Source organism: Hippoglossus hippoglossus, chromosome 15 (assembly GCF_009819705.1).
Source record: "Hippoglossus hippoglossus isolate fHipHip1 chromosome 15, fHipHip1.pri, whole genome shotgun sequence".
Classification (NCBI taxonomy): domain Eukaryota; kingdom Metazoa; phylum Chordata; class Actinopteri; order Pleuronectiformes; family Pleuronectidae; genus Hippoglossus; species Hippoglossus hippoglossus.
This window is the reverse complement of record NC_047165.1, coordinates 16889493-17012606: the sequence shown is the minus strand read 5'-3', so window position 1 is coordinate 17012606 and position 123114 is coordinate 16889493. Positions and strand designations below refer to the sequence as shown.

The 123114-nt window shown below is 42.1% G+C and overlaps 5 protein-coding genes across 9 annotated transcripts; 2 read left to right on the top strand and 3 right to left on the bottom strand.

The window, feature by feature from the left end:
• Positions 1–18629: 18629 nt before the first annotated feature.
• Positions 18630–63312, bottom strand: disc1 (DISC1 scaffold protein). Of its 3 annotated transcripts, none has more exons than XM_034608659.1 (14): positions 62630–63306; positions 58009–58940; positions 57211–57280; positions 55346–55502; positions 54432–54528; positions 53841–54073; positions 49912–49966; positions 47862–47964; positions 47496–47684; positions 39630–39690; positions 29032–29278; positions 26882–26926; positions 22421–22544; positions 18630–19685 (listed from the first exon to the last, which is right to left on the bottom strand). In XM_034608659.1, the coding sequence occupies exons 1-14, from the start codon at positions 62697–62699 to the stop codon at positions 19480–19482; spliced, it is 2589 nt and encodes an 862-aa protein (XP_034464550.1). In that variant the 5' UTR covers positions 62700–63306; the 3' UTR covers positions 18630–19479. The 3 variants fall into 3 exon arrangements, 2 of the variants coding, with proteins under 2 accessions (XP_034464550.1, XP_034464551.1); XR_004616272.1 differs by lacking the exon at positions 18630–19685 and adding an exon at positions 27947–27982 and having other exon boundaries at positions 22468–22544; positions 62630–63312; XM_034608660.1 differs by lacking the exon at positions 26882–26926 and having other exon boundaries at positions 62630–63310.
• A 3004-nt stretch (positions 63313–66316) lies between these two features.
• tsnax (translin-associated factor X) lies at positions 66317–74148 on the bottom strand. Of its 3 annotated transcripts, none has more exons than XM_034608131.1 (7): positions 74130–74148; positions 73391–73582; positions 72228–72317; positions 71995–72109; positions 71308–71438; positions 67737–67846; positions 66317–67094 (listed from the first exon to the last, which is right to left on the bottom strand). In XM_034608131.1, exons 2-7 carry the CDS (start codon positions 73404–73406, stop codon positions 66717–66719), a joined length of 840 nt encoding a protein of 279 aa, XP_034464022.1. In that variant the 5' UTR covers positions 73407–73582; positions 74130–74148; the 3' UTR covers positions 66317–66716. The 3 variants fall into 3 exon arrangements, with proteins under 3 accessions (XP_034464022.1, XP_034464021.1, XP_034464020.1); XM_034608130.1 differs by lacking the exon at positions 74130–74148 and adding an exon at positions 73663–73731; XM_034608129.1 differs by lacking the exon at positions 74130–74148 and having other exon boundaries at positions 73391–73728.
• A 1580-nt stretch (positions 74149–75728) lies between these two features.
• egln1a (egl-9 family hypoxia-inducible factor 1a) lies at positions 75729–96443 on the top strand. The gene is made up of 5 exons (XM_034608128.1): positions 75729–76802; positions 88870–88989; positions 94742–94878; positions 94969–95036; positions 95135–96443. Exons 1-5 carry the CDS (start codon positions 76041–76043, stop codon positions 95188–95190), a joined length of 1143 nt encoding a protein of 380 aa, XP_034464019.1. The 5' UTR covers positions 75729–76040; the 3' UTR covers positions 95191–96443.
• gpr137ba (G protein-coupled receptor 137Ba) lies at positions 95673–102216 on the bottom strand. Its single transcript, XM_034608127.1, has 7 exons — positions 101564–102216; positions 99737–99786; positions 99333–99555; positions 98330–98476; positions 97850–97978; positions 97372–97493; positions 95673–97281 (listed from the first exon to the last, which is right to left on the bottom strand). The coding sequence occupies exons 1-7, from the start codon at positions 101939–101941 to the stop codon at positions 97167–97169; spliced, it is 1164 nt and encodes a 387-aa protein (XP_034464018.1). The 5' UTR covers positions 101942–102216; the 3' UTR covers positions 95673–97166.
• Positions 102217–108340: 6124 nt separating this feature from the next.
• On the top strand, positions 108341–122081 carry nid1a (nidogen 1a). The gene is made up of 20 exons (XM_034608846.1): positions 108341–108669; positions 110650–110940; positions 111019–111245; positions 111368–111672; positions 111793–111933; positions 112713–112964; positions 113237–113437; positions 113595–113828; positions 114001–114138; positions 114680–114808; positions 115154–115297; positions 116591–116710; positions 117173–117400; positions 117515–117687; positions 118736–118862; positions 118976–119147; positions 119650–119807; positions 119886–120009; positions 120756–120868; positions 121494–122081. Exons 1-20 carry the CDS (start codon positions 108466–108468, stop codon positions 121619–121621), a joined length of 3609 nt encoding a protein of 1202 aa, XP_034464737.1. The 5' UTR covers positions 108341–108465; the 3' UTR covers positions 121622–122081.
• The last annotated feature ends 1033 nt before the right edge of the window (positions 122082–123114 follow it).

Sequence of the window (123114 nt, the reverse complement as noted above, 5' to 3'; positions counted from 1 at the left end):
TGCTGAGGAGAACGCCTCGAACATCCCCTTTCAGCAGATGGGAGTGTGTTTGCAGGACAGAGGCAATTAAGCCACCTATAATCCTCCATCTGCTTTCCTCCTCCAATGACGTCCCATCAGCCAGAAACAAGGTTGCCCCCAAAACAGGAAGACACGCAGCATAGCAAGAAAAGACCTGACAGAGCACAGAGAAACGAAATCAACCCTGTCAGCTATTTTTTTTTTCCCTTTTAGTTGCAAGCCCCTATTCTTTCTCTTTTCCTCACCTGCACCTGCTTCTTTTAAGAACTCTTTCCTCTTAATTACTAAACTTTTGGGCATCATGTGACTTAAAGATAATATGTGCATACGAGGCGCTCTTCTTTTGCAAACATTTAGTCACCATCAAGTTTCTAGTTCAGTTCTCTGGTCATGGTGCCACAGCAGGAAGACATGAAGTTAAGTGGCTAAACGAGAAGTGAACCAGCAGACTCATAGCTAACAGAGCAGCATGAACCATCAACAGCAGATAGGGCTGAGCAGAAAATACATAGCACATCCTGCGATCATGCTCCGAGTCTGTGTCTGATGAGAGTCTTAAGGTGTCAGTATGATTCACGTGAAGTGTTTGACAGGCTGTCAAACAGCATCTGACACACTTCTCCAAAGTCACGGTAAAGACTTTTGTAACTTTCCAAAATTGACAATCTGACAGTCGTAGCTACTTCACTCAGTGATTGAGGGGAGAAGGTGTGTTGGATTTGAACTCTTCTGTCAAGTTTGGAGGCAGCAGACTGTTTGAAAGTGTGTGTGCTGATGTTCCCATTTAAGTACACAACCAAATAACAAATGTTCAACATTCAGAGTTAATAAGATCAAACATGCTCAATGTTCGACAAAGTCCAGCAGGTATGAAGCAGTGATTCAGGAAAAATGTGACTTGAAGAAATCTATGGGTGCTTCAACACGTTGTCTCAAACTGAACCAAGGTTTGGTTCGTTTTTGGGGTGAAACATTATTTGGATAGTTCAGACTTTCAGACCAATAGCGGGATTTTGAAACAGCATTAAACCATAGAAGAAGAAAAATAAGTTATAATGTTTGAACAACATGAGCGAAACCATTGTCAAGTATAGGAACAAGGTTCATACAAAAGTGTGCTCCCTCAATTGCAACATGAAACTAAAACTAACCACATAAAAAACAATGTAAAAAAGATTTGAACCTCGGTTCAGACCATGGTCCAGACTTTAGTTTTGAAAACACCCTCAAAGTTTTGTCTAATGCAGTCAGTGCTTTCTACATCCTGCAACATTAACCTGAAACTACAATTACCACAAGGTTATTTGAATAAATGAATGAAGCCTGGGTCCCACATGGCAAAATCACTGTTTTTCAACTTTGCCAATATGTCTTAAGAAAAAGAACAAAAAACTTTCCACTGTTAAAAAGCTCCCAGTCCCTGCAGAAACCTACCTTCTTGATTGGATTACATTGGTGCTGAACTGACCTTGCCTGCAGGCCTCCGTTGTCACTGATGAATGTGACGGTCTCACATTCACTCCCCCGTGTTTGAATCAGGCAGATTTCGGTGTGGATGGACAAAACCGAGCAGAGAGAAAGTCATGATGACTGTGCACAGACTGAACATTATGAGACCATCTGCTGGATTCCTCTGCCTGTCTGGGAAAGACATGACATTTGCTGGCTCATTTGAGCTGTCAATCACATTTACTTTCACCGTCAAAGTGTCTGTTAGTTACTGTTGTGAGTATATGGATTATGTGGATTTTAATGTGCTTCAGTAACTACAAATGTAGAACAGAATAAAATAGGCGTGTATTGTTACATAATTACCAATTCTCTATCAAATTAAAAACTGACAATTTATGCATGGTGGCTTCAAATCCTCTCTGTGTGTGTGTGTGTGTGTGTGTGCGTGTGTGTGTGATATATACAGTATAAATGCTAGCCTCACTGCCTTGTGGGACAAACATAGATACAGAATCTGTATTATGGGACAAACATCCAGTGTTGTCAGCAGAACCAGGATACCCTATATCATACACAGGTTGCCTTTCCAGCGCTTATCTGCCCCAGGGAGAGTGTACAGCAACAATACATGATTGTTGCCATTGCCACCAGTGGTGTGTTGACCTTCTGCAGTAGTAACCGGTCACAGGGAGAGCAGTTCCTGCCTCAGGACTAATCCTCCAAAAGCTAAACAGCCTGACGAGAGGAGACAGAAAGAACATACCAAGCATTCATGTCAATCAAATGAATGGCCTCTTCACTATTTTTAGCTGTATTTGGCACCTGGCGCTGCGATACCGCTCCCTATTTATGTAAAAAAATGAATTAAGTCTTGATTCAGTGAACTCCAGAATGCACACTCACCAGAATGACCAACTCCCAGAGGAGACGGAAAATGATTCACTCAGCTGGAGAAAAAAGAGAGCCCTCTAATGTGTGGTCATGTTCCTCCACTGAAATAGAAAGAGGCTTTTTTCCCTCTGAGCTGTATGGAGGTTTATTCTATCCGGCACTCTATCCGGGGGCTGCAGCCTTACTGTCTCAATGCTCTGCAGGAACACAGGCTGAGGGGTCAGTGCATTAGTAGCTGTTACTCTCCGAGTCCACACCCCAGAGAAAGCATGAGAGTAGTAGTCATGTTAGGGGAAGGTTTTGAGCTCGGCATTTTGCTCACAGATCAAACATGTCTCAGCATAATAATGTGTACCAAACAAACAACAGCCCAGCCGATTAGAAAACTATATGGTCGACGGGTCTCCACTTCCTCCTACTGTCCAGAAATGAAGCCAAAATTTCCCGGACAGGTATGCTGCCATCATTTGGTGCCAGATTCTAAACAGTAGTGATGGGGGTGGAGCCGTAGTAGTGAGGTCCCAAACCGTACACACACTCGACCAAGCGCAAGTCAGCCCAAGCTGTCAATCAGGACCTGGTTTTCATAGCATCAATTAACTAATTGAAACTAAATTTATAAGATAAATGAGCACTTTATCTGACTTTTAAGTTTGATCCATGTCTGCACACAACAAACTATGAACCAAACATATATAAAATTCTTATGATTCAATGTTTTGGCTTAATTACACATGTACACATACAGTAGTAACAAAACAACTTTACATTTATTTGAGGTTTTGGTTCTATGCTGATCAACATTCACTCCCAGTCTTAGCTCTGTTTTGGTCTCCACCATATAGAGTCTATGGTCTGCACTAACTCCTGTGTTGGGTGATAACTGATGGTTAGCCTGCCAAAAAATCGTTTCTAATAAAAAAAAAAAATACTACACATTACGTTTATGATAGTGATAAAACAAATTCATGCAAGCCAGCAAATAATAGGATAAATACAGAGGATTTCAGAGTGTTATGCTAAAACATTTGTTTGGAGACATTCAACATTTGATGCCTGTACTAAAAGTGGAGCATATTTTTAGTTTGTGCGGAGGACTATCCCTTCTGGCACAGAGAGATAATCATCGTGTAATAAATATCACTCTCACATGTATCTTGATTGATCACTGGCAGAGGCATTTGGCCTCCCGGCATGCACTAGTGGCTTAGGCAATCAGTGTGGCCATTGCAGCACTTGATGAAATGCCTTCCGAAAAGGCCATCTCTTCACATTTGTAAAAGTCACCTTCCATTATCGTCCAATTGTGTGAGTCAGGTGTTCTTTGGGCTCTGTAATGTTATCTCTTACAAATGTGGCAGGACCAGCCTGACATTTGTAAACAGTCACTTTACTTCTCATTCCCTCCATTCGATGTCTTTATGACCAATCAGATACGGCCGCTGTTCTCCAGTCAGCTGGGCTCACGGTGAGAAGCCTTCCAGAGTCATCTCTCTGGCTAAATACCACCGTGTCATCGGGCTGGTATTCCACAGAACATCATGCGTCTCGGGCTTCTCTACCAAATGTGAACCTAGATAACATAGACTGGACTGATAATAACACAGCAGTGAGACTGGTTAGTGGCTGATTTTGTGTGGGTGAAATGCAGCAATGTGTAATTGGCAGAGAGAAGTGGAGTGTGAAAACTGAAGGTGTGAAAGACAAGCGGCAGTCCTCTGAGCATATTGGAGACTGTGCAATAATCTGCAGTCTGTTTTGATTTTAATGATCAGACAAGAGTCTCAATTTATTTGATTTACACGAGCAAGAACCAGTCTCATTGTTTTCAGAGTGAAACACTTACCCTGGACATGTAATCATTACCATATGATGATAGATGATCCCACCCTTTATTACAGGTGTTCCTGCTGTTTTTCATATTTACAAGCTACGTAATGTTATTTAAAGGACGACAGACTGTTGACAGATTACCCTTTCCACACTGGAGAGAAGTAAATTACTTCTGGGCCCTCTGGAAATGAGGTCGATGGGAGCAGTGCGCGTCAACCTAGAACATGTGGACTGTAAAACCCAAATCAATGAGCTGAAGGATGACTCTTTCCTGATTAGACCAGCAGAAAATGTCTGGAAAAAAACAGGAGCAGGAGATTAACCGAATCAGACGCGTTCACAACAACAGGAAAATGTCTGAAACAGTCAGGCAGTGTTTGGTGCCTGGGTAGAACAGACAAGAGGCAGGACTTATAACGTATAAATTAAGCTGCAGAAGTCACATGTTTTTGTTTACAGCACATCAACACCAAATCTTGTTGTCTTTTCAAATTGACTTCTTTGTCTGCTTCTTTGTGTATTCATCCTGAGATATTTCTAATCTTTCTGGGGGGGGGTTCAGTTTTGCTTTATAAATATCATCAATATGCCCACTCGCTCATTCCATTTTTTTCAACCATTTTCCTGCCGTTTTCTCACATTGGGCTCTTGAATCTTGTTGTCTTTCCAAGTTCTTTGGTGTATGTCATGTGTATGGGACCTCATTATTTTCATCCTGAGGTATTTGTATTTTTCTGTTTTGCATCCATCACGTGTCAGAAACGTCATCAACACTCACTCTGGATGAAACCTCCTGAATTCTCACTTTGTCTCACTCTAACATTTTCCGAACATCTTTCTACGCAGCTGGCAGAAAGTTTACATACATGCAAGGAATTTCACCAATTGTTAATTTAAAAATATCAGCTATAACTATATAATATATCAGCAATATATAGCTATAATTTTTTTTCACATAAAAGAAATTGGAGCCTTAAAAATGTATAAACCATTATTGTTTAATTAGATCCTCCCAGTTCTATTGTTTCCACTTTACTGAATGCAGTCCAATGCACATTGTTTATACCCCAGTTGTCTGATTATCTAAGTGTATTCATAAAAATACACGGGCAAGTGTGGTCATGTTCAAGGTAGTGTAGCTGCCTGGCTGGATCCTGTGGGGCGTGTGCATGTAGAGGAAGAGGAGTTGTGCTCCTATCTAAACCTCCACTGGTAGCAGCTAATGTAGCATGGAGACCCAGAGAGACGTTCTGCATGCGGTATCATTCATTTCCATTATCCCTGAGTGGGACTGCCAATGGAGATATCAATCAGTCTGTGGACACTCACGCTGAAGCTGTCATGTGCCACCATGCAGGAGTGAGCTGTCACGGGCAAAGATGGATGACACACCGACACAGGGAATATCCTAACCGTAGAATAATTAGCCGAATGCACCAGCAGGCCTGGAAGGTGGTTGGATTCAAATTTTGGTTTGTGTGGGAAAATGAGGGGGGGGGAACCTGATAAAGCTCAAGTGAACTGCACGTTATCGTCCAGCCCCGAGCGTCAGAGTTACACAAAAATTAAAGTATTTCCAGAGTGATGCTGCAGATACTAACAGTGCCCATATGTCTGTTGCCTCCACGTGTGTCCGGGTCCACCAGCTACAGAAGTAGGTCATGTTGTGGTACAAACACCTGAGCCAATCGCCGGCTGGCAAACAGGATAATGGTGCTCTCGCTGGAGCTCTGCTGCTTTGATGGAGCAGCGTCAGGTGTCTTTTCAAAAAATTATAAATAGCACGCCGCTGCTCCCCGAGCTGCGGATCTGTCTCTCTCTCAGTGTCATTAAGCCCAATTGGAGCAGTAATTGCTTATAGCGAGGCAGTCAACCACGTCGCTGATGGATGGAACAAGACAAAATGACTATTTTTGGCAAAGCTGGCTGATGGCAGTGACAGGACACCTTTTACAGCAGCAAATCATTTTCTCAGCAGATTTTTACCTCCCAGGTGCTGCCAGCAGGGTTCAGAAGTAATGGATTACATCTGATCGGGACTACATCATCAGATTATAGTTACATTGTCGGGGATCACATGAATGCATTTTAATATCTAAGTTTTAAAGATATTTACTGATGCTCTTAACCATTAATGAGCACATCTGTCACACAGTGTTCCATTTTGCAGCGGTGCAAAAAAGAACGGTGTTGAGACAAGATGGGAGCTTCAAGTAACAGCTGTCCTTCCAGAATAGCCTCCGTTCCCAGCAATATTGCCATCACCTGCACTTCATTTGTTCCAGTGCAATTCGCCCAAGCGGAAAAAATGGAGTTGCTGTCATCCACAAATCTGAAGTAACACTTAGAGGAAAGTTTCCCTCTCAGTTAGCGAGCCAGAAGAAGCGTGGGGCAGCTTTCACTTTTTGTTTCAACTATTTTCTCTGCAGTGCTCGTCAGCTCAGTAGAACGGTTAACGGCAGCTGAGCTCGTTCGTTGACACACAAATGTCGAATTTGCTAAATGCATTTTATTTGCATTGGAAATGTTTTGTGATTCAAGAGAAAACTGAATATTTGTGGAACCTTAAGATGCATTACTTCCAATGTTTCCTTTTTAAGGAATCCAAAAGTAATCAGATTACATTAGATAACAATTGTTTACATTACTATTTACAAAAATGCTTTGTAATTTGAATTCTGATGACTACATTTTGAACCCTAACGTTCCCATTATTCTATTTAATGTCGGTAAGCATGAATAGAGAAAGAGCCGGCAGCCAGTGTGCATGACATCAGAATCACAGAGTGTTATTTGCGACCCAGCCTCGACACAATGAGCCTTCCTCATTGTTTTGTCACAAACATCACATACATGAGTATCAGGCTGTTGAAACATGAGCGCCTATCAAAAAGAAGAATAACGATACGCCTCTCTTTTTCCATTTCCAATCCCTTTACTCAGGGGGCTTCCTCTTTCCCCGGCTCTCCGCAGCGACCAGCCAGAAGGTTATTTTTCACCTCGCCAACTCACCTGTCCCGCTGTCTGCTCGGTGACAGATAAACCTGGTGGGTCTGCTCGCAGCCTTGTGCCTGCAGATGGCACGGCGGTGCTGATGGGGCACTCTAGTGTTCTGGAGAGTGGGGGGAGGCCTTACAGAGTTTGAGTAATAGTAACATTATCCGGTCTGTGAAACGCCAGGGAGAAATGTTGGGGAAAGGATGAGCCAGCGCCATGGCAACAAAAACAAAGGGATGGCAGCATTGCTAAGACTCCCAGGGCAACTGCTTATGCTCTTTTCCAGGATTTCCCTTATCACTAATAACAAGATGTTCACTGGGACTGACAGTACATTAATGCTGGAGGGAACCATTGATTCAAATACAATATTTGAGCAAGCTCTGCAAGAATAAATGAGAAACAACAACACTGTTTTCCCATAGCAGATCATTCCCAAATCAACTTGTACTGGATGCAAAATTAATAAGATTCTGCCAAAATGTGTGTGCGTGTGTCCAATGGTAGATACATGGAAAAACATAACAAAGAAGATAAATGGGTAAAATGGGATTCCAGACAGAGGTAGTTCCGTCCCAGTGTGTCCATGACCTCAGGGTCGCCCACAGACAGGTTCCCCTGGTGTTTACACTGGGCTCCTCAAGTTCACTTCCTCCACTGCCGAGGGAATGGCTGCTCCAGAGGAAAGCTCCCGGGGAGACACAACAAAGTGACCTCACGGCTCGGCAGCGGAGGAGGATGTGGCAGCTTCGTCCGCTGTCCCTCTGCCAGCTGTATATTAATAAACCTCAGTGACCTCAGCTCTTAATACAGCTGTATGTTTGCTGTTTGCTTGTTTTGCCCTTGAAACTGCCACGGCCTTAATTCATAATCATAATGTTATATGATGTCCCAGACTGGACAAGGTCAGAACTGTATGAGGACAGAATACACTTCAGTTTTTTTTTTATGTTGCTACAGATAATTAGAGGTCACTGAGGTTATTTTAAAAAAGACTTGGTTGGGGATGTGCCATGAAGAGATCTACAGAGCCTCAGTTGAAGGAGATGAACAATAAAATAACACGGACAGTTTGTTTTGAGATTCCCAAAAGGATAAATACAACCTAATTACCTCTATTCTACCTTTTCTGTATAAAAATAAAAATGTTTATTGGCAATTTGAGAGTAAAAAAAAAAAAAAAGCAGAGGTAAACTAAGAAAAAAGCCTCTTGTGCTTCCCTCTTTATTTACTTTTTTATTACAAATTCCCAAACAATATCTGCTGACTATTGAACAATATAAACCATAATGTTACCTGATGGAGAAACAATATGATTATGTATTATGTGTATGTATGTTTATTTAGACTTCAAATATTCAGTTTAAGTTGATCAGGTTTGAAGATACTGAGATTGAGCTTGTTTGTTGGATGTGTGGAGTAAATGTGTGTTTTTTTTGTTGCTTTGTCTTGTTTCGTATTATATATTTTAAACAAATTGCACTGTGAGCTCAACACAACTGATCAGCCCTTTCACAGTTTTCTTTTAAATTATTATCATCCTCATTCTAGTGGATGTTTGTTGTTTGCACATCTGTATCTTGTTTTATTGGTTGTCTTTTAATTGCCCTAAACCAAACTGCTTGATTAATAAAGTTCTATTGTATTGTATATAGTTGTGGGTCTTTGATTTTTCAATGTAGGTAATTTAAGTACAATATCAAAAAGATTATATAAAAAAATAAATAAAATTGCAGGTTTTATTGGAGCAGGAACAGCTGCTTGTCCCATTTTAAAGACATGGGGGGGAAAACGTTAAACAGCTCTTTGAAGTTTCACATGAGCATATTCTCTGTACGGTTACACATGTATCTGACACTCAGTTGTACGAAGGGTCTCTCTAAATGTTTGTTTTCCTCATTGGCCTCATGTGGAATTCTGTAAATGAACGTTGCATATAGTGACTGGTAGTTTATTTTTTCGTTACTTGTATAATATGAATTGGACGACAAATAGACCTGAGGCTTTGGAAATATAACAGCATATCTATAAGTGTATATGTGGTTTAATATGTTCGTGTGACATGGAATCAGCTTATGATTCACATGGTATACAGAGCGTGACCCGGAGGTTACACTGGGGATCAGTCAGATTAAGTTGCTATGCATTAGGGTATTTGACAAAGGTGGGGATGCATGTTTGGAATTTAATCTATAAATGTTAAATGCCACTCTAATCAATTGATACACATAAGTCTGGTCAATCACAGACTGACGGTGGTTGCGTGTGAGGAGGCCTCCACCTGCCCCACCTCCAACAGATCGTGCTGAAACTCGTGTGTCTTGTCTTTCACTGGCCCTGTGGCTATTTATACAGTTGTGAGAGTCACTGGAGCAAATTAATATGTGAAGTCGAACCACTGCAGGACAAAAAGCACGGCTATGCTGATTTAATTAAACTCTACTAAATTAGGTTAATGAACCAGGTTTGAAGCCTCAGACGTGACTTTTTTTTGTGCTAAATAAATTTTATGCGACGCACACATTAAAATGTATACAATGTTTTTGTATCGCGGAGGGGGAAATACCTCCAGACAAAATTCAGCATTTGAGATTTGACTTGTCCGACCAAGATATTAAAAGAGACTGTTCTGTAAATACACCGAGCCGCCACGTCAGACAGCTCAAATAAATCTCCAGACATCAAACCAATCTAACGTCGGCTGAGGGAACCCACTGTCCACAACAATCCCTCAGTGAACACAGTTTTTTAACTCGCCGGTTGAGTTTTTCTTGGGGTCAGGACACAATACGTGACCTTTATCAACTCTTTCTGTCTCCATGCAGCCGTCGAGTCTGTGTATATGGGTTTACCACTTTTTCCCATGGATAATTTACGCCGCAGGATTGTCATGCACATGTAGACAGCTGTAATTCCAAACATTTGTAGCTGTACAATACGATTAATAAAACAGTAAGAGACAAGCGCTCTGGTGGAACAGCAAAACATTTCAGGACGACTTTGCGTTGTGTGGTGAAGGAGCGCTGCATCTTTTATAGATAAACATCCTCCCCTACAGGAAAAATCTCATCGCTAACTGTGCTCTCTTGTCAGTCACTATTCCTTCCTCTCTTTTCACCCTGCTTCCATTTTAAATTTCAAATGGCACTAATGTCCTTGGGCTGCTCTTCATCATCTGTTTGTTGTGTTAGCGCTGAAAGGGATGGGGAGAGTTTCAGGGGGACTGTAGAGCCGCTCTTGACACATTTATTAAAATATTGCACATCTCAAGGCTACGTTGTATAAATAGTGTGTTTGGCTGTTGTCAAATATATATATATTGAGTTTTGTAAACACGAATGACCTGTATTAGAGACCCGTGGTTCTGTCTGATGATTGTTTATCAAAACTGTAAACCCAGACTAGTTGCTTTCACTCACACTGAGGGGATGGTTTGTTACTATCCAGACATTTAAATGCTCCGGTGTCAGATTAGAAAGGCTCAGGCGCTGACCTCTCTCAGCTGAAATCGACACAGGCAACATAAACCGTGTCAGATGTCAACCAGGGTTCAGCACAGTAATCAATTATGTAAAAAGAGCTCACATTGATAACATTAATACCAGGTCACAGGGGTCAGCAGGAAGGATATGTGACAAATCTGCAACAATACCGACATGTTCAGTATCACTAAGTGAAGGTGGAACATTATACAGTCATTTAATATGGGTCTTTTAATACAGTAATACAGGCTCAAGCTTGACCACAAGTACATAAAAGCATTATATGAAAATTGTATTGACTCATTCAAATAAGCATGTTTAGCTGCACACAGATAAAGCCAGTTAGGTACACTTTGTCATGATTAACCATTTATTGCACAAATGGGAATACAGTTATGCTTGGTGCGGGTGGCTCCATTCTTTGGATGTTCCCTGGATTAGCCAAGCAGCATGTTAACATAAAACGGGGAACATGTGCAAAACCCCCCCAGTGGGCCTAGCAGGCAAGACACATTTGTTCAAGATGAATACCATTTACCACAATCATGTTTTGACTCAGTGCTAAAAGGTGGAGGCTGGGGTGGTGGAGGCAAGTTGCCGGCAGCAGGGCGTGGGTGGCAGTGTAGCTGAGCAGGGATCAGTGAGGAGGAAGTCTGATTTAAAGGGACTTTGTTGAGAGAGTGGGCTGTGATTGGTTAGTGACTGAGTAGCACCCATAAACCTATCAGTAGCTGACAGCTTATGACAGCTGAGCACATGACTCCGTGTCCTGCGAGAACTAAGGCGATGCTCGATTAATCTATAGTATCTCAGCGTTCTCTATAATCTCCTTTAGTGCATTGTGTTAAATGGTTAATGCACTGTATTTATAAAGCACTTTTCCAGTTGCATTCCCCCACTCATGCACACATTATTACACCTCTATACACAGCGCTCCCTCCACGACACACCCCCCATACACCGTGGGCACAGCCGTCAGGGATTCAGAGGTGCCGGGGATCAAACCAGCGACCCTCTGGCCAGTGGACGACCCTCTCTGCAGGGGTGGATCCAGGGGCAGGGCCAGGGAGGCACTGGTCCCAGCTGAAATCTGATTGGCCCCTGTCCTGTCAGTATTTTGTTTAAATAAATCACTGACTTAAAAATACTAACAATAAATATGACAGTTTGTGAATCATTTTAATTTTCTAGGCTTTTTTGAAGTAGACAATGAGCTTGCTCAAGGAACAATCTTCTAAATATATTCAATGATGTGTGATTTTGCTCAAAGCTATAGAGCTAACTGTAAACAAGGAAGGGCTGGAAACATAGCTGCCCCCTCTGTGTAAATTGTGGCCCCTGATTTTGAAAAAACTCAGATCCACCACTGCCTCTCTACCTCCTGAGCCACATCTAGTTAACTCGTCAGAAAATTAAACTCTGTTGAAGGTTTAGAGCTTCGAGGGCGATAGTGTGACATGAGTACACTGCCTTCAGCCAGACACGCTGGAAGATTGCATGTAAAACTATGACATCCAATCACAACCTGACAAGCTTACTTTGAGCCAATCATCTGTAAGCTGTCAAAGTTTAAAAGGTTTTCTCTCTTTCCTGTCATCCAGCTCAGTTCAGTACTGATCAATGAGTGATGCAACCACAACCCTGGCCCAGCTCAACTCTGGATACCAGGTCATCTGCCTTCAAACCATCCAACCAGAAGCATTCATCAGACGTCCCAACATTGTGCCACATTCCTCATCACCACCACCAGTGTCTATGCTCCAGGGGAAGTCTCCTTCATATCCAAAGCACCGGATTCATGAAACGGTTGCTATGGTGTTCTACTTCCTGCTGGGGTCTAAGCACCAAGTCTATTCCTCTTCTTTTTACTTCATTCTAATTTACTTTTTCTCATTTGTTTCTCTATGGGTCTCTCCTGAACAAACTGAATTGGACAAACTTTTCAAGTGGTCACTGGGGGATGGACTGTGCTGTGGAGTGATGCAAAAAAAAAAGTGTTCCAATTCAAATCTATTGTAAGTCACACGTATCCAAGATGAACAAAGCTGCTAATGTTCATGGGGGAACAAATGAGAAACTTTTTACAGGCTCCTGTGAAGCCCTCAGGGGCAGAGAGTTTGATACTAAAGATACATTTTGGGAGAGGTATCACTTCAGGGAGCTGCTAGCTCGCCTAAAGGCTTTTACTTCAAACAAACTTCTGAATTAAATGCTATTATCCTTTTGAATGACAATGGAGAAATATAATGAATGACAATCAATTAGCAACTTAATAGATCTACACACCATAGTTGTTTGTTTGTTTTTAGGCAGGATTACGTGAGAACTACTGGACCTGTTACGAAGCTGCAAAAATGTGTGTGTGTGTGTGTGTGTGTGTGTGTGTGTGTGTGTGTGTGTGTGTGTGTGTGTGTGTGTGTGTGTGTGTGTGTGTGTGTGTGTGTGTGTGTGTGTGTGTGTGTGTGTGTGTGTGTGTGTGTGTGTGAATCCTGCCTGCTAAAAACTGTAAAATCTTTATTGATGACGTGCAAACACCGGCCACTGACATTGGTAGGATTTCTCCTGGTGCTCCTGATGTTCAATTTGACAGTGACAGTCGGTGTGTTTTTGTGGAAGAGAGAGGGAAAGTGAGGCAGAGAACAGCTCTTTATGATGCCAATTTGGTTTCAACTTTTTAAGACAGATCCCACAATTCAGTTGGCAGCATCAACTGTAGGATGCTAAACTGCACACATGCTGAGAGGTGATGGCAGAATTGACAGGCTGTCTGTGGGAATGGATTTTTGGCAATATTTGGTTTAAAGAGGATAGCATCTCCTTACAAATCGCTCACTGTGTCTTTAAAATAAAAATACTGATTAGTGTAGCTCTAATCATTAGGACTGTATAACTGAGACAAATGGTCAGAAATGTGTTGTACAAATGAAAAAGACGGCCTAAAAAAAGTCAGTCACCGACTCCAAAGTCTGTTCCTTCAAAACGTGTTCCCCTTCCAGTCTGCGATGTGATGTTTTCAAATTAGTTTGTAGATTGGAACATATTTGATCCAGTAAAAAATAAAGCAACTGGCAGATTCCTGGATTCAGAACCACGCCCCAAAAAAGTGAACTTGTGCTGCTGTAAAGTCACATCTCCTGTTCCTCATCCCCTGTGGGTGCTGGCTGGTCTAGACAGACACACAGACTGACGACTGCAGAGAAGCAGCATCTCACATCACCAGCTGCCTCTCCAGGACGGGAGCTCCTCTCTGTCTCATTAGGCCAAACTGGCAGCTCCAGTGACGGGAAAGAGAACCATGCGTCCAGCCTCCCATGGCAAAAAACCTCCACATCGCTCCCAGGAGCTCTCATTACTTCTCTCACCTCCCCTCTGTCCCCCCCAGTCCCCCTGCTAAAGGCAGCCAGCTCCATCCATCACATCTATCGATCCTGCCTCCCCCTGGTGTGGTACCTGTCTGTTTTTGAGACTAAGTGGGAAGGATGGCAGAGCCGCCCTGATATTTCAGCTTTCCAAGTGACAGCCGTGTCCTCGAGGGACGTTTCAAGGTGAACCAGTGGCCGGGCTTCTTGGAGGAAGTGCTCCTCTGTAAATCTAAATGAAGGCGCTCTTCCTCGAGGAGTTTCAATTTTACAGCCTGGATATTAAAGTAATAATCATCTCTCTGTTGCTTCCACTGCTTGTTTAAAAGAAAGTCTGCCCCATTCCTACTGATACTTCACATGAGAGAGCAGCACAAACGGCTCAGCTCAAAATGAGTCAAAGCCCCCAATCTTTCTCAAAAACACTGTCATAATTGTTTTTTTTAAGATTTGACAGTGATGTTTCACAAGAGAACACAGAAAACACGGAGATTTGCTGTCGTGTCACACAGATTGGAGTTCCTCTTGACTTTGATCTCATTACTCGGATGGTTTTTGGGCAGAGAAGCAAACTTAAGCTTTCAAAGCAATTGCCTTTGAGGAGGCCGGTTTAGAGCAGTCTGACACTGGGATTAAACACAGACTGTGACACTGTTTTGAAATATTTGTCCAGATTCATCCAAAATTATTTCAGCACATGATATAGACAACGTAGTATGTTTGATGTATAAGAAAGTATCTTCAGCACAGTGACACTAGTCTGTGTGCAGGGCCACAACAAGGATTTCAGCTTTAGCCCCCTAACACTAAGACCACACCAAAGAAATTTTCGATCCACCAATTATCTATACCGCTTAAACAGGTTCGCAGAGGAGCTAGAGCCAATTCCAGCTGACACTGGGCAGGAGGTGGGGAACACCAGTATATCATACCCCAATCGGCATGTCTTTGGCTGGGGGGGACAGAGTACCGAGAGAAAACCCCCTGGTGGGAGGAACATGCAAACTCCCAAAGAGAGAACTGGGATTCGAACCGGAAACATTCTTGCTGAGTGACAACAGTGGTAACCACTGCATCACCGTGCCATCCCCTGAGAAAATTACAAAAATAAAATCTTGTTTTATTAACTTTCATTCATACATTGAACTGTTATCTTCTCTGTGTTTGCAGGATTTACATACTTATAGAGCTACTTATTGTTTCTGTCTGTTCAAAGTTCCTGTTATTTCTATGCTGACTGCAGAATACTTCATAGAAAAAAATTGAAACAACTGAAACTCACATAACAACGTACATCACTTATCGCATGTGAGAGTCATCGTCCTGGGAAACCACTGCAAGGAAAATGAGATGTGAAACATCAGCGATTGGTTCAATCACTGTTGTTTTTCTATGGAAATCATATTGAGTTGGAGTGAGGCAGTGGGAGCTTATTATTGTCACAGTTTTGCTATTGAACCGTCTCGTTCTTCTCCTCAGTATCACAGTCCAGTCCCAGTAGTCCACAGCACTAACACACTCTGATTATTAAAGCCCAACAGACACCACGTGCTTGAATCATTACAGATCTTTTAATAGGAAATGTGATTTTCTGTTATGTTTTCCTCAGGCGCTTGCTGCTCATATGCAGGTTGTGAATTACACCAAGTTCAGTCTGTATAATATGAAAATGAGTCATTTCCTGGAAAATCAGTGAGTCTCTCTCTGCACACGTTGCACAAACACCTTTCAAACTCCTCTGCTCCTTCTTCTTTAAGTCCAGGGTGTAAATTAGATATATCAGAATGAAGATGAAAATAAACATAGATTAGATAATTTTTCTTCCAATCCTGTGATTTCTCACAGTTCCAGTGGGAGCTGGAACTCTGTACCAGCTCCCACTGGTACAGAGTTTATAATGAAGTGTGATTTTCAACATCAGCCGACCACAGGAAGAAGCGTCAGGGAGGCCATTTCCTGTTGTCTCTGCTCTATTTGCTGTGTTTTATTTATTTGCCTTCTCTATGGGTTTAAAGAGAGAGATTCAGAGTTGGAAGGAGTTTCAGGTAAATGATTCAAAATGCTTATTAATTCCACTTGAATTTCCTCCTGGTTTGATTACTATGTTGAATTTATTCAGCAGTTGGGTAAAGTGCAGACTCAATTTGAACGAACCCCTAAAACCGCTGGAAAGAGTTGAATAAAAGGCCAGTGGCAGACAGTGGTTTGTTCCGTGTCCACTTCTGCTTCGTGGACGACGCGTCTCAGGAGAGTTAACTTCACTGACTCAATGACCAGAACTGACAGACTCACAGTCGCTCACACATAACAAAGGTGTCAGCTGCAGAGGAGGATACAGGAATCTCTGAGGATGTGAGAGACACGACTACTAAAAAAAAAATCTCAATTTGCATTCATTAATGGTGTTTGTGAGTCTGGTTGAAGTGATGCGAGAGGAAAAGCTGCAACACAATATATGATTCTCCCATGGTTCAGAGAGTTTGTACATGTACCTGTCAGACAACAGAACAACTCAGTGGGGAATCAAATAAACAAATCCCCATCCCAGACCCCGGCACAGGCACACACTCCTGAAATAATCCATTCATTCACTTCCAGTTGAGAAATAATTCTCATAAATCCAGAGAAAACATACGAACACGGGGGTGGAGCAGCATCACTTGCATTTGCAAGTCATTTGCTGTTGTTAAATTCATTTCCAGCTGTCTTTCTTTTTCTTCATTAGCTTGAAGGCGGATTCAGACGAGCTCCGAAGTAAAACATGGAAATTCTTCAAATGAATCAGTTTGTACTGGAGAATGTCAATTTGTCTCACCTCAGTGGCAAAGAGAATATCAGTATATTTATTGATTAAATGATTTAGTGCATATACAAAATGAATTAATCAATACATTTAACCCACTTCTTACAAAAATTATAATAATTCTGTACAGCCGAAATGTTGATTAGCAGTGTGTTTGTCTATGCAAATGTTAGCATGTCTGGCTAACTACATTAGTACCTACTGTAGTAACCTATAGTGTCAAATCCAAGGCCAGGGGTATTTCATATCTTTATTATTATTATTTTATGGGATTTGAAGGTTAAGGTGAAAAATTAAAACATTATTTTCCCATGCAAGAACATAAAGCACGACAGGAACAACATCAACTGAGAGGGGCAGATGGAAAATATATGGCAAGAAAAGAGGTTTAAATAATACAATGTGTAAGACTATTATTGTGTGATGAGACAAAGGACCCTCCGCTGCACAGTGCATCGTTTCACATGGGCCTTACAAAACATCTCCCCCTGCTACAGTGAGTGGACCTGTCTACTGAAAACCATTTTCTCTGTGGCCATTTTATGAGCCGAGCTGCCACACGGGGCACAGTATGGCGCAAGCACAGATTCAATTATGAGGTATAGGGGTGTTTGGCAGGAAGGTGTCGGCCGTGTCTGTGCGCCGCCCGAGGCTGATCGATGTGGAGACTTCTGGCCTGGCAAGTGGTTTGCAACCTGGCGGTAATGTGAGAGATGCCCATTGTGCTGCATGTGGAAAAACCCTGAGCACACGGCTGTGTTTACACCCCTGAGCGCAAGACGGCTGACACGCCTCTGCGGATCCCTCAATAGCCCCCTGCTCCCCGCAAAAAAATATGAATCAGATGGAGACAAAGCAACACCATCCCATTTCCCCCCGCCATGTGCTCGGAGGGGCCGCCTCCCAATTAGCCACACCGCCGCTGCGGAGGTGAGATAACAATAGAGGGCCATGTATCCCCCAAAGAGCTCACTAGAGAACCTTTATTACCGTATTGATATCTCCTACATGTCACCACTGCCCTGGCAGCATGCCCGCACATTTTATATGAGGGGAAATCACCAGAGGGGTAGTAACTCAATACAAGAAGAAAACAGCAGGACACAACATTAGGCTGAATGGTACATGCTGTAATTAGTGAGATGTTGTATGGAATAAATGTATGATACAGCCACTTCAAGCTGCACAGTGAATAAAAAAAAACGGATTAATGGGTGAAAGCAGGAAAAAAGGTTTCTGGCAAAAAGTCAAGTGACACCCAGTGGAATGAACAAGTGTATTCTGAGCTGACATCGAATAAAAGAAAACAAAATGACAAAAAAACAGCAGTTGCAAATCCTTATTTTATGTGCCCACTCATATTTCATCCTTCATCTTTTAATGTATAAATGTATAAGACACAAATGTGACTGATATAAAGTACAGAGCATCTATCCAATGATACACTGCTTTAAGACAGGGAGGAAACAAAAATCTAAATATTGCATTTTCCACACACACACACACACACACAAATAAAGTGTTCAAGTTAGCTCACATTCTGTAGCACCACAAATGATATTTAATGCACAAAATGACATGTACTTAAAGTCAAATTCTACAAAAAACAAGTAAAAAAAATGAGCAGTATAAAGTTTATGTGCAAGAATGTTTCCTGTAAAAGGTTTACATTGTCCATTATTTGGTCCAATTCACTGGTAGCTGCAGGGTGACATCAGTCATTTCAGCCTTAGTTTGGATTTCTTGTTTAAAATACTGAATTGAATGAAATTTCAAATTATGTGAATTTTGGAAGAAGAAATATATTTTTCAAATAATTTATAAATTAAAAGTTTATAATAAATGCACCTCACCATTCATCAATCTATTCAGCCCAGGGGGTTTGGTGAAACAGAATTCCTTAGGTAATTTATGATGGCTAATATTAGCAAACAATGGATAGTGTGTAACTGACACTACTGAGTCCACGCACTGACTGTATGGTTTTCTCTTTATGCACTACTGTAACACTATATGCTTTAGCACTTTACATAAATAACTTTTACCTGTGTCAGAAAAAACAGAAAATCTCTCAATAAACCTCATAAAATTACAACTTTACTCTCGTAAATTACGACTTTACTCTTGTAATATTAAGAGTTTCCTCTAAATTACAACTTTATTCTCGTAATATTAGGACTTCATTCTCGTAAATAATTTTTTTCTTAAATGGCCCTAATACTATGTCGTAGTTTTGACATTAAACTGAAGGAAAAAAAACACTTACATTCTCTGCACAAAGAAGACATGAAATGAAAACATGGATCCAGTAACCCCTTTGAAATAATCGTCATATCAGCTCAGTGGCTTAAATAACTCTTTCATATTTAGGCTAGGAACGACAAAAATTTGCAATAAAGTGCCTTATTTTTTGTTTTTATATTTAAAAAAAATCCTTCATATTTTTTTTATTTGTGGATAAAATGTCACACAGACTTTGTAGCGGAAACTTTCTGTAGTACCACAGAGGCTGGTTGTAAAGCGCTTTGAGGGAGGCTGTATAGTTAATGGATATGGGGTCACTTCCACAGCAAAGCCGGGGTCAGGGTCTCAGAGAGCCGGTCCGTGTGTGAGTGGTCATAAAACACTACAGGCATCCATTTCAAATGTCCCAGCTGTCACTGAAGTACTGGTCCTCCTCCTCCTCCACCTCCTCCTCCTCCTCCTCTTCCTCTTCTTCCTCCTCAATCCCATTTTTCATGTGGTCATCATCTGTTAACTCGTTCCCTTCCTCTTCCTCCTCCTGGAGCTGCACGAGCATGGTCTGCAGAGCGGCTTTCACATCCTGAACTTCTTTATCCAGGGACTGTGCAGAGTGAGTTAGGGAAGAATCTGACGCTGAGAGTCACACAGTCACGTGCACGTAAATAAAAAGCATGCCAGCAGACAAATATGAGGGACGATGTGACACTTGTGGCCCTCAGTGGCTAATGGTAATGGCTGTAACCTGATGAAGTCATCCATCTCAAATTTGGTCACCAAGCGGATTACTGGGACAGATCATCAAGTCATACCCAATTTAAGCAATTCACTATTCATGAGCTCATCTCGTCTGTAAGGCTTGGTGGCAGTGAGGGGGGGGGGGGCCCAAGCAAACAGACTGCCCAGCTAAATAATTCATGAGCCATCAATGAAACGGGATAGAGGCTGTCATCATTTGGTGGGGGGTTGTTTAACCTGCTTAGAAACTCAAATTAATCGTGTGAGTGTCCGACTTAAGTGGAAAAATCAAAGGGACGGCTTTGACGGCAGATGGGTCCTGATGGCTCGTTTTACTGTCTGAATGGACACAGATTGTCCTCATTCATAATTAACCAGCCGTTAAAGAGCTTTTCATGAATACTGCAGCGGGTCCTACAAGACTTTTTAAGGCAAGATGATCAGAATGGGACGGTGACAATCAGAATTATGTTAGAAAAGCTTTATAACTAACCACGAAGCCGCTTTCAGACATGCACTGAACTCCAGATAATCTCCTGAAATTATCCAGACGCTTTATCCCACGTAGCAAAGTTGTTTTGGCCCATATCTGGCCCACACTGTCAACCGGCCCACATACAGCGTGGAATGTTGGCACTGGGGTGGTCCGCTCCTGTTTGCCATATCTGGGCCACGAGGACCAAAGGTGGAATGAATTTGTTTCTTCCATATTCACCATTTACCAAATTGCCCACAATTGTTTTGGGATATACGGGACACATTTGCTTTTTTACAAACTTTAGGCTCACATCCATTTTGTCCAGGCCATAAGAATACCTGAAGTGGCCCACATGCATACGCTCTGGATAATGATAGATTAAGCCCATGTGAGAACACGGCAGGAGATTATCCAGAGGAGTCACCGCTCATCAGTGATGATATTTCTAACACACGACTGACATGAAAAGAAAAAAAAGAATACAAATATCTCAGGGTGAAAAAGAGCTGTCATATACTGTACTTGAGGGCACCGAAGAAGATGCTAACTTGGAAAGACAATGACGCAAGTGCCAATGTGCTGTAAACAAAAACATGTCATTTCCACAGTGGAATCCATAAGTTACGTCCTGCATGCTGGGCCACCACTCGCCACAATGCTAAGCAGACTTCTGTGATGTCTGACTGGGGAATCTTCTGCTGCGTTGTTCATATGTGAAAGTTAAACTCCAGAGAAAGTCCGGACCCAATTGTGTGGACACTATCCGGAGTTCACATCTGAGAGTGGCTCAAGACTGACCTTTCGCCTATCCATGTTTTTCTCAACCCTCACCAACCCTGTGCTTGTCCATCCACCTCCTTGTATCGAGAGCGGGGATTCAATTAAGTCCCTCAGAGACTGGAGGTTTGATCTCCCCGTCACTATGGCAACAGCAGCGTCATCCCGCGTTCAATCTCTGCAACACAATAACAAAATTGCTCCGTCTCTTTAGTGCACTTAAGTGTCCGTGGCGCTTTCTGCTCAGCAAAGATTGGCTCGACTTCAAAAAAGTCAAGATGAATGACATGCAAGGACATGGAAACGGAGAGGTGGAGAGAGGCGGAGCAATCTGTGTCCATCTCCAACTGCCAGGCTGCGTTGATATCATGCAGCAGTGGAGGAGCCTGCACTGACCCCTGACAGGACAGCGGGGAGGACGTGAATCTCTAATCAGATGTGAATGGAGTGAGGGAAGTATTGTGTGACGCTTTGCTTTTAGAGATGCTACAGCTAAAGAAACCTCTTCATCGGAAAAGCAGAGGAAAGAAGAAGAGGAACGCGATGCGACAGAAAATAAATCAAATCCAGCAAGTTAGATGGAAAATGTTCTCCATCCCTGGATAGAAGTATCACCTTCTCTATCTGTCTTAATAAGCATGCGGTGTAGAGGGGGAAAAGTGGAGCCAGAAAAACACACTAATCTATTTCCAATCAGCGTTCTAATTAGCACGGAAAATGATGTATTGTGACCTGTAATCAGCCTCAACAGTTTCATGTGAGTCATTATCATGGATATTGTAATTTCCTTCGAGCCCGCACCGGCAAGTGGAAGCGAGCAGACGGAAGCTGGGGGAGGGGGGGGAGAGGAAGGGAGGGTCAGAAAGCGGATGGACATTAAGACATTACGTGAGCGGAGTCATTACACTGACATTCCTTCGTCCGCCGCAGCGCTGCCTCTGTCGGCCGACTTTAATCTCAGCCCATGCTGACTGCCAGCCCACATCACCGGACCTCTAATAACCTTGCTTGGACTTTAACCATTTCATTTTCCAGCAGGGCACGTCCAGCCTGTCAAGACAAATCCTCTGATCCCCAATTGTTTTCGATTCCCTCCCCGACTAGACCCATAATGTCAGATAAGACAGGTGTTTTGTTTTGTTTTCCTCAAAAGGTAAAGTCACCGAAAGCCAACATCAGTCAGCCTTAAAGGAAGCGTGGACGTGAAGGCCTTGAGGAAACTAGGTCTCTAAGATGGATGAATGGAGACAGAAACACACACACACACACACACACACACACACACACACACACACACGGCGTACAGTTTATATGATACATGGAAATTCAGACAGTAGTGAAAGGATATGGGTGAGGGCCTGATCCCGGTTTAGTATGGCCATCTGCAATTCATCTTCCAAGGTCATTAGTCTGTCACTGATCAGCTCGCAGCGCTCTGTCAGGTCGGCAGCCTCAGCCTCGCTGCACCCGTCCTGGCAGGAAGAGGAAACAAGGGATGAAATGATGGGTACAAAGTAACACACAGAGCTGCAGGGGTTCCAATATAATGTACAAATATGGATCTGGTATTTTAGAATAAATTAACACAAGTGTGTCTGCACGCAGGCTAACAGGGTGGGGTAGAGCAGCTTTTTTTATTGCTATGGCAAATTGGAAGATGAAATTCAACATATTAACTGTTAAGAGATAATTACATAATAAATCAAACCCAACTACAGTAATTTAATAGCTCCAGTTCCAAACTCATCAATTGTCTCACCACAGCAACATTTCCAGTTCATAGCCCACCACCAAATTCTGCATAGTGATTCAGTGAATAGGTATCAGCCAATTAGGAGCCACTGTCTGATTATCACCGGATTTCAGTAACCAGCCCTACAGGTTAACACTGTCGGATTTTGAGTCCTAGATGAAATATGACCAAAAAAGAAACAGGGCGATGTCTTTGGTTGTGGCTTTGGTCCTATACGTCGCACTGTGAGAGGTTCAAAGATGGCCGCTGTCACGGTTCTGCAACCAAAGATAACCTGGGACCGATCTGACAGTTTCCCACACAACTGGGTGCACATTCACATTCACTTCCACTAAATCTTGCTGAATGTGCTGAGATTGTTAAAACAGAGCCCAGAGCGTCCTGTGCTTTTTTATACATCATAACCACATGACAAAGATACACGCTGTAAAACATGGTGTCACAACCATCATCTTGTACAATCTCATAAGAAATCTAAAACTTGTACTTATAAATAATGTTGAACGGTGCCACAGTGCAACAACACTTGTAGCAGTGCTGTGTCATTTGCTGGGTTTCGTCTTAAATTATATAAACCAACAAACAGGTTCTTATTTAAATTCGGCACGAACAACTTTTACACTTTTAAACACTCAAAATATTGAATTATGCCTTAAAACAGACTGATATATTCATTTATAGGTTAAACTTTATTCAATTAAATCATTCAAGTTATTCGATTTATTCACACAGACTCAACACTTAGTGAACCTTTATATTGAACTTGTGTAATAAAGTTACATGGAAATGTAATATGTAAAAAAATATACATAAAGTCAACGTTTTAGGCATAATTATTTTTTGAGTGCACCCAAGAACTTTGCAAATACATATGTAGATATATTATATTATATATATGAATAATGAATATATTCTTGAGTCTAAAGTCACCATTAATAAGCATGAGTCAGAGCTTTCAGAGTTTTCCTGGACTTAGTTCGTCTCACTCACACTAAATCATTCACTCTGAGTGGAAAACAGCTGGACAGGCTACATATGAGGACGCCAAAATTTCTGTTGCACCAAGGTCATAATCTACACAGCACACACCATGGGGTGTGTGTGCGCTCAGCACTTGGCGGCGTACCTGCAGATCACCTGAGGACACTGCGAAGCTGAGTGTGTACTGGAGGTTGGTGGAGGAGCAGAGAGCAGCAGAGGGCAAAGCATTCACAGAGCCGAGCCGGCCATAATTAGAACAGGCCCCTTTTCAGACATCGTGTCCTAGTTTCTTCACACTTATCAAGCACAGAGGACACAAGCACACGCACCGGAGCACACAGTACACACATCCGAGCAAACAGACACTTACACCCGCACGCACGCAGATGCAGCGCTCTTGTCAAACAACACATAGTAAGTCTAATCTGACTCATGGCTGCAGGTAGGAAATATCAACTCCCCGCAGCTCAGAGGTGTCAGAACAATCACCGGGAAGTCGTGTCTGTGGTCCTCTGTCCTGAAATAGCTCCTTCTATGCATGATGTAACACCCCAAAAGAAATGTACAACAAAACAACAGGCCTGAGGCATGGCGGCGTGCACAAGTCATCCCTGATGCAATTAAAGAATTAACAAGGACTCAAAGGCAGAGCGGCCCACAGCATGCAAGATTTATAGGAAACGTGTTGTCTTTGTGCATATAGAGGCTTTTACTGTAAATGAACAAGTGATCACAAACACTTTCCTCAGTTGTGTGTGTGATGCTTGGATCCCTGTCCGTCCATTCCGAGAAGAAAGACAGTCGATTTATAGATCACCGAGCTGTTTGTTTACCAAGGTTAGAGGCATCTTCCGCAGATAAGAGTGTTGTGTTTGTTTGGCTGATTGATTCTATACATTACAGCCTCCAGTCAGCTTCTGTTAAGTCAATACAGCCGCGAGATAGAAAACAAAAGCTCTCTGTGCAGAATGACACTGTTACAAAAGAGCCCTGATAGTTTGTTAGCAACACTGTACACAGAATAAAATCTGGCACAGCTATTGAAAAGCTGTTACTGTGCTCCTGCTGGTGATCAAAACAACACAAATGACTTTTATCTGCTCCCTCTGCCTTCGACGAATAACAAAACATGAGATTTCATCATGTCAATTTTGTGCAATGCGATCCCAGCCATACATGTGCTGGCGTGTTGATGTTATAGACAAGTGAAGAGGGCAGAGGCATGAAGTTGAGCAAATTATTTAGAGATTCAATATTCTGACTCATGCATGCATGGATATTTAAGCAATAATGAGTAACAGGAAGCAGGTAATTGCATGAGTTCACATGGGTGCTGTTAGGCCGACACTTGGCACCGGGCGGGCAACACTAGGAGACAATATTGTTTGAGCATTAGGTCATAATTACTTTAATAAAACAATAAAGTAGCTGAATTCATTTTGGGCTTGAGAGGAGATTAACTAGCATTTGATTAACTCATGTCTGGTAGTTAGTAATCTAATGGCTACAATGATTCAACAGTATGAGTTGTTAGCTGTTAGTATGTAGCTGTGACCCACTTCCATAAACACACTAACTAGACTCAGTATGTTCTTTAATTTTTGTTTTTAAACGAGAAATTAACCTCACCCCGTCTTTCTACTAACAGGACTTGACACAATACGAGCATCATAGATAATATTTCAAATAAATGACTAATTTATTTAAAGATGCATTATATTGTAGCTACTGTGCATAATGATCGTGCACAACTGTGACACAGCAATCATCTCTTGTCAACCATTCGAAAAGAGCTGATTTAAATCCATTGACATTACCTCAAAACAACCTGATTAACACGTCTAAACAAAAGCCTTTAAAGCCATTTTAGTTTCCTAATGTCTCCATTGTTGTTTGGCTCTGCAGGTCAGTGTGAAGAAGGGAATGTACGGACCTTGAGAGGATAAAAGAACAATTAGTAGAGATTAGAAGAAAATAGAGCAGCCCCTCACACACACACACACACAGACTTGCACACACACATGCACGAACGCACGCACACCAATCAATCTCCATTGTGGTAGCAGGGCCGCCGCTTGGCAGCGGCTAAGTGGAAATCATTTACTTAAAGTCATTAAGGAAAGGATAAGGAGGTCAGATGCTCCGCGAGGGAGGGAATCCAACTCCTCCACAAGGCGATCACAACACCATCCAGATACTATTTACCAGCCATCATATCATCTGACGCAGCGATGCATTGCGGTTTATTGTGATTGAAACATTTCATATCAGTTTTCCCATCATTCAATGTGTCGCCAGGCTGCATACATGTGCGTATGTGGGCAAGTTACTGTTGCTCCCCCTCAATCAATCCTTTCAGTCATAATGGTGCAGGTTTATCTCTATAATAGTAAGATAATAGTTGATAAGCTGGACTCATGGTTTGTGTTAGTGATTTGTCAAATAATTTAATTTACTGGACATTTTGAATTTAAAATTAAGAATGGAATTAGCTCCAGGAAGCGACTATAAAGCTGTCACATGCTCATAAATGGTTGTTATCAACTGACTTTTCTTTTTATTGTTTGCTCTGACTCACGCTCCAGGCATAAAATTATAATTTATTAAAGCATTGAGTTCACATGCAGATGAATTCCAACAGTTAATCTCTGATTAAACACACACACAAACACACATATACACACACAAACACACCACCAACAGTTTACTGTTTGAAAACTTGCACGGGACACACCCTCATCAAGTGTCTGTGTCCTTGTCCCGTTTGCCTTCCAGGTGTGAAAGAGTATAATTGTATGAATTTAATGCAGGAAGGTGCAGAGCGGAGAACACATGCTCAGCAAAACTCTCCCTTGAATAAATAAAGGACATTGTGCAAACTCAGACAAGTCTGCCACAGCAACCCAGGCTTCTCATGTAGATCAGTATTGATCAGGCAGTTAAAAAAGAGGACAGAGGTCATGTTTGAGTTAAGGTCAACTGATAGATTCGGCTGTGTCCCAGTGTCAATGCAAAAAAGACGTCACTCACACTGATAACATTCACTCCCACACTGACAGTGTTAGCGTCACCAACCTCTGGGTGATTCTCCTCCATGCAGAACAGAAACTCCTCCAGTTTCTGCAACAAAAACGAGGGAAACATATGTTGAGGCCACACAGTCGTAAACCTGCTCATGAATAATTGAGACTGCAATTATGTCGGCTGTGTACTGTATGTGTGCTGCATCATCATAATGAGCAAAGGTTGTAATTATTCATCACCAAAAGTGACAGGGAGAAAATAGATTAACTGGCTCATCTGCACCGCAGGTTTCTTTGTTAGTATTCAAAGAATGTAATTGTACATTCTTCACTGTGGAAGGAGTTAATTACTATACCTATTGGAGGAGAACATATTGTTAGTGGCTTTAGGTTAAGTACATAAGGAGGCAATAACAATCAGCAAAGTTTAAATTCTTATTTTTTAATTAAAAATTGTGTGTAACATGTGACAGCATTGGATGCTTTGCTCTTCAGTTAACGCAGGTGCTTCATCTACAACTCGTATCTAATATGAGATCTGTAAACACTGCATTGTGACACCAATCACACAAATATCATCTGTCACGTGCAGATTGTTAAAATGTTTTCTGCCATTAAACTGATCAGCTTCTATTTTCTGCTGCCGTGAGACAAAGACACTCACATCTGTAAAAGAAGTTTTTCTCTTTTATATTTTCTACATAAAATTATCTGTAGATAAAAAATCCCCAAATCATCCACTGTATCCTCCATCTCTTCTCTTTTTCTCAAAAGGAACATATCAGAGTTAGTTGCAAAATTAATGTTTGTTTACCAAATGTAAAACGCTGTGAGCATTTACAGTTAAGGTGTGTTTCTGCTTCTCTGTCCCTGGACGCCAGATATTCTCTCTGTGAGCAATATAATGACACATTTCTGGAAGAAGTTTCTGAAGTGAGCCCGTCTGCACTAAAGCTCCACAAATATCCAATGATCTCCGCCTATTTCTCAAACTTATAAAATGTATTTTTGGAGAATATAGAGAATATTTTTGCTGTAGAATTTCCAGCTTGGAACAAAGACAAACACAATAGAGAGCAAAGTACTGAGAGAAAAAAAAAAAGGTTGGCAGTCTCACCTTTTAGCTCTCGGAGAAATGTTAGGAGGGGCCGGGCTTTGGGAGCAGAAAGAGAAGCAGAGAGAAACAAAGGAAAAGCAGGAAATGGATGCATGCAGTTTATAGAATGTGTTCAGGGGCAGAATACGTCAATGCAAAGTGTTTATTTATGGATGCACAAAGCCCGGCTGCGAGAAGTTAAAGAGACTACACCAAAGTGGGACAATTAAACACAACAATGAAAAGAATACATGCAAGAGGAGCTGCGCCGGTTAAAACCATCGACAAACATCTCACAAATCGTTTAAATCTATTCTGAAATAAGTCTCAACTACAGCTGAAAAACAGCAAATATTAAGCAAAATCACAATCTGTGAGGCAAAATATAGCAAGTGTGCTATTGAGTTTTATTAATGCTGGATCTGTTGGCTTTGTTCCCATCGCAGACATGTGTGTCAGACTATGTGGGCAGGGGAAAGTGTGAGGAGAGGAGAGAATGAGTGGACTCGGCCCTGAGGCAGTGGACCTCAGCTCACTGAGAGCAACACAGGGAATTCTCTCTCTCGAATTCTCTCTCTCTCTCTCTCTCTCTCTTTCTCTCTCTCACACACACACAGACGTGCATTCCCTCTAAATGCACGTAATCATGCAGAAACAGTCTTAAATCTGTGCTCTGCAAAATGAAACTCTTGAAGGAAGCCAAAATGTTTCCAAATGGTTGCCTCCCTCACGCCCACATTTTCCTGCTTCCGAAATGCCTCCGAGCAAACGTGCTAATAGATAACCACTCATCTCACTCTTGCTGACAGACTTTTACATTCCGACAGCTCTGAAAATGTCCTCTCCACTTAGGTGGTAAGACTGTTGGAGCTGGCAACATCATTTTTCACACCATGGTGAAAAAAACAAACGTCTGTGAACGTGCGTTTGAACTCTCCGTGGCAAAGATGACTTCAGCGATTGAAAACCTCAATCTTTTATGTTGGAGATATGTATCTTCTCCAACTGCACACACCAATCGGTTATGCACTCTCCAATGCATGCACGGGTATCCTGATGAATAATACAGAACCTTGGGGGTTGTTTACAAGACATTGTTGTGTTACCTTGGTGAACTCTGAGTTCTGCAAGTTGGCCTCAGGACACCAGCGCCCCCCTAAAGCAGTCAGCATGGCGCAGTCTTCTTCCTCTTTGGTGCACGGCTGGGCTGGAGGATAAACTGCGGCGGCGGGGAGGTCTTCGATGTCCACCGGTCCACTGCAGCTGGGGGTCCGCAGCTGGAGGCCTCGCAGGAACAGGTGACACGCTTCCAGGTCCGCTTCCCAGATCCGCTCCAAACCTGGACAGCCACAACTGCACAGAGAAAGAGACCAGCCTGGTAAAATATATAAACAATAAAAGACACAAAATACAACACAAAGCAGTAAAAGATTAAGTATGATACAAAGTAATACAATATGTTTGAACAAAGCAATACAACACAATGTCAGGCTCTATGGTACCGAGCGGTGCAACAGGTAAATTAAAAACATGACACAGTAAAATACCAAATGATTTTGTAAGATTATACTTTATATATAATAAAGATAAAATAATTATGAAAATGTTTATACAATCAAAGTTTTAGATATAATTCAAAAATGTTTTTACCATAAAATAATTTAGACATTCATAATTAGCCGATTGTAGGAAATTGTTTCACAGTGGTGATTCCAGAGACTTAAGTTCTCACAGAAACTTGCATGGTCAAACGTGACTTTGCAGCAAAACTGAAATAACTAAAAAGAGAAGGTGGAATAAGATTGGCTACATCCGGTTGGTGACACTTCCTGGTCAGCTTGCTCTCATTGGCTAGTGCAGGTTTATGCTCAGGATTGTGTCTGTGCCAATTATCTATTATTTAAGATCAGGGAGGCTCTGATACAATCGGTAGCATTAAGATTATTTTGTAAACCCGTCACACTTCAGGATTATTTGGCAGATAATCGACTCCAACTGGCCTCTAATCGGGAACTCCTGCGAATCGGGTCTAAAATGGGCCTGATTATCCTGCAGTGTTCACCAGCCCTCGGTTGTTAAATCTCTACACAAACCGAAATGCAAAACATGTTGTCTCATGCATGTCTGTCAGCGTATAGATTAAACAAATGAGATAGGACATGTTATAGTGAACTTTGGTGGGGTTAGCAGGTATATTGTTGACAAAGCTAGGTTAAGCTGCTTCCCCCTTAATTCCTATTAAGTCTTTATGCTAAGCTAATCTAAGCTAATCACGCCCTGGCTGCAGGTCAAAACAGACATGAGACTGATGTGTCTTCACAAACTCAAAGCAAGACAATGAAGGAGCATATACAGTATAGAAACCTATTAAAGGCCCAGTGTGTAAGATTTAGGTGAAAGGATCTATTGGCAGAAATTGAATATAAAATAATCCTAGTGATGTTTTCCCTAGTGTGTTTCATCTAAATTGTACGAATTGTTATAGTCGTCAAACTGGACAAACTAAACACCTTTTGAGTTTCTATGACAACTGAAGGCTGCAACAGGTTCTCTTTAATGTTTGTAAGGGGAGGGTGAGGTGAGGGGTATTCAGCTGCAACATGCAACTTCACCACTAGATGTCACTATATTCTACACACTGAACCTTTAACTGAATTTATTTACCTATTTATAAACACTATCAGTTATAATATATATACACTACCGTTCAAAAGTTTGGGGTCACTTAGAAATTTCCTTATTTTTCAAAGAAAAGCACTGTTTTTTTCAATGAAGATAACATTAAATTAATCAGAAATACACTCTATACATTGTTAATGTGGTAAATGACTATTCTAGGTGGAAACGTCTGGTTTTTAATGAAATATCTACATAGGTGTATAGAGGCCCATTTCCAGCAACTATCACTCCAGTGTTCTAATGGTACATTGTGTTTGCTAATCGCCTTAGAAGACTAATGGTTGATTAGAAAACCCTTGAAAACCCTTGTGCAATTATGTTAGCACAGCTGAAAACTGTTTTGCTGGTGAGAGAAGCTATAAAACTGGCCTTCCTTTGAGCTAGTTGAGTATCTGGAGCATCACATTTGTGGGTTCGATTATACTCTCAAAATGGCCAGAAAAAGAGAACTTTCATGTGAAACTCGCCAGTCTATTCTTGCTCTTAGAAATGAAGGCTATTCCATGCGAGAAATTGCGAAGAAACTGAAAATGTCCTACAACGGTGTGTACTACTCCCTTCAGAGAACAGCACAAACAGGCTCTAACCAGAGTAGAAAGAGAAGTGGGAGGCCCCGGTGCACAACTCAGCAAGAAGACAAGTATATTAGAGTCTCTAGTTTGAGAAATAGACGCCTCACAGGTCCTCAACTGGCAGCTTCTTTAAATGGTACCCGCAAAACGCCAGTGTCAACGTCTACAGTGAAGAGGCGACTCCGGGATGCTGGCCTTCTAGGCAGAGTGGCAAAGAAAAAGCCATATCTGAGACTGGCCAATAAAAAGAAAAGATTGATATGGGCAAAAGAACACAGACATTGGACAGAGGAAGATTGGAAAAAAGTGTTATGGACAGACGAATCAAAGTTTGAGGTGTTTGGATCACACAGAAGAACATTTGTGAGACGCAGAACAGGTGAAAAGATGCTGGAAGAGTGCCTGACGCCATCTGTCAAGCATGGTGGAGGTAATGTGATGGTCTGGGGCTGCTTTGGTGCTGGTAAAGTGGGAGATTTGTACAAGGTAAAAGGGATTTTAAATAAGGAAGGCTATCACTCCATTTTGCAACGCCATGCCATACCCTGTGGACAGCGCTTGATTGGAGACAATTTCCTCCTACAACAGGACAATGACCCAAAGCACACCTCCAAATTATGCAAGAACTATTTAGGGAAGAAGCAGGCAGCTGGTATGCTGTCTGTAATGGAGTGGCCAGCGCAGTCACCAGATCTCAACCCCATTGAGCTGTTGTGGGAGCAGCTTGACCGTATGGTACGCAAGAAGTGCCCATCAAGCCAATCCAACTTGTGGGAGGTGCTTCAGGAAGCGTGGGGTGAAATTTCTACAGATTACCTCAACAAATTAACAGCTAGAATGCCAAAGGTCTGCAATGCTGTAATTGCTGCAAATGGACCATTCTTTGACGAAAGCAAAGTTTGAAGAACAAAATTAATATTTCAAATAAAAATCATTATTTCTAACCTTGTCAATGTCTTGACTATATTTTCTATTCATTTTGCAACTCATTTGATAAATAAAAGTGCGAGTTTTCATGGAAAACATGAAATTGTCTGGGTGACCCCAAACTTTTGAACGGTAGTGTACATAAAAAGGGAAATATTGCTGAAGCATGTTGCCCAAAATGTGGACTGAATATATAGTATTAAAGTTATAAGATGATAAATTAACAGTGAATTGTCAGAGATTATAGATTTGTGTAGATATCGTGATCACACTAATGGGACATATGAGAAAACTAAAACTAGACTGAGTTACAGTTTTCCTGTCATGACTGTAACTGTCTGCATGATAACTGAGCACAGTAGCTGCATAGGCACGGTGAGGGACATCTCTAATGACATCACTATAAAAAAGACTGACAAAAGAGTGACGGGGGAGAAATGAATCATTCAGAGATTCTAATTCCATTGACAAAATGTAATGAGAGTGAATGTGCTCTTTGTGCGCTGCCCTTTCTCTTCAAAGAGCCGCAGCGGAGAGAGGAGGGAGAGCCTGGATGTGTTCATCAGAGCTGGGGTCACTGAGCAGGAGTTCAGGGGGAGGACGAGAAGATTGCCTTTTTGTTTATCACGCATCCTCTTCTACTCTCCCTCGCTCCGACCTTTGTTACATCTCTGATGCAAAGATCCGAGTGTATAAACAGAGGAGAGCCATTTAAACAGCTGCATCTGAGAGCCATACAGTAAAAAGCTTTATATGCAGTACGGTCCACCATGGTGATGGCAGTGTTGAACTATAAGCACCTCTTTGTAGCATTATAAAAAAAGGTTTTATATATTTGTTTCAATGGAATTCTCCTCCAAAGACTCACATTTAAGACCTTTGACCTTTGAAATATTCACGTTTAATTCCTAAACAACTAAGGACCCAGTTGATATTTCATGACCCGAAGCGACTGATCATTTCGCTGCTATTTGCAGAAATCTCTCTCTGTCTGTCTGTTTGTGTCTCACATATGTCAACAACTTCTCTGCTTATCGGCCCAAGGAAGTGCAGTGTTGAATATGGTGTGATTTGGACACGTGATACTTTCAATATTAATGACAATTGAATAAACTGACGACCAGAGCCCCTGTAGCAGCTGCGACTGGGACTCATCAACATCAGTGACGCTTTCGATCACCACAACAGCCCATTCGCGACATCTTGCCACTGCTCAATAACTGCAGGTGACCGCAGGCAGACCATTCCAAACAGGCAGGCTTAGAGCAGGCACTGCACTAGTGTTAGAAATCCGGGTATTTGGGCAACGAGACACACAAAATAGGGTTAGGGTTAGGGGTTAGGGTTAGTTCAGGAGTAAAATCGGTTTGTACTTTGCTCATCTTTTAACAACCTTTTGTCCACAAATCTTGTGCACAAAACAAACCAAAGCTGACAGGACTGGGACCAGGATGTGTGTTTTCGTATGTATCAGATGGATCAAACATCTTGAAGGAAGAAATGTCCTCTGACTCTGTGCGTTGCCGATTTCCAACCCAGGAGGAGATTCACTGTCACAAACACTGATTCTCACATTGAGTGATTCAGAACGATGACAAACTATTTCATACTATAAACAGAAATATACTTACACATAAGCCACTAGAATATATTCAGTAATTCCACCTAGAGAGTGCGTTCCTGCTGTGCAGTTTGATTTGAGAAATTGCTCCATTCTCCATCAAATGTAAACAAACACAAAAGCACCCAGACAATATTATTTAATCTCCCTCTCCGTTCCTCTGTCTCTCTCCCAGCGATGAGGTCGTCCGTAAATTGAATGCCACTTGTTTTCCAGCCCATCTCCTGCCTGAAAAGACTGCCAACCTCTGTACGCTGCCAACGCACGCCTCTCAGCCCGGCTCTAACCTTCATTTGGCGAACAGACAATAGAAAAATTACCCAGCCCGGCCCCCCTGCCCTCACTAATCTGCTACTCAACGCCACTGCTTCTGAATTCTGCCATAGTGGGGATGCACCCAGTGAGCCATGCCATTGTTATTTGTCTCTTCTGAAGTGGAGAGGGACATACACATGCACACACATACACACACACATAGTTGGGCACATGTGTGTTACTTACACACACGCATGCTTATAAATCACTCTCGGTGGGGTTTCAGTGTTGAACAATCATAAATTCCTCTAAAAATGCCAAAGCCTCCTTCATCCATCAGTGAAAGCTCCTCTTCAGCGACAACAACCACAACTCATTACGGACAACTGGCACTGGCTTAAGTGCGCTGAAAGCTCAGGCAACATGTCAGTGCCTAAGCTTCCCTGTGATGGTGGCGTCCTGGTGCCCGTCGGTATGAACCCGACGCCCGAGGGTTAATTGGTGGCAGCCTCTCGGCCCGCCATCTGACAGTGGCAGGGTGTGGGCGAGCTGCTCTGCTGACGGCCCAGTAATAAGGAGACGAGAAAGGCAGGCAAACTCCTTCTGCAGTGTCTCAGCCCCCCCTGTGGGACTGCTGACTGACAGGACTGCTCTTTCTCTTGGCGTTACGTACGCACACATACAGCTACAGAGGAGGGATTATAAATACAAGTGTTGATCGAGGGAGCAGCGGTGTGGTCCTGCTGCTACCAGAAGGTTCACTTAGACTCTCCATTAGCTGAAAAGGCACGGAGCAGGTTCACAATCCGTCAGACCAATATAGTGAATGCTACCCGGCCCCAGGTCATACGCTCAGCTGATGTGTGTGAGGACAAGGTCGTGTTTACTCAAGAAAAAAGCAACGTTTTACCTCTCATCCGAGAGGCTTCAAGCAGTGGCTGATCTAGATTTTTCTGAATCGGGGGCATAAAAGGGCCCCAATTTACACAGAGGGGAACATTATATGTCCAACATCCATGCACAATTCATGATTCAGTAAGATGTCATTCCTTGTTTACTGTTAGCTCTGTAGCTTTGATTCAAAGCCACACATCATTACATATATTTTGACAATTGTACTTTGTTAAAGCACATTGTGTTCTTTAATGTTAGTAACTGACATTTTTTTTTCTTTAAAGACTACTGAAAGGACAGGGGCACTTCAGGGGCCAATCAAATGTCACCCCCGCCCCTGGATCCAGCCCTGGCTTCAAGTAAACAAGTCAAGTCAAGTCAACTTTCCATGGATCACCTGCATCTTCAGCCTTCACACCTGAATATCAATATATTAGTCAGAGTGTGATAAACAGCTCATATCTTGAGACTAAGCTGCTAGTTTTGGCTCGGAACTCTCCAAAAACAAAATAAACTTTCACTTGTCGCCTCATGTCAGTGCCTCTCATGTTGAGTTTACACAAAAGCCATGAACACAAAGTAACACGTTCGTGAGAAAATCAAAGATGGGAATCTTTCACCTTAATCGTGCCGCAGCATCTCAAATAACACCAGCTGACTGGAGGTGCTAATAATATGGTGAAATGCAAGGTGTTGACTGCTGCATCAGAGGTGTGATGGATGGTGAATGAAGTGAAGCATTTGTAAGGTGGGTGGCTTGATGTCTGGAGAGGTTTTTACAGCTGTCATTTGAGCAACCGATTTCAGTCTACTTCCAGCACTTTATATTTCTTTTTGACACATTCAGGGTTTTGGACCTGAAAAGACTTTTTCCACTTATTTCCTTTGTGACTTAAATCTTACAGGAGAACATGTTTTGTCTGAGTATTTCAATGACTACGACACTGGTTACATTGTATCAAAGATGACTGGCATCCAACACTCAACAGAAGATTGCATAAATATATTTTTTTATAAACAGGGGACGCATTTCGTAATGAAACATCTACATAATGTATTAAACAACTGTGCCATGCTGCTAATCTGAATAAAATGTGTTTTGTTCTGGTGACACACTTACAGCATCTCCGCTGTACCAAACATCCTGTTCTAGTCTTTAGCAAGGAGGAGATAATTGCTTTTTTCACCATCCGTCTCCACGGAGACCAGACATCTCACCAGTACTAATCTGCCTCTCTCCTCCTCCCTCCTCTCCTCACCTCCCGTCATCGCAGCACTCCATCAGCGATAATTTACATTAGGGGTGACTGCTAAAATTTTCACTGGATGATGGGCGTCCTGTATGTTCATTGAGTCAAGCTGAATTTGTGTTGTTGTGCCAAACTGGAGCTGGTGGAAGCTACCGATTCTCGTCTGAAAGCCACAGCTGCATTTGTGATGTATTCTGTTTGTGGGAGCTGATCTGATGCTTTAGAGCGAATCCAATAGAGAAAGTGATGAGCAGGTAAATTACTTCAGGAGTTACCAAAACCTGAGAAGGTGTCATTTAATATGTTTCTTTTTTTCAACGATAATGACCCTGTTCAGTTTTAAAATCCGTCCTGAGGGATCCCATCACGAGTGGTCAGCTCTGTGTGAACGCACCCAAGAGCGTCCTGAATGAGATCTGATCACTAAGACCACATTGGGAGGTGGTCTGGTTGACACAGCACAAAGAATGTGGTTTCACATTAACTGTTTCACAATGAATCTAAAAATACTTTTCTCTACTCAGTGCCCATGTGTTGATTTGATTGTGGCAACCATGACTCAGAGTATCAACATGCACACTATAAGCTGGTGACATTTAGCCTTTTTCTCCTCCCTGCTTTTAGAGCCCTTAGATTTGGTTGTAGGTTTATTTTCTAGACTACATTTCATTTCTTTACAATATATTTGCTTTCAGTTACATGTGTGTGTCCCTCCTTTTGTTCAGCATGAGCCAAGGTGTGACACATATGGTCCATATAATAGGAGAGACTGAAAGAGAGTATTACTATACATAAGAGCTCCATTAAAACAGGAGATAAAAATGCATGAAGTGTTCAAACTCTTTTCAAGGCTAAGAATTCAATTCTCAGCTAGAAGGGCACTCAGAGAGTGGATCTGCACCGAATTGTACCTGTTAATAGGTATTAGCAGCATTCTTCATATGCCTGATTTTCTTCATGGGGATCTCTGCATTATTTGTTGAAAAAGGACATCTCGCAATGAAGAAAGTGGTAAACAAATCCTTGAATGATTTCTCTCTTGGTCCCTACCCCACCACACCAGTTTAAAATCGGTTCTGGGTTTGAACCCTGCTTCAGTCAGCGTCTCTCTGTGTGGAGTTCACATGTTCTCCTCATGTCTGTGTGGGTGTTCTCCGATTACTCAGGTTTACTCCCCCAGTCCAAACACATGCAGGTTATGATAATTAGCGACTCTGAATTGCCTGTAGGGGTGACAGTGAGTGTGAATGGTTGTTTGTTTTCATATGTCAGACCTGTGACCTGAGCCTGTGACACTGGTGGTGTTCCCCGCCTCTCACGCAAAACATCAGCTGGGATTGGCTCCAGCCTCACAACCTAATGGAAGGATAGGAGGAAGGAAAAAGATCTGCTTCCTGGATTTAGAATCTTACACCAGAGTAGAATGAATGATGAGTTTAGAATAAAGAGTTATATATTGATTTTTTGATTTTTGGGGGGGAACTTCACTAATTCTATTCATCACAGGGAATCTTCTATAATGTTCTCTGTGGCTCTGGATGGATGTTTACCGAAAGTCTGAACACGACTAGAGTCTACTAGAGTCAGGTGATCAATAATAACAGTATGATTCATCGTCTGAGAATCATTTATAATGCAACAAAATAGTGTGTCACTCCCAAATGGTGGTGGAGAGAATTCAATCAATGTTTCTGATGTTTTCAAACCCAACTTTGAAGGATATATGACTTGGAGATAGGAGAGTTTTGTGGTCTTTGAACTGTATTAGCAGCTTTTTTAGGTCTTGTTTTTGGACAGGTATTTTGTGACAGTGATGATTTTTGCTGTTTAAGTGATTGAACTTTTATTTCAAGTTATTCTGTTGAAGGAGCAGCACACTTTAAATGTTTTCCATACTGTATGTGTCGAAGTCTGCCTTGTGTATACATACAAAGCCTGTATTTAAAGGTGGATGATATCACTGGCCCCAGAAAGTGAGGGCAAAGCGTCTCTACTGCCACCTGGTGGCTGGCTACAGTATAAGTCATAAACCCTGCAGAGTACTTTTTAGTAGATGGGACATGGCTCAAACTAATAAGTCAAAAAACGGCTTAAATAACTTTTGTTCAAAGATGGTTTCTGTCATTTTAGGAAGTTCTTATTTCCCTGATGTTTGTCTAAATGTTAATTTTTCTTTCTTATTTGATGCCATAAAATGGCTTGAAACGTCATGATTGACAGCTGAGACTGACTCAGGATTGGTCAAGCGTGTATATATATCAGCGGGACCTAGCTACAGCAGATCCATCTGCCAATAACTACTGCCCAGACTCTGGCTCCAAATGCACATGATGGCAGCCTTCGTGTCTGGGATGTTTTGGCTTCTTTACTGGATAGTGGGGGGGAGTGGAGACGTGTCGTCCATCTTTATATACAGTCTGTGGTACACATCAATAGTGCTTTTACTCAAAATACCTCATCCACTGAGTCAATTTTTGTTGCCATATAGTTTTTTCCTCATTCAATACTTTTGTGTGTTTGAAAAATCAAACACACAAAAAACAAAGCGTCCACCTGCCCTATTGACAGAAAAGGTTCCGAGTCATGTTTCCCTGCTGGGCCCTGAGATCGCAGCCGCGTTGGCCCTTGACCACAGAGACCCTCAGGCTGCACATCCCTAACAACAAACCACCCTCCAGAATGTGACTGAGTCCTGGCTCCCATCCAAAGCGGTGACCCTGCCTCTCTCAAGGATGCAACACAGACATCTCCCCCCTCTCACACTCCACAAACAAAAAACAAAGGTCACGCAGACACACTGTCTCTGACAATACCGGCTTTTCCCTGCTTACAGTGAGCCTGGGATTCCTGACCTGAAGAGAGAAGAAGAGACTGAGTGGAAGACACAGCTCATATGGTGAACACAGAAACCAGCTCTATTCACCCATCTGCAAAATACAAATGGTTGACTGTCTGTCAGTTTGTCTGCTGGAGAGACGGGCTAAACAGCTCTAATCTCCATAAGGAAGCATAAACAGACGTATGGTGTCATCAGTTCACTGGGTTCCTCACCCTCTGCTGGAAGAGTCACAGCCGCTCGGCACACAGCATGGGCGACCACCCGCAACACAACACACACGTCCTCAGTGATTTAGGGGCTACGAGACGCAGATAGAGACAATGAAACGGAGAGGATGCTTTACAGATGTGTGTGTGTGTGTTGGGTGTGTGTGTGTGGGGGGGGGGATCTGAGCTGAAAACATAAAGATATAGAAGATATGTGAAAAGGTGGGAGGAGGAGGACAAAGTGCACAGATGGTGAAATGGAGGGAAACGTGAGAAAGGGGCTCTGGGAGACAACAACATGAGAGAGGGGTGTGAGTACATGAGGTGATGTGTTGGGGAGACAGCGCTCTAATTAGAGGACAACAGAGGTGAGAGGGATTTCCTCGGAGGCTGTTGCTCTGTTTATGTCCCCGTGCTGTGGAATATTGAGTCTCCTGTGTACAATGCCTCTGTACACTTACCTGTGCAGCCTGTCCTCCAACAGCTCAATATACTTGGTGGTGTTCTCTTTCAGTCGGCTTTCTGTGTGGAGAGAGAAGCACAGGGAGAACGGCAGCCTGTTACTTGCACTTCATTTACTACTTTTATTAGCCGTGATGGCGTATCCTAGCAACAAATCACAGCTCTAATACCATTAAAAACTGCGTTGACATTAGCTATCTGGTACACGGGCTCTATTAGGAGAGGTAGTCATCACTGTTGGCGATGGTATTGTGGGGAGAAACTGCAAGAGCACAGTTCAGCACAAAAGCCCAGATGGCTCCCGCTCTCTTTTTAGACAAAGAAACAAGTGAAGAAAGATGATTCCCACTGCTCTGAGAGGGGATAAAATTGGAGACGGCCGCGGGGTAAAAAGGAGATTTCTATTGTGGCATAGGTCCTCTTATGGTGCCAGATTTTTCTGTGGGGCATAAAGTGGGATGGATGGCTTATGTTGCTTCCAGCGCCCTCCTGCCAGCAGTGAGCTGCGCCCGAGGAGGCAGAGGCAGGCTGGCTGAGCGTCAGTCAGGACGGAGAGGAGGGCAAATCTCAGCGTCGTTAACAAGCTCATGTATGAAACATGAGAAGATGCCCCCCCGCAGCAGCAAATCTTTGAACACAATAGGATGCACTTATATCCAACTGCACCGCATATATATGTGCACACAAGCTATAACATTCAATACGACCCACCTCCTCACCATGGAAACACACACACACACACAAAGCTGGCGTGAAAAATCTGGCCATCAAAACATCTGTACAACTCAACAACCAGTCAGATTCAGTGGTTTCCCACACTGGTGTGGTGCTGCTCAGGGTGGAGGTCGTGGCCCTCATCGCAGGATAAATCTGACAGGGCATGAAATTATTAACAAGGAAAGAGTTAAAAAACATATTCTTAAACTATTGTTCAGTTAGAGACTTTTTTTGTCTTTTCTACAAGCATTAGGGCCATATTGAAGAAAAATTCTAATGAGATTTATGAGAATAGCTTTAATATCACATCGTAATTGTGAAGACAGACGTTATGAGAATGAAGCCGTAATTTAATGAGAATCTCATTTTGAGAATAAAGAAAATAAAATATTTTAGGAAATAACCGGAGAGGAAAACCTGTGCTTGCCAGAGTGTCACTCCCTCTGGATCTAAAATCTTGATTAGCAATGTCATTGTTGTCATTGTAAATCTCTTTTAATGTCACGCAGACGTAACCAACGACAGTTTTACAGTTGACCAATACCAAACATTTCCTCCTCCACAAAATGGGCAATTTCTCCATATTCATAATTTTGACACAGGTGACAGGCTGATCTTCAAAAACTCCCCCTACACTTAATATTACTTTTTCTCACAACTTTATGCTCATAAGATTATGACTTTTTTTCTCCAAATCTCTGAATTGTTTTCCTTATAAGTGGTCCTAATATTCTGTTGTGCTTTTCATTAAAAAAACTGGATACATTTATCCATTCAATCCTGTAAAACAATAAATACTATCATCAAACATCTTATCAAATTCTCAGAATAAGGGTATTTAACAAAAAGTCAAACTACTACTTTAATAGAGTAAATACTACAACCCCAAAAAATTATAACATGCAGAAATTGCTTCATTTTAAGGAGACACGAGCCAAAAGAATGGTTTGGAAGCTACTCTAGTGTAAAGCCATTTAGCTCGCTCACATTGATTCTGGCTGACAGAGAGAGAAAGTCACCTAATTGGCTGTTCTGAATCACACGGAGGTTTGAAATATAATTTGTATCATTGTCTTGATGGTGGTTATTAGACAGCTTCGGCTCCGAGATGAGACAGGATGGGGGCTGGCACAGTGGGAAGTAAAGGAAAATGTCACACACACACGCACTCTTATATCTCCGGGACGTCAGAGGACATTACATAGACTTTCTTTCATTTTTCTCGACACTACTTAACCATTACTACTTCCCTAAGTCTAAACTTACCCTGATCTTAAATGTCTTCACCTTAAAGTTTAATGACACGTCCTCATAATGTGGCTATGTAAACAGATTTAGGTCCCCACAACATGAGTAATATGAACACCACACACATGCATACACGCATGTATTCTCGTCCACACTTTGGTGCAGAAATGAGATAATGAGTTTGGAGATAGACGGGCTATTTCTGGAGCTTGCATGTGCATGTCACAGAAAGTGAAATCTCGCCGAAGAGTCGTCTTCTTTGTGGCCAAATTTGCTCAATCAGAGGGAAGACTGAGGCCGCTGGAGTAGCTATCAAATATCTGCTGAGCGGATCTAGTGTTCGTGGACCAGACAGCTCACTTACCACCCCTCTAATTGCTGTGTGAGATCCTATCCTACCTGACAGAGTCCCCCTTGTCAACTTCGAATTCATGCCTGCTGCGTTAAGAAGCGTGCGAGGAGATAGCCACTGAATAATACATGGGGGCATTAAGACTGACTTTGGATGGCACAGAGCATGTACAGATGCGAGAAGACAAAGTAGGCTACAGCTCCAACAACAGCGAGAGCCAGATTTAGAAATCACTTATTGTGAGGAATGGAAAGAGTCAACAGAAAAGGCAGATGAAGATGGGAGATGCAGGCGTGAGAGTATCAACCGTTAACTTAATATTTCCTCCGACGCTGACGCTGTTACACGCCGAGTAGAGTCAGAGCGCCATCCTGTCGCCATGCCAACCGGTGGCAAAACTAGTGAGCCTCTTTCCGAGCGTGACAGATGAAAATAATCTTTTCTTTATAGAGTGGGACAAGACATCAAGCGGCAGAGCCTCCTCCTGCGCTGAGTGGAACCCGAGCACGGGGAGATATTATCACTTCCTGTATAGTCTGCGGGAGGCGGCTGTCATTGGCAAGCCATGTGAATAAAACTGCTACTAAAAACCCCATAAAGAAGAGAGAGCCACTCTGCTCGCCCCTAATACAAGCGGCAGTGGATTCAGTGTTAAAGGAACCTCACAAAGGAATTCACAGAGGCCGCGCTGGAAAATTCATGAACTCAGCCTCCCCTCACACCAGGGATCTCAGCGGGCGCTAACCATCGCTGATTGTTGCCAAGGACCCCGGCCAAAATCGAAGAGGGCCACTCATTCACAATACAAACAGAACTGAGACACCATTGAAAGATGATGAGAACGACTGGATGTTGCACGGAGGCCGTTTGCTCCACGTAGGTCAAAACACTCGTTCATTAGTCTAATGAAGAAATAATTACTTCAGCGATAAAGACGTAAAGTTTATAAAAAAATGATGAATCTAATGATTATAATCAGTGATGCAGACGGATAAAGCAAATGGAGCAGAGATACCATCTCGCACGCCGATGCACAATTTGCGATGATGAAGTTATGGGCTTTAATGAGCCTGTAGAAGTTAACGACGGCAAGGTGTTTGGAGTCGCTGCTGCATTATAAGCATTTAAACAAGTCTCTAATTGAAAGTGAATAATGCAGTAATTTTTTCACTGCGTTGCAACAATAAAAGCAGCCAACATCTGTGAGGCCTCCATGTTGTCAAACAAATTAGAGGCGGCTCCGTGCTAACGCAGCACCGCCGGTATGCGTGTTGTAGAAGCCGGCACATAATAAGGCAGAAGAGAAATTGTGTGTCTTTGTAATTGAGTTTAAGGCACTGACTGTGATTAATGTGTTTAAGCTCTGCTCGGGCTGTTTGAGTGCGGCTGCACTGCAGGTAGCACAAACACACTGTCAGCATATGCAGACACTCACAACGTATGGCTGCATCTGAACCTAAGAGCAGCGCAGCACCACGGCTAATGGAGGAAGAGGGACAGGCTGATCTCTTACACAGACATTCAATAACCCACGGTGCTTTAAGGCAGTAGGATCACAAAGCACAGCGTTAAAACTCGCCGACCACAGCCGGCACTGCGGAACATATTGTGGGGCTGTGCACGAACGCACAACAAAAGGAATAATTTTTTTTTTAAATGTGCTCTGTTCCAAAGCTGTGCAAGGTGCTGGTATATGTTTCAGTTCAGGGTGCTGAATCCATCTGACTGAGAAGTTAGACACGCTCACTGTCCTTATAACTCAAAGCCATCTCCGTAAGTGGGTTTAAAAGAGACTCCAAACTTATTTTTTGCTGTCCGCTGCAGAATAAGATTTGGTGGGAGGCCCAACAACAGAGGAACTCGCCCAAAATCTGGGGCCATTTAGACTCTAAAACACACAATGCAATCTAAGGTTAGCATGTTCCAATTTGCTGACTAGAATGGCATGCAAATTCAATCAAGCTGCCCAGTTTCACACACTCATTCATATATCAAAAGAACCAAATAATTATCTGTGATTGTTGCCATTCTAAACTAGAATAGTTCCCAGTGCTTTCCCAGTCCTTTAAATTCAAGCTGCACCAAATTACACACACTCATAAATATCAGTGACTTCAGATCCACAAATTATTCTCTGGGAAAATGGTGAAATTTCTAAAACTGCTCTACCTCGCATTCGTCTGGGTGGTACAGATTTACAGAAAAGCAACTGATGCAGTGACGGCAGCTCCTGTGGTGACGCCTCAATCGACTTCTCTTTGTTTTTGTGGTCATTCTTCTGAGTACGGACGCTATGATTCTCTTTACAATCACAATGGAATGACATCACAGGGAAAAAATTGTTACTGGCAAAACTTCAGAGACAAAAACCAGGAGAAAAAAATCCTCCTGGGTCCACTTAACCACCACACCGCTCTCAATCATTCAGGCGCTCTTTAGGAGAAGAGCTGTCATACGTTCCATCAAGTCCTCAACAGAAGCACCCTGAGAGAGGCAGGCATGAATAAATCATATATGTCCTCGCCTCCACCGCTGGCATTCCATTAAGAGGAAACAGCATTTGTCTAATAATGCAGAGTGACGGTATTTTGATGTGCACTTGAGTTGGTTGAGATTGACCTGGACGGGCTGCATGACCTGCACGGAGGCGACACCGGAGCGGGAGCTGTATGAAGAAAGAGTGATGCTGGAGATTGAGCAAAAAGACATAAAAAAGTAGACTAATTAAATGTGTTGGAGCCGAACAATTTACTGTCTTCATCACTGATAGCCCAGTGACCTGCCTGCTACAGTATACGGAGCAGACTGCATACTAACAGCAGCATTAAAAGAATACGTGGATAAATCAAGAGGGACACACACACACACACACACTTACGCTGCTGCCACACTTGAATGTCCTCACTCCTGGGGGTCATTTACGCATCTTACTCAGCTTCTCAATTATTTATTGGTAAATTTAGTCTTACTCCAGATCTCCCTTGGGGACAAAATTATACTCTCAGCAGGGAATCAGACCAGCGGCTTTAATGGCTTTGGTATTCATCAGTGCTCTTGCCATGTGGCAATTAGGCACATAATGGCTCCCAGGCCAAAACGCCCCACACAACCAGAGGGCGGAGATGCTCAACAAGCAAAAGCTGTGTAAACGTATGGAGGTTTTGTCATGGTATAGCTGCCCGGTGTGTTGCTGTAAAGCTCTACACCATGACAGTAGTTGTTCATGAACAGGAATTATGATTTCTTGTTTAAAGATGTCGCCAGTGTCATCATCATGTGCTAGGAATGCCTCAGAAACCAAACGGATGGCCATCTTGACTTTGAAGTAGACAGTAATTTCTAATCCCCTCCAGCTACAGAAATGGTAATGTGCTGTTTGTGGGCTATCAGGTTCCAGCAAGCATGTGCCAGCCCCTTATTACCAAAAAGGATGACAGTTTAATGAGCCCCTTGCTCGGTGTCAGCAACACATAGTGAAATCGCGCCCATGCTGCCGTATTGTGTGCACCCACTTGAGCATTTAGGCAAGCCACACACAACCAATCATTAACTTGCCGTCTCTTCCCACATTCGTGATGCGTTGCCCACCTGACTCCCCCCTTTTCCTTTGTTTAACAGGAAGGTTCGCGTGCCGCTGGTTTTCCCAGCCTCCGCGTCCTCGAGAGCTGCGTTACTCTGCGTGAGGCACTCTGTGTGTGTTCAGGGAAGAGATGTGAACTTGAATGTGTCTTTGCTGGTTGTCAGGGAGGAGATTAATGTTATCCCCGGTTGTCAAGGTGTTCAGGACGGTGCCTCAGCCGCAGAAATCAGGCAGGTGACTGAGTTTCATGCACTCGGTTGGAAGGAAAAGAAACACACTTGGTTTTGCGAGTGAAAAGAATATATTTCTGCAACAATAATATGAAATCTTGGAAATGACATGAACAAAAGTGCATGCATTGGCATAAACACTCAATGCTACTCACCCTGAATGCAACAATGAAAGGGTGCCCCCTAGTGGCAGCAGATGGTGCATTCCAGACAAGACAATGGCTAATAGTGACGCTGCAGCCACAGGCCTTTATGACAAAGTGTATGCTAGACGGCTGATTGCATTGCTTGGAGTTGCAGCAATCGCCACTGATCCAGAGCACCCATCTCCAGACCCTCACAACCTGACCTGGCCCTGTCACGTCAACGCTCCCCACTCCTGTCTCAGAGCCTCAGAGAGTGAAGTGACCTTTTTTATTTATTTTTTTAGAAATACCCCTGTGACTGATGGACTAGAGAGAGTAGCACTGCAGGTGGTGCCGTCAAAATCCATTTATCTCTCTGCTAGCGCCAGGAGGACAAACCCCCTCCCCACATCCAACTCTAAAAAGCAAGCCCCCTCTTTGAGCGGTATTAAGATCTCCTCGAGTTGGTGTGTGTGTGTGTGTGTGTGTGTGTGTGTGTGTGTGTGTGTGTGTGTGTGTGTGTGTGTGTGTGTGTGTGTGTGTGTGTCTGTGTGTGAGAAAGTGTGAGAAAGTGTGAGAAAGAGAGAGCTGATACACCATGTCTGCACTGAGTGGCTTGGAGGTAATTGGCTACTTCACACAATCTAAAGCTCATTTCCCCTGCACACCACCACCAACCCCTCCACCCCCTCCTCTTAACAGCTGCCAATCCTGCTGGCAAATCATTTGATGCCAAGTCCCCGCTGACAGCAGATCACTTCTGCTTCGTTTGGGAGAAAAGTCATCGTCCATTGATGTCCTCCCAGCGTGCAGCAGCATCAAGATAGAACTTCTTTCAAAGAGCAGTTTGAGTTGATATTTAAAAAAAAGGTGGATTCAAAGAAAAAGAGGCACCTTTTAAAAAGATCCAACAAATGCTCTCTTGTCTCAGTGGGCAGGTGAAACAACGCAGCAGTGTTCTTTCAGGTAATTGTGCATGTATTTTACATGGTATTTTTACTTATTTGTTGACCTTAGGCTACATCCATACTACTATGTTTTCATTTGAAATCACATCAACTCTGCTATATATATATATATATATATATATATATATATATATATATATATAGGGTTAGGGTTAGTATATGTGTAGCAGAGTTGATGCGTGTATAACGCAACATGGATAATCCATTACAAGTGATGTAGACCTTCTTTATGCTAAAAGCTGTCGTGCAGTTATATCCTGCATTTTGAAATGATAGAACTGTACATACTGTATGTAGGTGACGAGCTATTATTAAAGCAATTTGTGACAATTCTGAAACCAACAACCAAATGCTTCAGGACGCATATGCCCAGTGTACGTGAGTGGTCATGTGACTTGCATTTTCAGGCGTGTTAGTATGGACAGGGAGCAAAACTGATACGGAGCCAAACGCTCATGTGGACAGAGTTTGTATTAGTTTGAAAACACCATATTCAAACAAAAACGTAATGTGGATGTAGCCTTGAAAGACTCTTGACTACATTGATGAGGATGATTTGCAGCTGTAAGTTCTTTCCTATTTCACTCTGCAGTCCAGTTTGATCTTTCCATGTGATCTTGATACAGATTGGCCTCAGTGACTCACCGTGCAGGGCCTCCCTCTGCTCCAGCTCCTGCCTGAGCTGCTGCCTCTGCTCCTTCATCCTGGCCAGCTCCTGGCTGCTCCCCGAGCTGAGGCTGTGCAGCCTCTTGGTCAGGGCCTCCAGACGATCCCGCTCCTGGTACACCGCCTTCATCTCAGCCTTCAGCTCCTTGGCACTGCTGAAGTCATTACCTGCACCAGCGCACCACAGCAGGACATTAAAACTTACACTGCCCAATAATGGGCGCCTTGATCATTAATGGCATAATTAAGCGAGGCTAATGGCGGGCGATCCAAGTAAATGAGGTAAATAAAAAGACGTGAATTCTGTGCAGGGGTATACTTGGGTGTGGTTGAGCGGGGATTTACCTGAGATGGCCGCCAGTTTGGCTTCATGCAGAGCCAAAAGCTGTGTTTCAGTCTCACTGACTTTCCTCCTTAGGCTGCTTCCCAGCCTCTGACTCATGACCACCTGGGGAAAAGAGGGAGGAAAAGAGGCAGAGGAGAGAGAGTGAGAGGGAGGGAGGGAGGGAGGGGACGGTGGTAACGAACAAAACCTTTGCAGACACATGGATCCCACAGGAAGCATTGCTCATCTCCAATTCTGCTTTCATTTTCATTCTTACAAGACCTTACAGATTAATTTCCGTCCTTCTGGCCCTGCGTTGAATACACACCAGAGCATCAACGTCAACGTGTTACCTTGTCGATAACCTTTACAAAGAGAAAGAGTATGTCTCCTTTTTGAGCGGACAGACAGTGAAATGTGAAATCTCCATAAAGGACGCCATTAGAATGTCAGCGGGGAAAAAGGCCCTGAATGTCACGGTCCTGATGGGGAGGCAGCACCTCACATCTGCAGCTTTCACAGAGGGGTTGATGGCTTCAGATACAACCTGTCTGGCCCCATCTGCCCTCATCCTGCCCTTTACACCTCTCGTCTTTCTAATGTATTCACTTTGAACTGCGGCCAGATACAATCCCCATGATGAGCTTCCCTCTTTTGAGGAACTATTTTCACTGTTCAAAGGGATGTGCAGCCGCAATATCTGACGCATATTCTTGTCGAATCTGACACAGTTTTGTGCAACACTTTGAAAAGGCTGTCAAATAGGTTGATATTTCTGAGGCAGAACATCTCCAGGGAGTTTTCTTCCCCATAAATACAGACAACGGTTCTCTCAAACAGCCTTGCATAATTTTTATTTCACACGTTACATGGACTCGAAGCTGCTTTTCAAACTGCAGAAATCCTGACATGAGATGATTTGATTTCAAAACATCTGGCCATTTGTCGGTTTTGAAAAAGTCAATAGAGAAAACCGAAAGTTTCTTTCATGGCAACGATCGTTTTGTCACAGCAGGTGTTCCATTTTCCACATGGTGGATATCTCATTTAGCAACAGAGAGTTTCATTTCAACTGAACAATGGACAAACTTAGGACTGTGGTAAAAGTGTCTGTGCAATGAGAAGGATTTATATATATATATAGATACATATATACAAACATATTCATATTCATAAAATCCCTATACTCATATAAAGCCTTGATATTTATATATGTACTGTATATATATATTTATATTCTGATAACCATATACAAAGCCATACATATTCAGAGACAAAGCCTTAATATTACAAAGCCTCAATATTCCTCTGAACTGAAGTCGTAGCCTGAACCAAACATTTGATGCTTGGTTTCTAAAGAACATAGTAACAGTAAAAATGTCTTCACAGAGCCCTGTGCTTGCTCTCTCTCTCTCTCTTTCTCTCACTCCCGCTCTCTTTCTCTCGCTCTCTTTCTCTCTCTCTCGCTCTCTTTCTCTCTGTGTGTGTGTGTGTGTGTGTGTGTGTGTGTGTGTGTGTGTGTGTGTGTGTGTGTGTGTGTGTGTGTGTGTGTGTGTGTGTGTGTGTGTGTGTGTGTGTGTCCTTAAAGCAGCACCTCTCACAGATTTGTGCTGCTTCTGCTACAGAGATCTACAGAACGTAGCAGGAGGAACCTCCAGAGACACTGCACATTTACAAAATAAAGCACACTAAGCCATTCACACATGGGATGCACAGAAAACCCACCAAATTCACAACTTTACTTGTTTCTCTTAAAAGATGCAGGGGGAAAAAAAAGTTGTATTGTTTTACTGAGGATTTTAGGGAGGATTTATTCCAAATTAAATCTCCTGCCATTTCTGCCGACAACTGTGGAGAGTTCACTGGCTTTTGTCAAACAGAAAACAGCCCGTGAATTCAAACTTTAACATTTAGTTGGCCCATTTAACACAATGAAGCTGGCACACAACACATCCTGTCTGTTCTGACTGACTACTCCTTTGATATTCAAACACTTTCAATCATTGCTGGCATCCTGAGGCGAGGCTGAGCTGTTGTGAGGTAAATTGGGTCAGAGGAGCGGTGGCTTACTTTAGCAGTGGCTTCCTTGATGGACAGATTCAATGCCTGCTCCTGCTCCTGCAGCCTGCAAACAAATGAAAATAGATAGAAAATGATTCAGTGCAGCAGTACAAGTAATTTCTTTTTTTTCCATCTGGCTGCTAAATACACAATCGGGAAATACTGAGTCTGTTTAAGTGTTATACAGGAAAAATAAATCTAGTCCAGTGGATGAGAGTAGAAGAGAACTGACAACACTGATCATTCTACATCCTTGCAATCTTAGCAACAAATGTGTTTTTTTATTTCCATTGAAAGACAGGACTTTTACTTTGAACATCATGAATCTTTTGCATTTGCTTAAACTTCTAATAACCTATAATGTCAACCTTTTTGGCCATTTGAGGATGAAACAGCATATTTGCAGCTCAGACATCCAAAACAATTTGCTAAAAGACACTAAAACAAACTGAGTCAGATGATAATGGTCTCTGCTCTGATCATGAACGACATGTCCACACTGCGAAGTCATCTGATCTATTGTTATTACAACAATATTGATAACAGCAGCAAAAAACCCGAAATAACTGATTTGTGGACACTTGAGGGCAGCAGAAACGCAGCATTGATTTATCATCATCTTTTAAATTGATGTGGCAAACACTTGTTTATTTGCTCGTCCAGCAGATGCACAGCTGATACAGAGAAACAATGTGATTCATTTGGAGTCGTGTTTGTGGCCCAGAGGCAAAATAAAGTCCAGAGTGTTCACCGTCCACTTAACTCAGCGAACACTGGGTGGTCAGTGAACACTCAGCTGAGATCAGGTATTTTACCTTTGAGTGTGAAAAATGGACGATACGTTAATTTAGAGGAGAAAAGTGGTTGTCTAAATATGAAACCTATAAATTAGCCAGTTATTTGGAGAAAGTCTTTGAGAAGAGAAAAATAACTCTTTATAGATATGTTATATAACTGTAAGCATAAGTTCATTGGAATTTCTTTGGAATTTTCTTTCTTTTTTGTGTCTTTTCTTTTTTTCTTATTCCCACATGTCTTGTTTATATAAATACCAGTAGATGTATGCGTTATACATGGGGGTGTCTTGTGATGAAGTCAACTCAGCTAATAAAAAGGTTGTGAGATGATTTGCTCCGTAGTCACAGCTTCAGTTTGATGAAATTCAATTTAAATCTAAAGGCTTCATTATTCCTATAATAATTACAACCTCTACAGCAGCATCCATGATAAGAGAAACAGAAGATACCATTTCATTTGTTTTCATTGACTGGCTCATTAGATTTAACTGTGGTGATGAATAGTTCAGTTCAGGTGTAATCACGGTAATGTAAACATGCAAACAGGACAAACCATTAAGGTCACATTATTTGTTGACAGAGACACAAATCAATTCATAGATGAGGGGGGGAAAGAGCATAAAATCCATTAAGCACAACACAGTCACCTTGAGTCAGTCCCAGTTGTCTCATATCATAAAAATCAGTCTGCCCTTTACATGTTATTCAAGGGGATGTTCGGGGTAAGTCAGAGTAGAACACTGGCTCTGAACATCAGTGTTCGACACCTGTTTCAGCTCCTCCTGGAAAGTGAGGATTTCTTTCAACCGGTAACTACAAGAAAAAGCACCTTGATACGAGAGAGAAAAGCCCCTGTGGTATTTGGAAAGAGGGCTGCAGCACAATCATCATGATGACCCCGAAGCGAGCCGCCTGAAGATGCTCGGCGGCTGAATATCCAATCTGAGGTCGCAGTTTCAATCAGCAGCCAGAATAAATGCGTTCCAGTCGGGGTGAGAATATGCCAGATATCAAATTATGCCAGTGATGGTGGGTCACGCCACCGAGAAGGCGATAAGTACAATTTACATGTCTTCCTAACGAGTGGCAAGACAGAGAGGCTTTCCACGGTGTACCCTCGCAGGCTATTAACTTCAGAGGAGGTGATGCAAAGTAATCATTTGCATCTGAGAGAAAAACCATTAAAATTCAAAGCAGGTTCAGGCAGGTGTAAGAGAAGAGGATCGAGGGGCACAGGGGAGCAGAGGAGTGTGGCTCCTCCATGCACCCGCTCTGATTCTGCAAATAAACAAATCGTTCCTCTTTAAGTCGTATAAATCAGTGTATCACATTACATTCAAGTGGGAGGCACGTTTGTCTAAAAATAAACTACAGTATAATGCAGCCAGCATCCAACAGAGTTGCATGTGCACTCTACCAAACCTCCAAAAGTGTGTGTGATTTTCACTATTTCTGGATTGTGATAACACCATATATTCAGTATGTAACACTGGAGTTATTTTAAATGTTAATTTGAATTTTACGTGGCTCAGTTAAACTTTCTTGGATGAAAATAGGACAGTGGTGCTGTACGATATATTCAGACTTAAAGTTATATTTAGGATACCACTGTGTTTATCAGAGGATAAATGATTATTCAGTGAAACAGATCGTCTGCACTGACACATCCTCTTCCAAAAAAGAGCTCATTTAATGATAAGGAAATACGTGACATGACACTGGGAGGAAGATCAAGTTCGGATTACTCACTGTAGCGTTATCACCAATTTCTCACAGCTCTCTAGCAGCACCACCTGGTGTACAGTGGTACTGCAGGAACTATTGCACCTGTGCACTGCATGATAGGGGGTGAATGAATAGGGCTTATGCAAACCTGATTTTTGATGTTGAATACATGTAGCAGAATACTGCACGTGTTAAATAATCAAACAAGAATTGCAAGCAGTAGAGTATACACATCTGCCAAGGCCAAGCAGTCCCCTCATGAGACCACATTTAAATTCACTGTGATCTAGATCTAGATTTGGATCTGAACCACATTGCACACACTCATAGATATCAGTTATATTGTTCATTAACATCCAGGAATTATTCTTTGAGAAATGAACAAAAATGTGGAAAAACATCCTGTCTTTTGCGATATTAAAGAAAGTGAAAATAAAATCAATGGATCCAGCATCCCACCAAAATTCTATGGGTTCATCCAAGACCCATGTCCCATCCTTCCACCAGGTTTCATGGTAGTTTTTGTGTAATCTTGCTGACTACCAGACAAGCAAACAAACGCAGACATAAACATAACCTCCTTGGTGGAGGTCAAAGGTTAATTCTGTTCTCTGATAATGCTGACCCTGAAGAACACATGACTTAGATGCAACAGGGACAGTCAAAATGTCCCTGACCCAGACTATGAGCATGTAAAGGGTTATTTTGTGTTTCCCGTGATTCATATTGCATATGATGAATAATTCTACAAAATATATGACAAGTAATACATCAAAAGTAATATGTGTGCAACCTTTTACCGATCAAATTGCCAGTGAGTGAAGGTCATGCATGTGATGGCCTGATAAAATGTCGTCCCAGTGGGGTAGTGTTCAGGCAAGTTTGACTCCAGTGATACAACATCACACAAAGGTGTAAAATGCAAATGTGTAAAGTGTGAACATGTTTCTTCACAGAATGCTCCAGGACACATTTCCATTTTCTACATACATTTGCACATTTTCTCAGCCCTGTTGGATTCTGTAGAGCAAGAGCACACATAGAAGTGTCTTATATTTATAGAGATTTGTGATTAGTGTGTCAGTTTCTTCACTGGGATTTAACTGTCTTCATTCACTGGTCACATAAAAATGGTGAGAGTTAATTTCCCCAAATCCAGTCGTGTGGTTTAATGACCTGGTGTTTTTTTATGGTGCATAATATTTCAGAAATAATGACAAAAACGGACTAAACCGAATCAGAAAATGTGTCATGCATTCATTCTAATGGCCATTTTCATGACACTTTGGTATGTGCTTGTATATCTTCACCAAGAGAAAATATGCAGCTAGCAGTTAAAGACATGTAATCAAGTCTATAACAACACATCTAGGGAAAAAACGCTGGTAAATTATTCAACATGTCTTTGACGCTGACCTTAGCGTGGAAGGTGGCAGGGAGACGGAAATCTGCAGGCGGTTTTCGGATGTGACGAGGTCCTGCAGGGTTCGGCTCATGTCGCGGAGCTGGGCCTCGGTGCAGCCCCTCAGCACGGAGCCCTCCAGCTCCTCAGCCTCCACCTGCTGCTCCTCCTGCTGGATCTGCTGCTCCAGACATCGACTGCGGTCCCTCAGCTGCGCCAGCCTCTGCTGCAGCTCGGCCATCTCCTCCTGCACAGGGTTCAACACTCTCATTTATTTGTATGATATGTATGAAGCTAATTAAGATCATAATAAATCAAAGTAGATGAAATACCAACACTTTAATCATCTAAATCATTACAGTACATTTAGCTCATATCTACGAGCAGAAGAAGTGACAAATTATTATATAAATTATGATTTATCAGTATTATTATGTAGCAATATAAGATTTGTATTATGAGTATTAATAATGAGATTAGCCACTTCACTGTAAAGCCATTGGCAACTCTGACTATTTTAGAAATGTCAGTAACTTTTCATATGTGAGGAAGGAAAATGCAATAACCATCGACCGCTTGTGTGACATAATGCGAGCTGAATTTACCTCCACCATCCGTTTCTCTCGGATCAGACGATCTCTTTGAAGCAGCGGACCCTGGGATGAGTCACACCGTTCCCCCCCGTCCGGCTCTGCACCCTCCCTGCCAGCGTGCAACAAAAATACAGTCTCTTGAGTTTTCTTTTTTTGTATCATGACTTCTCTAAACTGTATTTTCCACACCTTTCATCCATATTTCAGGGCCCCTTTGGTACCATTACCATTTAATAGTCTTAAAAAGTGAGATAGAGGTATGGCGAGGAAACACATTAACACAGCTTTACTGTGTGAGCTTACATTTGTTCAGGATACCCTCTGGAGGGACCCCACCTGATTCCCTTCCTGTTACAGGGGCTATTTTTGAAATCCCCTCCCTCTCTGCTCCGTCACAATGGGGGAAAATAAACTCAGTTTAACCTCATAAATCTCTGAAAATACAAATTTTAACAAGAGCTAACATGTCGACTTCAGTACTGCAATGCCCCATGTAATTAGATTGTGATTAAATTATAGAAATAGAAAACCAAGTCTTTCATAAAATAAGATCTAAAACACTCACGATTTTCATAGTATCATTCACTTTGCTGGAAATATCATCACTTTGTAGAAGATGGTGTCATATATTTTACTTGTGAAAAAAAAAATTAATAATCCAATAAATACAGTTGAGTAAAAAGAACAATATTTAATTCTGAATTGTAGCGGCGTGTATGTGCCTCAGTAAATGTTCTTAGTTATTCTCCATCACTGTTAAATATTCAAATAAAATGTGTTGATAGTATCAGACTCCAATATCAAAATCTGACACAGTTTTTAACCTCATCAATCCGATAATAATGCAAATTTTTTCTGAGTGGGACCAGTGTGAGTTGTTTGCACTACAGAGGCATCACTGAATCACTGCTGCCTGCGTCACTAACCTGCGCTGGCTGCAGTCTGCCCTCTGGAGGGCGCTGTGCACCACCTGTCTGAGCCGCTCAAGGAACAGAGCCACGCTGGTTTGTCTGGAGGGTAAACCCAGCTGCAGAGCTCCTCGCTCACTGCACAGCTCCTCCAGTTTTTTCCCAAAACGCTCGGCTGTAGATTCACACAAACACAAATCCTCCGATCAACATGCAGCAGCATCACGTGCAAGACAAAAAGTTCAGCGTAGCAGGTCAGAAAGTTGATGTAGAGGTTTCAGGATCTCCGTGTAGGTACTGCTGTGCAGAGAGCAAATTACTGGCCTGCGTTCACTGAAATTACATGACTACACATCATCCTTTATTCAATAACCTAATTATCTCTAACTAGAAGGATTTTACAGAGAATAAGCAGACAAGACATCGTTCATTTTGGATCCTTCATGTTTTTCGACCCTGTTTGGAATGAATGACCCGTCTCTTGTGGTTTCATGGTAAACGTTATAAAAATCCGGGGGTAAAACATCCAGATAATGATCAGAAAGAAAATCTAATCAACTGTCTCAGTCTATTTCATGGAAATCTGTTCTTGTTCTTTTCAGACATCCTGCTGATAGAAATTTAAATCAACGATGGTGGGAAATAGCTGAACTTCTCTGATACAGTTCAAAATGTCAGAGGGGGGGGGGGGGGGGGGGGGGGGGTTGTGAAGTGGAGTATCAAAAGACAGACCGAAAACACCTGACAAGACACACTGACCCAAATAGAATCACCGTGCCAAAATAGTTCAAGGTCTAGAGGAACTCGACAGCAGATGTTCATATTTATTCCGGTCTCAAGGGCCGAGAAATGGGTCAGAATATAATCTTGTTTTGAAAATAAACTTTCTTCTGGCCAACTAATGGAAAAAAAGTGGGTCAAGCTGGATTTTAAATGAATGTGGTTGCTCCTGGACATTGATGAAAAAAGAGTCCAGATTAAATTTGTTTGGTTTGAGGTAGCTGGGCCTCTCCCCTCTGGTCGTCCGAGTTAAATCATCAAACAAGAGTGAATGATGAATCATGAATCATTGTCCACAAAGCTCAAGAAGCCTCAAGGTTTTTCTAATAAATCAATAAAGGTTTGGTTCAGCTTTACCTGCAAAGTTCATTGGTTTCTGAGGTTGAGTTTTAACTGGCTGACTGACGAGTTTAACACTTTTAAATACAGACACACAGCGAGAGAAGCAAGATCAGACTATTCAACCCTTTAGCTTAATACAGACTCAGCTAATAAAGCATAAAAAAAATGATATTATTTGGAGAACATTGGAAATACCCTGGAAATGCAAAAATAGACAAAAATCGAAAATGAAATCAAAACCTTCTGGTTAGTTATTTTTCCATGGGAAGTTTCATTGAATGTCACTAAAGTCTGCAGTAAGTTCCACGTGGTATGTGTGTCATGAATCAGTGAACAACAACCCATTTCTTCTGTGCTAATTAATCCTCGGACGTCTGCCCTCGCGTGCTTTTATCACACATTTTAGTGTTAATCCAACTCTTAATCAGTTGGCAAGAAATCCAATAAAAGCAAATGACTTCCTCCCACATCTTAAACACAAAGGTCAAATCGTAAATGAATCAGAGACTCAAATCATGAGTGAAACCTCAGGATAAGTGAGGACTAGAACATGTAAGATAACATATATATAATATATATATAATAAATGTTCTTGGTTGGGAATGAAATAAAAGCAATGAATGTGTAAGAATTATAAAAAATAAAGGAATGGAAAACATGGGAGACATTAGTGCTGTTCAATCCATCCACAGCTACAGCATCTCATCATCTAAAATGACCTACTTATTAAACCAGAGGCTCAGCTCAAAGTCTTAGTTCACCTGCGTCATAGTCATCATCCAAAATAGCCTTCTGCTGGAGTCTCTGCAGCTTCAACATCATGGACTCAATCTGACAGGGAGACACAACGGACAGAAGACAGAACACATTACCCAACAGTCCAAAGGGCGACGCTCTCTAAACAGCGGCCACAGGCAAAACAAACTAAAAAACATGTGGGTGCAATGCTCGTCATGTCAGAGTGACACCAAGGTCAGCAAGTTATGGACTGGGTATGCATTTTTAAAACCACCATCAAAACTGAACATTACTGCGACTTGTTTAACTTTTAATTCATCTTTTGTCTGTCACAGACAATTTAAAAGACTTTGCTTGTTCAGTTTAGTGTGTTAACTCATAACAGACAACATTTCTGCAACATAAATGATGTGGTAATACCTTATAATACAGGCCATGAAGTATAATTTAAATTAAATAATTAAATAATTAAAAAAACTGATGGTGGGTAAGAATGGTAGAAGTCCTATAGACTGTATTTAAAGATGGACGACATGAAAGCCCCCAAAAGTGAAGCCAAATCATCTGGATTGCCCCCTGGTGGCTGGTTGCAGTATAGCTCACCACTTCCTCCATGTTTGTGGATAGGACATGGACCAACCAGCAAAATTTTAAGTATATGTTAAATAGTTGTATTCTCAAAGATGGTGTCTGACATTTTACGTCGCTCTTATCACATCATGTATGTTCAAGTGATAATCTTTCTGATAAGTTTGATTTCAATTAGTTATTTGATGCTGTAAGAATAAAGTGAAAGGTCATGATTGATAGCTGAGACCCACCTTGGTGTGGGTGCGGTTGTTTTGGAGGCAGTCTTGCAGCACGACCTCGTACTTCTTCACCAGGTTGTCCCAGCATTGGTCGGAGGCGGGCGTGGCGCTCTCATAGCCCGAGGTCACAGAGGAGGCGGACGCTGTGTCCGAGTCCACAGACAGCGAGGAGGTGAGCTCTATGTCCAGAGATTGGGAGTCGCAGTCAGGCAGGTCGGATGAAGCCTCCCTGCCATCCCACATACATTCCCTCCAAAACCTCCCACCTAGTGATAGCTCCTCTCCCTCGGCCTGGCTGCCGGGAGCAGAGGAGGGTGGTGATTGGCCAGTGGTGGAGTGCTTGGAGACATAAGCAGGGAAGCTTTCTGGTTTTGTTTGAGGTGAACGAGGTGCTTTAGTTGACTGATTGAGTGGTTGTGGTTCCCGGGCTGGTGCAGCAGTGGTTGTGTCCGTTCTCTGGCTGGAGTTGAGCGACTGTTGGATGAAACTGAAGCTGGAGTTAAAGGAGTCCAACGGTGAGGACTGTAGTGCCGGGGTTGATCTTAACCTGAGATCCCTTTGCGGCAGTGGGGACAGACCCTGATGGCTGGATGTACCGCTGATGGCAGTGCAGACCTCATGAGGCAGAGGATGGGTTACAGAGCAGATAACGCTCTTACTCTTCCTGGAGCTACATGTGAGTTTATCAGGCTGCTGCTGATTTATTAAGGACACTTTGACAGCAGGTGTTAGACTCATCCTCTGAGTGCAGGTGGCTTCAGGGAGGTCAGTGTGACGCCCAGATTTCCCCTTCCTTAAGCCAGTGGTCGTCCCTTCCTCCTCCTCCTCCTCCTCCTGACCATGAGGCATGCTCTGTAGTCTGGACTGCTCTCCTCTCATGTACCCCGGTCTTCTGTGGAGCCTCTTGCGGCCGGAGCTGCCAGCCGCACCTGATGCTCTGCCACCTGTCAATGCAGAGATTAACCATTAAGCTGGATGACACGGTCATGAGGAAGATAAACAGTGAGCTCATAGAACTGGCAGGATTTACTGTGCCATCACTGCATGCCAGGGACATGTGACATCAAATTTAAAAACACCAGATGATTGATACTCTCAGTGTGATAAATCCAAAACGTAATGGATTTCACACAGTCCCGCCCCCTCTGCCCTTACAGCCAGCATCTCCTTGCTAACTGGATGGAAAACAACTTTGGCAGCTGTGTGACATTTCCCAGGGGTGTGCTCCAGCTGTTGGGAAATACCAAAGCCACACAGTCATTTGAGTTAAGACACGCCTCTCAAAGAAAGAGCAGACGAAATGCAGACTTCTTCCAGAGGTCAAATTTGAATTTTACATTTGAAAAACCAAACATATTAATTTAGACTGTGGGGGAGACCAGGAATCTACCTCTATGTATGAAAGGCTCCATAAATAAAACTGCCTTGCCTTGTAGGCGTGGGATTAAAGTCAAGTTGAATGAGTTTGATCAGCATTAGTACAATAATGAAATAAAACTGCAGCGATGTGTTATCAAGATTCAGATTCAAACCATTTTTCAGTTGAAACTAGACTGTAGCCTATATAAAGATGGATGACATGGCAGCTCCTTAAAAGTGAAGCCAAATCATCTGGGTTGCCCCCTGGTGGCTGGCTGCAGTATAGGTCACAAAACACCACCTCCTCCATGTTAGTGGATAGACTTATTTTTCCTGAAGATGGTTTCTGACATTTTAGGTAATTCTTACACCGATGTCTGATCAAGTGTTTTTTACTAGTATGTTTTGTTTTAAGTAATTATCTGATGCTTTGAAACTCAAGTAATGAGAAGTGATCGGTTTAAACTGGATTTAGTCCGAGCGAGAAGCAGGATGATAAAGGATCTGTTTGTGCTCAGAGCTGGACACCTGCTGCAGCTCCACATGATGAACACATATAATGTGCAGGATTCAGAAAAGGGGACAGGCTGAGATGTGGGGAATCAACAGCCTCTTTGTGCACAGCTGCGCTGCACCCTCTTCCACTGGCTCTCCATTTTCTCCTCCCACTCACACACACACACACTAAGGACACACAGCCACACACATTTGTGCTGGAAACAGTGGGATCAGTCTTATTACTGTCATTGTACAAACCTGTTAGATATTTTTCAAAAAGCAAACAACACGACCATTATTCCAATAACAAACATTCAGACTATCTATCAAATTTATAGAAATCCTTTATTTGTGGGATTTCCAATTTGTTTTTGTATCTTCTAGCTTTATGGCATAGATTGTATATCAGGATTATATTGTATTTAAGGATCTTTCTGTAGAGTCTATAGCTTTACATCAGGGCAGGAACACAGGGCCTCAGACAAACCATGACCACCACAAAGCCACCCCATCCCACGCTCAACCCCCCATGACCTCCAATGATGTCACTCCTAAACCATCCCATGTGACCGGACAGGAAGAGGCACAAACACGCAGTTCTTGAAGGATAGCTGGGACGTTATAGGCTGACAGGAAGGCCGGATTTTAAGTGAGAGTGACATAGGGGTATTGCCATTGTGCCCAAGCCGTGCATGTATGTGTGTGTGGAGCGTGGGACAGTCTCCAATAAAAGCCTCCCGTCCACCGGGACCACCACACTGAAGCTCAGGTTACGGCTCCATTAGTGTTTCTTCGCAGACGTGGTCGCTGTTCCATAACCAATTTAAGAAACCCAACACTCTCTGTAGGTACGAGTGCACGCCGTCCACCATCTGCTGTGGTCAAGATACAGTGAAGATAACAAAGAGGCGACTCCAGAGAGTCAGAGAGCCCAGGAGCTGAGAGGACTCGATGATAGAGAGTGTCACTGTATCCTCGCTGTGCTTCGATTGCACAAAGACGCCTCCTCTCAGTGAAGGGGAAGGAAATGCCTCAGGGCCAATCTTTTGTGTGTGTGTGTGTGTGTGTGTGTGTGTGTGTGTGTGTGTGTGTGTGTGTGTGTGTGTGTGTGTGTGTGTGTTGATGGGCCATGTACATCATGGCTGGGGAGGTATGTCATTTGCCGCTTCCTGTTCAGCTTTGTGCTAAAAAAATATATAAGCGAAAGGAGACTAGACTGGTTCAACACTGAGAAGCACATGATCCCACTGGAACATCACCATTGCAACTTGCTGCAAACTGTTTGAAGACTGAGGAAATCTCAGCCTGAAGAGGCAAGATTATTTACTTTTGGATATTAAAGACCCCCCACTCCCCTACCGGAGGCCTTTGGTTCAACACTGCATCTCATTGGTTGAGCATAGGAATGTAGAGGACATCATAAAAACACAAATGTTTGAGGAACAACCTCAGCTCCCTAACAAACAAACACACAAACACACACACACACATGCATGTCAGCAGCCTCTAAAGAAGCCCCTCAACACTTGTGACTGACCACAGTGTCAGAAAGAGGAAGTGAAAGTCAGGGATGAGTGTTAAAAAGTTTGTAGTTTCTCTTTTTCCTTTTTCACCATAAATGACTAATTGTGATCTATCTATCTATCTATCTATCTATCTATCTATCTATCTATCTAAATGGTTTCACCACTGCCCTGCAATATACTCTGCCAACACTTTTGCCTGGACGATGTGGCTGAAAATGATATCATGATCAAAATATACATATTTATCATGATAAATGTCACATTATTATTTGTTTTAGGTTTTTAGGTTTTAGGACTTATCTTTCCTCCTGAGTGAAGGTTGTGGTTATAAACTCTTAATGAGCAGAGAATCACAAACCTTATACAAATCTCAGGTGGATCACAAACTGTGCTTCACAATGCATAAAGTATTATATTGATATATGTATTGAGCTTTTGTTATATCGCTTTTGATGGGATTATATTGCACAGATTATTGATAGACTCTTGTTTTATTGCCAAGTCCTACTTTTGATCTGATGTACAGAAAATGTTCAGTATAGCATGATCACAGAGTTTGTTCTATAACTTTATGTGTGTCACACCTCCTGACTTCTGGGGTTCAAGTTTAAACCAGAAAGAAACATCAACTTGCTTACAGTAAGTTTATGCTATCATGTCTCACAGTGTATAGTACTTGTCTGCTTTCAGGCATCCTATCTCAACTGACCTAGATCACAGACAATGTGTAAGTGAAAGGTGCTACTTCGCTGTGCACGACATACAAAACCTTGTCAGCAAACGTTTGTCTTCACATTTTCAGCGTTCAGAGTTGTTCTGGTATTTCACAAGTATGTGGCCACTTGAAATTCATCACTTATCATCACTTATCCAGGAGACTTGAGTGTTGAAGCCTCTGAACTATGTGGCCTGAATGGCACTTGATTTTGCAGTGACATGAAGCATCACAGTGCAACGTCCATGCTGAGCTGTGGGTCTAGTTTGGGATGAGACGGACCAGTAAGCTACTGTTTACACAATGAATACAGTATGTAGATCCACTCTATTCACATTTCTGCATGGATACTTTCCATTCTGTTTCTTCTCATCTGTGACTTGGCCATTATTCTCTCATCTAATTCTCATATTTGAATAATAATTAATCGTGATAATCCAGAGCTCTCGTCCCTCCTTCATCAGATCTACAGTTCAGTGTTTGGTGACTGTGAAGTGTTTGGTTTGGAGGGGTAGAAAAACCGATGGTTCTTTACCTTCTGTGACTTCGCAGTGGTGAAGCGGAGAGTTGTTGCGACAGTCCAGCCCCATCAGTCCAGCGAACATCTTCCCATCGAGATATACAACTTATTATAGCCAGAAGTCGGTGTCAGATCCCGGTTCTACGCGGAGTCACAGCGACCATGTTTAGCAGAAGTGGATCCAGGCTGCGGCTCTTGAGCTCATTTCCGCTGTGGAAAAGTGGATCCAGATTTGTTATTTTTCTCATGCGCTTGAGAACAACGCGTAAAACCGGCTTTTTACGCGCGGCCCTTTGTTCACAACATGTCCAGATGAAGGAACTGTTGAACTTTGTTTCAGACTCTTCTCATCTGTGGTGAACCGGCGGCTTCAGCTGAACAGGCGGTCTGGAGGGAAAAGATGGTTGTCATGTCATTTCTCCTGTTTCAAAAAACGCGGAGGAAAACATCCGTTAGTTGAGCGTAAAGTTGGAGCCAAATAAATCCGTGCCTCATCGATGAGTTGATCGGTTGATCAGTAATCTGTTACTCGCTGCGCCCCTGCGCCGTGCGTCGTCGTCGTGCTGGAGCAACGTGAGGAGGCTCCTACGTGTTCAGGAATTTGACTCCAGACTCCTTCAGTCCGCCTCATGACCGCAGCGGACACATCACCGCTGCTGCTCGTCTTTACGCACGGTTTATCTCAGGGCCATTGGGACTTCTGTGCTGCTGGAGGAAGACTTCACAGTTATAACTGGATGTAAAACATAAATCCTACTATTGTTATAGTGGTAGTGGTGTTTAAAACTTTTTAAATCCATTATTTTGCCAGAAAAGTCCCATTGAGATACTTTTACTCCTCTGCCATGGAGACCTAGCTGCAATGACATGAAGTTGTTTCAAATATAAGTACAAGCAGCGACAGGGAACACACATAAAAACATACTAATACACAGCAAACACCCAGGAATCAATGGCAACCACAATTCAAGGAAAATTAAAAGTTAAATACACTAATATCAATACAAAAGCGAAAGATGTGTGTATGATGTGGACAGATGTTTGAATGAAATGAACATTACACTCAAATCTTATTCTTTAAAATCCAATCATCACAACCCTATTCATAAATTCTAAAATTAAAAAGAGCATGTTGCAAGCTAACTCACTGTGGACCTAGGATTTTTCTTAATTTACAGAGAGGGGCTAATTATATGTCAAACATCCATTATGTTCCTCAAAAATGTTTATAAAAAGAACATTCTTAACATATTGTCATATTTATTGTTAGTGTTGTTTATTGAAAAAGAAATAGACAACAGATAGGACTGGGCGCTTCAGGGGCCAATTAGATTTAAGCTGCCCCTCCTAGCCCCGCCCCTGGATCCCCCTGAGCTCACTTGCACCCCTGTGTGGATAAACATGTATGTGTGTGTGGATATGATCATACACACAGATACAGGTAAATTTACTTTTGTCAACAAGCTAGAATCAAAAAAAGCATTTGACAAATAAAATTAAATCATTCAACACAATAACACTAGATACACGAGTCTCACTCTGTCACACTAACGGGTATTATACATGTGGGTCTAATAATTGTTTGTGTGCAAGAATCTCGGTTATTCTGCATGTTTAGCTCCCTCCAACACATCCTCTTGTAAGTACAAGAGTGTTCCTTTGTTTATGCGGTGAGGGAAATGCATGAGAAGAGACCCCACATAGAGCCGAGTCTTTTCATCCACCTTCCAAATGCTCCATTCATTCAGCTTGGCCGGCCTGCAGACTGATGGACAAGCCTCGCTGATGAAAAGCTCAGCTCGGAGTGCAGAGTCCTCCCTCACTCTGTGGAGGATAAAAGAGGGAGCTGCGTGGCAGAAGGGATGAAACCCAGTGCCTCGCACGCAGTCCAGAGTGAGATCACCTGCCCTGTATTAAAGATTAGAGGCTCTTAATGTCCTTTGGCAAACAAATCAGCTAACTGTCTGTCACTGGACAACAGGCCAGGGCCTCAGCATGTTTCCTCATGTCTCATAACTAACACAGGGAGGCTTCCAGGAAACTTCTAGTCTGTGAAGAAAACACAACTCATGTGTCAATTTCAATTACTTTTACTGCACTTTGAGTTCTCCAGCCCAGAGGCTTTTCAACGTGTGAGGCAGGCCTCAGCAGGGGAGACCCAAACAATTCAGGGAGGGCTCGGGGAATACAAGTGAAAACATCTTACATTACTTATTACATCAGTGAATAAATCAGGATTTCATAGGATAGCCAAAGTATGTAAGAGAGATTGTTCAGAGGAGTGCTTTTGAGAAACGTTACCGTTTTTACAACTTTTTCAAAGTCAGACACTAATAAATACCTTTGGACCGACCTCGTATATGTATCTGGTGTAGTCTGAAGTTATGTAAAAGAACAATATTAGGCCATCTTTGCTTAAATGTTGTGTCAATGAGATACAATAACAATCATGATTACATAGGAATCTATACATTGAGCAAAACTTGTTGACATAAAAGGGGGATGAGGGGGCATTACTCTTCTACCATGTTTGTACTCATCAGCATTAAATAAGTCCACCCGGCTGTATAATGGAGTGTGTTCTCTGCTTTCACCAGAAGATGTCAGACTTCACATAGATTTAGTTATGTTGTTTTTCTTGAGACTCTCTACAGTGATAGTTCAACAGCCACAACCTCATGATGCTGCTCTCTATCTCTAATATTCACACCTCAGCTCTTATTTAATCAGACGTAGAACTCACATGTATGTTAAAGACACTGGCAGTTCTCTTCTTCCACACATAACTATGATTTACATTTCTGTTTTATTAAAAACATATTTTGCCTTCATATTGCATGATTGTAATAGTTCCTCCATGGGGATCAATAAAGGATTATTTTATACAGCATATATAAATATATAAAAGCATCACGTTAACATGTTCATTGATTGAATTGTGTAATGTATTTTCACTTCAAACAAGCAAGGTTGAAACCATGTTTTTTTCAGACATGAATCATAACAATAATGTCAAATCTAGTGTATCGCCTTTCATTAAATTAAAATCATACAAGTTGGGCTGTCCAGCACAGTACTACTATTTGCCACCAGGTGGCAGAATGAAATAACATTGAAATCCATTGAGTCTATTGAGGGAAAACCATGCAGATGGCACAGAATCCTATGTTTGGTAAATATAAAACTCCAGCTGCTCTAAAGGATAGTAACTGGAAAGCCTATGTTGTTGTTTTGCATAACCAGGCTCATAAAGTAACAATTTGTCTGAGGTTTAATCTGACAATAAAACCCTCTTCAATCAAACATGAAGTAGAGCTGCAATTATTGGTTATAGACTATTACTCTGCTCATCCACAGAACTGCTTCTCTGTTGTAAACATCCATCTGGACAGTAAAAAAAAAAGATGAGGAAACAGCAGGAGGATATCAGCTGTTTGCCAGGAATATTCGTCCAAACCTTATTTTGAATTTGCGTCATTGAGTGTTTAAAGAGAGTAGAATGAGGAGGCAACATGTTGATTGTGTTTGTGCATATGCCAGCAGCCCGTGGCAGTGAATAGACATGCACTATGTGCAAAGGTCACATGTTCCTCCTCCACAGTGAGAGCAGGCGACCAATGGTTCTACCTTAGATTATCTGCGTAACAGAGAGGAGGGCAGAGGGAGAGAAAGAAGAACAAACATGCACTTTATCAAAACAGCTTCAAGGTGAGGAGATCATGGCACAGAACCTTTATTGATGCAAAACAAGTGAAGTCATCAGATCTTTATCAAAGAAGAAGGATCCATTGTCTATTGTAAACCTGTTTTTACAGTAATGACAAAATCAAAGTTAACAGGCATTTCACAAAACATGTCAAACATCTCAATCCGTTGATCGAGTGTTATTTGTAAAGCCCATTTACACAAACATTTGTCTCGCAGGGCTTTACAAAGTGCGACATGATCTGCCCTTAACCCTCAGCAAGAGTGGGGAACAACTACCAAAAACAAACAGTAACAAATACAATTAAAATACGTACAAACAATAACAGTGGAGCAAAGCTGAAGGAGACAATGACACCACAGAGAACAGAAACAACGCTGTGGAGGCCACAGAGGATTAAACCACTCCTTCCTCGGAGTCCATGAGTGTGGTCCTACTGGAGAACACGTCGGCCAACATGTGCTTGGGGATCTCTGAGCCGCGGACTCGCAGGGCGTAGCAAGCGTCCTCCACCTTACCCAGGCTCTGTCGCAGAGTGTGCAGCTTCTTGGACACCTCATACGGGCCTGTGTTCCCGATGTAGGAGAAGCCGTCGTGGATCTGCCGCAGGAACTGGCTAAGCTGGAAGGGCGTGTCAATGTCGCCGTTGCCCACGCTGCTGATGCACATGCGCATCAGCTCTCCGGTCAGGTCGGCCACTCCGAGCAGGTAGTCTGAGGGCGTCACTTGGAAGGTCAGGACCTGAGCTCCGAGCGGCTGAGTTTCAGCTCCTCCCTGCCAAAAACACATGAGTAATGTTAATAATAGGAGGTTCTACAAGACTGATGGTGACAACAATGTTTATAAGATGAGACTGTTACAATGTCCAGATGTATTTCTACAGAAAAGCCCAGAGCCAAAAATAAGCAAAATCCAATTTTTTTTCCAAGCACGACGGTGCTTTCACACAATGTTAAAATTAGATAATGACACATAATGATTATAAATGCAGCACATAGCCCCATCCAGTGTTGCCTTTGTGTGCCATCCCCACTGCTTTAAAAGGAAATATTGCAAAATGAACTATACATTATTTACAATGATATTCATTGAGAAATAGTTTGACAGTTTGGGGAATAAACTTCACTGTTTTCACACTGATGAAAAGATGAAAAGATCTGCACCACTCTGTCTGTTTACAAATATAACAGGTTTTAACAAAGCCAGGCTTTATGCTCAGCTGAGATAATACGTGCCTGCTGGCTGTTGCCTCATATTTTGCGAACAGACATGACAGTGGTTGGTTCAAAAATATGTGCAATTCCTTTAAACCTTATTAAATTTGTCTTATTAGGAACTAAACTAAATAAAAAGAAACAAAACAATGCACAAGCAGCTCAACTACAAAGTCTTCTTCAGGTTTACTTGAGGACTGACCTTCTCTTCTTTCATGAACACCAGTTTGGCGTTGATCTCCTCCAGGCTGATGAGGCTGCGATGACGGATGTAGTGCAGGAAAGAGACGGCCTCCACATACTCCTGGATCCCTAATGCATGAGATGACATTAGAACGGATCGACCACAAGACATTGGCTGCTGAATCTAAACAGGATGGAGCGTGCTCTTATTTTTCCCCATTTATTTGTGCTAGTGATTCACTAGAAACGACCACTATGTATCAAGTGAGCTTAGCCTGTTGAGTGTGTATAAACACTACATGCATCTGCACAGTTTAGATCACAGATAAAGGACTCGTATAAAACATGTTTCCTGTGGAGGTCTTTTGACTGAACAACAGTGGCCTTTTTTTTTTTTGTGGTAGGCTGAGATGACCCCCGCATTTGTTGTCTGGCCCTGTGTCAACAACAATCAAATAATCACAGGACGGAAGACTTTGTGTCTGAAGTTTACTTTTGGAGCGGCAATTGAACTTCAAAGGAGCTCCTATCTCCCTGCAGCGAAGCACAGTGAGCTACAGAGAGCGGCGAGGAGGATCTGCTTCTCTCTGGGTGACTTTCACCGCTCAGAGGAGGTTTTTAAATCCACTCGCACTGGCGCACAGGCCAAAGCCACAGATACCTTGTTTACCTTGCGATCCATTGTCTCTTATTTTAAAGGCTTTGTTTCCCATTAAATATTTCTCACTTGCCTGGATTTGTTTACATTCTGTCCAATTCATTTCTCAACTGACTCTGACTTTTACATTTGTGCTGTGACCTGGGAATATTTGAACTAAATAACTTATGCTAAGAAAATAGTCAGTTAGGCTGTCAAGCAGAGGATGTAATTCAATTACATTTTTATGCATCAACTACTTGTCTTGGTCGACCCTTTTTTATTTCTACTGTTGCTTATACAGACAAAATGGTGTTGACACTGTGCAACATCAGTCTACTTTACAGTGTTGATGTGAAACAGTGTTGAGTCCAGCTGCTGTGTGGAAAAGAATACCAAAAGAATTATACAGCACCGGGAAGAATAAAGTTGCCGAACAGAAGACAGAGTCCTGTCTTAAAAAATTTAAAGAATAGTGTACAGATGTGTGTAAATGCTTTTTAATACTGTAATAAATGAGTAAATCTACAACTAAAATTAGACTAACATTGTGTTTGCATCAGAGGCCAAATAATCATATCTTTGTTCTAGTTCTCCAGTTGGGATACCAGAGGAATAAGATGATTGGACCCATTAGACGGCACGTACTTCTGTGCACCAATTAGATCTCTCAGTATCATTGTTAATTAATACTTTTAATAAAATTAAGTATAACGTGTTTTTGAAGATACTGGATTGGAATGATAACAGTCCTCTAAAATGCCCAGTTTTATCTCCCACGTTACAATCGTATTGTTTTCCTCAACTGTGCCAACGTTTAAGTACCATTGACCATTAAGTGTCTCGATCGCTCCCTATTGGCTGGCTGCAGTATATGTCATGAATCCTGCCTCTTCAATGTTAGTGGATGGGACAGGGACCAAAATAAAAAGCCAAATATTTTTTGTGATAGTAAGAGGAAGTGGAGATGCATCGTCTATCTTTTTTTTGTTTTTAATTGAGTAATGATTATTTAGAGTGATAGAGAAAAAATAAAGAGTTACTTTACCAAAGAATTTAAATACAAGTCACGTATTTTACACCCTGATTTAGATTGTTTTTTTCCATAACCTTTATCAACACAAAAAGTGCCATAAAGATCTAAACATTGACAGTGGCTCTGCAGCTGTGACACTGGCTTCCAGAGAATACAATACAATCTGAAGTGGACAGGATATGAAATGAAAAGGTTGCACAGGCTTTGAGGCGAGCAGGAGGAGTTCAGTTCCTGAGTTTACTGCCAGGAGCTGTTTGCGTTATTTACTCAGAAGCGGCGGCTACCTTTGGTCAATGAGACTCACAAAAAAAAGTTGCTGCCGATAATGTCTAAATAATGACTCAGGGAAAAACCAGCTGGGAGGTTTTCCTGGCACAGCAGTTGGGAAATTTGGAGGGTGTGAGTTGGCAAACTTAAGATATAGGTATTCATTTCTTGAGAACGCTGAATTTAGTGTCTTAATCAAATGCATGAGTGTTGACAGATGATCTGAAGATTAACTGAGCTTAATGTTTGACCACAGATTGGTTCACTGAGTTGCAGGTGAACCCTGTGAAAAGCCCCAGCAGTGCACCAGTACACCAGGGTCAAGCCCAAGAGCTTATCAAAGCACCGCACTGCCCTGTTATCAATGGAAATTAAACTCAGATTCAGCCCACAATATCTTTAATAGTCCTTATATAAAGAAGGCAGACCCATTACACATGCCTGGAGACTCCTCGTCCAGCCAACCGTATCTGGAGAGCCCGTGTCGCGAGCCCAGTCTCAATCGAATAAAGACGATAAAAATGGGGGAAAAAAGGAAAGGTCTAATTGGTGGGAACTGCCACTGGTCACGTCGCGGAGGATGCAGCAGTGATTCCTGAGTGACCACAATCTAAAAATGACTTCCCCAGCTGCTAGATAACAGCTAACCCTCGCTTCCAGCGATCTTTCGCTCCCAAACCCTGCAGACATTTTGGCTACGCTAACAAAAACTGATTTTGATGCTAATGGGAAAACAAACTTTATCAGAGGGTGTGTCTATCATAACCGAGCCTGCATCAAGGTCACGCTCTCACACTATCAGTGACTATGATTAATCTACAGCACGTAAACAGAGATTGTGGCTGATAACAGCAGAGCAAAGAGAATTCTTCCTGAAAGCTCCTGTGTAACTAACTTTAACTTGTCGGCACACCAATACATACACCTGTCACAACACAAGTGTGTAAAAATATACTGAATTAACCTATCTGCAAAAAAGGCAGATGCAGAAATATTTTTACCGCTTTCTTTAACATTGTGAGGCAGTTTTGTGACTTTCACCAATTCCCAAGAAACAATTTATGGATACTGAAGGAAAAAAATCTGCCATATTTAGGGGACTGATATCTATCAGAATATGCAATATGGTGCTGTTTGATTTCATTTAAGGCGACTGTTTGCCTTGGTTTTGATTGTTTTAACTTGGAGGTATGAGGTCTACTGAGAGCTATTCTATTTTTTTCTAATAATCAAAAAATGCATTGCAAAGTTCAGCCAAAGACATTATGAGTAATTGTAGTCATATCAAGTGGTCATACTCCTAAGACAGACTGCACAATATTCCCTCTTTCTATTTCTCAGCCTGGAAGAAAAATTCAGACTGATGAAAGTTTCATATGAGCTTTGTTTGTACTTAAAAATGCTTTTTTACTAAAACGATTCTCTAATCTGGAGATGTTCATATATTAAACTTGTCTGAGTGATAGGGTTAGCGAGTAGAAGGACGAGGAAGTATCAGTATCAGGCTTAAGTGCACTAGTTAAGCATTAAACATTTTGTATGCATTCCTATGTAAGACCACAACTCTGCAACATATTAGCGGTAATGAAACAACCACACAAGTTTATTTGTGGGTTGTTTGCTTTTTAAAACAGTTGTATGAAAACTCACCTGGAGTGAAGGCTCTGTGAAACTGATAGATGTCCTCTCCCCTCAGCTCTTCAGCAATTTGACCTATTTTCTGTCTGACTCCATCCAGTTTTACTTCTGCTTCTTTCAGAACCTCCTCAGCATCTGGGACACTTGCAAATGGAGGAAGATCACCCACAGAGTAAAAGTTAGAATTGAAAGATCTACAAGTTAAACATTACGCTAAAAACGTCTCTGAAACAGAGGTTGCTGTGTGCTATTCAAATGTAGTTTATAATAACGAAAATAACTGTCTCCAAAAACTGAAAACCAGAGCATAAAGATTTCAATTGATGATACATTCAGTGACATATTTGGAACTGGTTCAGTATCTCAGAATTTATGTTTTCCTCACAGAATTTATCATTCATTTTTCAAATTATGCAACATCCATTCTACAAAGACCAAAATACCATCTTAAGTCTGATGTTGATTAATCCAAATGTAAAAAATCGATTACTTTTTTTAAATAGTATTTTAAAATGGTAACGATTATATCCACATGTTAGTGGAGGTGTTGTTAAAAGCAACAGCTTTCTTTTTCCAGAAAAACTAAACAATTAAATCAAAATCTAATTTAACGTGGAACTTATCCAACTGAGCAGCATTGTTTGCTTGAATCAAAACTAAACTGAATCAATTAACTTGATTTTACACAGCAGTACATACCTGGTCACTCTATGCAGAAGAAAAATGCTCCTCTTGCTGTCAATGGTAACATCCCGAGAGATCTTAACAAGGCGCTCATATTTGTCATGCTTGGTGTCAAGCTCCTGCTGGAAAACTTAAAAACAGAATGAAGGTTTAGCTGCAAGAATCTACAATGAAAACACTACTAAACTACAGCAGCCATGTGAGAAATGTGGGTGAAAAACGAAGCCAAGTGCTGAGGATCCATTTACCTTTGAAAGCAGCAATGACAGGTGAGGATGGGTTGGCATTCGCGTCGCGGTCTGACGCTGAATCAGCATTTTTCCGTTGACAAGCTTCACCTGACACAAGACACAGAAGGTCAGGAGATGCTGCAGTTTGCACTTTATAAGTTACTGCCACACTTATACTGACTGGAGGGAGGGATTAGAGAACTTTACCCATCTATCTTAGGGACTAAAACTCAGGATACCCCAAACACTGTCCAAGTCTGCTGCTACTAAATCACTGGAAAGCCTTTTGAGGAACCACCTGAGGCTGAAAATGTAGTCAACTTACATACAAACTAAAACAAAAATATTTTGTTAATTAATTTCTATGTTTTAAATCAAGGTAATGCCACAGAGAGTCAGTGTAGTTCAACACACTGTGTTGTTTATTGCAAAATAATCAGTTATAGTAATGAAAACATACACAAATCTTGGCCGACAGAGTTAGATGCTCTCCAGAAGTGAAGTCCTGTTTTTTCATATACTTGATTGTTTTGTATATTGTCAGGAGCTTGTTGTGTGTGCGTAGGAGTGCATATGTATTCTAGTCTAATGTAATGTGTTACGATGCAAGTGTTAATGGAGTGCTGTCAAGTGTAAAGCATGGTGGACCCCAGCTGCAGTGCTGTAGCTAAAGAGGGTGGTATTGAAGACAGAAACTGAAAAAATGATCAAATGAATCAGTGAATCAATAAATCTATCTATCTAACAAAGCAGTTTTGGGCCATAGATTGAATGGTACCAGCTCCTAAAAATCAGTATTTTATCTATAGATTTCTAAATTGATGTTTTTTAGTATGATTGCAAATTGCCTACATTTGGGTTGTGGACTCGTCAGGGAGCTCATCGCTAAGTTTGAGCTTTGAGTATAGCTGAGGGGGAAAGAACCACCACTTCCAACACTAAAACATGAATAAAAATTACAAAATTACTTTGGCAAACACTTGTGTGACAGTTTAAACATCGGTATACAGATCATGTCTCACTACAGTACAACCACAGTAGCTAGCACACAGCACGCTAGTTGTATCATCTGTGTTGTTGTTAGCTAACTACTTGTTAGCTAAGCTAGTGAGTTATCCCAACGCTGGTGGTGACAACAATGAACCTTGTATGTTTAGCTCAGAATAGAAAGCTGGACTCACCCTCTCGTTTATTCATGTCGTCGGTGCTGCAGTGTATCCTCTCGGTCAAATTCACTTAGTAAAGCTCGGTTAGCTTGTGTCTGTTTTAATAGCCACTGACGTGTGTTAGCAGGATAGAGCTCCTCGCACTTGTCAGAGATTATTCAGGTCACAGAAATAGACAGTTCCGATTTCTTGGAAAACTTAACATCCCTGAGAAATAATAAACGCTATAAAAAAATGTCCTTAGATGAGAACAAAAACGTGTTTTACAAGCAGACACTCATGTGGACCTCAGTAGCAGCAGCGCTGTTTACACGCGTAACAGGAAGTTGAGCATGCGGTGCATGCTGGGGGATGCAGTATCACAGCAGAACGTGTTGTTTGTTTTTATCACACCAACCCCCCCCAGCTTACTAAAATCACACGTGCTATTTTTTTTTTTTAAATGTCTGAAAATTATTTAAACAAAATCAGACACAAGTAATTCAGACCACAGTTTATTACGTTGTTTGAAATATAACAAATTATATTATGTGTTTGTAGATGATGTTTTTCCACTAAACATCCAGTGCCAAGCATGGCTGATGTTTGCAAATGTTAATTATAAACATGCTCCTGAGTTCACGCTTTGCGGCTAAAACACTTCTTTCTGTTTCCAGTTTTTAAAAAAATAACCCGAATAGAGCAAAGCAGTCATCTGCAGCCTGCCGCCACTGTCCCGTGTCATTTGTTGCTATTAAAGTATGTTTCATCCAACCTTTCTCGATCAGATTACTCGCTTCTCTCCAGTAACCCCTCCTCCAGGGACTCCTGCAGACTGTGTACGTGCCACACGACTGGTGCCAACTTGAGCTTGTGTTTTGCCTCTGCACAGCAGCCTGTGTGACATCTACACCTCACCCAATGCTGTGGTCGGTGACGGGCTCCAGCAGCACATGATGACATGTTCATCTGAGCAGAAGTTTATGATGCACAAAAAACCCAACCAAAACAAGTCACTGGTATTCTTGTTTCAAGTCAAGTGCCGCCACACGCGTCACAAAATGACCACTGACAAACAAATCAGTCCGCATCAATAACAACAAAGTGTTTATTGCCTAATATTCTTTTGTTGTGTGGAAGGAATTTCACATATGCGAGTCTGGAATGAGGACAAAACACGTTGACGTTAACTGATGATGCCTTCAAGTGCTCCCTTCGAGCTCCTACATTGTAGCTTCCACTAGCTGTGTCTCGAGAATAATAATGGTAACCTAATGTTGTTAAAATAATGCAGTTGTATTCAAGGTGCAGGGAAAGAATAGGCACCATCCATGACAGAGATGCTCTAAACCAAAACTGTGGCGACACAGTGTTTTGTCATTGTGCACAACCATCTTGGTAAAGTATTTGGAGGTCAATATATAAACTTATTAATGTGGCGGTACGTGTTGTCACATGTAGCTTTACTGAATCAGTTATTCAACTTCTGCTTTCCCAAATGCAGGGGTTAAGCAAGTATTCACATCCTTTTCTTCATAAGTATTAATAAAAACATGTCATACAAGTGCAGTATTTAGTTAGATAGATAGATAGATAGATAGATAGATACTTTGTTGATCCAGAGGGAAATTTAGGCATCCAGTAGCACACAAAACAGTCAAACCCAAGAGCATAAGAATAATAAATGGTCAAAATGAGTCAAGAATAAGTTCACTGCAATGAGAGGAAAGTCTCGCCACCAGAACTACAACAAAGCTGTGACTGTAAAGAAGTGTGCTAATGGAGATATTGACAATACAAATATTGTAAGTATAAGAAGATTGAAAGACACAAGTGACCGAGGCAGAGTATTGAAGCCGATTAGATATAAAAGATAAATAACTGAAGCTATACAAAGTTGTGTATTAGACTAACATAGCCCGTAAAAATTATGGTACAGCAGATGTTAGTGTATTTAAAAAACAGTGCAAGAGTAAAACTTAAAAAACAAGACTAGAGATATAAAATATATAAAATCCAATAAAGATAAACATAGGCAGTCATGGTGACAGTCTGGCGTCCCAGTGACATGGTCAATCTACTGTACCTTCTAGCACTGGCTGGCGATAAGACAGTGAACATGATTACAGATAATAATAACTGTGGCTGTGTGACTCAGGCCGAAGGGTCCGGTTCGTGATGACTTATAGTGCTGTTTTATTGATCAACACGCACGCGGGACACGCTCCCCTGTTGCCCTGAAATGACATTGATTACCACCCTCCACGTGTTTTGGTGACATTTCACGGAAGCTCGTTTGTTCCACGTTCGGCGAAGGCAGCGCGGGGCGGGGGCGGCGCTTGGCTTGTGACGTCAGGGCGGGCAGGCCCACGGATAGGCTGCTCGCACACGGAGCGGCGCCATGCTCCGCGCTCACAGTGACCGCTAGCCAGCAGAGATGCCTCCCGAAGACCGCGACCAAGCCCCCAATGTTCGGCCCGGGGCTCCCGCTGTTGTGTCGCTTCACTGATCCAAGATGACAGAGGGGTTACTGGTGGTAAAATGGCGAGGCTATGAGTGCTACTTTTCCTGTTTCGCTCGGCGTAGCGTGGCAGAGGCAGCGGGTCGATTCCAAAGTTGTCGGTTAGCAGGGCGCGTGTGAAGGATCGGACTTAAAGGCGCCGCGCACCCGTTCGTGGCTGCAAACATGGAGAAGCAGCAGAGCGACCTGGAGCGGGACCGGCAGTACTGTGAACTTTGTGGGAAAATGGAGAACCTCCTGAAGTGTGCCCGCTGCCGGAGCTCCTTCTACTGCAGCAAGGAGCACCAGAAACAGCACTGGAAGAAGCACAAGCTCATTTGCAAGGAGACGGAGAAGGCGCAGCTTCCCAGTCAGAAGCCCGAGCAGCAGGCGCCTCAGCCGCCGCCGCCGCCTCCGCCTCCGCCTCCACCACCGCCACCGCCGCCGCCGCCGGTGGTGGACAACGAGACACCGGAGAAACCCCCAGAGGAGAAAAGCCCCGAGCCGGCGGACAGCGCGTCTTTACCAGAGAGCGCGAACACAGGGGCGCCCGGGGTCGGAGACAAGCCGGCGGAAGACGTTTCAAACAACACCGCCACACCTAACGGACAAACCAGCTCATCCCCGCAGAAACTCGCATTGGAGTACATAGTCCCGTGTATGAACAAGCACGGCATCTGCGTGGTGGACAACTTTTTAGGCGCAGAGACCGGTCTGGGCATTTTGGACAATGTCAAGGCTCTGCACAAAACGGGCAGGTTCACAGACGGACAGTTGGTGAGTCAAAAAAGCGACTCGACCAAAGACATCCGGGGGGACAAAATCACGTGGATAGAGGGGAGGGAAGCCGGCTGTGAGAAGATCCGCTTTCTCATGAGTCGCATGGACGACCTGATCAGACATTGTAACGGCAAACTGGGAAACTACACAATAAATGGAAGGACGAAAGTAAGTATGGCAGCAGGTGGAAATCACACAAACCAGCAGTCAAACCCCAGAGTGTTTCTCATGCTTGGCAGTCAAGTGGTCGACTTTGATTGTCTCCGTGGAGCCGGCTGCTTTATACCTGCCTCAGTATTTAGTTCTTTAAAACACACACACAACCAGCAGTCTGACATCTAAACCCAGGGTGAGTCTCAAGGTTTTTTTATTAGGTTTTATTTGTCTTTAAGTTTTGCAGAAATGTCACCATCAGTCTGATCGCACTCGCGTGTCACCATGGCACCATTACTTTCAATTATCTAGCTAATAGACCTGACTCCAGGTTGTTAGAGGCCAGTAAGTCCTCTCTAACTCCAGGTTAAAGCGTGGCTAATGCCCCCGAGTCAGAAAAGTGGATTATTTCCTCAACACGTAATATTTTCTGTGCACATATACACCAGAGCTACACACGTTTTAATGTTCTGGTCAATGCATCAGCACAACAAACTCAAATGACTCCGACCGCAGGAGAAACCGATGAAGCTACCAGCACCAACTCTCTTCTGTGCACGTCCATGTGTCAGAAACCCGGTGAGAGCAAGTTATGAAGCTGTAAAGCAAAGATGGAGGTTTTATAGTAATTGTCATCCGTCCTGACATACATGAGTCATAGCTCAAAAAGATGAGTCAGCACCTCAGAAACCTTTTCAACACTTGGCATGTTGCCTGTCTGGTCTCAATAGGTGAGATGTTCCACAGTTCTAACAGCAAGTGCTGTTGGGCTACAAGAGTCAGTTTATTTTTTTAGAACAAAATCCCCACAACTGAGAAACTCCAACTAGGTAGATTTTATAAATATTAAGAAGAACACAACTTTATTTCGTAGCTCTTATCAAAACAAGGTTACAAAGTGCTTTTCAATACACATGGAGATAAAACAACACTGAACGAAACAAGACAAAAAATAATAAAGATAACATAAAAGAACGTATGCTTCAGGACATGCACGCATGTCGACGTTGAGTTTTGACTAAGTCTTTTATTAGTTTTTAGCCTGTGGAGCCTATTGTTTGCCAGAGGGTTTGATTTGTGGACTCATCTTGAGCTTAGTGGCTCTCACTATACTTTGATATTGTTTTTAGCTGCTCTTACTCTATGTGATTTTATAGTACAGCACTTTGGTCAACTGGTTTATAAATGTGCTCACGAAATAATTTGATTTGATTTAAAATCGACTTTTGTTAAGACAAGATAAAAATCTGTCACCAAAAGGTTTTAAGCAATTAAATGTGTGGACAAAAAAGTGCATGTATTTAAACACGGGTATATTACAGGACACATTCATTGATTATAGTGTGAATGTGTGTGACAGAACTGTAACTAAATGGTAAATAGTGGGATAAAGGAGAGCAGACCGGGCATCATTACCTCCGTCGGTGCTGCTGAATCATCTGCAGGGATGCTGACGCGTAGCTGACTGCGTCTCCTGCCCCTCTGCAGAGAAAAGCCCTTTTAAACAGATGCACGATTGCTTAGACTGATCTTTCTTATGTTGAGAGGAGGACCAGAATGTGTCGAAGTTGAAAGTGTGGGAGAGGAAACTGTCCGTCGTTTCTGTTTCACTGAGACGTGTTTCCTAAGTTCTTAGATGTATCTTGTTTTCAGGCAGGTTACTCAGACAATGAGTGACAAATGTACAAAAGTCACCCTGTCACCTCGTCAGTTATTTCGGACAGTTATTGTTTTGCTGCTGCGTGGCATTAAAAACACAAAGCAGCCAGGGTTGCGTGTGACCTGCGACTCTTCTCTTAACTAGATCTGGTCAATATGACCTTGTGGCACGAGACTGACCCAGGAGTGCATGAGCTGCCCTCAGTCTCCCCTCTCTCTCTCTTGTCCTCCTCTTCTGGTGGAAATACTCTGACGTAGAGCGCCACTGTTTCAGTGAAAAGAAGTTTGACTCAACACCTCTTCCTGTGGTCTTTGTAAAATGCAGACCAGTTTAATATAACAGTCATTTGCACTCTAATATAACAGCCTAATAAATTAAACATAAATCCTATCTTCCCATAGACTAAAGATCAGTTTAAAAAGAAGAGAAGTGTTAAATCTACTTCTTGGTCATTGGAGACGTGTTTGGTTGCAATGTTTTGTCCAACTTGTAGAAATCAATGAATGTAGACTAATGTTCAGTTACTGTTTGGGCTGTTATAGAGATATGTTGATCTGCTTCTAATATTTAAACCATTTTAAAGGTGTGATAGTCGTATTTATTGCAGGACTGTTAATGTTTATAATCTGATATCTAAAGTTTGTAGTTTTATAGGAATGTTTCTTATTAGTGTGTCTGTGCACTTTTTTATAAGCATGCTTGCAGTTTTTGTTTTCACATTAATTTTATTCGGTTTATCACTTTGGCCTGTAAAGATGTTCAAAACTGGAGGGATATGCAGTTTTCGTAGATGGACATGGTTTTGACCTTGTGACATTTGAATCAAACAGTACCAGAACTGGATTAACATGGTCCTGAACACTTGGTTAGTCACTGCTTTATATTTGTCACTGTACCTTATCATGTTCTGCTATCATGGTGCTTGACATTTAAAGGATTTAGCAGTGAAAGAGCACACACTGGATTGAAGCCCGTGGCCTTCAGATGATTGGTTTTCTGTGCAGGCACAGAGCTCTGACTGCTCTATGCTGTTTTCTTTTAGCCCACTCCTGTCATTACTTTTTCCCCCATTCGCTGGTTCCCGGTAGATGTGTAACATTCTGTTGAAAGCACACTATTTCAGGTTGGGCTGTTGATCCTCGCAGCTGGCCACTGAGTCAAACGCTGTGGAGGGCTTGACTTCCTCACCCACTGCCCTAGTTGCCTTGGCAAACACGCGGCTGGTCTGTGACCAGCGAGAATCGGCATATGGAAGGCCGCCAGTATCATTGGCTCAAAGGGACTAAACACAATGTAAGCCTCGGGAAAGATAGAGGAAGAAGATTTTGCCCAAATAGTTATTTAATCTCATTGTTTCCATTTCCCCCGTTCGACTTGATAACATTATGGGAAGTTGCAGGCAGCAGGTCGTGTTTGTTTCTGTGCAGCTCCAGCATGGTGAATGCTCTCTGATGCATTACATTTCATATCATTTTGCTGACGCTTTTATCAAAAGCAACTTACAATAAGTGCATTCAACCATGAGGGTACAAACCTAGAACAGCAATAGTCATTGTACTCAGCAAGTACAATTAGCTTAAAAAAAGCCAAACTACAAGTGCTATATGTAGGTGCAATATATAAGTACAACTAACTTTTTAAAAACCTTTTTATATATAAACACCAGAGTTGACTGGTTTATTAGACATCATCTTCTAACCAAGGTGTAGTCGGAAGAGGTGTGTCTTTAGCCTGCAGCGGAAGATGTGTAGACTTTCTGCTGTCCGGATGTCAATGGTGAGCTTGTTCCACCATTCAGGAGCCAGGACAGCAAACAGTCGGGATTTTGTTGAGTGTTTAGCTCGCAGTGAGGGAGCAGCAAGACGATTGGCAGACCGGAGTGGACGGGTTGTAGTGTAAGGTTTAACCATGTCCTGAGTGCAGACTGGGCCAGATCCGTTTGTAGCACGGTAAGCAAGTACTAGTGTCTTGAAGCGGATAAGGGCAGCCACTGGTAACCAGTGAAGGGAGCGGTGTAGTGTGAGAGAATGTATGTAGGATGAAGACCAGTCGAGCTGCTGCATTCCTGATAAGCTGCAGAGGTCGGATGGCACTAGCAGGTAGACATGCCAGGAGAGAGTTGCAGTAGTCTAGGCGTGAGATGGCAAGAGCCTGGACCAGAACTTGTGCTGCCTTCTGGGTAAGAAGGGGACATATTCTCCTGATGTTGTGCAGCATGTATATACACGAGCAGGTTGTTGCAGCAATGTTGGCGGTAAGGGAGAGTTGACTGTCGAGTGTCACACCCAGGTTCCTTGCGGTCTGGGTGGGGGCTACCACAGACTTGTCAATTGTGATAGTAAGGTTGTGCGTGGGAGAGCCTTTCCCTGGAAGGAAAAGTAGCTGTTCAAGGTTGATGCCATTATAACATTAGCATGGAACATGTAAAGATGTTTGTAGCAGCAACATGATTGTCCTGTCATTCACCCACTCTTCCCTTCTGAATGTTAGTATGTCCAGCATGTTGACACTGAGCCAAGGCTACATTACAACTGCTTGTATACAAAGCTAGCATGTGTACATACATGAAAAAGCATGACTCTGTGTAGCATGCCACTTTGTTGCTCAGTATGGAATTTAAAAACTAGATTTAAATACAGTATTGTTTGGTCCCACAGGGACTGGACTATTACAGTTTGTCTAACAAGACAGCACTACACACATTTAGATAACAACTGCATGTCTGTCCAGGGTAAAAAAAACAAATGCACATTCATGCAAGGATAAATGTCAATTTAGAAAACACAATGATACAGTATGTGTTTTGTGGCATTTTCCGTATTTTAAGTATGGTTTATTTTAACACAAGTGAAAGCTCATTTTTGCTCAACGATAGATATACGTATGCGGTAGGGCTGCAACTAACGACTATTCTGATAGTCGATTAATCTATCGATTATTGAAACGATTAATCGACTTATCGGATTATGAATCACACAAATACTCAATGGCTCTTATTAAGCCATCAGCTTTTATCGCGTACCAGATATTTATATAAATATATATGGCAATAATGAAAATCAACTTGTATTTTGTTTCGTGTACACCAAACGTCTTCATCACACACTGGAAATCCTTTATTACCACCCAACAATCCTGCACTGGTTTCCTACTGTTATCACAAAATCCCTATTGTCTGTAAGTATACAAGTATATTGACCTGTCATTCAACTATAGCCAAGCTGCTCATTTTCAATGAAAACTGTTGACAGACGCTAAGAAGCAGTTTGAACTCAACTAGAAAGAATCTGGACAAAATCCATCCCCTTCTCTTTGCCAGTGTTGAGGTCAATACTGAGCAGCTGAATTTGTTTATCGTTGAATGTTGAGTTATTTGTTGCATCATTTGTAATCTCACAGACTAACTGCAAATGTGTGCTTTCATAAGGAAGCTGACCCTTGACCTAAATCTTAAAGCTCAATAGAGTAAGCAGGCTGGAGGAAGTCATGTGGTGGTGGCCCTCTGAGCGTTGGAGCCGGCTGTGCATTATGCTATAGGTTGCATGAGCTGCTCGTTCCTTCCGTCTACAGTACCCGCATGCCAGAGATGGCAGCAGCTTGCATACCTCCTTTTTCCTGCTTATTGTTTTACCTTAATACAGTCAACAATAAATGTAATAGTTGTGGATTTAGTCCGAGCACAAGCTCACCCGGCATTCGTGGTAGCGTATGAGATAGTTGTGACATACCAGAGGGATAAATGGAGACCAAAAATTGGATGGGACATTCTGAATTAGGGCTGTGTGATGTGACTATATAACATGGAAAGGAAAGATAGTTTGCCATATTCTTATTTTGTTCTCTTTCGTTTATTTTGTTATCACAATTTTTTTTTCCATCATGGCAATATTTTTCATCATTTGTACAACCCTTTATATATTTGCTCTTTCGCTCAACATTGACGCAGGAAAATTAAAACCGGCACCACAAACTACCAAGGAAGGAGCGTGAGCAGGATACAGAATAAGGTCATTCTGAACAGGAGAAGACCAAATGTGGAGCTCGTACCTAAAAGATGACCTACTTCTGTCACATACATGTGGTTTGGGTATAAAAAGTCTGACATGGACCAATCAAAATTTGAAAATTATGCTACGACCGTTCTCCACAACAGATTAAAACACCACCAACCTGTTTTAGGATCTACACAAGAATCATGTCAAACAGTACAGAGAGAGTCTACAGATAACAACCACTAAAGTTCTGTTCTCAAACCAAAACCCCAAACTCAGATGTTGCAAGAAGCATTTGCCTGCGGCACACCCAATGGCAAAGAATCATTAAAGGGATGGTACAAAATGAAAATTCACTCATTATATACTCACCACTATGCCGATGAAGGGGTGGGTTGAGTGTTTGAGTCCACAAAACACTTTTGGAGTTTCAAGGGTAAACAATGTTGCAGCCAAATCTAATACAGTTGAAGTAACTGGTGATCAATTTTTCAAATGTCAAAAAACAACAGAAAAAAAATCTTAAAATTCCTCCATACTGCTCGCGTGGTGTCATCCCAGTTTGAATAAACAGGTGAACAGCTCTAAGTGCAGCAGCGGCGGTGCAGCTTCAGGATTCTGCACTCGGTCTTTACTTACTTCCACCTCAATTACTGCAGGTCCCTTTAACAGTTTCGGAAAGAAAGCTGCAACCAGCATCACCACAGGCCAAACAGTCCATTCTAAACAGGCAGGTTTAGAACGGCACTAGTCTAACTAACTGCAAACAACTATTTTTATTAAGTAAATAGTAATTAGGATAATTTTTATTATGAGTTCAATGCTAAATGTTTTTGAAAGAAACTCAAAAATATTTTCTATAACTAACCTCACTAATAAGGACTGTCTTCCAGTACCATACTCCAAACCTCTGTACAGAACATGAGCTGATAATTGTTTATAGAGCTTTGACCCTCTGTCTTTAGGGTGTTCAAAGCAGTGCCTAATATCTTTCGCACCCAACCCTTTGTCTGAAAAATGCTCTTTATATATTCACTTTTTGTCTCATATTTCGTGCTGTGCTCAGTCTACTTCCACTGGCATGGAGAAAGTATCAGTGACTGATCCAATTACAGAATGAGCTCACTTGGCTCTCACACAGCCACCGATGGAGCCATTCAGTCAGACTGGGCAGTCACTAAGAAGTTACTGCACAAAATTCACACAGCACTGTAGATATCAATTCCTAGCTCGAGGTATCGATGGGTAAAACACGTCCTAGCAGGACAGTTTTCAAGATGAACTGATGCTCAGATTCTGTTGAGTTATTCCATGTGATTGTATGACTTCAGTCAGTAGAAGCGGCAGGCCTGTTATGTGAGGGGGTCTCAGCATTTGAGTTTATTCCAGATGAATCTCTAAGCAGCTCACAGAGTTCAGCCTGTGTGTCTATCTTGTGTTTGTCATTGAGAGACACCAGCAGAGTGTGCTGAAATCTACAAGGCTGGTGACTGAGCCCAATCCGCTGTCAGTGTTTGCATAATCAGAGCAGAAAGTGTTGCTGCATTTTTTGCAGTAACATGTTGAGGGTGAGGGGTAGAGCAGCTGCTGCATACGTCCCTCTATTGTTCACGGCCTACAGTAAAGAAGAAAAGAGTAAACTAGGTCATTACTTTAAACAGGGATTTCCTCTTGAGCAGAACCACTGTCTGACAGATAAAACAGTGAGCAATCCCGGGCCGGGGCCCAAACTCTCTTGGTTCCCACACTCCCCTGTGCTACAAGGTCTCCATCCCAACTGTTTGTGCTGGTGTTTGGATAAGCATCACTTCTGTGAAGTGAGAAGACCCCTCGCAGCCTTTCATTCTCGCTCCACCCCGATTCATGGCTCACATCAGTGCGTGAACCATGAGGTGACCTGATAGCATCACAGTGAATGGAGTATCCTTTCAAGCGATCAGCAGAGTGAAAGTTCTCTGAAGCTGTGCTGGGATGCATCTAGTTTTAAATCGTACCGGCGGTTGAACAAAACAATCGATTTGAAAATATGTTTGGAACTTCTGAACGTTTTTTAACATTTCAGGTTAAAAGCTGCATATATATTCAGTCCATTTACCATTTACAGCTTAACTAATGGAGTACCATATTAAGTACTGTACGGGGAAGATTTCTTATCAGCCATGACTTTCCATCAGACGTTATGGAAGCTGTCTGGTTTAAAATATCCACCTCTCCTGAGAATCGTCTACTTTAGAAAAGTGGGAGGTGTGAGTGTAGTGACTTCTCATCATTCAACTTTTCCTCTGTAATTGAACAGAACACTCTACAGAATAAAGATGATATTATAAAATCAAATTTGATTCAAATATGAATATTAAGAAGGTGTTCATGAGCAGCAACAGAGCTGTCAGGGTTGCACTGGTGCAAACCACTTTTATCAACTGGTCACACCAACAAGTGATTTAGTGGCATCCCTCACAGTGCGGCATTATTAAGGACCTTTTATATTGATGAATAATTATCTTGATTTCTTTAGAGCTGCATAGAGCTGTTTCTTCACTTCTATACTCATCGTCTCAGTTTTATAAATCCTTTCGATATCATAATTGATTTTCCCATTGTAACATGTTTTGTTCTAACATATGAATATATCTTTTACTGAATACCTTTTTATTCTTACACACTAGGTTATTAAAATAAAGCCATAAAATGGCAAACCCATGGCATTTCTGATTTAGCTGAAATTAGTATGTTCACTGCCAGCAGCTGAACCTCTTTGCACGTACCATGGTACAACAAGGTTTATGTAGAAATCACTGTCATATCTCTACTGTATAAATACCCTCCCAAGCAACTTTTATCAGACTGAATCAAATTTAAGCTTTTGGTTTACATTTGGTTTCACTTCTGTGGAAATACTTGAACAGTCACATCTTTGAACTGAAGTCCAAATACAAAACCCAAATACAGATTTTATCAGAGCAAAGGTGTGTCTTTTAGTTTACAGTAAACCAGCAAGTCTAGCTGACATAAATAATGCTAATCTTGACTGTGCTGGTCACACCCCAGTCAGTTCAAGTTTGATTTATTATATCCTCTACACTCTGAGTGACGTTCTCGTTTCAGGCTTGATTTGCTGATGTCTGAGACATTCAGAATAAGGAAGAAAAGAAAACCGTATCACTTGTGTGAAACAGATTGCTCCGTCCCACACACACACACACACACACACACACACACACACACACACACACACACACACACACACACACACACAGGGATCCTCTGTCTGTAATCTCCACCTCAGATATAAAGGGATTAAGTCAAATGTTGACTCTGAATTATTGTAGATGGAGAACAATAATCATGTTTAAGACTATCACAGAGACCATGGGTCATTTGAATGAATGTCACAGTAGGCCCATCCGAGACAGGGACATTGTCAAGTAATTGTCACCTGCATTGACCTGTGTGTGCAATGAGGAAACAAATGAAAACAGTACAAACACAGCACCGACATTCATGAAAATAGTTGTGTTGGACTGGCACATGCTGAGAAAGTGGATTGAGGAAGTTGAGGAACCTTTTAAAACATGTCCTGAATTGGAGCACTAGTGTGTGTTGGCATAGAGACACACCACTTAAGTGACTGGAAGTACAGTGAAAACACAACTAGTTAATTAGAGATCATGTCATAGTGGTTTCAATGAAATTATACGTGATTGTTTACATGTTTCATTTACTGAATAATTGTATAATTATATTTAGCTTTTGGTTATTGACACAGAGGGTTGCCAGTGGCTGCAGACTGTTTGTTGCAGTGTTTATAACGTGAATTATTTTCATATTTTCATGCTCCACTTATGTGAGACTATTAGCCTCTAATGTGGCCTTACTGACGGCCTCTGCGAGCTGCTTCTATGACCTCTACTCGGTCTCTTGTTCGCTCTCCGTCTGTAAATGCCCGTCAGCCTCTGACGCCGCGCCTGTGGAATGTAAACAGACGACACAGCGAGCGAGGTCAACCTCCTAATGAGGGCCACGGAGGAACGCGGGAAAATAAGTGGCTGAGAAGAAAGGAAGCTCAAATGGGGATAAAGGTCAGAGGTGAAGATGTCAAGGAAAGAAAATCCTCCTGCGGTGAAGAGGAGTCATGTGGGCATGGAGAAATAATCAAGAGTTACCGATACTGGTAGACAGTTTAGACCAGGTTATATTTAACGTTTAGTTCTGTCAGAACTATATGACTGTTGCACTTAGAAAAAGGCGAGTATTGAGGATTTGCATACATGAGCATACAAAGTAGTAATAAATATCTTTAAATGTGGAGAATCTGTGATTTTCCTCCACATTGTGCCAGTGTATTCTGCCATATTCTGGTAATGTCTGCACCACTGCTGCATTTGCATCAAGGTTTTAGCTTCCAGCCGTCTGCGGTTGTGACTATTTAATGGAAAGCTGCGTCTCCCCTGCCTTGCTCAAGCTTGCTGGGTTCTCATGACCAGATCTCGTGAAAGGGAGACATGACTTAAACAGTATGTCAAAGCTGCTCTTCATCCAAGTTTTATGTTTTTCTATCGATTTCTTGTGGATGCTGTCAGTTCGGATTTTACTGCAAATTTCATACTTTTCAAGTGTAATATTCATATATTAAACTTTTAACCTGGCACGCTCAAAGGTGCATAATTGACCTTTCCTGCAGTACATGAACCCTGATAGAGTTTCTACAGCTGTCCCTTTTGAAGGAAGTGAAAGGCAAAACTGCTGTGTCTGGGTTTTTGCCGAGTGCTGAGGCCCTCACACCTTCAGTGAGCCCCCGCACACGCACACACACACACACAAACCACCCGCACACATCTGAATCCACACCAACACACTTTTCCCTAGCAGTGACTGTTTACCCATCTCCAGCCTTTGCAGCATGAGCCGTGCAGTCGAGGGTGGGAGGGGTGACATAGCCGAGGATCAGCCAACCTTCCTCACGCTCTGCACGTAGCACAACCATTAAAATACTGCTCCCTCTGGAGGGAGGCCAGGAGTCAAAGTTTACAGCAGTTCACTCTTCTCTGCTGCTCTAGCCCCACCCTTGTGCTTTCTCTGTCTATGCCCCTCTCTTTCTCTCCTTCTCTCTCTTTTTACACACACACATGCGCACACACACACACATAGCGTAGTGTATTGCACCTTACTAACAGGAAGTCCTTTGTCAATTTGCATGCCTCTCACCCGCTTTGATTCCCAGCAGCCGCTTCTTCTGAGACCCACCCTTGTTTTTTTTATATAAAAAAAAGTAGTTTTTCAGCTTGTGCAGCCAGAGCAAGACCTCCTTACCCTTCATCTTTATGTTTCATTGAGTTTTGTTGTTTTTCAGCTTTGAAGGCCCTGATACTGTGCATTCCAGTGATAGCCTGCATCACTCAAAAGATGTCAGATCAATGTGGACTAACGCAAGCAGCCGCAATTCAAATCCATGAAATCCAAATATTTGAAATCTAACGTAGTCTATCATTTGTCTGCACAAACGATCGCTTTTCACAATTCAAGATGCTGAAAGAGGCGTTAATTTGCTCTGCACATGACAATGTGTTTGGTCTGCTGTGAGTTTTTAGAATAATGTTGCTATGGTTTATGTTGCATGAAAGAATGTGGAGGAACTTGCCTTTTGTCATATCACTGCTTAGACACGGTGCATGAGGGCTCAATCTGCCCTCTGTTTGTGCACGTTACCCACTCACCTCAGCTCCTCTTTCAAGTCAGAAAGCACACGCAGTCGCCTGGTGTCGTACAAGTGTTGTTTATAAGTTCCAGTGCTTATGGTCTGATATCTGTTACACTATATGCACACTGACATGGCAGGCAATGTAACATAGAGACATGCATTTACTTTAATTTCCTCTGTTTTCCAGGGAAGTCTCATTTATGATGAGAAGACAAGTGTTTCTGTCACAGTCCTCCCAACAGTATGGGAGTCACCACTTATTCCTGTGGGACTTTCTGAGTTGTATGAGAGCATCTGCACGCTGTTTACACCAAGACGTTTACAAAAGCTCATAGGGGTTCACCGCCATCACCCAGACAGATCATGCAAGTTTTAATAGAGCAGGAAAAGGCAAAGGGAAGTTGACAGGCAGCACGATATCTCCGGTTTATTTTCTCGCTGGTTTAAAGTTTATAATGACGCAGCTGGGTTGTGAGCAGCCAGGGCTTCTGTCTGGTTGCAGGTGAAGGAGAGACAATACAACGTGGCTGTGCCAAGTCCACTCTATCCTCATCAAAGGCCAGCAACAAGCTAGTTGAGCTTCTTCTCCTGCTTCTTTTAATGTCATCTCAACTTTCCTCTTTTTGTTCTCTGTTGTTCACAGACACATATGAGATCTTGGCATAGGATGCATACGTTTCGTCACCACATGTCTGTTTTTACTAATCACGCTTTCTCATCTTCTGTCTTCAGGCAATGGTGGCGTGTTATCCTGGAAATGGGACAGGATACGTGCGGCATGTGGATAACCCTAATGGCGATGGACGATGCGTCACGTGCATATATTACCTTAATAAAGACTGGAGTGCCAAGGTATGTAACTGATGTCTGCGGGAAATAATATGAAGTGAAAGATTTAAACTCCAGTGGGTTATGCTTTTATTTCTTTTTTTGTCTCAAACACTGAATCAACTATGATGGGAAATTATCTCTGAAATATCAGAAGAATATTATTTGCGAAAAGCTACATAACTGATCTTTATATCAGTTGGACTTCCTGTCACAATTATACGACCGATCAGTCTGGTTGTTGTCACTGTGGCAGATTCGTGTCTCCCTCCATCCTGCTCTACTCCACACCCACGCAGTCAGGAGTAGAGGTTACGTGTCAGTATGTGCTGTCCACTCTCTCCATTCATAATCCCATTTAAACGCAGAGATCCTGCTAATCTAGCCACACCCAATCAGGGTGAAGAGTGCCCCCCTGCTGCCTTCCACAAATCCATTGTTCCTCCTGCAAGAAGCAGATTTTACAGGCAGACAGAAGACAGAGAATTCAATTTATGGAACTACTCTGGTACTTTATTACGAAGCAGCTGTGATGAATAATTACTGTTCGGATCTAAACCTTCTTTAGGTTGTGTTTTACTGCAGGAATATTCATAAACATCAAATATCTTCCCTTTGAAAAGGTCTCTGTGCTTTTCCTTCACTGTCAGTAATATATGTTTAAAGGACATCAGAGTATAATCACAACTTCTGTTTAACTGGTAAAATACTAAGTATAACCATGTCTCCACCAAGATTCAAAACAGGAATGTATTAAACCAAAGCATCTCATTAAATTATATTATCCATAACGTGACAACTTTGATTGTTTATTTTTGGATGCTCATGTTGCTCTGTGTCCCTGCTACACATGCATGTGCAGTTAATGAGAGCAGCCAGAGATGGACAGTGTTGCTGCCACAACATCTCATGTAACATCACAGCTGTATGTAAGAGGAATGCATGAGGGAATGTGCTGGTGAACGCAATCATCTTACAATGTATATATGAAGTGTTCAGTATATGTAGGCACCTAATTACTAAAACACAGCTGCTGCCCTGCCGCTTAAACCCTGGGTGCTCCTTCCTGATTGGCCATTGTTGCTATATCAACCTATAAATTCAGTTTGTATGCCCACAGTAAGTTGACGTAACTTCGAGAGCTCAAATCTACTTCCATAATTAGTTTTTCCACCTGTCCCTCCACATCTTTGTTACAACATGCACAGACCATAGACTGTATATAAACGTGGACGACATGACAGCTCCCCAAAGGTGAAACCAAAACGTCTCGGTCGTAGCCTGGTGGCTGGCGCTGGTATAGGTCATAAATCCTACCTCCACCATGTTAGTGGATGGGATCAAATAAATTTGGATGGTTTCTGTTATTTACTGTAGTTCTTATCACACATGTGTTAAAGTGGACAGTAATTTTAGTTTTAATTAGTTATTTGGTCCTATAGAAATGGGTATTGAAACATCATGATTGACAGATAAGACTGACTCACGATTGGTCGAGCATCTGTATCGACAGGACCTCGCTACCTCGGCGCCATCCCCTGATCGCCACTGTGCAGAGTCTGGCTCCAAATGCGCAAGATGGCAGCCTCCTTATCCAAGATATTAAGGTTTCATTTCTGTAAAATGGGAGGAGTTGGAGATGCGTCCTCCATCTTTATATACAGTCTACAGCACATGTGCTTACAGTATTTAGCAGTTAATGTCAGAAACTCACCTTTTAATTGAGAGGGGTGAACAGGATGGTGGACACCAGGAAGTAACGTAACACTGCTCACAACAGTGGAAAAGCGTACAGCATTCATGCTTCTTGTGGACAAGCGACTATCTTCTAAACTTTCACTCCAGACCTGTACGCTATATGGAGTTTATGTAAATAAAGGAAACTTTTTTTCGGGCTCTGGATCCTAGTTTTTACTGGAGTCTGTCCTCTGGCTTTAGCCACTAATAAAGAGAGGATCACTATTTTTAGCTGTCTTAAAGCAGGTGACAAGGCAAACTGAATATACAGGGATTGGGGACCTGTCTTGGGTTGTTAATACCTTTTATTTAAAAGCACTTAAAGTGTGAACTAACTGCAACACCTTTGCTAAATGATGTACTTGCACTTCCATTATGTCCCTGGTTTGTTTCAGACTGTGACTGTTGCTCCTCTCTGTTGAGGCAGTTGCCATGGTTTCAAGACAGTTTCCCTCTATCTTTTATATAACCAGTAAACACTTGGTTTCTTTTTTTGTACCTGCAACTTGGGAACAAATGACTTGGCCTGTTACAAGGAATATTGGTTGTCTTGTGTTGCTATGAAAACATACTAATCTAAGTGTTGTTACCACACCACACCCTCTGATAACCAGTGACACACCTACATAGCAGTGTTTTATATCATAATGGCTGTGTCCTGTGTGACACTAGCACTCACTCAGCACAGTCATAGCTTTTGCTCGTTTATGTGTATATAAAAATATTTCCACATCAGGTGGCTGCCCCTGTGTTAATCATCGAAGCTGCTGCTTGATTCCTATTGTTATGTTCACGCACAAGCTTCAATTATTCAAATGAGCCATGTTTTGGAATCCCGTTGGACATGTGAATAATTATAATCAGGTCTCTGATTGGCTGAATTGTTAGGGTTGTGATGAGCGGTTCGTTATAGAATGCGGTTGCCTAGATACCGGGGTTTCATGAGAGAATGACATTGCTTTGGAATGTTCAGGTTCAGTTGTTTCAATCATTTATCCCAGATTTTTAACATGTGTCGTCAGCGGCTTCACTTCTGTACAAAATCATCAGCGTGTAGGTGTAACGTCAGCTTTATGTATATTGTAACTCAAAATTGTATAATAAATATTTGAGCTCAGATTACAAAGTAGGTAGATATAGTTTACTGTATTTAACATTTTAAATATTTAAAATGTAAAAATGTGAGATACTGAAGTTTTATGATATCCTCAAGTGTCCTAGCGTGGTATACCATGTATTTTGGTTATCTTGAAGTGTTCACCATGCACGCACGTGAAACTAGCTGCACTAGTGGGAGGATAAATATACAGGCAAGCAGAAAGCAGTGGAAGGAAATTAATCAGCCACTGGAAATCCTATGCTCTATGTTATAAGTGCAGATTCTGTGCAACACATGTTGAAGAGTTGAATGTACACGTCAAAATAAAGAAATGCTATTCAGTGATGAAATGTCTATGATAAGAGGGGTACGCTGTAACTTCTGCTTTTTATAAACTACTGAATGTTAAGAGGCAAAAGTGCAGTGCATTAACCTTTTTACTGTGTAATAGCCATACTTCTATTTTCCAAACTGCTTATCTTGTTCTGGGTTGCCGTGAAGGGGGGGGGGGGGTTGTATCCCAGCATGCAATGAGTGAGGGGCAAGAGGTTCCCAGTTTATCAAATGCTGTACAGTACATACTGTACTGAGACAAACACACGTATACACCCCACTCTTTGTTTCATTCATGATTAGATTATGTCTTCTTAAAGTGTCTGACTTCGACACGTGTAACAGTTCACCCATATATAACTCTGCACCAGTGTGGAGCCTGATTTACTGCAAACATTGTCGTGATTGATCAGAGGGATCAGAGTTCTCCGTCACTATGACAGATTCCTGTCAATCAGATTCCAGAGAGGTCATGTATGAGATCAGTTAGATCTGAAGGGGGAAACAAGCAAGGGGAGGGGGATGTGACATGTGAGCGAGCTCAGCTGCTGGATGAGCCTGAGAGATGTAGAATAATGGCTGTTTGACAGGTAAACAGGCAGTTAAGGGCTCAAATGCAAATCTTCATGTATGCTGAGGGAATATGGCTGCACATGCTTTTCTCTGCTGCAGCCACCATTTTTACATTAAAACCCATTAGAAATGCATGGTTGGAAGAAAAAGCAGGCGCTCTGTCCATGTGTCATAGCATCCTACTTTTCCAAAAAATAATAATTGTGTTTTAACAGGGGTGTACTGACCATTGGAAACATTTGAGGGTCGGTGCGACCATCATAAGAATCTAATAACATTTTAACCAGCCCTGTTGATCTCTTAACTGGCCCTCTCTGTCTGCCTGTTATTCAGAGTCCACATGAGAGCGTTCTGCATTGGTGTTCCGGCACTGGGTTAACTAGCTAATCACAAACAAGTTGGAACAAATTGAAATGTTTTTCAACCCTGTCTGTTTGTTTATTAGTTTGTTAGTAAGCAAAATTACTAAGATACTACTGCACGATTACCACAAATCTTGAAGGATTGGTTTGGTGCGGATCTGGATCGGAGGGGGGGATCCAGGAAATCTTTATCACTTTCTTTAACATTGCAAGATAAGGTGTTTATATATAATCCAAGGAACTGATATCAACTTGGTGCAGATTGAATAAATTTAAGGCGACTGTTGGTGCTTGGCAGAGGTATGCTCTCTACTGATCTAGTCTAACATTTTGGTCAAAGCATTGTATTGTTTTGTCTTACCAAGGGCAGAAAACCCAAAGATATTAAATTTAGAAGTACAGAAAAACATATATTTTTACATCTGGACCCAAAGTGGAGGATGGGAATTTAAAAGGGTTTAGAATTTTTGCTTGAAATTACATTAACCTGTAATATCAACCTTTTTGGCCATGTGAAGGTGAGCAGGCCAGACGATCAAAACAATGAGCTAAAAGACACTAATACAAGCTGAGTAAAGCTGCAGAGTGGGATGATAACGGTTTGTGCTCCGATCCCAAACAGCAGCTTTCACACTAAAATCATCTGATCCATTGTATAACATAAATATTTAACAGCTACAAAAAAAACTGCAATAGAGTGTAATTCTAGTGACTTAACAAAGATTTTCTTCATTTTTTTTTTCAAAAGTAAAAAAATAAACATTCAAATGTCCAAGGTCAGTGTCTATTTTAGTTTATAGCATTATTTGGCCGCTTGTTACCCATTCAGAGTTTTTACATAGATCATATCTTTGGGTTGTAGGTGTTCATCATCAGTCCACTTCAGTGTGATGTGGGTCAGAAGGTCATGTCTTGCAGGCGAGAGTCAACGTGTGGTCACTCTAATCCATGCAACATAGCTTTCCGGCCTGGCGGCTGAATTCTGGCTTTACGTGCAGTTTAACAATTGTTAACGTCGGTGGTCCTTGAGCTGCTTACGTGTTGGGGGAGAAAAAAAGTTCCCCTGTCTTCTTTGACCCTATTGTGCTTTATTTAGCTTTGTCACACAACCGGCATTCCCCCTCATTCAGAGTAGTATAAATGCTTATAGCCTTACTTTTCCAACGAAGGGTGTGAACCTCTCTGCTCGGCTGGTTTGCGTGTGAAGAGAGGGGCCTATCATATCAGCTGTGTGAAAGTTAAAGTGGCACGCTTGCAGCAATCTGCTTTTTCACTCTCCAGGTCCTTTATCCAGTCGGAGCAGTTTTCCTGTGGGTTATTCTTCCTATCCCTCCACAGGAAGGCCGTCCCCCACTGCTGCTTCCTATCCTGAGCTTTCCTCTTAGCCCCTGAAGTTGGACAACCCTTTTCCTTTGACATTGTCGTCCTACGTTGATCATTTAACAAGCCTCACATATTGGTATTATATCAATGATGTATGCAGATTTCAGGGTATTTTATCTCCTTTTCATGTGTGTTTTCTGAATGTGGATGAACATGATCAGGAATCAAATCCACAAACATGATCACTGCAGAGGCTTCACTTCCTCGCTCTCTTTACCTTCCTGCGATTGCTTTGTCCTGACTTGTGTACATAATGGGGTCGCTCCTTCTTCTTGTTCTGCTCTTCCAGGAACACGGAGGCCTTCTTCGAATCTTCCCAGAAGGAAAGGCCCAATTTGCCGACATAGAGCCCAAATTCGACCGTCTGCTGCTGTTCTGGTCCGACAGACGGAACCCTCACGAGGTTCAGCCAGCCTTCGCCACCAGGTCAGCGTCCAAAGTCTGTCCACTGTACACGCTCAGACGATCCAGAATGTTTTGCACCAGCTCACCACTTCTCCGTTTCTGTCTCCGCAGGTATGCCATCACAGTGTGGTATTTTGATGCGGACGAGCGCGCCAGAGCTAAAGAAAAGTACTTAACAGGTGAAGTTTGATCCACAAACTACATGATCCCGTTTCTGATGTTGCAGCCCTTTCAGCTTTTACTTCATCCCTTGTGTTTGTGCTTTGTTTGTGTGCAGGTGCAGGTGAAAAAGGAGTAAAGGTTGAACTCGACAAATCATCAGATCCCAGCTAATGGGATCCTTGCGTTCCCCACAAACCATTAAGTGCTCTATCCTAAGAAAGTGGCCTGTAGAGAGCATGTGTGTGTGTTTTACAAAGACTGCAGACTTTTTGCTTGAGTGGATGGAAGATCTGTGCTCGTGGAGACGTCAAAACCAACACACAGTGATTTCTGTTCATTTTCAGTAAACTTGGGCAACCCAGTAGACCTTGAATGTCATGACATTGTACTGAAAGGGATCTTTTTGTCTTTTTCACCTGTGCGGTGGAGAACGCTTACGTCATATAGCTGACATTTTCAGAGCATCACTTCAAACTGGAGCTCAGAGAGGATCTACATCCTTTTTTGCATATACGTTTTTGCAGTTAATTCCTTAAAGGTACAGTGTTCTGCATATGCTTAATGTGTTATGCTTTTCACATGGAATCAGCTGTTGCAAGATACTGTATGGCAAAATATGCTTGAGTTTGCAATAATACGAGGAATGATCTGAATTAAAAACACCCTTTTATTGACAGAACATCATTTGTCTTAGTTTGAGTTCATTCATTTGCCGCACAGTTGATGCAAACCGTGTCATTTGTCGTCCGACTGTTCCTTCTTATCCACATTTGTCAATAATCACACATTGATCTGTCTGACTTGGGGGTAAAGGACTCTGTTGCCTACGGCCTCACCTGCCCTGTTTGCACTTTACACAGCTCTATGCTGCCATCTGCAGGAAACCTACTGTCGTGCACCTGTTGTCTGTAATTTTGTGGCTCTATGGGTAAATAATGGTGAAAATGAGATACTTTACATTCAGAAAAACATATGTAAGCGTAATCAAAGAAATTTCCCCAACCAGTATTATCTTATCAACACACATTTGTGAGCATCATACTTACAATTAATTAGCTGGACTATTCAATAATGATTAATGATAAATGACATTTTAATAGTAGTCAGATCAGATGCTAAATGACACTATGACCATAAGGTTATTGTATAAACAGTTTTAAGTAATTTACCAGAGTTTTCGTTTTCAGTCTTTGATTCAATTTCTAAATTCATTTAAAATTTCTTATCAGTTTTTTTTAAACGTATACAGATCTTTTCCTAGACAATCACTAAACTCAAACACACAGTGAGGATGTTCCTGTTTTGTAACCAAACAACCGTCTCCTTGCTAAACTCTAAAGGATTATCTGCTGTGAATGTCCATGGCACATAATGTGATTAGTGCTCTTAGAATGAAAACTCATCAATAAAATGGTGAGACCTGAGAAATGAATTCACCCTGTCGTCTTTTTCTTATATTAAATGTTCCTTTATCAGAAGGAGGTTTGAGCTTCTTATGTCCAACTCTGAACCACAGTTAAAGCTATCGTTACGATTAATGCTTTTAGTTATTATATATACATAACATGTCATACATGTGTTTCTATGCATTTCCATATTTCCATTTCCATGTGTATGTACATGTAGACACATGTATATATGTGCGTTAATGAGTAAGTATGTATGTGTATATATATATGAAGATGAAAATATGTCGATTCATTGTTAAACATTAACAACTTTTGTATCATTAGTCCGGGTGAAATGTTAACAGTAAAGTACATTTTCACATTTAAATGTTTTTAATATGAATTACATGAATATCTTCTCTATATAAACAATCTGTATGAAAAAAGAAACGTGACATAAAATCGTAATACAGTTCATATTACAAAGGCCAGGAAATATATTAAGCAGTATTCAATACAAACTATACATTGTAAAATGTTTAAGAGCAGTCAGAATTAGATCAGACTTTGTATAAGGAGTGTGCAAAATTAACGCCTGTCAGTGGACCTTCATATAAGTCTGTTAGTTCTTCTTCTCTAGACAAAATAGAATGTATGAAGTCGAGGGCAGCGTCCAGCCCCATGTGCCTCGGTCATTAAGAGAGATTGTGCAAAAATATACAAAGAGAGAGAAAGGTCAGGAGTCGGTGTGAACTCCAGTCAGTAATGGCTGAGCTCCTCTGGAGGAGCAGGGAGGTGGTAACTGTCCTCTCCTGCGATGTAGGCGCTGATGCTGCTGCTTTGGCTCCCCCACTCGTAACTGTCCGCAGCCAGACTGAACAATAAAAAAACATCCATGAAAATTATTCATATATATATTTTCATATCGAGTGTTTTAGGGAGCAGACGGGGGGGATTTATTTACCTGGCTTGGATGTTCTGAGGCATGACGCTCCACGCCAGATCATCATCGCTGTCGTAACGTCGAGGGTTATCGAAGAAATAAGCCCTGGAGGAGAAGACGTGACCAGGAAGCCCAGAGCCGCTCTGCAGGACAAGCCAGACACAAACACAACTTGAAACATCAGACATCATAGAGACGGTTATATAACGCTAACTGTTTGCATTATAGAAAAGTATTTCATCAGCATTTCCTTATGGCTTAGGGTCGTGGTTCCCAACCGGTTTGCCTTAAAATAAAAACAAGTCCTTGTCACATTTTACATATTTCTGTAACCACCAGAGACGGATTTCTCTTGAAATGACAAAACTGTCCATTATTTCACGGTGGTGAAGCTGAACTGCCGTGTGTCTTATCTTCTACCAGTCTTTACACCACCTCTTAGATTTATCTTGTGAGCCCCAGGCTGGGAACCGCAGGCTCAGTGTAATCGCTGGCTCACCCTGTCTAGGTTAGGATGTCGAACTCTGAAGAAGAAAACGACGAGAGAGGTGGGCAGCAGCTCCCACACAAACAAGATCACTCCGAAGACGATGTAGCCGGTGTCGCCCAGAGTCGACTGTAAATCTGCCTGAAAGAAAATCACATACCAGATTACTAAACTGTACAGCATTTCAAAAGATCACTATTTTAACCAAGCATGTAAAACTCAAATTTTAACGGCAATAATTACAAGACAAATAATCATTGACAAGACAAATATTTTCATAAAAATACAAAAAATACAACTCAGTTTGCGTCTTCCTAAAATGCGAGCTAAGTGTACAGTAATGGGGTAGAAGTAGTTTGTCTGACCCGTCGACCACTGCTCTCAATTATCACTTCTTATAATTATCAACAAAATAGATAATGGCAGCTGTAGTTTCATATTTACAGGTATGAAACTGTTCCTCTAAGGCATCAGACCTCTTTGCTGGTTTACCTGGTCTGAAACGTTGTACCAGTCGTAGTCAAAGGAGGTGATGCTCTTGTTGGAGAGTCCCAGGACGACCAGGTTGTAGCAGGCCCTGGACGAGTACAGGAGGATGACGATGGCTCCAATGACCGTCACCTGGCACACCGACGTCCCCTGTACAGTTACAGGAGTTCCATTAATCAACTGAATGTCCAAGAAAAAAACTGGAATTGCTACCCTGGGCTTTAATGCTTTCGCCATCCAGTGCAGGTTCAGACCGTCCAGGTGTTCCTGACATGTTGCATTCACAATAATATGAGGTCACTTTGACCTTTGACCACTGAATCTAATCAGTTGATCTTAGAGTCCAAGTGACAACTGGTCAAAATTGAAGAAATTCCGTAAAGACAGACCTGAGATGTTTCGGGTGGCCACTTTGACCCTGACTTTGACCTTGAACCACCCAAACATAATAATTTAATCCTTGAGTCTAAGTGAACGTTTCTAAGGATTCCCTGGAGTTGATCCTAAGATATTGTGTTCACAAGGCAACTGAACATTTGTACCAAATTTAAAGAATCTCCCTCAAGGGTTTTTTGAGATGTTGTGTTTACAAGGATGCGACGGACCACATAAAACATCATGCCTCTGGCCACTGGTTGTCATCGCTGTGAAGACATGAAAATGAACAAACTCTGAATGAAACATTTGCAAAATGTATCTTGAGTTTCATGCAAGACAAGACTTGTTACCTCAGTACCTGTCGCTTTACTGCACTGTGCACAATAACCTTAATTAGAGATGGTGAACTGTACTGTAAGCTTGGGGAACCCAGTCATGCACACAGACAACACTGTTGCTAGGGAACAATCACTATGTACAAAGCATAAATCATGGGGAGAAGTGCATCTTCACTGGAGGGTGCAACATGCAGCACATAAAGCCTTTTGATGCCAGTAAGAAAATGAGCATCAAAGCCAATCTTCTGTTTCAACTCCATGTTCATAACGTCTGTGTCAGGGCCTCTCACCTTGGATTCTAGGTAAATGTTGGCCAGCGACATCTTGGCGATTTTGTAAAGACACAGGGAGAGCGAGATGGCGCACAGGACGAAGAGCGTGTCGTTGATTGTGACCCTCACGAGCACGATGGTGTGGGCCTCTGTGGAGGACATCCTCACCAGCAGGGCACATACTAGATTCACTACTAGAAACACCAGGCTGATGGACAGGAAGACCAGGTACAGCGGCAGCCTGCAGGTCAGGAAAGACAGAAAAATATTATTTACATGAAAAACTGCTGTATACTGAATTTACTATAGTTTTTATTACTTCAGCCACGGCAGTACATGGTTTTTTTTGTGCAAAAAATAGAATTGAATTGTGTTGGATGGAAAATGAAAACTAGTACATGATCCACCTCTCCTGTTCTTACCTGTATCTTAAAAGCTCTGGTGAATATTTCGACTTTGCCTTGAAAACAACCTGTGAAACAAAACAAAAAGAAAAAAACCTACATCATGTAAATGAATCATGCTTTTCCTGGAGCTCATTTTCACTTCTTTATTCTCGCTCAACAGGAAATAAAGAAATTCTTTTAAAACAGGAACCTCGCAGTAGGAAACAGCAGTTTGAACTCTATAGCTACACAACAGTTGTACAGCACACAGCCACCTGTTACACACTTTGTTCCGACGATCAGCGGCGACACAAATCAGCACCAGAGGATCAAGCTAAAAATAAGCTGTAGGTAGAGGCCAGAGAAACAATTATGTGATATTTGGATTATGTAAGCAGATGAGGGGCTGATTCACTGCACCACACTGTGCAGCCGATCTGTATGAGAGTCTGTTCCACTGATAACAACAGGAACTATTTACCAGACAGAACTTCGAGAGCCCTTATCATCAGATGATGTTCACATTAGGTGTAAAGCGGAGTGAACGGGGGGGCGTAACTTTGGGTTGAACGTTGGAGGAGTTGAGGTCAAACAGCATCTTCAAACACTCTGGATAATTGCTAGATTATTTACCAGTGAATAATCGTTTGATAAAGCTTGGAATTAATCACTATTTATACAACATACTTGCCACATAATACCAGCTAGTGATTAGCCAAAGTAGCGAGAGTAAAATCGGGATGAAAAATGTTATTCTTTGTCCGTGCTGCAATTTTAATTGAAACTTTACGAGAGTCGATATTTTTCATTCAGTGTGATGGTAGGATTATTCAGGGGGGGGGGGGCATTGGTAATCAAATTTCACACATTTTAATTTTCAGGATGAATATTTTTATTTAGAGCTGAAATGTTGTGAAATGATCATGTGAGGACATTCTGCTGTGTGTGTGTGTGTGTGTGTGTGTGTGTGTGTGTGTGTGTGTGTGTGTGACTAAAACTCTCTAAAGAAAAACTTGTGATGGACATTTTTCCCTAATTATTGGTCAACCCATGAATCGCTAAATTGGTAAAAAAAATAAATAAATAAACATATCCAAAGATTTAATTTGTAATGAAAATAATAAAAACTTTATTACCATTTGCCATAATATATTCAAATATAGACCCAGTGCTAGTTTCGTGGAAAGTGAACCGTAAAGCTATAGTTTCATTTCCTCTTTCTCAAAACAATCTAGTTTACATTTTGTCCACTGATGCACACGTGCCTATAAGTTCCAGCCCCTCGTTCACGTGAGGGCTGTGTGTGTGTTTAAAGGTTCGCTCCTGACATGTCTTGTATTTGTGTTTGAATTGAACTGGCAACCCTATGGGGTCTGAAGCTTAGGTTATTCAGGAAAAACAACAGAGACAAAACAAGCAAAAAAAAACATGTTTTTAGTTCTTCATCATATTTACTACTTTGACAGATACACATCTATTATTTATATTAATCCTTACCCTTGTTTTTATTTTATTTAACTTACCTATTCCCCTGAGTCCCAATGATATTCTTCATACATTGTGTGTGCAGTATTTAACTATAGGGCAGATGATTGATCGTTCTTATATAATTCTTCTGTAATATGAAAGTATGATTTGTTTGTTTTAAACCTCCACACAATATTAGGGAAGAATGAGGAAACGATTTTAAATAAATATCGTTTCACTGTGACTTTGCAGTGGATCCTTCTGCACAGTGAAGGTCAAACTCCCACACGAGGAGGAGAAACTTGAAATAAAGATCTCCCTGGTCTGAACTCTTTCCTCACGTTACCCAGGAGCAGCTGCAGCTCCACTACATGGCAGCAGTGTCTGACAACTCACCTGAGCAAAGTAAAGGTTCATGAGGCTGAGAGTGAAGAACTGCAGGCACACGGGGAAGCAGTAGAGCAGCCAGAAGGGGAAGGGTCCCAGCGTGTTGGCCGTGACAAAGTTCCTGAAGTAGAAGGAGAAGAGCACGGTGCGCAGCGCCGACCACAGCAGGCACAGGAACAGGAACACCGTCTGGTAGCTGAGGCGCTTGTGTCGGTAGCGCAGCACCAGCCACAGCTGCACGTACACGAAGATGAAGAGGAGCGAGTAGAAGATCGTGTAGACCACCGTCAGGCCCAGGGTGACGAAGGGAGGCACGGCGGGGCTCAGGGTGGGCAGAGGCAGGGGCTCGTCCATCGGCTCCTGCTCCTCCACCACCCGGGCCTCCATGTACAGGAGCGCAGCGGCGCGGAGGGGCCTCCTCTGCCGGCGTGGGCTTCACAGAGCCCGCCTCGGGGACGGGGCTGTCAGGGGGAAAGGAGGCTAACTTCCTGCTGCCCGAGCCAGACGGAGAGCGAGGCGCATGATCGGTGATGAGAACGAGCAGTTTGTCCGCAGCAGCAGCAGCAGCGGGCAGGGAGATGCAGGAAGCTGCAGCCTGGAGCTCAGAGAGAGGACCAGCCTCCTCCCGCTCCCCCCTCCTCCTCCGGCCCCACCAGCTCCCACTACGTGACGCTACGCATCAGCTGACGCACGCTCCCGTACCTTTGACCCCGTCATGGGGCTTCCCACCGCAGCCCCGGTCCCCAGAGACACGTGTGTTTACTTTCACTTTACTGAGGTGCATTAAACGCATCACACGCAGATTCATCTTCATCATCATCTTCCTCATTCAACACTGGCAGGTTCATATAAGCAACCTGTACATATAGGTGGCACACAGCCAAAGCCACTGCATGGAGACAGTTCAATAAACTATTCTTCATAAAAAAGGGACAGTCAATAGTTACTATGAAATATTAAGATAAAAGTAATTTTGCACATCCTGCACTACACAACTAAAGATGGTGGTAGTAATATAGTTGGAAGTAGCTTGGTTGTTTTAAGACAACCATGTTATAGTTAAGCTGAGATAAGATAAGAAGAGGTGAGATAAGATAAGATAACAAGAGGTGAGGTGAGATGAGATAAGACGAGATGAGATAAGATAAGATACAATTTCTTTATCTATCCTCCTTTATCCTGATTTAAAATTGACTCAGCAGCACAAAGGAGTAGCAGTGGAAGGTAAAATGTTTCAAGAAAATAAAAATAGAAACAGAATCTAGAATAAATCAGATAAAAATAGAAATACTATATGCAACATTAGGCTAGTTTACATTATACTTTTCAGCATGAAGATAGAAGTTCTGTGATTGTGTCTTTTTTAATATTAAATATGTGTAAGCAGTAGTTGTTTTATCTGTAATCACAATGTCCTTGTTTCAAATAAAAGCAAATTCCTCTAAAGATGTCTTCCAAAAAAAGAAAATGTAAAACACAAATATTTGCAGTTGTTGCTTCATTCTTATTGATTTTAATATTGTATTAAAATTAGATACTGTTGTGCTAAATTTTGCTTTTGACACAGAGCCCCTCTGAAGACAGGGCCTCAGAATCTGGTGTAAATGCAGAAACCATCTTAAGGATCCAACTATTTCAGTTTATCATATGATCAAATGAACTCTGTGTAATTACCACAAAGTGACCCTGGGGTCTTATGGGCCCCTGAGGGTGTAGAACCCAGAGGCTTGGTTAACATGGCTTTTGCAAGGGACAGGTTTTAAAAAGGTTAAACTGATGTAGCAGAGGCCGATGTGCCTTGAGTTTATGAGTCACATTTATGAGCTGGGGAAACACCCACATCTTTCAACTTTCAGTCAGAGCCCAATTTTGCTATGCTGGCTTTCCATTGAAAAGTCGCATGACTAAGTAAAAAAGATTCTGATAACATTTCAGGGTCATTTTCTCAGAATTAAAAAATCTCCTCCAAAGCCATAGAGCACATTATACAGTTGTTTTCATTGAGTAGCACCTCCTGTGACTAGTTAACATGAGTAAAATCACTACTGTTCAGAGCAGAGTCTCTTCTATATGATCCAAAACATAACAAACCCACCCACACACACACACACACACAAAAACCTCTATGCAGTTTGTTATGGTTGGTGGGTTTTTGTTTCACAGGACTGGGGCATGTGAACACGAGGAAGGCCAAGCATGGAGGTCACTGAAGCTTCACCTCTGACCAATGTCATGCGTTAATCTTTTCTCACACAGCGAAGCTGTCACACAGGCACCGCACCAAACAGGAAGCTACACTACTTCCCTCTCTGCTGTTAGATCAGTTTCCATATCCACAATATCATAGAGATAAGAGTCTTTTCAATGTGCCTATCTTTCTCATTTTGTATTTAAAGGTTCCATATACACAATTTTAATTCCCCAAACCTAGTTTTGACCTCAAAACTTGAATGCACCTCAGATGCTGCATTCAAGCACAAGCATGCATACTAAAAGCATAATAAAACTGAAGACTGGACCAAAAGGCAACAAACTCAACACGTTTTACAAGTTTAGAAGCTTTAGATTTAGAATAAATTAATTATTGTGACACAAAATGTGTAAAACTGTCAATGTTCCCCGAGTTCCCTCATCCCTTTAAATCCCCTTAAGTCTATGGTTTTGTTAGTGAATTAAATAGAATAATAGAGTGATGATGAAATACGAAGCACTTCAGCCTGGTCATCAGGCTTTTGTTTCCTTCCATACACACGTCAGATCACAGCCTGCCGGTTCCCAGGCAACGCAGTCAGAGAAAATAGACTCAACACACACTCCAGCAAAACACACGTCATAGCGAGTGCACCCCACAGTAAATATCCCATCACCCACTATGTATCTGTATATCAATATCTAAAAATACTGCCACTACTACTACTACTACTAATAATAATAATAATAATAATAATAATAATAATAATAATGATAACTATTTATATGGCACTTTTCAAATCATAGCTTGTAATAAAATCCTAAATATAAAATGAAACAAGATATAATACTACTCTTAGTTTTGACCACACCAGCAAATAAGAATCCAATACCATACAATAAAAGTGAGTCTTAAGAGATTGTGAGTTTGCATGCCTCAGATCTCCACATCTCAATAGTTCCACGATGTATCAATACAGTATTAAATACAGTGTAAAGTACATATGTATACATAGCGTATACATACAAAGACAACAAATTCTAGGTTAATACACAGGAGACCTGTTGAAAAGCTCTGTAGTTGAGAAATGTGTTTTCTGTGCGATTAATATGGCATATTTTGTCAAATGATAAAATAGAAAAATACATATGCATCTATGGTATAAATGTACATATGTGTCTTTCAACTAAATGTTTATCTCTGAAAGCCTTATTTTGTGGAGGCTATTTTCAGAAAGCACAATGTGCACAATGACCAGAAGGTGGCACTGTAGATCCATGTCAGTGTGTAGAGGCACAGTGGAAGCAGCCATTAGAGGATGATAAACTGTGGCCTTGCAGGGTGAGGAACAACACTGAGATGTCAGTGACAGTTACAGCTGATTCACATCTCTGCAGTCAGAGTGCTGACCAGGAGCAATTAGGCCCAAAGAGACCACATTACTTCTCTTCTCAAGTCCCTGCATCTGGTTTCCTGTCAGTTTTCATATTGAATTTAAGATATTTTTACTGGTTTTACTAGTAGTTCGTCTGTTCTGACTAAAAACTTCAGGACTAAAACTGTTGGTGAGGCAGCTTTTAGCTTCTATGCTCTGAACCGCTGAAATATTCTGCCTGAGGAACTGAGAGCAGCCGGAGAGTTTAAAACCTATTTGTTTAGCTTGGCTTTTGATTAAATTTTGTTTATATAGACATCCTCATTGTGAATTTGATTCTGTTTCACTGTGTTACTATTACTTCTACTGTGAAACTTTTACTATATGTTTTCATGCACTTTTTCTTCTTATATTTCATTTTCTAATTACTTTCTTTTTTTGCTTTTATATTTTAATGAGTTTTGTCTGAATAGACATTTTGTGAAGCTGTTTAAACTGCACTAACCTGTATAAAACCAACCTCCTTTACAAATAAGTTTGATTGTTCCAGTATGAGTCTAATATTATTAGTTTAACACTAGTGTGGTTCAAAATCTACCATGAAGAAGATGATGCGGTGACTGATATAGAATGTGAAGTATTCTCTGTCCTGACATGAAACCCTTTAGAACATTAGCAGTTAACAGCAGACTGAGAAATGTGGACTTTGACAGTGTCCAACATTCCTGTTTATAACAGATAGATAAGAAATGTATTGTGGCTGTTTATCTTGTGAGTTTTATCAGAACATGTAGCAGCAAATTCAAGGCCCAGTGGATGCTGAAATGTTCATTACGTCACACCACTGTTGGAGAAAAACTCATCTGAGACTTGTACCAGTCAATGGGCTGAAAATGGAAAGTTTGCCCCATGGATGATGCTGAAGAAAAAGACATAGAATCATTACAATGAAAAAGACTTGTCCACTTGGAAGCATAAATGTGTCCTGTAAATCCCAGTCTCATATGAAAAAAACTAAGATTTGACCTAAAGGGGGTGCCATAGCTTTGCTCTTTGTGTGTCGACTATAGAAAAGGTTCATGCTTCAGGGCAGTGGTTCTCAACCTATTTGTTTGAAGATAAGTTTAAAATGAATATATCTGCTTTTGACCCTTCATCACAAGTCACAACCCCAAATTTCTTTCCTATATTGTTTTGGTCGGAGCACCGGTAGTGCGAGGACACAATTGTTCCCTTAAATGTTATGTCTTTTGATGTATTTTTGAAGGACTAAACATGTCAAATTTGCACACGTGTGCGGTCTGGTAAAAAACATTTATTTTTTAGGTCTTGAATTATAAACTGGCTCGATTGTGTGACTGTGTGTGGAGGTCACTGACTGATTGTTGGAGCTCAGTTCAGGTGAAGCTGCATAAAAAGTTTTATCTTGGGAAAATGAATATTTGTCTGTGGCTGAGCTCAACTCTTTGATTGGTTTTTACAAACTGATTCTAGATACACATGATGGCTGATGATGTGTATCAAACTGAAATTTTTTCTTTCGGCGAGTGCCATCATGGCCAGTCTTGAGATCCTCACCATCAACAGGTCTGATGGTGGCTGTAGCATCGTTGTTTGAAAAAAACGAGAAATCTTCATCAACATGTAAACACATGTAAACACTTGGCTTTAAATCTCAGCTCCAATGTTGTAAACTTCATCTCCTGAATCCTCCACATCTGCGTAGTAGTAGTCAGAAGTCGCTGCCTCTTCACGAGCTTCATTGCCACCACAAGTGGATTGTTTCTCGCTGCAACTTTCACTCAGTTCCTTTTCAGGAGGCTGTATGGTCATTCCAGCCCTCACATTGCTCACTGGACAAGCCAGTCCAAAGTCAATGAGCTTGATCCTGAACGGCTGATCCCTTTGGTAGACCAGCATTACGTTGTCCGGTTTCAAGTCCGTGTGAATGATGCCAATGTTCTTCAGCGCTTCCAACGCCGTCAATAATTGCTGGGTCACGAGGCGGATTTCACAGAGACTCAGTGGCATCATATCATTCTCTGTCATCAGGTCCCAAAAGGCTCCTGTCCAGCCTTTCCAAAGCAAGACAAGAGATTTCATTGAACTGGAAGTTCTCAATGAATGTTACAATGTTGTGCTGGTCAGGGTTGAGCGCGCTGACCTTTGCCAATTCTCTTTGATTGATTTTGTCGTCATCTCATTTGTGGATTTTTAGATAGCTCTGTATCTGGTCAACTGTTCCTGTTAAACACTTTTTATCGCAACTATATTCTATAAAGCTTCTTACCTTTTATCTGTCGTTGTGAAGCACTTTGTAATCTTGTTTAGATAAGTGCTAAAGATATTATTATTATTTAAATTTTCGAAATACACTATTATGGACCCAAGTATTGGTCAAGAAGACATTTTAGGCTGAGAGCATTACCCAAAGGGCCAGAGGTCAACATAAATCATTATGTTTAATGGGGACCATGAACACCCATATTAAAATGTCATGGAAAAGTGGCCAACAGTTGATAACTGAACCAAACTGTTGGACGGGTGACTGACCATCTGTTAGCGGGGCACAAACAGCTCCGAGTTGAAGCATATTACCAGCATGCCCCTCATTATCCCAGCTGGAGTGGAGTCTGATAGCCACAGCGGCATGCCTCAAATGATTAGTGTATGGTACAGTGCTCTGTGATATTGTCCTTTTAATGTTTCGATCAAACCGGCCATGGGGCTCTGTTGCCGGTAACTGGTCCATGCTGTGATGTCTGTGCTCTGATGGCCCCTTGGCCTGTATCCAAACCAGCCAATACAGATCCAGTGTTGTCCCCCTAAAGGCCCTCGGACCTCCCACCCCTTGGCCCCTGTATTATCGTCCAAACAAAACTGGCTGCTTTCTACTGTATTGGCAACAATGAGCTTGAAGAATTAAAATCAAGGGATATGATGTGAAATCGACTTCTGTGCTTCTCAGTGGCTACTTTTGTCCTCGGCTATCCCTGATAACTCCTGGCAGGCGGTGTTTTTGTTTGGCAAAGTGGGCCAAACGCATTCACTTCAGATGTCTTGTGTCAAGTTGACCCCAGGTACGTCAGCCTCCAGTCAAAACCACATCACTTCAGGGAACTGTTTTAGGGCAAACACGAGGAGAAAAGCTAAGAGAAGCCCACCTCTCATTTCTCTCTCCTCTGGTGGTTTTACGAAAGCATTTCTCAGCGCCCCCTCTCAACTCCGCCCCACATCTCTCAAACTCTGACTGAACTTTCCTCGCTGGATCCAGTGCGTCATTCTCCTGTATCCTGGGCCGGACAAGCAGCAGGACCGCTCGCCCGACGCTGAAAACACGGAACAATGGGTTGGCAGGAGCGAGGATGGCTCGTCTGTGCGAGTTTTCTGGGATTCGTGGCCTCGGCGCAGAGCATAACCAGGGGAGAGCTGTTCCCCTACGGTCCGAGCGCAAGGGACCAGCTACTGGAGCCGGGGACTGACCAGACGCACAGAGTTGAACTGCAAACGCCAGTGTTATTTTATGATGGCTCTTTCGACAGCATCTTTGTAAGTTAACCAGTTACTTGTGAAACTATCATAGTATATCAATACAAACTCACGCATGGGATTTGCTGGTCAGGGCGGTCAGTCCATCCGTCTTGCGTAATTGCGCATTCCGTGGAAGCTGTTACGACGTTAAACAATACCTGAAAATTGCAAAATATATCTGGGGCAGGCGATGATTGTCTCTGTTGATCTGGAATATTCGTAAATATTGATTTACTTATCGTAGACGCTGCTCTATCTGGATGAATGTGGTGTGTAGTGTGCGCATTCTTGCAGCTTCCCCTGAGGTTATCGTTTTACTGTTGACACAGAGACCAAAGTACTGCAGGCATCTTAGTTTGCAAACCATTCCAAAACGTATAGCAACAAGTCTGTGTCACATAACAGTGTGAAAGATGCGCATTTGACTCAAATACAATGTGCACATCCTGCAGCATTTGCGTAAAATACTGTAACTATACAAACGTTGACCTGGAACATAATAAGTCCATCTTATGTGTATTATTTGTTGTTTCCTGTTACCACGTGGAGCTTGTAAGTGACTTGGGAAAAGTTGCTGAAAGCTGCACCATTGTGTTGGACAGACAAACAGCCCTTTATTCTCCGTGATTCTCTCAAAGAAAAGTGCTGCAACTGTGTTTTAATTGTGCTGCATTTGGATAACATGCTATCTGAGAGTAATTATGTACAAAGGGCTTTTTTCTTGAAAGGCAGGAAATCAACAGTTACCGAATTCTTGCATGTCTTATGAGTACTTTCATAAAGTAAGATAGTCTATAATAATAATAATCCTGTGTGTACAGAATGTACATACCCATTGTTTACTTAAAATTCTTATTTTTATTCTATTGTCCTTTTCATATTCCTTATTCTTTTGTCTACCTCATTCTGACCTGCCTGCTGCTGAATTTCCGATGTGTGGATCAATAAAGTTCTATCTATATCTAATCTAATAGCTGAAGGAAGCAGTAATCTTTAGGAAAGGACGAGAGCTTTAATTTCTTAAGATGTGATCCGTCTAATGAAATGTAATGAAAAGTCTGTCAAAAGACAATTTAAATTTATTTTAATCAGTGAGTTATAATTTGTCATTCACTGAGCACTATCATACGCAGTTTCATCCAAGGAGTTGATCTACTCGTGGAGAATTACAGACGCAAGAAGTCATGATTTAACATGAGTCTGAGGTTGAGAGTAAATATTTAATTCCTTGTAATAATAATGAGTCTACAGGGGTTTTCCCACTGCTGCCTCCAAGTTATGAGCCACCACAACATTTTTCTCTACAAGAGTCAAGATAGCCTAAAGATTTTGGCTTCTCTCACATGACAGTACCCGGAGCTGTCTGTGCCCTGTGGGGGAACAGCAATGCTTTTCACACCAGACATTTTTTCTTTCTCATCATCAGGAGGTTTTACTGTCTCCTCCTGAGTGTGATTCATATTCCACTGGGCCCTGGCACTTTCACCAACATTAATGATCTCTCTGTCAGTGAGATCAGAATCGCTGATCATTTTCCCAGCTCTTTCTGCCATTTTGGCAGGAAGCTTCTGTAATGAACATTAGTGTTCAATCTCTGGGTTCTCTGGGGCTGCTCGTCAGGGGCAAGGACAGGAAACGCTGGAATACGGGCCAGGAATAGTGCTCTTGTTTTCCCCTGGCCAGGAAGTGGAGGAGACCCAAGTGCAGCGTGTGTGCGCATGTGTGTGTGTGTATGTGTTTTTGACCAGAACGCAGCTTTCTTTTTTTACAAGCCTTGCATGTGTTCACATTAAACCTTAAGTGTGAACAATCTGCGTTAAATGGCATCTTGTTTGTTCATTAGCACTTTTGTGGGACATGGCAGCGGACTTGGGTCATTACTCTAATGAGTTTGAAATAAAGATCAAAGTGGGTCAGACTGGACTGGCTCTGTTGGGTCATACAGTGTTAGAATCAGCCTCTCCTGTCCCCGTTACCAACCTGAGCTCTTAATTCCAGATCAACACCAATGGTTTTGTTGCCACAGCACAACCGACAAGTGAGTCGACATATCTTGGCAAAATGCCCCCAAAGTTTGGCATGATTGCGGCTCTGCAAGGGGACCTGGACACGAGTGACGGTGTGGGGAAAGTTTTCTTCCGCCAAGACTCCACTCCTGACGCCCTGCGTCGGGCAGCCGAGCACATCAACAGAGCCTTCCCTGAGGACGATGAAGTCAATCCCACCAAAGCCGTGGTGATCACTTGGGTCGATGTCGCCACCCAGGAACCTCAAAGCAGAGACAAGAAAGTGAGCATCACATGATTATTGAAGTGATCCAAGGAGAAACTGGTTATTTATAACCTCTCTTCATGTTTTATTTCACAGAGAAACACCTTCCAGCTGGTTATAGCCTCCCTGGAGACCGCCTCGTATGCTATTTTCCTGTATACACGGGATGGGATACAGTCTACCTCCACCCCTGCAGGAGACAGCAGTGTGATCATGCATACCGGTTTTAGCAAGGGTTTGGTCCGGGGTTTCCTGTTCAACAGCCAGGGACCATACTACCGCACCACCACTGATGACGAGGCATCTGTAAGGGCTTTACCAGAGTAAGTCAACTAGTGTCCGTCAGCACAGGAACGCAGGTTGCCTGCCAGTTGTACAGGCTTGGTAATGTTTCAGGAACAGTGAATGTAAGAGCGTTTTCAACCCACAATTTTCACTCTTTCAGGAAAACCAACTCTGGCCTGCGGGGTGTGTGGGTGTACGAGATCGGTACGTCACCCTATTTTACCAATGTGGCTCCAGGTGAGGTCACTGGCCTGCCCACTGAGGCCCCAGCCCATGCGGCCCCCAATCGCCATGAGCAGGACACTGATGCAAGGAGGACTGTGTATACCAATGGACAGCAAGTAGAGTACCCTCCCTATGAACCGGAGGGAGGACAGGTCGAAATCCACCCTGTTCAGTATCAGCCACATCAGCCTCAGAACCCAGAAGTGGTGGTGGTGGACGACACAGATATAAATGTAGATGGTGAGGCTTTATTTTTGCTCTCTATATATTGACACAGAATTTAAAAAAAGCTCCTCTGAACACTATTAGTTCAAAATCTATAGTTAATCATATGTTCTGGCTTTTCGCTTCTTTTTTCAGTGTTCTCATATAACCTTGGGAAATGTGCGAACAACAGGAATAAGTGTTCCCAGTTTGCTGACTGCAAGGACTACTCTAATGGATACTGCTGCCACTGCAGGCCTGGCTTCTATGGCAACGGGATACAGTGTGTGGCAGAGGGTACGTCTATGTTTTATCGAATCACTTAATTTTAAAAAATATTAACTGTCTTCGTCATTCTTTATCTGGAGAGTAATGTGTTTAGTTAAAATGCTTGAAATGTGTGTATATGACAGACTTAACACAGCTTAATGATACATAATATCTAATCTATATATTTTATTTATAAAAAGGACAGACTTAGATTTAACATTAGGCAGCATTAGTATCTAAGCCCATTAATGCAATGTTATATCCATTAGTGAAAGTGGTTATCACCCTGTGCTAATTTAAAGGTGAAATAAATTGAAGAAATATAAAACATTGCAACGTAGCAAAAATGTCACGGTATTAGAAGTTTAGCCTTCCTTGCTAGCTGACTTTAAAAAAAAATCACTTGTGGCGATTCTTTGAAACACTGTGGTGTAGGAAATTATCTTTGTAAAATTGGTTTCTAAAATGTAACATTTTAATATCATGAACTAGGAGCCTACTTGTTGAACACAGTACACCAGTGTTAAAATACTTCTGTCCGGGTTAGCTTTAAAAAAACAAAACAGTTTAAAGACTTCATTATCCAGAGACAGTTTAATTTATTAATTCTTAATAGCTGACAGATGTTGGAGAAGTCTTTTAGCATCTGTCCTGCTGTTTGTCTTAGTCACTTCCTGTTGCTCAAGTGTCCTCACAACTCATGAATTTAATCTGAGCAGATGGGTCAAATCTCTTGAGTGCAGCCATGAGGTTTTTGGTTGCTTTTCTCTGTGACTAACATTGTTGGTTTTGGTTTGTTTTTGTAGGAAAGCCCCAGAGGATGAACGGTAAAGTGAACGGAAGAGTGTACGTGGGCAACTCTCCTTCTCCACTGGAGTTCAGCGGCAACGATCTCCACTCGTACGTTGTTGTAAACGATGGTCGATCCTACGTCGCCATCAGTGACATCCCACAGACTCTTGGGCCCTCGCTGCAACCCTTGTCGGCCCTTGGTGGTGTGATTGGATGGGCCTTTGCTCTGGAGCAGCCTGGCTTCAAGAACGGCTTCAGTATTATCGGTGAGGGGAAAAGTTCTACCACTGCACAAGCAGACAGTTATAATGTAATGATTTTCTCGAGTTTCACCGGCTTAAAAAACAAGAATGAAGATTCAGGAAGAATAAATCTCTTCCCACAGAGCTGTTACAAGCGCAGTTTGCTGTACAGCTGCAGTTTCAACTGAATTCCAGCTGAATTCCCCTCACATTACATCAGCTCAGACAGATGGCGGCAAGCCAAAGTTCATCCCGGGCCGGGGTCTTAAAGTTAACCTCTTCTCTGTCCTCTGAAGGGGGGGAGTTCACACGGCAGGCTGAGGTGACCTTTCTGCCAGGGAATGAGAAGCTGACCATCAAGCAGGAGTTCAGAGGCATCGATGAGCATGACCACCTGGCGGTGAGCACCACCCTGGAGGGCCGGGTCCCTGAGGTGCCTCTCGGAGCCAGTGTGCAGATGGAGCGCTACTCAGAGATCTACCAGTACAGCAACAACTGTGAGTTACAGCTCAAACAGAAAACGTTCACTCAATGTAAATCTCTGTAGCTGTTGAACCTCAATATTTCAGCGTCCAAGCATTTTCAGCTTTTGAAAGTAGAACTCTTGTTAGGTGATAACTCCTTGATCTTTTACCTGTCAATCTTACCCTCCAGTGATCACCTCATCCTCCACTCGGGACTATGTAGTGAGCTTGCCAGATGGATCCACTGAAACCAGGACGTACCAGTGGCGTCAGACCATCACCTTCCAGAGCTGCCAGCACGACGAGTCTGCCAGAGACATGAAACCGACCCAGATGCTGAGCGTGGACCAGGTCTTTGTCATGTACGACGCTAATAACGAGCTCATCCGGTTCGCCATGAGCAACAAGGTCGGGGATGTCAATGGTGAGGTCATGGAGATTTTTTTTGTCTTCCTGTTTTGGTCTGAGCTCCCTTCCTTCCTGGAGTAAAACATATAACATCCTGACCAAAAGACAGTTTTACTAAAAGTTGGGGGTGTTGTTTATAAATTGTTAATTGCGTCGTAACAACACTGTCCTACTTCTTCAATTCTCAGGAGGGCAGCCAGAAGAGAATCCGTGTTTCACAGGGCGACACGGCTGTGACACCAACGCTGTTTGCCGACCTGGAGACGGAAATCAGGTCACCTGCCAGTGTGCGGCTGGATTCAATGGTGATGGACGCACATGTTATGGTAAGGATGACATATGACAAAATACATATTTTGGGCAATTAAGTGGATGTACAAGCCTCTTGAATCTCTCCACTAATGTATTCTCTGCTTTCAAGTAAATCATACTGTTTCCACATCTGTTCAGAGACATGGTTTAATTAACCCAGACTGTGTAAAGCCTTCCTTCCTGGGGAACTGCACAATCTTGCCAATGAGCAGAGGGACTCCCACATGGAAATCAAAGTGTCCCATATTCCCAGACTAGGTTCACATATCCAGTGTGGCCCTCAGCCCGTGTTCTATAGGAGCAAAGAGCTATTGCGTTCAAGACCAGACAGGAAGCTCCGCGGCACATATAGCAGGACAAGGAAGGATGTATTTCAGACAGATGCAATCTTGAAACACTCGTAATTAGGAAATCTGATTCAGCTCTCTGATCTGCCTACATCTGATAGTGAAGGACACTGATCTGACAAGTCCAGACTTCAGAGCTCCCAACTCAAACATGGGCCTAATGTGGACGTTATTAGCACATGATAATTGGCTCTTTTCTCTTTATCAGATATTGATGAGTGCAGAGAGGACCCTCAGATCTGTGGCTTCCACGCCATCTGCAACAACCAGCCCGGGACCTTCCGCTGTGAATGTGAAGACGGATATCAGTTCGGCAGCGATGGGCAGACCTGTGTTGGTAAGTGGTGTTTGTGTGCTGCAGAGTACAAGTGCATATTTCAGAAATCTCTCCTGGTGTTTGAGGTGCACAGACACAAACTGTAATTAAAGGCATTAAAACATAAGGAAGACCAGGGTGAGCAAGACAAACCTCATTTATATATACTTACTAATTACACATACACATCTTTGAACTAGCTGTGGTGCAGTAACATCATTTAACAGATTACCTTGTAGAAAGTGTCATTAGGTTTAAAAAAAATTAAATGTCAGACCACATCAGGACAACACAGAGCATCTTGGAAAAAGTCACACAAAAAGTTACAAGATAAGCAATTTTCTCACTTCCCCTCCTCCCCCTCAGAGGTTAGGCGACCCGTTGATGCCTGCGAAGAAGGAACCCATACCTGTGACATTCCTGAGCGCGCTCAGTGCAGCTACACCGGAGGCTCGTCCTACATCTGCTCCTGTCTGCCGGGGTTCATAGGAGATGGTAGAATCTGCCAAGGTACTGCACAGAGACACATGCTACTCTCAGTCTTTAAGTGACAAATACGGGGCCTCATGAGAAGGTAACAACAATAATATCCATGATTGCATCAAATTACAATACAGAACTTGTGGTATATCATAATGAATTCATAAACATAGCCGTGGTGTTCATCATCATTGATTTAAAGGACTATATCAGTGGTTTTGCCTATTATAGTCCATCTGTTATTAATAACTTTTAGATCTACTATCTTCATAGCGGCATAAAGATAAACTTTTTTCTCACTTAAAACCTTAGATAGTACATCACATCACAACATTTCTTCACTCTTCATCTGGAGCAATGATAGACTTTTACATTGCTACTTACAACCAGTTAATACACCAATTCATTTAAAAAGTAATTAGAAACAGTTTTCCCGCGATACTTTAATGACTGAATTTTAATAGAGGTCCCCTATGACTTAATACAAATGTATATTACTTCACGAACGTTGAACTTTGAACGTTGAACGTTGTAAAATATATAAATATTCCAGTGGCACACTCCAGGCTTCATGTTGGTGTGTGCAAAGAGAATGTGAAATTCGAGATTTGAGAGTTGGCAGCCAAAAAAGCTCAGCATTCGTGTTTTCAGATTAATCATCATAGAGAAAACATGATCTGACAAGGAGGTTGTGCAAATGATGTGATTTTTGTAGCTGTGGGCAGTCAGACAGAATGCTGTTGTAAATTCATCCTCAGATCTCGGGTGACAGAGCATCCTTTGTTTCACTTACAAGGAGAAGTTTTAAAATCAGACTCTCCTTGCAACGGCCTCATCATGTGACGATGAAATGTTCAACAAAAACAAAAAATCTGCTGAAACCAGTGGGTGCCTTTGATCCAAATTCACGTGGTTGGTGGTAACATGAACTATTGCTGGTCAAGTGTGTAAAATGGAAAGTGAGTTGTGTAGTCCTTGAACACAAGTAGTCAAATCCAACATGTGGAGTTTGAGGCTAAAATGATTAAAACATCTGCTCGGGACTGGGGGAGGAGGTGAGATCGGTTGCATAACACATCTGCAGTGGTTGAACAGTGAACCATAAGAAGCAGATGAGCATTTCTTATGTGGAGGGAGTGTGTAGCCTCAGTAGCACTCATTCATAGTTTCCATTCTTGGCTCGGTGTTCTGCACTCCGAGGGCCCGGACCACACTGTAGAACCCTGACTATAAAAGGACACAGCAGATTGGACATTCAGAAATTGTTTTAGCCTGTCGTGAGTCTTCTCTGTCCTCACTCACCCTCTTTTATCCTGCCTGAAGACATAGACGAGTGCCAGCCAGGCAGGTGCCACCAGGAGGCAGTGTGTCAAAACACTCAGGGATCATTTACCTGCCAGTGCAGGCCGGGTTACTATGGCGACGGCTTGTCCTGCTTTCCAGGTAAGTGTCATTGTGCAGACGCTCTCTGACAAGTAAACCTGACATCCTACATTGTTTCACATTGAGTTTTTGTAACGTTCAGTCTGAGCTGAATTTAGAGTATCTGTCGTGGGAGTTCAGACAGGTAGTAGTAATAGTTCTCCATAATGTAGTTGCATACATAATAATACAAAATGGAAAACGGATCATTTTCATTCACAGCATTGTTCACTGCAGTGCTATTTCACTTGGAAATGAGCTCCTCAGCCACAGTGCCAGCTGGAACCTGTTTTTCATTTTCTTCTGCATAGTAAAAGGAATTTGTTGCACCTAAAGGTATAAGACATGGGGGATTTTTATGTCGCTGAATTTAAAGCCAAAGACAAAGGGAAACATAAATGAGCTTATGAATGGGTTAGTGCTATCCACTCAGAGTATTATGATCAGCTTAGAGCTTTTCTTTTTTGGATTTGATCTCCTCAGGGAGGACAAAAACACGGTGCGAGAGCCACAGAGACAATCTCCTAAGTGTGACAGAGTTAGGTCCACGGGGGCCCCGTCCTGCGCCCGGACAGTACATCCCCACATGTGACGAGAACGGTGCCTACGAACCAATGCAGTGCCACGGCAGCACAGGATACTGCTGGTGCGTGGACCGGAATGGACAAGAGATCCCTGGGTCTCGGTCTGGACCTGGCAGCAGACCAATGTGTGAGTAAATCACACACATGTATCTAACACTTCACAACGAGAGACCACGGCAGGAGAGAGGAGACAAAGAGCATGACAGATGATTTAACATACATTCCTGTTTGTTTCTTGTAGGTATCGACCATGATGGTGGGCCACCACCTATCGGACCCACCACTCGACCCGACGTCCACCCCCTGCCCTCAGGAACCCACCTGCTGTTTGCCCAGAGCGGCAGGATAGAGTACGTCCCCCTGGAAGGTTATGACATGAAAAAGGATGGTGCTAAGGCTGTCCTCCATCTCCCTGTAAGTTTTCAACTATGCCAAGGTGTTTATGTTAGAAAGCAGACTTAAACAAAACCTACTTGACAGATTACCACGAAACTTGGTGGGAGGATGCTGTATAGGGCCAGGAAGAATTTTTTTTGGCAGATCCAGATCAGGGAGTTGATACAGAAATTGTTTATACTTTCTTTAACATTTCCATTAATTTCCCAGAGAATAATTCATGAATCTTGATGAAAAACGTCAGACATGTTTAGGGGACTGATGTTTATGAGTGTGTGCAATTTGGTGAAGATCCAAATAAAAATCTGGGTCTAGTGAATATAAATGTGGTTTCATAAGGAGACTGTTGGGCCTCAGCGGAAGTATGAGCTCTATTATTTTAATATTAATCTCTTTTAGAGAAGATACTCTACAAGCAGTTTGAGTGGTTTCATTGTATTTGAAGATTTTTGATGGTTTGAGCCATTTGCCAGAATTTGTAAATTGTTTAACTGGTCGGCAATTCATATTTCCTCTCACTAAAAACATCTTCCTGACAGAGTTTAATCATCTTTTGTGTTTATGAAAAGGTCCTTGGTTAAAGTATGTGCCATGACATACTTTGCTATATTAATGATGGTTCATGACATTCAAATGCTTGTAAGATCCTAGCATGTCCACACAATCAGCTGCCAGGTGTAAAAAGACTGTGTCATTCAGATAACATTGGCGAAAACAATCCAAAAAGTAGCAGTCTGTTGTGTGTTTATCTGTCCCTGTCTGGTACTAACATTTGTAGTCTAGCTATGCGATTTCCCCCCCATCTGCTCCATGCATTCAAGGCTTGAACTTTATTGGAGGCACATGGTGACATTCACACTAATTACTAACATCAGTCCGACATCTTTGGAATTGCGAGCTGCATTTCTTGTTACGCTGATTTCCAAACCAGCTGGTATGTGGCTCTGTTTGTTTGGATTTATGTCTGGATGTTCATGTCAGAAAACACATCTGCTCCATGTCTCTAAAAAACAACTCTTGTTTGAACAAAGTCCACTTCAAAGATTGCTTGTTGACCCCTCCACAGGAGAAGGTAATCATCGGAGTGGCCTATGACTGTGTGGAGAAAATGGTCTACTGGACAGAAATCACATCTCCCTCAATCAGCAAGGCCAACATCCAGGGGGGAGAGCCCGTCGCTGTCATTAGATCAGGTAGCGTCTGTTCACTGTTCCTTCAATCTACTGGCTCTTTTCATTTTCTGCCATTTACAACCTGGGACTGTTTACGTAAAGAATACCATGAACAGCATGTAACCTCTCGACAGATTTACACAGTCCAGAGGGTATCGCCATCGATCACTTGGGACGAACCATGTTCTGGACAGATTCGGTGAAGGATCGCATTGAGGTCGCCTCTCTGGACGGGACCCAGCGTCGAGTCATTATAGATTCTGATCTCGTCAACCCCCGAGCTATTATCACCGACCCTCCCAATGGGTCTGTAGTACTTCTTTGTATTAATCATAGACACTTTTTAAAGTTTAGTTGTACTGATAAAAACAAAGTTGAATCGATTGATTGTCCCAAAAAGGACACTTTTCCAAATTATGTGAAGCCCAGACAAAAACAAAAAATAATCCCAAACCCATAACACAAAATTAGACAATGGTCTCAACAGATTTATTATTTTTTATTTATTTATTACTATTTTTACTTTTAGCCTTTTGTGGCTGCTTCCAAGATTTTTTTGTTTGCATTTTTTTGTTAACTTTCCAGTTAATGTCTGTGCATCCATTCTCTCTCATCCATTCAGGATCAAATTACATTAATGACAAGTTTGATTGGCTCCTGTTCAAGAGTAACATATAATAGCACAAGAATTACTTTTAGGATTATATTCACATTTAGCAAAAAACTGTCAGATATTTATATATCTGTCTCATAGTTGTTTATTGTTCAGTTTGACGGTGAACTGATTCCACATGTGTTCTTGCATCAGTAATCTGTACTGGTCCGACTGGAACCGCGACGCTCCCAAGATCGAGACCTCTTACATGGACGGATCCAACAGGAGGGTGCTGGTTAAAGACGACCTGGGCCTGCCGAACGGCCTGACGTATGACTCTCAGAGCTCTCAGCTTTGTTGGGCAGACGCAGGTAGACTTCAGACAGATGACTCACGTGTGAAATGATGTCTGCTTGTGATCTGCACTAAGTGTAATCTCTCGCCTGCAGGCACACATAAAATGGAGTGCATGCATCCTGGCCGGGGTGACCGCAGAAAGGTTATGGAGGGGATTCAGTACCCCTTCGGAATTACTTCTTATGGGAAGAACATCTACTACACTGACTGGAGGAGGTTTGACTTATTATATTGTCATAAACTAGTTTATTAAGAGCAGGTTTTTACACACAAATGTCAGGATTCAGACACATATCTAATGTTACTACGTTACTCTAAACAACATTTATATTACTACACGCAGGAGTTTGATGTTTATAAATGCGAGCCAAAGATAATGTAGCATCAAGGAGTTAATTCAGCCTTAATCCATGATTCACTGTGCAATGTAAGAGTCCAAATCTGTCAAGGTAGAGGAAGGAGAGGGTGGGTCAGAGGTCGAAAAGCTCCCCACACTTCAAGCATGGGGCCTTGATGTTCTCCCAGACTCGGACACTCCCACCCTGAAACTGTGGCGCTTTCTTCCCATGATTCTGTATGTTAGCCACTACAAGACGGCGGGGGGGTGGGTTGGGGCATCTGTTTGTGTGTGTGTGTACGTGGAGCGAGGAGGCATCTTAAAAAGTGGCAGCTGCTTGCAATTTCTCAGCCTCAGCGTCTTTTGGTGACCTACCCGGGGCCTCCCTGTGATCTCGTCAGGGCTGTAGCCTTGTTTGAGGAGGTTGAGAGGTGATGGTGGTGGGGGAGGGACACACTGCAACAGCAAACGGCAAACTATGCCAGCTATGGCCGAGAAACCCACCCTAACCCTTACTCATTCTTGACAGACTTTATACAAAACACAGGAAGGCAGGCTGCTGACTTTTCTCAAGCTGGGTTTGTCCCAGATTTCTAAACTCTTGTGATGATTGTGTTTACAACAGGGATGCCGTGGTTGCGGTAGATCGCTATACAGGCACGGAATCAGACGAGTTCCAGCCTCAGAAACGGACCAAGTTATATGGGATCACCACAGCCTATGCCCAGTGTCCTTCAGGTAGTAAACCAGTTGCATATGTTCACCATAAAGACCTCGTGTGCTGTGTGTTAATGTTTTGAAATGTTTCATTCATGTTCAAAAACATGTTTTCATGTCTGTAGTAGTCTTTGTATTACATCTGACACCAAGTACAGAGCCATTCTTAGAAATAGATGACCTGTGCTCACATAGGGGGGGGTACCTTTGAGTCACATTTATAATCCAGTCCATTTGCTCTTCACGGCCCAGCAGCCCGGTGTCATGACCCCTGTGCCCTCCATGAAGTATTTTGAGTTTGGTTTTAAAAACCAGAGAAATCCCAGGTTCCGATTCTCGACGAGAATGTAGCAGGAGGAATTCTGCAGCTATAGTATTCATTATTTACTGGAGGGATGAGTGATGTTGCTGTGCAGCACCAGGCCTCATCCTCCCCTCTCGATAAGGCTGCATGTATAAAGCCAGAGAATGTGGAGCCGAGGGAGCGGGGCCTCCAACATCTGGAGTTTGCTATGTGTCTCTTCGGAGTATGCATGTATCTGCAAATAGTGAAGAGGCTTTCCTGCTGTTCCTCGCTGCGGTGGCTTATGATTTATACAAACGCACTGACGTTGATAAGTGTTTGTGTATTCTCTCCTTCCGCCAGGACAAAACTACTGTGCTGTGAACAACGGGGGCTGCACTCACCTCTGTTTAGCGACCCCCAACGGCCGCTCCTGCAAGTGTCCCAGCAACGCAGTGGGCGTGAACTGCGCGGAGAGCGACAGCGAGTAATGACGTGAGGTGGCCCAGAGATGACATTGTTTGGATGTTTGACAGCAAAATAGGAGCCACTCAGCATTACTAAACTATAGCTGCTGAAAACGCCACTGAAAACCAGAGGTGAAATTACTGTGCCTTTTTATTTCTCAGTGTTATGCTTATCTACAGTTTTTTACATTTCCCATATGCCTTTATAAAATCACATTTTGCCTTTCAGAATTGTAAATATAAACATTATTATGTTGACTTATTTCTTTGAGTGCACATAAACTGAGAATAAAGCTCAAGGGATACATAATTTAATGTGAAATACATCTAACAGCAATGCATGACATCATCTCATGTTTGGCTGATCCCATAGGTTGTCTCATGGACGTATTCATGTGGAATATGACTGTAAGAGTCTGTTACAAACTGGTGGGATGTGTTTACATGCTGGGCAACAAAAGAATAAACATTTTTCTAACATGTGGGTCTGCTGTGTCTGTGGTTTTAGTGTGACAGTAGCGGCACCTTGTGTTCAGTAGGGTGTATTACAAATTCATATGTGCCGTGCAGCAGAAGTTGTGAAAGGGATTATTTTGTGGTACATACTGGTTGATTATAAAACCAATCCGAAGTAGATTTGTGTGTAAAAATATAGAATGTCTATATATTTATAAGGTTAGATTTGTTAACCTTAATGACAAAACTTTTTTTTAAAAGTAAACAAACCGTCCCAAAAAATTGCTTTTCACTGCCACTAATAATGTTATTAAATTACTTTTTTTCTGACAATCCAAAATCTAAAGACTTGAACTTAAGGAAAATTACCCAAACAAATAATCAACTGTAAAAACAATTCATCAAACCATCAACTAATTGATTACTCAAAAAATGTCTTGTGCAAATATAAAGGATCTTTACATACAAACCAGTGAAATTCCTTCTCCAAACTAAAGTATGAAGTAAATGTATTAGTTAACATTTGGAGTTTCGCAATTTAAATTTACAGCTTAATGACAAGGAGTGAACATTTGCTATTTAAAGAAGATGAGGTCAGGACTCACACAGTGATTTGTGGATTTCCATGTATCTAGTGTGTGGTGGTTTATGTATGAAATAAACCTGGATGGATAGATAGATTCAGTTAATTTATTGTATCTTAACTTGTATTTGATTTAATATGACCTTTTAAATTATTGCAACTATCATATTTTGTGCTACTCTTAATGCCTTTACTGCACAAAACTTGGGTCAACTCTGATGGTTTTAAAAGGCCAACTGACAATTCAATTGGCTTGGGCGTACTGGTGGGTGGACTTACAGAATGACCTTAAATGCACCACCAGTCCCCTGAGCCACAGGTTTTGATTGACAGATGGGTAATCTGCGTGTTATCCAATGGGAGGCTGAGTGTGGGTAAGTGGGCGGGTCACCGGCTCAGCGCGCCTGTTGGACTCATGGTGTCCGGACCCTCAAATTTGTCTGTCAGGAATATCTCTGCCCTGACCACCAACAAAAAC

Excerpts from the sequence above, each read along its gene's own strand:
- disc1 (XM_034608659.1), bottom strand. The coding sequence starts at position 62,699 with ATGTTCGCTGGACTGATGGGGCTGGACTGTCGCAACAACTCTCCGCTT. Across the intron at positions 54,074-54,431 it reads GAGAGAAACGGATGGTGGAG|GAGGAGATGGCCGAGCTGCA; the intron begins GTAAATTCAGCT and ends AACCCTGTGCAG. Across the intron at positions 47,685-47,861 it reads CAAACTGGCGGCCATCTCAG|GTAATGACTTCAGCAGTGCC; the intron begins GTAAATCCCCGC and ends GCGCTGGTGCAG.
- tsnax (XM_034608131.1), bottom strand. Across the intron at positions 72,110-72,227 it reads TGTCATTGCTGCTTTCAAAG|TTTTCCAGCAGGAGCTTGAC; the intron begins GTAAATGGATCC and ends TCTGTTTTTAAG. Across the intron at positions 67,095-67,736 it reads TGTTCATGAAAGAAGAGAAG|GGAGGAGCTGAAACTCAGCC; the intron begins GTCAGTCCTCAA and ends TGTTTTTGGCAG.
- egln1a (XM_034608128.1), top strand. The coding sequence starts at position 76,041 with ATGGAGAAGCAGCAGAGCGACCTGGAGCGGGACCGGCAGTACTGTGAA. Across the intron at positions 88,990-94,741 it reads ATAAAGACTGGAGTGCCAAG|GAACACGGAGGCCTTCTTCG; the intron begins GTATGTAACTGA and ends CTGCTCTTCCAG. Across the intron at positions 94,879-94,968 it reads CAGCCAGCCTTCGCCACCAG|GTATGCCATCACAGTGTGGT; the intron begins GTCAGCGTCCAA and ends CTGTCTCCGCAG.
- gpr137ba (XM_034608127.1), bottom strand. The coding sequence starts at position 101,941 with ATGGAGGCCCGGGTGGTGGAGGAGCAGGAGCCGATGGACGAGCCCCTG. Across the intron at positions 98,477-99,332 it reads ACATTTACCTAGAATCCAAG|GGGACGTCGGTGTGCCAGGT; the intron begins GTGAGAGGCCCT and ends GTAACTGTACAG. Across the intron at positions 97,979-98,329 it reads GGTACAACGTTTCAGACCAG|GCAGATTTACAGTCGACTCT; the intron begins GTAAACCAGCAA and ends ATTTTCTTTCAG.
- nid1a (XM_034608846.1), top strand. The coding sequence starts at position 108,466 with ATGGGTTGGCAGGAGCGAGGATGGCTCGTCTGTGCGAGTTTTCTGGGA. Across the intron at positions 113,438-113,594 it reads CTACCAGTACAGCAACAACT|TGATCACCTCATCCTCCACT; the intron begins GTGAGTTACAGC and ends CTTACCCTCCAG. Across the intron at positions 115,298-116,590 it reads AGATGGTAGAATCTGCCAAG|ACATAGACGAGTGCCAGCCA; the intron begins GTACTGCACAGA and ends TCCTGCCTGAAG.